Raw genomic sequence first — 144179 nt, forward strand, 5'->3', positions numbered from 1 at the left:
ATTCTTCAGGCTATTAGGTGTGTATCCGAGCCATTAAGCTTTGCAGAAGAGTGTGTGGAATTTTGTTTTTTTTGTCATTATTGCCAAAGTTATGGGGAGACATAAGTCATATGCAGTCTATGGCAGAGTCCAACTGACATGGCTAGCTGTTCCAGTAACATGGTGTTTGCTCTGTCATTTCAGGTCTATTTTGGAAAAGGCCCAGACGAACTTCAAGGAGTGAATCAAGAGATTGACAAAGTTGACTGTGGGATTGAGCAGATGCTGATGAAGGGTGGAGCTCATTCTTCTCAAATAAGCCACAAAATTGTTTCCTTCTTATTAACTGTGTGATTGGAAAGTTTACAAGTCTATAAGTATGGCATACTTGAAGTTGGAATCCAATGCAGTTTTAAAAGGGAAGGGATAAATATTTCAACATACTGTATCTGAAAGAAAAATCATTTTCAAATGAAATGGTCTTGAAGTTTTTCCTCATATTTATAAATTAATACAGAAATATACAGAAAACTATAATGGTTATAAAGAAAATAATATACTCTGAAAGTCTGTAATATTCAATTTCAAAGTTTACTTTTGAAAACATATTTCGATAACAAGAGAGCACTTTATTCTTCCAAAAATCTTAATGTGACAATTTTTCTTTTCACCAGGCAACAAGACAAAAGTAGGAAAATACAGAACTGAATATTCTTATTAATATTCTCAAATAAGTTATGTCACAAATTATGCCTGCACCTCACTCTTTCCCTGGTTCAACCATGACCCAATTTTTTTTTTAGGTCCCTGCAACATTTACTGACAGTTCTGTGGGAATTATACTGGAAACTTTTCAGGACATCTGAGAGCTTTAGGAATAGAGAATCAAGAGTGAAGTTTAATGTAGCCCACCTCATGGGAAAGGGAGGCAGTAGGATTGAAAATAATATCTGGCAGATGACTTTACCTTCTCAGCATTGCTTTCCCCTTCACTATTCCTACTTGTCAGGAAGGTGCAACAGTGAATGCACTTCTTTAGAAGCTACTGGCCACCATTCTATCAACTTTCTACCGGAGCTCGATCGAGAGCATTTTGGTTGGCTGAATCACAGCGTGGTACCATTGCTATGGAGAATTGGACCAGAGGTCAGTCCACTGAACCAGGAAAGCAGCAGAGAGGATCAATGCAGTCTCCCCCACCCCAGTGATGTGATTTGTTTAAAGAGTGTTTAAAGAGGGCTCATAAAATCTGCGAGGATCCCTACCACTTTGCACACAGCATCTTCCAGCTACTCCTGTCGGGAAAGAGGTACAGAAGTATGAGAGCTAAAACCACCAGAGTAAGAAACAACTTCTTCCCACAAGCAGTGAGAAAGCTGAATGACTGAAGAACTGCTGAAACAACTCTCCGAGATGCCACTATTTATTAATAATATTTATTTTATATATATGTATACACATACTGTACTTGTCCATTTCTGCGTTGTTTCTGTAGTTATTTGCACTGTTTTGCATGGTGGACTAGAGAACATTGTTTTGTCTGGTTGGACCTGTACAATCAGATGATAAATAAACTTGAACTTGATGCTTTAACACAGGGGTGCACAATCTTTTTTAAAACAACTCACAATCCATCTTAAGTATTCCCTATGACATAAGTGCTTTGTGATTAGTAAGGGATTGCTTAAGGTGGTATGTGAGTGGGACGAATAAGTTTGAAAACCACTGTTATAATCGTACCTCATTGACTCGTTATGTGCACGGTTTCAGAACTTCAAAGGAAATGGGCCAACGACAATTTTTCTCGTGCAAAATATTTCGGTAACAATTGGGTCGAGAGCAGTGATTCTCAACCTTCCCTTCCCACTCACATCCCACCTTTAATCCCTTACTAATCACGGGGCACTGATGGCATAGGGATTGCTTAAGGTGGTATGTGAGGTTTTTTTAATGAAAAATGTTGCCCACCCCTGCTTTAACATACCAGTTTCTTTGTAGGGTAATTAATTGATTGCTCCACATAAGTGAAGAGGTCAGCAGTGCAAAGTTCTGGTCTAATGGTATCATACTCATTCCTCCACACCTCCCGCCCCACTCTTCATTTCTCCCTCCACTCAACACTTCAACCTTTGTGTGGGCACAGCCATTTTACTGATGTGGGCATCAGAAATCGAAGAGCATGCTCATAGGTAGAATAGTTTCCCCAGTCTTCTACCAAGACTTATCTCAGCCATAATAACTAAATGAGCAAAAGGTCATTGTCATATTGTTGCTTCTAGAAATTTGTTATGTGCATTCTGGCAGCTAGGTTTCCTATATCACAACACTTAATTAGCTGTAAAGAACGTTGGAGTATTCTGAAAGCACTGTGAACAACATTACATCAATCTGCTAGATAAAATCATTCATATTGTAATACCAATAGCAGGAGTTACCCCAGGGGTTTGTGGAGTTTTGATATGACACCAGAAATGCTGGCAAATTTCTACAGAGGTGTGGTGGAAAGTTTGCTGAGTGGCTGCATCATGGACACTAATGCCCCTGAGTGTAAAGCCCTCCAAAAGGTAGTGGACACAGCCCAGGACACGACAGACAAAACCCTCCCCACAGTAGCAATTATCAAAGACCCACACCACCCTGCACACACACTCTGTTCTCACTGCTGCCATCGGGAAAGAGGTCTAGGTGCCACAAGTCTCGCACCACCAGATTCAGGAAGAGCTGCTACCCCTCCACCATCAGACTCCTCAACAATTAACTCAATCGGAGACTCATTTAAGGACTCTTACTTTTGTACTTTGTTATCTTTCCTCTCTGTGTTGCACAGTTTGTTTACATTTGTTATCTGTTGGCAGTTCTTTATTTGTTTACATAGATATGCTGTGTACAGTTTTTTTTTTGCACTACCAATTAGTGGTAATTCTGGCTCACCCGCAGGAAAAAAAACTCAGGGTTGTGTGTGATGTCATGTGTGTACTCGGACACTAAATCTAAAATCTAACAGTTGTGTCTAGTCATAGCAAATACACACATAAACATTTCAACAGCAGATGACTGACTTAGGGCAATTAGATAATATTACAAAATCTTTATGATTGATAATGGAGGTATGTGGTTCGACCATGTTGCAAACTGTCTAGAGGAACCTTAGTTAAATGAATTGGAGTTAGTAGTTAACAAGCCAAGCTTATTCCAACAATGAACATCGTTACAAGGCTGCAGCCTTCCACAGCTATCCTAATTATATTTTCTCTCACTCTAGTTCTTGTAACAGATCCATTCCCATTCTACATTGTATCCACCTTCATGATGAAATGTTCTACAAAGACACTTTTGAGCTACCTTCCTAGTTCCTTTCCCTAGAGTTGACAGAGCTCTAGGTAGGGCCTCACTTAACTCCCTCACCTTTCTGCTTAACCTTTCTCTTTCTAGCCAAAGCAAGGAGAGGTTTATCTTCCATCCTATCAGTCTTCACATACAATGGATCATCCTTTGCAATTTCTACCAACTTTTACAAAATTCTACCAGTTGCTATATCTTTCTGCCTTGAAAGACTTACCACATGTCTTTTCTCCGTGATTCTCCTTAATTCCATTGAACTGTAGTAATTTGCTTTAATTTTTGAACATGTTACACTCCTCCCTACCATTTTCATGAGCTGTGGTGTTCAACCAGCATGTTATTTTCAGCCCAGCAATGCATTATGTAACAAGGAATCCTAAATAAGGGAATGATTGCAGCTCCAAAGAGTCATAAATTTTGAATAATTATAGTAAATGCACAAAGCGTAGAAGCTACAATTGTAAGCAATTACAATGAATACATCCCTCAAAGGAAGATAAAAATGGAATGAGGTATAACTTATGGAGTGTTTAGAAGAATCATCATTTAAATATCTGTCTCATAAAATGACCAGGAAATATTATTTGCAGTAACTACCAAAAGGGTCACACAGGCTGCGAGCTCCTAATTACTTATGGTCGAATGACCCAGGCTGCAGGCCACTGGCTCATGAGAACCAGATATCAGAACTGATATTCGAGAGGGTGCTGAGGGCAAGAAGGTTTCCCGAAGGGCCTCAGGCACTCTAGGCTTCCTGATCGTGTTGGAGGTTTGGTCCTGGAGCTCGGGACCATGCAGCTGCAGAAGCTGTGGGAGCACTGGAGGAGAGTCCACAGTCACTCGATGTTTCTGAAGGAACTCTTTTTTGATTCTCTGTCTGCCTTACAGTGGGCAAAAGATAAAGAATTTCATGTATGTTACATTCTGAATGTGGTATTACTTGACAATAATGGAATCTTTTTACCTTTACAACACTTCAGGTAGGGAGTGCCATTCAGGAGATGATCAAACTCCTGTGCTTCATTCAGAAAGCTCAGTAGGAGCATGGGAAATACAATTTAAGACAAAGGGAGTTAAGTGAGGCCCTACCTAGAGCTCTGTCAACTCTAGGGAAAGGAACTAGGAAGATAGCTCAAAAGTGCCTTTGTAGAACATTTAATCTTCAAGGTGGATACAATGTAGAATGGGAATGGATCCGTTACAAAGTGAGAGTGAGAGAAAATATAATTAGGATAACTGTGGGAGGCTGCATTTATATTGTGGTCAGAATTTTAACATTTGTCAATGTGCTTCATAGCAAGCCATTGTTTAAAGTAGCGAGTGTGAAACAAACTTAAGATGGAGATGGAGAATTTCTCTGGGCAGCAGAATTTGGGAAGGATGATCTTCAGGCCCTTTGAATTTTGGAGTCAACTTGAGGCTGGAAAAGACTGGTGCTACTCCCTGCACTTTTCTTGGAGCTTCAACTTGCTAAATAAATTGAAGTTATGGTGCTGGATTTGTTTCCCATTCCCAGATTTTCCCAAGCATTCCTGCTCGATTAGTCTGTGCCTAAATATTTGTGAACACATGTTTCATTAGTATTCTTGGCTGACTGTTTTTGATTAAGCGTGCATGATTGGGAATGTCTACTCAACTCATCTGCATGACCACGTACGCTCATGGAGGATTTCCTTAACGATGGACCCATTGCTGCATCCCTTTCTAATTTGTAACAAACAACTAAATAAATAAATGCAAAATAAACCCATCAATGCATGCAGAATGAGAAAATTGTATCTAATAAAACAATACAAAATGAGATTATAAATAGAAACTTCTATAAATTGTCAGCAGAAATCAAATCAATCATACCCTGCCAATCAATGATCAGTTGGTGACATTATCATCTGTAAGGTAAAAGGTTGAGTCCCATTCCGAAGACAAAAATCTAGACTAACATTTCAGTCCAGTGTTAACAGAGTGCTGACTGCCAGAGATGCTGTCATTTGGATGATCAATTAAGCTAAGGCTCAATTGTGCGGCCAAGATTAATATGAAAGATCCCATGACATCATTTTTCAGAAAACAGGAAGCTCTGCTTTGTGTCCAGGTGAACATTAGATTGGATTATCTGATTATTGTCAGATTATTATTCATAGAAACTGTTACTTGGCATGCTCCCTACATTACTGCACTAGAAAAAAAACTTCATGGACTCTGAAATCCTTTGAATGGAAGGGAAAACACTAAGAGCTGAAATAAGAACTTATAAATGAAAGTTTTTTCTTGTTCTTTACCTATGCATCTCAACAGGTTTAGAAAAATAATAAAGGAGTGTATGAGGAATTGTGTGAAAACTTTAATTTGTAAGTCAATTGATCATTTATTCGTGTAACAATTTGCATGAACTTGGCCAGTGTCATCACGGGCACCACCCTTTACTCCATTAAGGACATCTACAAGAGGCAGTGTCTCAAGAAAGTAGCCTCTATCATCAAGGTCCCTCACCACCCAGGCCATGCCCTCTTCTCATTGCTGCCATCAGGAAGGAGGTACAGGACCCTGAAGACAAACATCCATCATCAGATTTTTGAATGGACAATAAACCAAAGGTTCTACCTCCCTTTTATTTCCTCTTCTTTGGAACTAATTTATTTATTTTTAAATGGTGTGTTTGCGGAAATGTAATTTATAGCACTTTCTGCACCTGTAATGCATAATAAACAACACATTTTGTGACAAATTTTCTTGTCAATAAACCTAATTCTAAAGTAAAAATATTAGAATCAGCATTCAGAATTCTGATTCTCCTCCCTTTACTTTAAAATCTCATAGCACTTTCCAAGAAACCAACATTTTGTTTGCATTAGGGACAGTAAACCTTGAGCTTTGTTCTGACATTCTGGCTGTCTCACATCAAAGCCAATGTGTAAACACATCTTAACATACTCTCACATTGCAAAGAAGAGCTCCTGGCTCTTGACACCAGTTTGAAACCAATCCCACAGTAAAGAACTTTGGTAATCTTTATAAACCCTTCAAACATCTGATTCACCTGATGGAAGAAATATTATAACCCAAGAAACATGATATTACCCTTGCCAGATGAATATTGATGGATTTTTTAAGCAACAATAACTCAAAAAATATTCTATTCAATGTGAACCATAATATTCATTCACAGCATGTTGAAAGTAGCATTTCAGTGAAAATAAAGGACTGCAAGGCTACGGAATGAGTAAACTAATTTTATTGCCACTAATGTCATTGTGAAGAAAGCACGTCAGTGCCTCGACTTCCTCAGAAGTGTGCAGATGTGTGGTGGAAAATGTGCTGACCTGCTGGATCATGGTCTGCTATGGGGACACCAATACCCCTAAGCATAAAGCCCAGCAAAAGGTAATGGACACAGCAAAGGACATCAAAGGCAAAACCCTCCCTCACTTTCGAGAACATCTACACAGAATGCTGCTGTCAGGGAGTAGCAGCAATTATCAAGGATCCACACCACCCAGCATACGCTCTGTTCTCACTGCTGCCATTAGAAAAGAGGTATCGGTGCCACAAGACTCACTCCAGCAGGTTCAGGAACAGATCCTCCCCCTCCACCATCAGACTCCTCAACGACAAACTCAATCAAGGACTCATTTAAGGACTTTTACTCTTGTACTTTGTTATTTTTCCTCTCTGAGTTGCACAGTTTGTTTACATTTCTTTATTTCTTTACATTGTATACAGAGTTTATTTTGCATGACCATTAAGTGGTAATTTTGCCTCACCCACAGGAAAAAGAATCTCAGGGTTGTATGTGATGCCATGTATTTGACAATAAATCTGAAATCTTTATTCAACTAATGCTCCTAGGTTACTAATAATGGCCTAGAAATTATAGCCACACATGAAGGCAGGGAATATAATGTCTTGCATGGGCCATCCTGAAGAGCTTGTCCTATTGGAGAAGGCACTATTGTAGCTCTTTTGTGCATCTGGGGGAAGTGTTCAGAAAATTAGTTATGGTAAAAAATCTTAAAGGCTCAAACAATGGCTTTAGAAACCACATTAAATTTGTTACCCTTAAAACCCAGCATCATATGATAAAGATTCTCTACATATTATGATCTTGCCAGTCACCCAGATTTCCATTTAAATATCAGCCTATCCACCCATGGTCACTGCTCATTCAAGCAAATTCACCGTGGCTCTCTTTTTATCTACATTATTTGTTCCAATTCCGAGTTTAGAAGCTCGACAAATAGCCTTTTCCTGTAGCTGGATGGGTTTGTCTTCAGAGCAAATATTTTGTTTCATTATTGGGTTCTGTCAGGACCATCTCAGAGGCTGGACAGGAAGCAGTAAAGAAAACGATAGTGAGCAGAAGCCTCTTGGTGAAGATTTCTGAAAGACTTTGTTTTTGAAACACATGCTGGAATACATTCCAGTCATGTCTACCAGAATTATACTGGATGCCAGCAGGCCAAATCTGTACACAGTTCTTCCTGCTTTGCAAATGCATTAGAGTTCTCTTTAAAAAAATCAATCTTGAAATAAACATTGTTGAGAATGTGTTGAATCTCCTCATTAATATGGTAATACAGTGAGCTAATGAAAGAGGAGATGGTTAATCATCTATTTGTGAAGTTTCACATGTTTACCCGCACTTGGCCGTTAAAAAATAAAACACTTTGTTGATGAGAAAATATGAATCAGAAAAAAATATAGAGCTTGGTCTGTTGAGGCAAAGCCTGGATAATTCATGTGTTGACTCGATGCAATGGAATCTTTCCAGATCTCTTGAAAAAAAATAGGCCACAGACAGGAAATGGAATTTGCAGGACTGGTAGCATAGCAACCGTCAGGCCTTATTATAAATTGCAGTCGTAAAAGGCTAGCCTCTCCAAGTAAGATGAAACCAAGAAGAGAAACCTATTAACAATATAACAGATTAGAACTAGTGCTGCATTCAATGCAGCAGTTTAGCCAACAGGTTGTGCTCCCTTACAAATAATATTATTAAAAAACCCTCTCAAAACGTACAGGGTTTGTAGGTTAATTGGTGTTTTTGAGTGGCACAGGCTCATGCTGCGTGTCTAAATTTAATTTTTTTTTAACTGTAAAAGTTTTCTGGATGACAACAGACAGACTGGAGAAACGGCCATTTAATTCCAGGCATTGCTGTGGCATTACATAATCAATATGATTGGGGGAATTTTAAACATGATTGGCGCACCTCATCATCTCTCCCTCACACATTCCTGCCATTAATTTTCTACTCATAGACTCCTCTTTCCCTCTCTCCTGAACTGTTCTTGTTGCCCCAATAATTCTTTCTGAGTCAGGACACCCACGACTATTGGCAACTCAGGGAGTGGAGCAGGGATCTGTGGAAAGATTTAGATATTCGTATTATACAACAACAATTTTGATAGGGACTGGAATATGATACAGTGAAACCCCTGGTATCCAGCATCAATGGCGATTAGTAGATGCCCGATAAACAAATTTTCTGGTTGCTTGAGACTCACTCTAACAATGACTAACTAAAACACCTGCTTTAAGAATAAACAATTTAAAAGACAAAAATACTATACTGTACTTGCACTGAACAAACTTAATTTGCATGAATATATAAACCTTAAAGCATTTTACTTTATTTTCAGTCACATTCTTTGAAAACATTTAACTGTTACTCAGAGGTCCAGTGCCACTCTGGCACCTCATGCGGCTGCTCCGGCACCTCAGGGGGCCACTCCAGGCATCTCAGGGGACCACTCCAGCACCTCATGGGGCCGCTCCAGGCACCTCATGGGGCAGCTCTGGAACCTCCTTGCCACTGTTTTTGCAGAGCTCCAGCAGCTAAAAAAATTAGCACCACAGCCCTGCTGTTACTACATCGGCATGTTCCTGCCCCTCCACTGAACTGCCCATAAGACGAACAATAACATTATAGGTAATGAACCCACCCCAAAGTTTACAGATAAAAGCCTTTGATCAGGTCAATTCTTTCCAAGCAGTGATAAGGAGACATTAAGAGAGTCACCCCAACAGAAAGTGGCATCAACCAGCTCTTTATCCTGGGTGACGTCATTGCTTTATTTAACTTTATTCAAACAGCTGCTATGAACAAATCACGACAAAGGCCCTCCGCTGCCTGAATATTTGGTCTCATCTTCGCCAAAGGTTTATGTGTTACTTCAGAGAACATTTACTTTTACAATGTTAATCACGTTTTTTTTTACCTATTATTTTTTTCCATGTTTTTTTTTTGCTGGCTGCTTGAGGCTGCCGGTTGCTTGAATTCTGGATCCCAAGGGTTTTACTCTTATATATTTTCAGCATGTCTCCTGCTCTTGACCTTTTCACTTCTAATTGCAAGACTTCTCCATCCCACTCTCCCACTCTAACCTAAGCCCATACCCCAGCCCAAACATATTGCTATCCACTCGCTCCACACCAACCCTATTTTCACCATCAAACACGCAGTCTAGCAAGGTACTGTTGTGGTCTGGCATACTGACCTCTACATTGGAGACCAGATATCAGCCCTCAGACACTTCCTCTTATCTACCCAGAGACCAAGACACCACTAAACATCATCAAGATATCACCTCTCAAAGTATCACAGTCTTTAAAGCTTGTCGCTATATTCCCCCCCACCCCCTCTTTTTTTAATTCAGGCATCTACCTGCTTTCCTCATTCCCATTGAAGGGCTGAGACCTGAAATGTTGACTGCCTTTTGCATCCTATGGATGCTGCGTGACCTGCGGCGGAGTTTCTCCAGCAGGCTGCAAATTTTCGTGTTTAACCCTACATCTCCCCTCACTTCCATCCTGGCCACAAACGGACCTTCCAGGTGAGGCAGAGCTTTACGTTATCCAACTTAATTTGGTGTACTCACTGTGGCCTTCTCTACGTTAGTGAGACCAAACACAGATTGGATAACCCCTTTGCCAAACACAACTGCGGGTCAACTCCCTGAAGCCAACCATTTTAATTCCTCGCAGGATTCCCGCACACTGAAATACCTGTCCTCAGCCTCATCCATTGTCAGGGTGAGGCCAAACATAAATTTGAGGTGCAACACCTCATATTCTTCCTGAACAGCCTTCCTCTACCTATCTCCAAACTTCTGTCCCAAATCCTATCCTCTCTTCATTTCTTCCCACCTTTTTTCCCCCAGCAAATACTTATATCACCCTTTTTTACTTTAGCCTTGATAAGGAGTCCCAATCCAAAATGTTGACCGAACATTTCTGCCCATGGATGCTGCCTGACCCACTGAGTTCCTTGAGGTTCTCTGTTTGTTCAAGGTTCCAACCTCTGCAGTTTTTTTTTTGTGTTTATCACACGAAGATTAGCGAGCAGGCTAAAACAGGGCAGAGGCAAAGATGGAAAAAAAACAACAGGCCACATACATTTTTAAATGGTGTTAGGTGGGGATGTGTTAAAGTAGAAAGAGAAACAGTATTTAGACATGCAGCAGCAAGAGCCTGTGCAGCCCAATTACACCCAATTAATCTACAACCCCCACATGTTTTGAAAGGTAGGAAGAAACAGGAGCACCCGGAGAAAACCCACGCCAACACGAGGAGTACATACAGACAGTGTCGGATTCTAACCCCGGTTAATGGTGCTGTAACAGCATTTAGCTAAACACTACATTAACTGTGCCACCTTACACCAGTCTTGTTCTTGTGCACCAGTCATTAAAATTAAATTTATGGGTGACAACATATGTAGCAGTTGACAAATGGCCTGCAGAGCTGCTTTAGTGTCAAGTTCAATGAACACAGCTATTGGTTGCCAAGAGAAATGAAATTATTTGTTGTTTTCAATGCTATATTTGATTTTTTTTTTGTGTGTGATTTTTTTTGGTGTTAAATCTAAAGTAATTCATCATTTTTACACTTCCCTGTGTGAGTGAATGTTTGTTTATTCCATTGCACCAATTACACTGACAGTTTTGACAACGGGTGAGCTGGAGTGTGGAGCCTCACCGGCTGCCAATGCTGTTCAGGTCTGCACTGAGACAACCTCCATGCTGTATTTGGCTATGCCCATCTTGGGTTGTGAGTGGAACTCTGCATCTGGTGCCACGTTGGAACAAAGAGTTTAGCCTAAGGTCATTGGCTGGTGATTTCAAGATCAAGATTCCTTTTATTTTCATGTAATAATACTAAAAATGTAATCTGTCACAAAATTTGCCCTAAGATAACGAACCGCCCCTAATAGTTTGAGAAAGAGAGTCCCTTCAGAGACATTGAGTGTGTCAGGGATCCAGTTCCAGCACACCCCAGCCTCTGTTGCCATAAAGACTCCCTTTTGATCCAATGGCAAACTGAGTTCAAGATCCAAACTTCCGATGAATCAGGAAGCTTTCAGTACCCAAGGCCCTGCAGGAGCACTTTTTGCCCTCAACCCTCTCTTGAATCCCAGTTCTGATATCTGGTTCCTGTGAACGAGTCTCCAGCAGCCCTCAGCCTGTGTGGGTCCTTCGACCGGAAGTTGCCAACATGCTGCAGCCTGTGTGGGTCCTTCAGGCTCTGAGCCCCTCACCTGTCCGCTGCCATGGTCACTGACCTGTAGGCCCATCTCCTATGCTTTTCCTTCTCCATGTTGGGGTGGTGGTGTGTGTGTGGAGAGGGTGGGGGGGGGGTGTTCTCACCATTTCTTGTGCCTTGCAGTTAATTTGTGGCCAATGGCAGATCTTCCATACTCAACTGAGGACCTGTCTTCTCAGGTGATCACAAGAAACTCATGGTACGACATAAATTCCCCAAAACTCACCATCACCAAAGCAGATTAAACACTTTGGTTTGTGAGAGTTTGCTGCATGCAGGAAATTATAAAGTTGTTTGTTACATTTTCTGCAATATAACAGTGAAGACATGTCAAAAGTACTTCTGTGGCCTTGAAATATTTAGGGATGTCCGGTGGTCAAGAGAAAGCCTACATACATTTTTTCTTAAAATAAAAGCCCATGTGTTAAATTAAAATGATTCATTTCTTAATAGTTTAATAAAACAGACACAAGAACTCAGTTTTAAAAATTTGTTTGCTGACTAAGTAGTGTGACGTTCGAGCAGTGGAAGCATTGATCATAATGTAGGAATGTTCTGCTTTTGATCCCTGCTTCTGACAATCAGTTGCTGACTGTGTTCCCTTACCAAGAAGTCAGCAAACCAGGAGGCAAAGACATTTGATAAAAATTAAATAATTGGAGTGAATTTGAGGAAAAACACAGAGACAAACTGCCTGAAGGGATGGAAGAGGTATCATGTTTAAAAGGTCTTCAGAAAAACAATGATGCTGTCCTATCACTCAAAGATGCCATGTAATTGTTGCTTACTGCAGGTGTGTAAAATAAATATAAATTAACTCCATGCACCAGAAGAGAGAAAAAAGATAAATATTCGTAGTTGCAGTTAGTGTGAAACAAAAAAGATGATTTTACAATTAGTGCAGAAAGATCTTGACTAGATGAAGGCTCAAGCCTGAAATGTTGGTTGTGTTTCAAGTTTGCTGTTTGACCTGCTGAGTTTATACAGCACTGTGTTTTAATTTTAGATATTTACTAGACACGAAGGTCTTCAGTCCTGGTTAGGATTGTACAGGCAGGTTCAAGAACCTGATAACTATTTGGGTTAAAAAAAACTTTCTTGAAACTAGAAGTCTCAGACTTCAGGTTTCTGTACATTCTGCCTAAAGGTAGCAAGATAAAGAGTGGGAACGGGATGATGGGGATCCTTTAAGATGTTCACAGTTTTCTTAAGGCAGCGACCCATGTCGATGTCTTCCCTGGATGTTCACTTGAAGGGCCGTGGATCAATGAGTTAGACAATTGCATGAACCTATGGTTGCTCCTTTTCTAAGAGCCATAGAGAGATACTGCTTGGAAACAGGCCCTTCAGCCCACAAAGTCTGTGCCAACTGACCAACACCTATTTTTACTCTTAGTCCTACCCTAACCTATTTTATTCTCCCCACATTCTCATCAACATCCTCTCAAATTGGCCCACACTAGTGTCAACGTACAGTGGCCGCTTGTTTTTGAGATGTGGAAGGAAGCCAGAGCATCCACAGGAAACCCATTAAGGCACGGAGAGTGTGACCATATGCAAACTCCAGGCAGCACTGGAGGTCAGGATTGAGCCTGGCTGCTGGAGCTGTGAGGAGAAGCTCTACTAGCTGTACCACTGCCAGTTAGAGTGAAAGAGGTCCCAGGACTGGTGTCCCTGAGGTTGTGCAGTCACTGAGGCTTTAAGTCCTCATTCCATTGACATCTCATCCTCTACTTATCTCTTGTTCTTCCCATCTGATCCTTCATTGCGTTTATTATAACATGAGATAATTATGGATTGATTGCTAGTAATTGACCTGACTAAAAAAGGCAAATCTATCTTTGTCATCTTAAATGCAGATGTAGTTTAAATCAAAGCACTCGCAAAAGGAAAATGAGAAGTATATTGCAGTATTTGAAATAACAGTAATTTGTTATATAACTGCCAGCAAGCAGCCACAACTATTTTAATCTCCTCAGAATGTTTTCCAATGATGTTGTTTGCCTATACAGCTGGATGACTATTCTGGTCTTTTTCTATCTCACTTAAGACCAAAAGTTTTTATAGATCAGTTCTATGTATGACATCAGGATTTCATGTCCTGTTGCACTAACTCCCCAAACATTAACTGCGACAAATTGAGTTAAATTGAACAGAATTATTTATTGCCACGTATACCAAGAGATGGTGAAAAGCATTTTTGTGTGTGTTATCCAGGCAAGACAACCCTTCCTGAAATACAGCAAGTGCAAAAATTAAACAAAAGTGCAGGGTGTAGTCAAGAATGCAAGAGTTATAAAGTGCAGGGTTCAGAGATAAGTACAGTCAAAACTGTGCAGCACAATTATGAGCGGCTCAATTAAGAGTTGAATACCAGTGAGAAGGAACCTTTTTTGAATCTGGAGGTTTGTGTTTTCAAGCTCATGTATCTTCAGCTTGACAGAAGTGGGTAGAAGAGAGCTTAAACAGGATGGGTCTTTTAATATGTTGACAGCTTTCCGAAGGCAGTGAGTGTAGGGTCGGTGATAGGATGTATGTTAGAGGGGAGTATTAGTGAGTTGGGGGGGGGGGGGGGGCGGGACTGACCTGTTGTTGAGGCCATCCCTCCGACGTGGGACATAAGAGCACTCTTTTTATTGCATCAAGCGTTACTAGATGCTACTGATGTTTGATGCCTGATAGCGATGCGGTCGGGGGCAGATGGAGAGTTGTTAGCTTGCGTCAACCTAGATGCTATTGATGCAGGAGGGAATGGGGCTGGTCTGATGGCCAGGGATGCTCGTGATAGTATGGGGTGGGGGAAATGGGACCTCATTTGGGGGGTGCACGGCACATCATTTTGGGGGGCAATGCCTGCAGATACCCCCCCCCCCCACGGCACCAACCTTGAGTGGCTGATAGAAATGGAGTTGATGGTTTGCAAGACGCGCTGAGCTGTGTTCACAACTCCCTGTAGTATTCTGTGGAGTTTCTTAACATCTGAAGATGTCTTGACATCTCTGGTACCCAAGAAGAGTAGTGTGAGTGGTATCAATGACAATTACCCAGTAGCACTAACTTCTACTGTGATGAAGTGCTTAGAGAGGTTGGTGAAGGCCAGAATTAACACATAGCTAAGTAAAGATCTGGACCAACTGTAAATCACCAATTGTCATAATCACTCCACAGCAGTGCAATATCGCTGGCTCTCCACTCAGCTCTGGATCTTTTCAAAAATACCAATTTGACTACAGCTCTGCCTTCAATACCATTATTCCCTCAGTGCTGGTCAAGAAGCTACACTCTCTAGGTCTCTGTACCCCTCTCTCCAACTGGATCCTTGACTTTTTCATTGGAAGACCACAGTCAGTAGGAATTGGAAACAACATCTCCTCCTTAATGATATCAACACAGGTGCACCCCAAGGATATGTGCTTAGCCCACTGCTCGACCCATGACTGTGTGGCCAGGCACAATTCCAATGCTAACTAGAAGTTTGCCGATGACAAACCTGTCGGCAGAATCACAAATGGTGATGAGGACACATGCAGGAGGGAGATAGATCAGTTTGTTGAATAGTATAATGACAACAATCTTGCATTCAACATCAGCAAAACCAAGAAGATGATTGTGCACTTTAGGAGGAAGTCAGGGGAACATGACCCAGTCCTCATCGAGGGATCAATAGTAGAGAGGGTCAAGAACTTTAAATTCTTCTGTGTCAACATCTCCATAGATCTGTCCTGGAGCCTCTGTGTTGATGCAAACACAACGAAGGCTCGCTAGCGGCTATATTTTGTGAGGTGCCTGAAGAGATTTGGTATGTCACCGAAGACGCTCATAAACTTCTACAGGTGTACCATGGAGAGCATTCTGGCTGGTTCTATCACTGTCTGACTTGGAGGCTCCAACTCTCAGGACAAGAATAAACTCCAGAGGATTGTTAACTCAGCCTGCAACATCACAGGCACCAGACTTCACTCCATCGAGGACATCTACACGAGGCAATGTCTTTAAAAAGTAGCCTCTATCCTCAAAGACCCCATCCACCCAGGGCATACCCTCTTAACTCTGCTACCATTGGGAAAAAGGTACAGGAGACTAAAGATGAGCACTCAACGCCACAAGGACACCTTCTTCCATGCTGCCATCAGATCCCTGAATAATCAATAAACCAGACTCTGCCTTACTTTTTGTGCACGACTATTTTTATTTTTTATAATAATGTTGTAAAATGGTTAGATTTGCACTAGGACGCTGCTGCAAAACATCCAAATTTCATGACTTGTTCAAAATAATAAATTCTGATTCTGAAGATGGCGCCTGTGTGAGGTGACATTTGTGTGCTGGGGCTGACAGATCCTCCACTTAGATGCATTACCATCATTTCACCCTCTCATTGGGAAACCATGCAACAATATCCTGCACCCCAGTAGGTCCTTTAGTATTGTGGAACACTACAAGGAGCTCCCCATAAATATTATCAGGTTAATGTGACTCTGACCTTCTGGCATAATTGATCAGATGCGTGATGCTCTGAGGAAGACAGGGACAGAGATTTAGGGAGTTTTAGGGAACGAACCCTCGGACCTTAGCAGCTGAATAGAATGCCTCCACATTTGGTCATAGAGTAGATTATCTGTGGCATAAGGGCTGAGAATAAACACTTCAATAGAAAGATTCTGATAAAGAATCACAGAAAAGTGTTGACATGGAAGGAAGGTATTCAACCTAGTAAGTCTATGCCAGCTCAATGCAGCATTAATCCAGCTAGGCCCATTCCCCCATCTTTTTCCTGAAAGTTTTCCTTTCAGTTTTCCCTTTCCAGATTTATCCAGTTCCCCAGAACTGAATGTCCTTTCACAATCTCACTGGCAATACATTCCGGATCCCAAACAATTGCTGTATAAAAACATTCTTCTTCGTTTTCTATGTTCTTTTTGTTTTATTCTGCATCTTCTGGTTCTTGGGAATAGTTTCTGTCTAGTTAACTCTGTCGAGACCCTTCATTATATTAAAGATTTATCTGAGGAGAACAAGTCCTCCTTCTCCAGTCCATTCACCCAACCTATGCCTGGAATCATTCTTCTGTATCATCTCTAAATAAACTCCTAATTTCTACCAGATCTTGATAAAGATCCTTGACTTCCTTGCTTTTATAGTTTACACCTTAGTTTATAAAATCCACGATCCCATATGCTTTTTTAAACCACTTTTCAAACTTTCTCTGCCCACTTTCAATGATTTATACATAAATACTACCAACCTTCCTACTCTTGGGCCCCTTTTAAAGTTGCGCCTCTTCATATAACTGAACTAAAAACTTGCTGTCACTCTCTCATACTTTGAGGAAAGATTCAGGCCTGAAACCTCCTATGGTCACTGCGAGACCGGCTGAGTTCCTCTAGCATTTCTGTGCTTTTACTGCTGTGTCTTCAATGTAATTTCATTTTCTTGGAATTAATATTAATGAGCCTCAGCTGCTTGTTGTCTGCCCCTTTGATCATTTTCCATTGTTTAAGTTTATTGTGCAATGAATATTGGCAGGCTACAGCAAGTCTGATTAAGTTATACGGAGAGGAAACTTTGGTTAATTTCTCCACCATCAAAATGGGATTAGTGAATCTTCTTATAGAACATGCATTGTCATTCCAAGTGACAAAGTCAAATTCAAAGCTTCAGTGACTTTGGAATACACTTTGTGATGTGCTCACTTCCTGGACAAGAGATTTAAGGAGCCAAATAGATTTGTGAATGTGATGTCTCATGCTGTTATATCTTGCTGTGACATAATTTTACAACTTTTCAACACTTTCATGGCACTCAGTTAATTCAGTCAAGATTAAAATGTAAAACTGGGAAGAAAGAGAGGGAAGGAAGAGCAAACAGATATTTTTCAATTTGGGATTTGAAAAGGAAGGAATATGCATTGATAACTCTCCAGGATAATATTATTGATGCAGAACAGAAGGGAAAGAAATGGAAGCAATTGAAGAATTTGCAATAATGATACGAGACTGAGGACTGGGGTGTCTTCACCTTCCTATTCCATAATAAATACACTCCTCGGCTTTAGTTCTCAGAATCAGAAACTATTGCATTCAGATCCCACACCAGAGATGTGAGTTCAAAATCTCAACTTACTCTTGTGAGATTTGTCGATTTTTCACTGACCTATTATAAGGATGGCACGATTGGTGTAGCGGTTAGCTCGCTGCCTTTACTGTGCCAGTGATCGGAAGGGGCCTGGGTTCGAATCCTGAACTGTCTGTAAGGAGTTTGTACATTCTCCCCGTGTCTGTGTGGGTTTTCTCTGCGTTTCTCTGGTTTCTCCCACCCTTCAAAAATGTACTGGGGTATAGGTCAATGGCATGTAAATTGAGCGGCATATGCTAAATTGGCCTGTTACAGTGCTGTATGTCTAAATTTAAAAAAAAACAAAAGGAGTTCTGCATTGTTGAAGGTGACATCTTTTAGGTGATGTGTTAAAGTCAGACCTTTTCTGCCATTTCTGTTGTATGCAAATGGAGGTACTAATTTTAAAATAGTTAAATAGTTCCTGGTGGATATTTATCCCTCAGTCGATATTATTAAAACAGTTTATTTGTTCAATATCGTACAACAGATTCTAAAAGCTCATTTACAACTGTTACTGCATTAAAATGTATTTCATTGGCTTAAAATATTTTGGAACATTCAAATGTTATGCATGGCACTGTATGAATGCAAACTTTCTTTATCCCAGCTCTATGATCCATTCTATTTCTTCTAGTTTGACTGGACACTTGTCTATAAACCTTTGTGATCCTCAATCTATTGTCTTCAATCTCTGGAGACCGTAGTCTCTATGCATTTTACACTGTGCAGTCAAAGTCTACAAACTTTGCAATGTATGGTCACTGAATTGTGCGGTTCTCATTCTGTAGTCTTCGGCTGTGACATCTGATCTACGTAATCTTCAACCAAGCAGTGTCTTTCTATGGTCCTTGGCCTCTACAATATATGATCAGTCAACTATGCAGTTGTAAATCTTCAGAAGACTGTCCTAATTTACACAATACCTCAAGTTGACCAGTGTAATTTCTAAGTCATATTTTATTCAAGAAACAATCAATTGAATCAACCAAACTCATCAAGTTTCTCCACTTTCTCCTAGACAACTCCCCATTCACCCTCTTTTCTCTGTCCCTGTCTCCTTTCCACTAGATCTCCATCCTTTTCCCTTTCCATTCACACAGCCATCTGCCCTCCCCCTGTTTTCTCTTATCCCTTCCTTCCCTTATCCACCTATGACCTCTTGCCTGTGGCCCTGTGCTCCTCCCCCCACCATTTTATTCAGACACCTGCCTGCATTTTGTTCATACCTTGATGAAGGCCCGAAACATTGTGGTTATGTACCTTTATCTTTGCTATATAACTGCACGAAAACCAACAAGGTCAGGTCAGATACAGCAATGAGCTCTCTGAACCCTTCTCCATTAACAATGGCGTGAAGCAAGGCTGTGTTTTCGCACGAACCCTCTTTTCAATCTTCTTCAGCATGATGCTGAATCAAGCCATGAAAGACCTCAACAATGAAGACGCTGTTTACATCCGGTACCGCACAGATGGCAGTCTCTTCAATCTGAGGCGCCTGCAAGCACACCAAGACACAAGAGAAACTTGTCCATGAACTACTCTTTGCAGACGATGCAGCTTTAGTTGCCCATTCAGAGCCAGCTCTTCAGCGCTTGATGTCCTGTTTTGCAGAAACTGCCAAAATGATTGGCCTGGAAGTCAGCCTGAAGAAAACGGAGGTCCTCCATCAGCCAGCTCCCCACCATGACTACCAGCCCTCCCACATCTCCATCAGGCACACAAAACTCAAAACGGTCAACCAGTTTACCTATCTCGGCTGCACCATTTCATGGGATGCAAGGATCGACAACGAGATAGACAACAGACTCACCAAGGCAAATAGCGCCTTTGGAAGACTACACAAAAGAGTCTGGAAAAACAACCAACTGAAAAACCTCACAAGGATAAGCGTATACAGAGCCGTTATCATACCCACACTCCTGTTCGGCTCCAAATCATGGGTCCTCTACCGGCATCACCTACGGCTCCTAGAACGCTTCCACCAGCGTTGTCTCTGCTCCATCCTCAACATTCATTGGAGCGCCTTCATCCCTAACATCGAAGTACTCGAGATGGCAGAGGCCGACAGCATCGAGTCCACGCTGCTGAAGATCCAGCTGCGCTGGGTGGGTCACGTCTCCAGAATGGAGGACCATCGCCTTCCCAAGATCGTGTTATATGGTGAGCTCTCCACTGGCCACTGTGACAGAGGTGCACCAAAGAAGAGGTACAAGGACTGCCTAAAGGAATCTCTTGGTGCCTGCCACATTGACCACCGCCAGTGGGCTGATATCACCTCAAACCGTGCATCTTGGCGCCTCACAGTTCGGCGGGCAGCAACCTCCTTTGAAGAAGACCGCAGAGCCCACCTCACTGACAAAAGACAAAGGAGGAAAAACCCAACACCCAACCCCAACCAACCAATTTTCCCCTGCAACCGCTGCAACCGTGTCTGCCTGTCCCGCATCGGACTTGTCAGCCACAATCGAGCCTGCAGCTGACGTGGACATTTATCCCCTCCATAAATCTTCATACGCGAAGCCAAGCCAAAGAGAGAAGAAAAGAAAGTACACTGTGTGGCCTGCTGAGTTTCTCCAGCTTTGTGTTTTTACTCGAGGTCAAGTTTTCCAGCTTTGCGTCTCAAGTTGTTAATGTAGTTGTTTGGCCTTAAATGGTTTGGGAATTTGTGTGAGGAGTGTTGGTATGACTCATTCTAAGGATAACCAACTGACACTTTGGCTGTTCTGTAAATTCAGACTCATTCCCAGTCTGAGTAGTACATTTGCTTGACTTAATCCATGCCTATCACATAACAAATTGGCTCTGAGATAAATTTGGATGGGGTTTAGTTATTTTCAGGGAACAATGTAGTTGATAAATGGAGGATATTCAAAGGAGAAGTTCTGAGAGTGCAGAGTTGTTACAGGTATGTCTCTGTGAGGATTAAAGGAAAAGTTAGAAAAGTTAGGACCCTGAGGGAGGTTGGTGAACAAATAGTGGGGGCATTGGCAGAAATATTTAAAATGACACTGGCCACGGGGGAAGTGCCGGAGGACTGGAGGGTGGCTCATGTTGTTCTGCTATTCAAAAAAGGATCCAAAAGTGAAGCTGGTAATTATAGGCCTGCAAGTCTGATGGTCATGGTGGGTAAATTAATAGCAAGTGTTCAGAGATGGTATATACAACTATTTGGAAAGACAGGGATTGATTTGGAGGAGTTAGCATGGTTTTGCACGTGATAGATCACATCTAACAAATCTTATAGAGTTTTTCGAGGAGTTTACTAAAAAGGTTGATGAGGGGAAGGTGGTGGATGTTGTCTATTTGGACTTTAGTAAGTCTTTTGATAAGGTTGCCCATAAGAGATTAGTAAGGAAGATGGAAGCATTAGGTATTAATGATGAAGTAGTGAGATGGATTCAGCAATGGTTGGATGAGTGATGCCAGAGAGTAGTGGTGGAAAATTGTTTGTTGAATTGAAGGCCGGTGTCGAGTGGAGTACCTCAGGGATTGGTACTGGGTCCACTGCTGTTTGTCATATATATCAACAATCTAGTGATAGGGTACCAAATTGGATTAGTAAGATTGCAGATGATACAAGGTTGGCGGTGTTGTGGATAGCAAGGAAGATTATCAAACTTACAGGGTGATATAAGACAGTTAGAAGAGTGGGCTGAAAGATGGCAGATGGAGTTTAAAACTGATATATGTGAGGTACTACATTTTGGTAGGTCTAATCTGCAAAGGTCATACACATTAAATGGTAGACAATTGAGGAGTGCAGTGGAACAAAGGGATTTAGGAGCCATGATACATAATTCCCTGAAAGTTGGATCACATGTGGATAGATTCATGAAGAAGGCATTTAGTATCTTGGCTTTCATCAATCAGATTGTAGAACACGGGAGTTGGGATGTTATATTGAAATTGGTGAGGCCAAATTTGGAATACTGTATGCAGTTTTGGTCACTGAATCACAGGAAGGATATAAACAGAATAGAGAGAGTAAGGAGAAGGTTTACGAGAATGTTGCTGGGGTTTCAGGGTTTGAGTTACAGAGAGCAGTAGAGCAGGCTGGACTGGGACTTTATTCTCTGGAACATAGAAGGTTGAGCGGTGATTTGATAGAGGTATTCAAAATTATAAGGTGGATGGATAGAGTCAATGTAGATGATGTTCGGCACAGACTGGTAGGGCCAAACTGGCCTGTTTCTGTGCTGTAAATGGTTATATGGTTGGTGTAATAGTTAGTGCAATGCCTTTACAGCGCCAGTGATTGGGACTGGAGCTGAGTTTGAATCCCGCGCTGTCTGCAAGGAGTTTGTATGTTCTCCCCATGACTGCGTGAGGTTTTTTTTTAACGGGGGCTCCGGTTTCCTTCAACCTTCAAAAACGTACTGGGTGTAGGTTAATGGGGTGTAAATTGGGTGGCATGGACTCATAGGGCTGAATTGGCCTGTGATAGTACTGTATGTCTAAATTTTTTAAAAAATTAAAAAATGAAAACTGAACGTAATTTCATTGGAAAACATCAATTGAAACATCTCTGCAGCAATATTTCAAGCTTTAGGATTATTTTCTCCAGGAGATATTTTATTTGGAAATGTATATTTAAGTATTTTGTATAAAATTTCTCTGAGTTCATTTATAAAGTTGTCAAAATAGTATGACTTCGAATCATTAGATTCAATATCTATCCCCACACCGACCTACGATTCCTTGGCCTTCTCCACTGCTCAGGTGGAGATCCAATGCAAACAAGAGGAATGACACCTCATATTCCCCCTGTGTCAACCACGACCCAAAGTATGACCATTGAATTTTTCATTTTCAGGTAACCCTCATCTCCTGTGCTCCCCTCTCTTTCTTCCAACCTACCCCTGGACCAACCATTTTTGTCACATTTCCCATAACCTCTCCAGTTCCCACCACAGATTTTCATCATCCATCCACCTACAACCCACTCATTTCACCTTCTAGAGCCCCCTCCTATCTGGTTGCATTTTCCCTTAATCTCTCTGTCATTGCTTCCCATTATCACCTTCCTCACCAGATTCCAGCGCTGGAAGCCTTTACATCATACTTTTTCACCATCCCACAACTGCCTCCACCCTCATCCTCCTATTCCCCCTCCCCCAACTTGACCCCACTCTTTTCTCTCGACTTCCACCAATCACCCACCTGCCGTTGCCTCTCAACTCCACCCTCCCCCTCCCCACCACTTAGCTTCACCTTTCACCCTTCCTCAGTCCACCTATCACCTGCTGGTCCCTGCCTCCCCCTCTCCTCTTTATACCGGATGTGCTACCCCTCTGCTCTCAGACCTAATTCAAGGTCTCTACCCAAAATGTGGACCATTCCTTATCCCCACAGACCTACTGAGTTCCTAAAGCAATTTGTTTTTTTGCTCCAGATACCAGCACCTGCAGTCTCCTAAGTCTGGCAATGTTCTATCCCCATTTCACACTGGTCTGTACAGTCTGGATCCAGCCTTACTATGTGTGAAAATGATTTAATATAAAAGGTAACTTGCCAATACCAACTTGAAGACTCATTAGAGTGGCGAGAGGATGAGGAGCCCAGGAGAAGTGCAATCCCTGTCCAAAAACGTTCTGTGACTGATGTCCACAGGAAAAAAAAATGAAAGAAGTGAAAACTGGTTAAAAAAAAAAGCAGAAATAGCCACTCAAACCATTTCAATCAATTAAAAATATTTTCAGAGGGAAAATAGCTTGAAAAAAATTCAGTGTACTTGTATGTAATCTATTGTACATGATGAAGTATCATATAGTGTCATAGATTATTCCATATGGTTGACCCCATTCAAATGGTAACCTAATCCAAATATAATTATAAGAACATCCATGGTATTTTAGAGGACTAAACCACTTCCCATTCATCCCCTATGAGCAGATTTCCTGATCCAAAAATAATGTTTATGTAATTCCTGATCCAACCGCAAAACGTTCCACAATTTTTAACTTTCTGCTCACTGAATATAATCATTTTGTTGCCATCACATAAAACTATGATATGTTTAGATTTGTTGCTCTGTTCCATACCCTTTACCAGTGTTTTCTGTTTCTGTTTAGTCTTTTGTGGCAAAAATCTGCAAATGATCTATTTTGGTCAGTTAGAGAGGAGATCAAAAAATAACTACTATACAAATCACTTTAAGAATACCAATGAGGGAAAATTATGGTGTGGCACTAAAGCATTCATTTAATTATTAGATTTAGTGGGCACGAGGTCATTGTCTGCTTCTTTTTTCATGCTTTTGGAGGGTGTTGAATTTTGTAGTGAGAAAGCGTCACGCCCAAACTGTTGATCTGCAATCCTTCACAGGCAGACACACAGAGCACATTCAGGTATCTGGGATGGTTTGCTTTTCAACTTGCAAATAAATAAGGGCATTGCTTGATGCTTACTTAACGTTCGGCATTGACATGGAATGGCTTTCATGGCAATCCCCAGGAGACGTGAACTCCTTGCCAAAGTAACAAAATAAAAAATGACGATGGAGTGGGCTAGACACTGGCCCTCTTTGCTTTTGTAAATGACCTGCTTATTCTAAACAAGCTAATAGAGTAAATCACTTTGACCAATGGAAGTACAACTGCATAACTGCTTCTTCAGTGGACTTAAATTGAATTCAGCCCAAACAGGGAAAATAAAAGATTCCCCTGCCTGCTGGCCTGACTAGTTTCATACGTACTGAGATTAATGTCTGGCTTACAACTATAATTTTGATGTACACTCTTTAATTATAAACAATTTTAATACTTTGAATACACCCTAAATATAAACATGTCTACAATAGAATCTAAAGTTATTTTTGATCACAAAATTATTTATTCATTTCACCTTTTATATTCAAGACATCATCCATCTCTGGTCCCAAAATTCATAAACGCGAGTAGTTCTCCCTGTCAGGCTGTGTATCCATTGCCTCATGTCCAGAGACATACCATTTCTTCAGAATAGTTTTGTACAGGGTATCCCAGTTGCAAGTAACACAAGAACATATAACAAAATCTATCAAACCAACCCAGGTGCGGCAAGAGTTGGAATTGACCCGTTCCAACTTCCTCATCCTCCTGAAGGGACGGACTTTCTCTCCTTCTTTTCTTTCCCTTTTTTTCAAAATGGTGTGGAGTGTGGCTAACCTTTAAATGCAACACAGGAGATAGTTTTTCACTGTATCACATGAGAAGAATGAATATTGCTAATCCTAGATATAAACCAAAGGCCATGTTGAAATGTGTCTGATGGATTGGATCTCATAAGTAGTCAGGTCAGGATAACATATAGATTGTCAGCTTCTTCATTCACCGATCAGTGGGCCTAATATTCCAGAAAAGTGATGGATCCAAGGCCTCTCTTTTATTTGTTCAACACCAAACCAATGTAATGGAACCTAGACCCAACCTGCGATGCTCATATCAATCCCAAGGTCATTTTGAATTCAACGGTGGTATTGACCCAAACTTTTCTGAAGGTGGTCCAAGTTCCTTTGAGTATTGTTGTGGGACCAGGACATGATAATCCATTTGCACTAATGGTACAAGTTGAAGGTATTAGCATTATTCGGACTGCAACCCAGGATGGACAACCAACAGGACAAATATTTATTTTGTTCATATCCTTGTTAGCTTCAGATCAGTTTATGGAGAATTATTCATCCTCTTCAGTAATCTGCTTAACTGCAGTAGAAAAGACTATTATAGAAATAGTTAAAAAAATAGTGACTGTAGATCTTTAAATTGAGTTTTCAGTGCAAAATAAAGAACAGTCATCCCATAGATGTTAGCAGGATAGAGTAACATCGAGGCTAACCGATGGACATCAGTTTAAATCCGACCATGTCAATTGTGGAGTTTAAATTTAAGCCATTACATCAATCTGGAATTAAAGCTAGTCTCAAAAATGATGAAGAGTGGATTACAGGTATTAAAAAAAACTGTCCAGTAAATTCACGGCCTTCATTACCTAAATGTGAATCAAGACCCATTAACATCCCCTTTATAAGGACAGATACTGCTGGCATTTCTAGAAACACGCTCACCTTGTTAATAAATAAATAAAAAGGAAGTTCTGCCTTGCAGCTCAAAGTGTACTGGAGATGAGGTCCACCTAGCTGGAATGCAGTGGTGCCAAGTATGTGCACAGTAATTAAATGATATAAAAGGGATTTTATGAAATAGGTTCAACACAGGAACGTGTTTTTGTTTTACCACTGCCATGGAGTATAAAATTGCCAGGCACTAATCTGCAGCTTCAACCTTGCTGTTGTCAAGAATTCCATAAATTACATGATTTTTCTAAATGCACGCTTCTCAATTACAGATGTATTTTCACATTTATAATCTAGATCTGACCTTAATTTTTTCCTGTGTGTGACAGGCCATTTATAGAGCATTGAAGGAGAATTTATGACTATTATAAATCATATCTGCTTCAATAGATATTAACACTGCACCGTGAACAACTTCAAAATAAGACATTGTTCATGACAAGGCCTTTTAAATGCTAAAGCAAATAAGTAAAAACACAAAAAGCTTGGTGAAACTCAGAAGGTCACACAGCTTCCATAATAGATAAAAATACATAAGCAACTTTACAACCCTAACCCCTTCTTCAAGAAGGGCTTCCTAGGACGCTGTGTGACCTGCTGAGTTTCTCCAGCATTATGTTTTTACTCCAATCATAGTGGTCTGCACATTTTCCTGTTTCACTCAAAGTAATTAAGTAACAACTTTTTAAATTTCAACTTGGCAACAGCAGCAGATTTAAGCAGACCTGCTACAGACACTCAAAGGAAAATCATTCAAAGCATTTATTTTCCAATAAATGTTGTGGTAGTTTCTGAGAGATTTTCTGAAAATTCTGGTTGTATCATTCTCATTAGACTTCCAGAACTATGACCAGAACTGTTCTAGGAATTGCAGATTTCAACTGGAAGGATAGACAGAAGAAGCCATTATTGTTCTTGGACCAAAGTAGTTGAGAGCAGATTTGACAGCAGTTTATTTGGCAGCAAGTTTATTCATCACACGAGTATAGAGAGAAGCTGTTTAACGGGTTAGCTCTAACATTCATACTGTCAGGTATAGCTGAAGAGCAAGAGCACAATTGAGAGGGTAGAGAGTTACATTTTTAAAAAATTGATTAATTAGTTCCATCCAAGGACTGTGTGATAGTAGTGTTGTTGAGTTCATTCATTGATGATTTTTATCTCTGTTCATGTGCACTTTCACTCTCTTGAGCCATGAGGAGGGAGAAGAAAGTATATATGGGATAGGATGGGTCTTTCTGGTCTTTGGGTGGCTTTTCCAGGTGGCAGGAGGGGATGGAAGTGTGACTGATGCTCTGAGATGCATTCATTACCGACTGCAGCTTCTTCTGATCTCCTATACAATGTTATAATGCTTTTGTTGCTTTCAATGGTGCACCAGGAGGTCTTTGGTTCTGACAAAGGGTCATAAAGCTTATTTTTTCATCTTTCTGATTTTTCACAGAGTTAAAGATAGAATCATAGAATGGGTCATTGAATCAGTGACAGCCATTAAGCATCCATTTATACGAAACCTGTTGCAGGTCTATTTTATCCTCTTTCAGAATCAGAATTTATTCTTCTGAACGTGTCATGAAATTTGTTGTTTTACAGCAGCATTACAGCAAAATTACTATAAATTACATTAAAAAAAGAATGAATTGAAGAAAGAAGAGATTGTGTCTGTGGTTCATCGTTCAGAAATCTGATGGCAGAGGAGAAGAAATTGTTTTCGTACTGTTGGATGTTCATCTTCAGCCTCCTGTACCTCCTTCCTGATGGTAGCAGTGAGAAGAGGGCATGGCCTGCGTGGCGAGGATCCTTGAGGATAGAGGCTACTTTCATGAGATGCCACTTCTTGTAGATGTCCTTAATGGAGTGAAGACTAATGCCCATGATGGCACTGGCCAAGTTCACGACTAACTGTAGCCTTTTCCTGTCTTGTGCATTGACACCTCCATACCAGACAGTGATTCAACCAGTCAGAATGCTTTCCATAGTACACCTATAAAGATTTGCAAGAGTCTTTGGTGACATACCTCATCTCAAACTCCTCATGAAGTATAGCTGCTGGCAAGCCTTCTTCATGATTGCATTGTCATGGAGGCCCCAGGACAGATCCTCAAATATGTTGACATCCAGGAAGTTCTTAACCCTTTCATTTTGATGAGGCCAGGTTCATGTTCTTCTGATTTCCCAGTTCTGAAGTCTACAGTCAGTTCCTTAGTTTTGCTAACATTGAGTGCAAAGTCATTGTTGCACCATTCAATGATTTCACTCTACATTCCCATCAACAGCCCGAAATCTACCCCTCACCAACACACAGTCTAATTTACAGTGGTCAATACACCTGTAGTGGTCTTCAAACTGCCCCCTTAAACTCACATTCCACCTTAAGCAATCTCCATGCCATAAGTGCTCTGTGATAAGAGATTGCTTAAGGTGGTATGTGAGAGGACTGAAAAAGCACTGTTTCAATCGTACCAAATTGACTTGTTATGTGCACGGTTTCAGAACTCCGAAGAAAATGGGCCAATGACAATTTTTCTCAAGCAAAGTATTTCAGTAACAATTGGGTCTAGTGGATTGGTTCTCAACCTTCCCTTCCCACTCACATACCACCTTGAGCAGTTCCTTACTAATCACAGAGCATTGATGGCATAGGGATTACTTAAGGTAGAATGTGATTTCAGGGGAGCAGTTTGAAAACCACTGACCTATAGCATCCCCCTGTTTTTAGGATATAGGAGAAATCTATACGGCCCGAGTTGATGAGTGTTTCCACAATTTGTTACTTTTACAAAAGATTATGACCACTTTTGGCTGCATAAGTAAAAGAAAACAATTCCCATTAGGTTCAAGGATATTGATTTTAATTTTAATTCAGAGATTAACAGGCCCTTCCAGCAAGAGTCTGCACAACCCAAATACACCCATGTGACCAACTCCATACGTCTTTCTTTGGAACATGGGAGGAAGCTGGAGCACCCAGAGGAAACCCAAGCGGTCACAAGGAGAACCTACAAACTCCTTCGATACACCAGGGGATTCGAAACTGGTTTGGCCAGTGAAAATGGAACCCATCAGAGCATTCCAATAGGGAATTGGGTGGAAACTTAGGAAAAGGCAGGGGAAAGAGACTGTGAAGATTGAACTACCAGCAACTGGCATAGAAACAAACATCTGAATAACCCTTCTATTTTCTGTTATACAATCATATAGTGTAAGACAAGTAAAAAAAAAGTCATTTGGGTTGTCCATTTTCCAGTTATTTTGTCTGTACTATCACACACCTCCAGTAACTCCTTGATATGCGTAATGTGAAAAATCTTGAGATGTCAGCCATCTATTATCCAAATGGACAAAACTCCTGTAGAATGAGGCAAACTTCTCAGGGACAGAGAGGAACACTGGGAGGAATATGTGGTGAATGTCTGCCAAGCCTCCTGTCTCCCCTCTGGTGAGCCTTGCTGTAGTGACATTGGCTGTGCATTATCTCTACTGTTAAGGACACTCCCCTTTGATATAACTGTATATGCACCTATTGTCTTTCATTATTGGACCATGAGCTTCTGCTAATAAAAGCCATGATTATTGTTTGACACATCGTCTTTGTCTACTTCATCAACTGGCACTTCAGAAGACTTAAAAGATCTTCTCAAGAGTGATTCCAACTTTGATGTATTCAGTATGTGTTGGACTCTATCCCACAGCAACCAGATCAGTCCAGCCATAAAGGTCCAGCCATAGAGTCTTACAATACTTATAATCTAATCATCCATTTCTGGGAAGAGGAGGATATCAAGTTCAAGTTTCTTGTCATGTGTGGTAAAATACATAGATTGAGGTTTTGGTGGTGTCAGTCTTGGGGTTTGCCAAATCTTGGTGGTCATTGGTGATATTCACTTCTTTAATACTTTAATCTACCTTAAAGGAATTTATTTCTTAGTAACTGCCTTGATCACACCCACAGCCACCATCTGCCTCATGTCATGGATAGCAAGGTGACCCAGAGTGGATATTCAGAAAAGTTCTCCACACACATGGGATTATTTGGAACCACATCAATACATCTCCTGACTTTACAATCAAAGATTGGGGCAATCTTCCAAATTCTTGCCAGATCAATGATCAACCTTCTCCTTTTGCAAGCAGACCAGCAGACATGTGATACATAGCACAACAAGTGAAACACAATGCAACAGTACAAAAAAAATGAGAAGCAGAGAGATCGTTGGTATGGAGTAAAGGAAACCTAATTTTACTATTGTGGGTTCATTCAGTCTGATAATAGTGAGAAAGAAAGTGTCCTTGAACCAGTTGATCTGTGACCTCATGCTCGTGACGCTTATTCCTGATGGGAGGTGAAGAAAGCGTGGCCAGGATAGGATGAGTCTTTTAATAAGTTGGCTGCTTTTCCATGACAATGGGAGGTATAGAAGGTGTACGTATAAATGGAATATGGAATATAGATGGAGAGAGAGGTACAGTAGAATCCCCATTATCTGGCACCGTTGGGGATTGCAGATGCCACATATGCAAATTTTCTGGTTGACTGAGACACACTGTTACAATGACTAACTAATACACTTGCATTAAGAATACACAGTTTAAAAGACAAAATGAAAAGTAATTAAAAAAAAATCAGTATTGTAGTATTTAATTATGTAAAGTTCATTTTAATCATGTAATTCCTGTAATTTACAAACTTTGGATTTCCAGTTGATTAGATCTGAATAATGGGGGTTCTACTGCACATAGAAAAGGTACCTTGGAAATGTCACGATCAAGAAAGGAGATTGGTTCAACTGTGGTAATCTCAGGGGGGTCGACCTGTTGTCTGCCACAGGAGAAGTTGTCACTGGGATCCTTCTGAACTATCTCCCCCCAGTAGCTGCTCCATAAGCTATAATGTGGATTCTGTTCATAAAGGGGCACTGTCACCTTGACCTTCACTGAGTAACTCCAAGACAAACGCAGGGAGCACCACCAGCCAACACACATGACTTTGCTAAATCCTTTGAGTCCATCAAAGAGCCTGTGGTAAACCCTCCCAAATTTGGCTCCGCCTGAACCAGCATCAGCAGGAAAAATAAGGACTGAAAGGGAGAGGTTTGAACATTCCTATTACAGTTGGAAGAAGAGCCAACCACATCAGGCAAACGCAATACAAAACATTCAATCTACCTTAATGAGTTCTGCACACACTATGAAGCTGAACTCTTCTTCTGTTGGCTCTGTCCCTGTGTCCTCTAACACAACCAAGATTCTCCGCCCCCACTACAGACCCCTTCTCCCACTTTAAACCTTTCTCCTTCTCCTGGACTCCTCATACCAGTTTGCTACCTGCTCTGAGGCTCTATATTTCCAACCATTCCTTGAATCGGTAATTTATCTTACCTCCTAGGGACGCTGTGAGACCAGTTGAGTCCCTCCAGCATTTCTGTGAGTTTTTACTCAATCTAAAATGACTACGAGGAATGATCAGTCAGAGTAATGACTGGTTAAGTTGGGATAATTTTTGTAAAAGATGTACCTCACAAAGGAACATTATTATTCTTTACAGGATTCTAGTAGTCCAGTTTATTATAATCACAAAATCAATCTTCTATAGGGCACGGAAGCGATGGAAAGGCTCTGTTCCTACATCAACCAAGTACATATTTAACACTCATAATGCAAGTTGGTAATTGTAAACACTAACTCATCTCCAGGAATTCAAATTAGTATGAACTTAGGTGAGCTCACTGGGACAATGGTTCATGATACACTGCAACATTTTACAGTACAAGCCTTGTTGTCCACAATTCAAGCAACCAGCAGGCCTCAAGTCACTGGCAAAATCATTGCAGAAAGTAAATAGCTAAAAAATCTGGGTTTAAAATTGGCATACCTCTCCATTAATGTGGCCATCATGCCACACACACCTCAAGCAACCAGAAAATTCATTTATCAGGCATTTACCAATTTCCATAGATATTGGATACCAGGGGTTTTACTATACTAATTTAGCTTGTCTGATTCTGGCCTTAAACAACCATGTTTTCTCTGATATCAGAAGAATATTTTTCATATTATTTAATTTGGTCTGGCACTGGATAATCTCGTGATGAAATTCATCCGATGCTTTCTCAAAGGTATGAGCACTATTTGACTAAAGAAAATTCACAGGGTTATTGAGTATGATCTAATCTCTTAAAAAGCTTTGTTGATCCATTGAAAATGTCTCGAGTTGAATGAAAATTTAAGGCTGGCTGTTACTCTGCCCTTAATTTTAGTTCCAGTAACTTCCTGACCCCAAAAACAATATTCTGATTATGTTTACCTTTCTTTGTTGTGGATGTGAAGGAGAAGGAATTCATCTCCCTCTTAAGGGAGGTTGAAAAAGCATCAGAAAACAAAACGTTACACATTGATTCGCATTGAACTTCTATTTGTGATCCCAAACACAAAAGCCCTCTTAGAAACTGCTAGCTTATCCTGTCACCAGCATTATTACTGTACGATATATGATTAATATGTGGTTTTCTGTTCATGGCTTCTCAGGAGTTCCATAATTCAGAAGATATTTCAGTAACATTAGACAAACAACCTTTGAACAGTGACTGTTCAGCTCCATCCAAACCAGTTAAGGGCCAGAAATCTTTGTGTTTCACACATGATTTTGTTCCAATTGCTACTTTTTCATGTGCAGACAGGTAAAGAACTCATATGGTGGACAGATGTGATACAGTATACAAAATAGATAAAATGTTAATGAAAAATCAGGATTTCGATACCCAAAGCACAGAAGGCAATGTGCCAAGTGCTATTAAATGGGATGATTATAATTAATGTCTGGCATGGATATTTTGTGCCAACGTGCTCTATAATCCAATGATTCTATGAATAAGTTCATTGAGAAACATGCTCCATGTGGACAACCAAACAAGCAAAACTTATTTCCATGCAACAATTGGGTATACTTTGGATTCCAGTAGCAATTTAGATCCCAGCCAGAAGGTTAGGAACATGAATTGTACGGGCATTCTTCTCTTCTCACTGGGGTGGTGGTGGGGTGGGGTTTCAGGACTAGTGAATTGCTTCCTAAAAACAGAACAGATTAATATGCTCTTGAATTCTTTATCAGAGGGTACACTGCATGAGTCTTCACATCCTCTCCAATGAAAAATGCATAAAAGCAGTAATTCACTCCCAAGTATAGGAGGCCACTTCTTGCGAGAATGAATGTTGAAATGGATTAGTGACTTTGTAGATGAAAGCAGTGTGTGAAACTGGTTCCCTGTCTTTGTTGAAGGATATTATTCTTGAAGGCCGGGTGCTCCCATTGGAAAGGATCTACATGCCCAACTTGCTAGAATGTTCTTGACCTGAAGGAAATGCGCTGTGATGCTCATGTTCCAGCTTTCAAATTTATAAGGGTAGCTACAAGAACTCAAATATTAAAACTTCTAAATTAATGGGGCCTACAGGCTGAAAATACAGTGGAGTAGTCCCATCTTCTGAGTAATTGGGATTGCAGGATAGTCGCCAGTGAATTATGGTTCATTGATCCCAGTGGAAGAATATACTGGGATTATTCTCAGATTCTAAAACTAAAACATTCTCGAGGAACATTTGTCAAACGATTCTATTTATGCTGGAGAAAATGCATTCGTATTTTTTTAAAAGCATCTGAGCTTATTTTTACCTGTTCTGTCGAGGGAATTATCATCGAGTTACATCAAAAGAGCATAAAACAGATCATTGAGTTTGATTTAAAGATTACTGCAGGGCAATACATTCAGTTCAAAGTAGGTAAGTGAGCAGTGGGCCAAGGTGTGTGTGTGTGTGTGTGTGTGTGTGTGTGTGTGTGTGTGTGTGTGTGTGTGTGTGTGTGTGTGTGTGTGTGTGTGTGTGTGTGTGTGTGTGTGTGTGTGTGTGTGTGTGTGTGTGTGTGTGTGTGTGTGTGTGCGTGGCCTAACCAAAACCTTTCTAGAGATGAAAGAAAATGTGATGAAATAACAGACATGAAAATAGAGATGAAAGACAGAATAAAATGCTCAGCTGAATAACCTAAAGTTTGACTGCTGTGACTGTTAATTATGAAGTAGCCATGCAAGTAAATCTAAGTTGCCTGTTAAGAAGGGTTACCTTCAAGGGACATTGATCCCTTTACACTGTGACTATTAATTACCACACCTGGGGGTATTCTGCCCATTATTTTCATAGCAAATTATACTGTATTACTGACAGGTAGTGATGAGTCTCATATTATCCCCGAGGACACTCTTAATGCATTAAAATTGACTGCTTCCTTCAGTAGCTTCTATCAATCACTATTTGTGGGCTATTTTTAAATAGTCATCAAATTTGGCAGACAGCTCTCTTGAAGGGTGGCAGTTTGAAACAACACTGATGCACCCCTCACAAAAAAATACAGCAAAACCAAAATGCATTGAAACAAAAAAAAACCATTTAGGACTGATGCACCATCAATAAAAGACTGGAGTTGTGGAACTCTCAGGCTTGCATTAACTCTAAGTAGGAACAGCCATCAACCTCATTGACTGATGGAGGCAGAGTGGAATGGGGAGCATGCAAGGGGCTATGGGTAGGATCGGTCTCAGGAGGTGTGACCAGCCAGCAGCAGCCAATCATAGCATAACAGTGGTTTACCACAAGGACATTACCAGCCCCAGTCTGGCAGAACCATCCATGGCTCAAACATCTAATTGAACAGAATGACCATTTGTGCCACTCTGCTGCATAGACTGCAATTCAGGACAAAATCCAAGGTACTTACTCCCCAGACATTGCTCTGCTCATGTAAATGTAGTAATAGCTGGAGGGACTGAATGGGTCAGGCAGCATTCATGGAGAGAAATGGTCAGTCGACATTTTGGGTCAGTATCCTTTTTTGAGACTGTAGTTAAGTATCTTGAAATGTCGCCAAGGCAAAGCAAGGAACAACTGCTGGGATCAAATGTGTGCTTGCAAGAAAGGGAAACATGGGTGCTAGGTAAAGAAGGTATTGTATCTTCTAACCTAAGGCTGCAGTTCTTGACGTTTGATGTGTTGAGCTGGACAAAGGATTGATCCAGGTAGGGATGGAGAGAAGTGAACAGGGGAGGGAAGAGTGAGCACCCCCGCAGCTGAAGTCTCTTGGATTTGAGCTATCCACAGGTTTGATCACAATTTTTCTGACAACTGTCCTATAGTTTTCTTCCTTCTGTCTCCCACGTTTTGAAAAGGGGGTGTTATATTTGCATCTTTTCAATTTGCTGTGGCTTTCACAGAATTGAGGGATATTCAGAAGATCATGCCCAATGCATGCATTAGTTTGTAACGCCTTCTTTCCAGAATCTAAGATGCTAGTCATTGGATCCAGGGTGTTTCTCATGGTTCTCCAGATTTTTGCCCACAGTTGTATTGTGATCATGAAAGAGGTGAATTTATTGTCATACATGTTCTACAACATACATACAAACAACATTCTTAGTTGCTGCAGCTGAACATCAACTTAATAAAACTAACTATGATTGTATACATTGATTTAAATTCCAAAACTGATAATAAAATACAACAAGTAGATAGATAAGCATTCACAGCTACCATAGTGCAAGAAAAGGAAGTGCAATTAGAATAGTGCAAACAGGCCTCTTGTGGTGTCTTACAATCTAGTGGTTTTATGAAAGAAAAAACAAATTTGATTAAAAAAAATATAGAATTTTTGAGGAAGTTTTAAAGAACTGGTGGATAAAGGGGAACTGTGTCTGAACTCATGGGGACTTAGTAGTGTGGCACATATTAGGTGAATGCATGAGATGAGGACTTGTGGCATATGGAGGTAATCTGTCAGCAGGATTAAAGGATTGGGAAACCACTGACAAAATACTTTGGTTAACTGAGTAATTTTCATGTTGACAACCAACAACAAGTTGATGCCACAGGAGTAAATGATGAAGACTTATCTGTTTTCAATTCATATTAATGGGTGCACTGCGATGGAATTGTGTTAATATTAATCTTTAGTTATAAAACATATATTTCTTTGTAAAGTTAGTTTTAAGATGGACAGGGGCACACTAACAGAGACAATAATTATGCTCAGAAAGAGAAGCCATTTTTAGAGTTGCAAGGTCTGGTAGTGACCCCAATAAAATTGGAAATGTTTGTTCATTGAAATATCTCAGAAAATGGAGTTGCTCAAGGAGGACATCTAATTAAACAAAAGGCTCTTTGCTTGTTTACCTATGTTGTTAGAATGGAGGCTCGGGTGGCATCTGATTAAACAAAAGCTGGTTGTGGTCAGCAGACAGAACAGAGTCATATCCACTCATAAACCTTTGGAATTTAAACTTCAAAGACTGCAATAACGTTATGTCACATGATTAAAGATGTTTTGAAAGAAGATATTGCTGAAAATAGAGACATTTTGAGAGGAAATTATGCCTAACCATTCTGTAGGTAGCACAGGATTAAACCAGTTACTTGGCCATCCTTTAAGTAATACAGGATGAAACACAGTTACCAGAAAAGTACTGTTATATGTTACTCCTTGTCAAGGGAGAACACAGAATAAGTGGCTTTCAAAAGAGAATGACCACTTCTGACTGTCTCTTTTAGTGAGAGAGAGAGAGAGAGAGGACAGTCCTGCTGTGTCCATTTCTACATGACACTTTGTGTAACCCTTGCCTGGGTTTGTACAGAGATCACAAGTACTGTTACCTCCATGTAAGAGAGTAAAAATCACTTGTATGAAGAAACATTGCTCTGAAAACAACTCATTAAGAAATTCATGTTTTAAAGAGGTTTCAAAATACTTTGTAACACTTTTGAGCAACAATTTTAAGAATCTGAGTTTCAAAACTAAACTGCCTGTACTTTAAAATCATCTCTTTACAATTATGCCTGAATTATAATGGTATTGGTTTTTACACATGCGCATGTACACACACACACACACACACACACACACACACACACACACACACACACACGCACGCACGCACGCACGCACGCACGCACGCACGCACACAAACACATACACACATTTGCACATAGTGGGGTTAAGTTAGAGTCAAGTAAGTAGTGTTATGTTGTTCTAAATTAATAATAATAATTAGTTTTTGAAAATACCATTGCCTTGGTGAATTCCCATTGCTGCTGGTTCAGTACATAACAGTATTGCAGCGAAATTTATTCATTGTACAAAAATGAATGGGAGAGCAGGTTGCGAGGAGCACTCAAAGGGCCTGCAAAGAAGCATGATAATCTAGAATCAGAGGAATTGCCCATTTGAGATGAAGATGAGGAGGAATTTCTCAGCTCAGAAGATCATACATCATTGGCATTCTCGATTCCAGAGTTTCCTCTGAGTGCTTTGGTTCCACCCCCCCACCCCCCTCCATTCAATAATATACCAGGGCTTGTAGGTCATTTGGATGTAATTGGGTGGCATGGGATCATGGAGCGAAAGGGCCTGTTACCGGGCTGTCTATTAAAAAGTTATTGAATCCATTCGATGTTCAGTTTATATGGGAATAAAGGTAGTGAGAAATAAGGAGAAAGTTAAGCTGAGGCCTTGGTCTAACTGGTTGTGATGCTGAACCAAGCCATGAAAGACCTCAACAATGAAGACGCTGTTTACATCAGGTACCGCACGGATGGCAGTCTCTTCAATCTGAGGTGCCTGCAAGCTCACACCAAGACACAAGAGCAACTTGTCCGTGAACTACTCTTTACAGACGATGCTGCTTTAGTTGCCCATTCAGAGCCAGCTCTTCAGCGTTTGATGTCCTGTAATATCTTCTTTCAAAACATCTGCCAAAATGTTTGGACAGGAAGTCAGCCTGAAGAAAATGGAGGTCCTCCATCAGCCAGCTCCCCACCATGACTACCAGCTCCCCCACATCTCCATCAGGCACACAAAACTCAAAACAGTCAACCAGTTTACCTATCTCGGCTGCACCATTTCATCGGATGCAAGGATCGACAACGAGATAGACAACAGACTCGCCAAGGCAAATAGTGCCTTTGGAAGACTACACAAAAGAGTCTGGAAAAACAACCAACTGATAAACCTCACAAAGATTAGCGTATACAGAGCCGTTGTCATACCCACACTCCTGTTCGGCTCCGAATCATGGGTCCTCTACCGGCATCACCTACGGCTCCTAGAACGCTTCCACCAGCATTGTCTCCGCTCCATCCTCAACATTCATTGGAGCTACTTCATCCCTAACATCGAAGTACTCAAGATGGCAGAGGCCGACAGCATCGAGTCCACGCTGCTGAAGATCCAACTGCGCTGGGTAGGTCACGTCTCCAGAATGGAGGACCATCGCCTTCCCATGATCGTGTTCTATGGTGAGCTCTCCACTGGCCACTGTGACAGAGGTGCACCAAAGAAGAGGTACAAGAACTGCCTAAAGAAATCTCTTGGTGCCTGCCACATTGACCACCGCCAGTGGGCTGATATCGCCTCAAACGGTGCATCTTAGCGCCTCACAGTTCGGCGGGCAGCAACCTCCTTTGAAGAAGACCGCAGAGCCCACCTCACTGACAAAAGACAAAGGAGGAAAAACCCAACATCCAACCCCAACCAACCAATTTTCCCCTGCAACCGCGTCTGCCTGTCCCGCATCGGACTTGTCAGCCACAAACAAGCCTGCAGCTGACGTGGACATTTACCCCTCCATAAATCTTTGTCTGCGAAGCCAAGCCAAAGAAAGAAAGAAAGAAGAAGGAGTAAGCTCAAGGTGCCAAATAGACTATTCCAGCTCCTGTTTTTAAATGTCTTAATAAAACACTTCTGAAAAGAAGTCCCTGGTGTGATGCTGGGAAATACACCAACCATCTCAGCACTGCACAATCACATAGATAGCAATAGAGTAATGCCAAGATCCTTTTCATGAATGTGAGTTGAGGGTCTAATGTTGGATAGAACATGTGTAGAATCCCTCTGCTCGTGTCAGTTATGATGTGTTGCAGATAAACGAGTACGCTCAGTTGGAATTAATTTTATTAGAATCATATCCATGACCTCAGCAAATCCAAGAGCAGAAACAATCAGTCAGGGAATATCCTAGAAAGTTCCAGGCTAAATATTAAGCAAAAACCCTTTAACAATTCATTTGAGTCTTTCATCAACACAAATTAATTTGGTACATTTGGTTTGACAAGACTCTATTGCAGGATTGGAGAGAGCCAGTTGTTCTGCAGTACATTTTTTTGGTGTGTCTTCTGTGATACAGAAGAGGGCCACGTCTACTGAGACAGACCGTGGTAATGATCCGCACTCCTATCGTCGCTTGGAGTTAAAACAGACATACATTTGCCACGTTGACAGTACTTTTTCTTGGCCACATAAAACAAACCCAGATGTTCAGATAATCAGCGAAGCCACAAAGAACCGATTGCTGAAGCAAAGGATGGGCGTTCGCTCAGAAGACAGAGAGAACTAACTAATAGAAATGGAAGTGGAATCAATTCAAGGGAAACACGCTGTTTTCTTAAGACCCTGCAGAGATTTTAAACCAAGTGAGATGCATCTGCAAAAGATGCTGCCAATAGATTGTTCTGGTCTGAGGCAGAGAATTGTTTCCACTTGTGAACTTGATTTTTCCACAGTACGATTCTGAGGAAGGGGGAGGGAGAGACTGAGAAGAGAACCAACCGGTCAGGGATACTGCCATTACTTCATTTCCTGCGAGCTTGCTCTAAAGACTGGAGTACTTGCGCTCCCCTAGTCAGCCTGGTGCTCTCTCCTTGTTCTTCAGACGTCTCTCTCAGGTAGGTGTCCTTTCCCTGCGCGATTTCACAGTTGCCTGGCGGATGATTAAAGTTAGTGTGCCCTGATTTATCTTTTCTGCCTTGTTCGTCGCTCAAATCCTCCTTGGTTAATGCTTGTATAACTTTTATTTCTCCATTTCACAATCTTCAATGATCTTTAACCGCCTAGTAACTGTTAGTACTGGCTTATCCCTGCTGCTCTTTAGTTATCCAAAGGAGTTTTTTTGCGCCCTGGAAAACGATAGGATTTCTGAGCATTCTTACTTACCAAGTCTTACAGATCCCTGAGCTCCCTGATGTTTACTTTGCAGCCGTCGAGAATCTCGTTAGGAAACAGGTTGTTTAATAAATATATATTAAGAGCATGGAGGAGGAGTGTTTTGGGAAGGAGTGCATTTTCTTCTCCAGACGGTGCATTCCAGGGCTGGGTCCGAGTGTGTCTGGGGGAAGGTCGGACAGATCGGCGAACAAGACGATGTGATGTGTTGTCACGGAGCCAACGGAGATGAAGACACGAACTCTCCGACAACGACGAGACCCGACCCGCTGCATCTTTATCGGACCTGAATAACTTTTGATATGTTCGTTAAGTAACTGTGACCCCGTAACCGCCGTGTCCAAGTATTGCACAACTTAAAAAAAAATCAGTCTTGAAAGTTTTATTCAGGTGTCCGTAAAGAAGGGCATTATTTTCCAAATGTCCTCACGTTGACCTCCGCTCAATACAGCAGTGTCTCATTGACTGTAACGCCCGCGTCGCTTTAAACGCGAAAGGCTGCCAGATAATAAGCGAGAAGTCAACTTGCACAAGCGTCTCTGTCAAGCAGCTTTTAAAATCTGCTCCCCGTGCAGTGAAAGGGTCGGATTGAAGGGCTTACTGATTGTTTTCTGGTAACTCTCTACTGATTTGTTTTGTCAGCCTTGACCCTGAGCTTGGGAGAGACGTTGAGACTGAACACAATGCGACGTTGGTGGGTTGTGGGGATGTTGGCAGCTGGAGATGAGCTCCCGGCTGCAAGTGGCGGGGGCTTCACATCTGGGTCCCAAGATGTGAGGCTTCTCCCACTTCGCGAACAACAGCGATCAGTGATCTTCCACAATCAGGATCTAAACTCGATGGAAGGATGAGGCTAGATCTTGTAGAAGGATAAAATGACATGAAAGGGATAAATAACAGCAGCAGGGAGGTGGTTTCCTCTAGTGGGTGGGACTAGAACTGGGGGACATGGCCTCAAGATTCGAGAGAGTAGATTTAAAACATCTCCCAGAGAATTGTGTATCTGCTCACTGAATCAGTAGAGACTTCCTTATTTCCAGTATTTAAGACCAGGAGAGCGAGAGAGAGAAATAATTGGGGAATTGAGCGTTATGGGGATCAAACAGGTCAATGGAGCGAGTTCATCTTATCGAATGGTCCAGCAGACTTGATGCACCAGACGGCCTACACCTGCTTCAATTTCATGTGGGTTAATGTAGGACATTATGTATAGGACACACAAGGACAGGTAGCTTTAGCGCAACGCTGTTAGTGGGTTGGAACCCCGCGCTCCCCGTGCCTGCGAGGGGTTTTCCCCCACCCGGTGAAATTGGGTGGCACAGACTAATACAATTTGCGGATGTTATCTCAGTCTCTTACTGTGAACATGCAGAAGCTGATGCCAGATGGCCCTGCCCCCTTTATGGATTTTCAGGGAAGGGATGGTGGAAGAAGCACTGAGTCCTCATCTCAAAATTGCAAGCTTTGTTTGTAGCTCTGGCATGAATTAGAAATGGTCCGAGAGGGACTCGTGGCAGAAAGGCGGAGGTCCGTATGACTGATGTGCAGCAGGCAGCGCAGACGAATTAAACGATGGAGTTGCATAGCTTCCTTTCTCTGGACGGAGTTTGTCCTTTTGCGACTGAGCATGGAAGACCCTGGCCTTCAGTGAGCGGGATGGAATTGCACAAATTGGAAGTATCTTGCACGCAGCACCAGCCACAAGTTTTGGAGGATTGGGGAGTTTGTTTCTGAATCTCACAGGCTTATTTGAGTTTCTCTGTAGGTCAGACCTCTGTTTGCATTGCGAGGTTCCAAGAACAGGCACTGATTTTTTAACCGCTGGTCAGACCGTTCCCCAAACTTCCGAACTCGCCCTAGTTCGTGTTAGCTTTGGGAGGAGGTGAGAGGAAATCGCAGGGGAAGAGGATTTCCTGTACCAATCCAGATCCTTTTCAGAAGTCTGTCTGTGGTTGTTTCTTCAGTTCTTGGACTGGAAAACACCAGTCCGCCCCCCCGCTTCAAAAAAAAAATTCTGTCTGTCAGTATCAGGATTCTGAGAAAAGGTCTCGGACGCGAAACGTTGCCTGTTTCTTCCACTATAGATGCAGCCTGGTACCCTGAATCTTTCCAGCCTTTTTTTCCTGAATTTATTTCCGATTTCCTGCACCTGCAGTTTAAAAAAATATATAATTTCTCTCCCAGAAATGGGCACTTTGAAGATTCAGAAGAGTTTTCAAATTAATCGATTCCAAGCAAAATGTCCTGTGCATTAGAGTTTCTTTTGTACCTTCCAATTTGTCACCCAGGGATTTGAGATGTTACAAAGTTATTCGTTAAACCCTTTCCTTCTTAAGACTCAAATAAAGAACGATGTTGGAACGTGAGGTTGTCTCTCCTTCCCTTTAATATTGACAAGAGGATTTATGGTCTTTCCATGAGGAAGCGACACTCCCAACCCAATAACTTCAGTGTTTTGGTTCTAAACTTGGCCTCCTGCGTCTAAGAACACACAAGGAACAGTGTATTTTGCTGACCCGTATAGATGTTTTTTTTTCATTTTTAAATTTATTTTGTGTGGCTCATTTTATTGTCCTAACTATACACGTTATTCACATACAAAAGATGCTGTTCAAAGTTATATAAATGCGACTGCATTAATTTGTTTTATATATCTGGTTGAAATAAAATTAAACAAATACAGGTCTTCATTTGAAGCCACTGAACATTCTAATATTCATTATCAAATGCTAAATTTCACTGTAACAGGATTGAAGGATTCAGGATTAGTAGCTAGAACAGTAGCAAAGAAACGTGAAACTGTTCCCATTAACATTGAGCCATTTTAATGTAACTTTCATTCTTGTGCTAAGGACACCATTCATTTGTGTAAAAGTGGCAGAATGACTCAATACCCCTTGGACTACTGCGGTAAATGCTTAGCTTCCATTTTTTATGTGTAGTGTGCCAAAAATCCTGCACTGCCACAGTCCGATTTATTGTCAGAGCACGAACACGACATCACATACAACCCTGAGATTCCTTTTCCTGCAGATGAGGCTGAATCAAAAAAAAATCAAAGTGCAAAAGTAAGAGTCCTGACTGAGTTTGTTGTTGAGAAAGTCTGATGGTGGAGGGGTAGCAGCTGTTCCTGAACCTGGTGGTGAAAATCCGGTGGCACCTACACCTCTTTCCTGATGGCAGCAGCGAGAACAGAGCGTGTGCTGGATGTTGAGGATCTTTGATGATTGCTGCTGCCCTCCAATGGCAGCGTTCCCAGTAGATAGTGGGGACATCATCAAATCTTGCATTAACATGACCTTGCAGGAATGTAAACATATACTGTATTTTGTCGTCTGGAGTGATTTTAATTTTTTTTTAAGTCACTGAATTTTTTTCTTTCAAACCATTGATTCATTGTGAAATATTTGAGTAAAATTACAGTTCATCTTCTGGGTAAAAATTCAGACATGTTAGTGCATTCTCGTATTCCACAAGTACAGACCAGTTCTGTATCGCATGGCTGCAAGCACATATTTCAATTTCATTTGACTTGTATTTTCATTCATTTTCACTCCTGAATTGATCACACAACAATTTGTTGAAATCAACTCACCATGCATTGCTATTTTGACATCAAAGAAAAGTCACCTTTCATCAACAAATAGAGAAAATTAGGCTTCTTTTTAACACTGTGTGGCATGGAACTAGTTGGTGCTAAAAATAGATTTCTATTGTTTTAACAATGGCTGTGAGGTGGATGTGATGATTCCTGTTCAAGCTACGAGCAGAGACCTAATAATGTGAGAAAATGTCAGTCGCCAATGGTTTATAAATGCATTAATGGATGATGTCAGAGTGACCTTCTCCTATGCAGGTTGCTTAGAATGACTTCATCACCAACATCGAAGTACTCGAGCTGGGAGAGTCCGCAAGCATCGAATCCACGCTGCCGAAGACCCAACTGTGCTGGGTGGGTCACGTCTCCAGAATGGAGGACCATCGCCTTCCCAAGATCGTGTTGTATGGCGAGCTTTCCACTGGCCACCGAGACAGAGGTGCACCAAAGAAGAGGTACAAGGACTGCTTAAAGAAATCTCTTGGTGCCTGCCACATTGACCACCGCCAGTGGGCTGATCTCGCCTCCAACCGTGCATCTTGGCACCTCACAATTTGGCGGGCAGCTGCCTCCTTTGAAGAAGACCGCAGAGCCCACCTCACTGACAAAAGACAAAGGAAGAAAAACCCAACACCCAACCCCAACCAACAAATTTTCCCTTGCAACCGCTGCAACCGTGCCTGCCTGTCCCGCATCGGACTTGTCCGTCACCAACGATCCTGCAGCAGACATGGACATACCCCTCCATAAATCTTCGTCCGCGAAGCCAAGCCAAAGAATGGATGATGTGACAGGAATTGATTAGTCTGAAGCAAAGACACCAATGCTCAATTTTCAATTTTGAGATTCTTTTTCAATTCCCAAATCTCTGGAAATCAAATAGTATGCACTGCTGACATATTAATGAAACCATAATACAGTGAAAAGGTTCTTCTGTGAACAGAAAAACATATGTAGAGCCTTGTAAACACCTCTATTTGCAGGAAATTTCAATGAAATGGAAGATCAATTAGTACTAAGAAAGGGCAGCATTTGAGCAAGGTGATGGGGTTCATTGATAGTTGCAGAGAAGAAACTGTCTTTAAGCTCATTGGTGTGTGCCTTCACCCTCTTAAGTCTTCTCCCTGATGTGAGGAGGGAAAAGCGAGTGTATCTGGGGTTTTGGGAATATTACTGATTAATTTCATTGATTTAAATAGCCTTAGTTATGTGGACACTAAGTTCACATTTCTTTTTTCATCCTGCTTAATTAATTTTGTTTCTTCCGGGTGAAAATGTTTTTATTTTAATTTTGTTTCTCATTTCCAGCAATATTAATTTTGTATTGTGTGTACCAGCAAAGGAACTGTGTGCTTTTCCATAATATCTTGCATATCATTGCTTTATCCATCGTGCTTTGGAAACCATGAAGAGCAGTCACTGGTGTTCTGCGGCAAAACTCGTTTGAACTGTGCAGCATGAGCCCCCAAAAGATATTGACAATCTAAAATATTTTGATTATTGAGCATTGGCAGTCAACATAATTCTCTCAAATAATGCCATCTCTGGCAAAAAAAAAAGAGTCCTGCCTCAAAAATTTTAGCTGAGAAGCTGTCATGGACTGTCAGACCAGTTTCTGTGTTTTCATCCTGAAATGTGGTTGGAAGGCGTAGTTTCACTGTTTGAAGAAAGCATCATTATGCATTGCCTGGTTCAAGTCAGTTATCTACCATATTTGACAGCATATAAGACCCACTTATTTTTCCCAAAAATTGGCTCAAAAATATCCACCGGGTCTTGCATGCAAAATTAATCCTCCGCTGTCCACCCGGTATTGCTGCCTGGCCCCGATATTGCTGCCTGGCCCTGGTATCAGGGAGGGAGGGTTCCCCCACTGTCAACCTGATATTGCCACCAGGCCCTGGTATCAAGGAGGGATTCCCCCCAAGTGCCACCACTGCCACTATCCTGGACATACCAGGAACACATACCTGTTCCTTCCACGCTCAGTGCTCATCCTCCTTCCTCATCCTAGTGTTTGGTCTCAATTATTACAACGTGAAATACAACATGGCGGCCACCAAAGCCAGGTCCTGCAAGACCTGCTTACTCGTAGATACATTACTGAAATTGGAGGAGGGAGAGGTTATATGGCCGTGGGTCTTGTATGCTGTCAAATATGGTAATCATTTTATCAAAATAGGAGGGGAACAATTTAAATTATATGATTAAAACATCACAAAAATACTGCAAAGAAATTTGGAACTCTCTGGCGTATGTGCATCACCACACAGTAAAAGCCTTTGATTTGCAAATGATGACATTCTCAAAATAATATGATGCTTTCCATCTCTTCCAGCTTCTTGTTACAAGAAACTATCTTTATGTCTCAATCAATCTAAGTATTAATTGGCTGCCTGAATAATACATACTTTTGATATGCAATTGATCTGAAATATTGAGGTGGTGTCTTCCCAGTGGCTGCTTGAGTTACTAAGGATTTCCTTCACTTTCTGTTCCTAGTCCACATTTTCAGCATCTGCAGTATTTTAATTTTGTGTTCATTGTAGTAAAGCCTTTGCTTTCCCATAAAGTAGTGGTTCTGAACCTATTTTTTCCCATTTACATACCACCTTTAATTAATCCCTTACTAACCGCAGAGCATCTGTGGTGTAGGATGTCATAGGTGCTCTGCGGTTAGTAAGGGATTTCTTAAAGTGTAATGCGAGTGGAAAGAAAGAGGTTAGAAACCACTGCTTTAAAGAATCGAGGGATTGTTGGTGGGAGGTGGGAATGTCAAAGTAATCAGTCACTGGGAAGGGAGTGGGAAGAAAAAAGCAGAAACCTCTTAATGAATTTAGAGTTAAAGGTGCTAGGTTTCAGAGAAGGAATTGTTTAATAGGACTCAAATGAAACAGCTAGGGTTCAGAAAAATGAGATCCAATGGCAATTTTTAAATGTTTGACTTGAAAGGACTTTGTGAAAACAGTGCAGTGCTAGTTGTGGCAGAGATTACTGACCTCTGCAGCAACAGCTGGAGGGAATTTTGTTTGATGTGCTTGTCTCTAAACTTACTTTGACATTTTGTTATTCAATGATAAACACACCCAGAACTTTTTTCCGTGCGTGCAAGAATCCTATCAGTGCAAACCATTCTTGTGTGTGAAGTGCTGAAGTAACAGGCAATCAGACATACAGGAGAAGTCATATAACTGAAGATAAACATGTCTAGACTGCACCATTTAAACAAATGGTGAACTTAAATCTAGACTCCAATGGCCAACAACTGAGTCCCACGAATCATTTCTCTTTATAATCATTAAAATCTTATTGATTTCAATGGAGTGCTCCAGTCACCATGATATCTGAAAATATCAAATATCTTGTCCCATTTTGTGAATGTCTTTCTCATTAGAATCTGGCTTGGTAACCATTAAATGTTCAAACATTTCCAAACTCACTTCAAATTATCCCTATCTCTTTTATAATATGTTTTGTACACATTGAGTCAGTGCACTGTTCTGTGAAAGCAAGATCCCAGAGGAATCAAGTACAAAGCATAGCTTAATCTGATTATGTACCCGAAGTTCTCAGAATAGTCATTAAGGAAGTTCTGGATTGTAGGCAACTTTATACGCCTCTGGAAATCATACTTGTACCAGTGCTTGGACAGTTTTCAATTCTGATTTTGACCACTCGTCCTGAATCACAAATTGCATTCTGAATGTAAGAAGAGTCTTTTCTGCTGAAGTGAGCCTGGCACTGGGGTCGCTCTGTGATATCACCACCCTGAGGCTTTTTCTATAAAAACAGCTCACGACAAACCGAAAGCTGTAACCTTGCAATGACCCTCTCACAAATCCTTTAAATCACATACTGAACCCATCAAAGTGCCAGTGAGTTCTGAAGTCATCCTACAAGCTGATTTCCATCTATTACCTCTTGTCTCTGGGAGCTCGGAATACTTTAATTAGTTTTATTTGGTCAGATTTTAATTTCCAAAGAAGATTGCATGAACTTCTTGCATTGATTTTCTTTTTAGGCATTAAATATTTTCCAGGTATTGTTTTGCTGATGTCATAGGTTTACTGAAATTGAAATTTAGGCTTGTTCTGATTAGCATAAAGCTAACCCTTGAAAGATGCCATCAAAGTAAGAACATGCAGGTTTTGCAATGGAAAAATAAAATAACATTTATTTTTATGAAACTGTGCACAATGTAAGATGAAAACAATGCAGGTGATCAACATCATTTCTAAAAGCATTTAACACCTGTACATTGCTGTAAGAGAGCCCGGCAGCTTATATCCATGTAGTATAGGTCAACAACGTTAATGAGAGTGGCCTGATAATCTGTTTGATGCTGTTGGGTGAAGGATAAAGAATGGGTAGATCATACAAGGATTCTTCAGTTCTCCTTCAAATAGTGCAGCAGAATATTTTACATTTTCCTGACAGAGCAGGTGCAGACTTAACTTTGTCTTTAGCTCTGCAACAGCAGGCAGCTGTCACTCACTACTGCATGAGTCTTGATTGTGTTCCCCAGTCGGGAGTGCATGTTGAACGAATGGCTCAGATTCCGAGGCAAAGGTTATTTGCCTGGGTTGAGGTTGTGCTGAATGATGGGAGGGAGAAATAAAGATTTAAGAATTCATTTGAAATTGACACTTTGGAATTTGGTCAGAAATCCCAAAGACTTATTGTGAAAGATTAATTAATATGTAATTACACGCTGTAAGAAAAATTCCGGGGGTGTTAACTGCAATGGAGGGAATAGTTAGATGGATCGTGGATTATATTTTGTATAGGTCAGCACAATATTGTGGGACAAAGGTTCTGTTTTTTATGCATGTGGTGAATCACAATCTACAATGTTTAGAGAATTAATTAATCTCCTTTTTCATCAATCCATTTCATAATTCTCTGGAAAAAGGCAATCTTAATTCTCTCATTTTTGTTTTTACTATCTGCCGAGTTCCACCAGATTTTCTGTGTTTTTACTATAATCACAGAGTCTGCAGACTTTCATGTGTTACTTATCTTATTCTCCTGCTCTCTAATGCCACCCCATATCTTAGTCCCCTCAGGTTATGTCAACTTCATCTGTTTTTATTTTTAAATATCCCATTCGTTCAGGAAATAGTTTGGCTGCAAACAGTCTCCAATTAAAGTCCAGGCAAAATATTGAAATGGGGACCTTGTGGATCAAAAGGTCCCTTTTTGTGTATAATCCCTATTTTATAAATCGGCCACAATATTGTACCAAACTATTCAATCCCTAATCCACGATCAATCTAACCCTTCTTTCCCTCACAGTCCATAATCTCCCCACCCCCTATTTTTCTGACATCCTATCATTACATATTAATTCATTCCTCAACATGCCATTAATCTTTCACATCTTTGAGATTTCTGCCGGAATTCCAATGTGTCAAAGGTCCCAATTTAAATGTTTTTCCTTGTTCAATTCCTGTAGTCTGTATTGTGCAATTGCTTTTTTAACAAGCATTCATTGAAACTATATTTTTTTACTTGGATCTCAAAATCCCAACATCCAAAATTCCTGTACATTGCATGTGCAATAGCGTTTTTAATGGGGACTCACTGAAACTATATATTCTCTCCTCAGATCTAAAACACCAAAATGAGGGCCTGGATCGTTCTTTTCCTCTGCCTTGCAGGCAAGGCATTGGCTGCTCCTGTGAGTATCTGCCACATTGGACAAGTTCAGAACCTGTTGTAATCTGGAATGCAGCCATGTGGCTTTGCATGGTACATGTATCAATATGTGTGACCACTTGCCCAAACTAGGTTGCACTTGCTAATCAGATAAGTCATTATCAGTAGAATCTAAGTGCTTTCAAGCAGGCATTCAGAACAACACCTTTTTACCTTGGAACATTTCCATAAATCATAAGACAGTTTTAGATGCCTCTACTGCCCTTTTTTATTTTTAGTGAATATATTTTAATTATATTTTTTTCTGATCTCTGCAATCCATTATCAGACCTGAAAAGGGATATCAGTTTGCATGTTAAATGCAAGGATTGGGGATGGAAGGTTTGTGAGTTGTACGTTACTGTCCTGAAGGCAATTGCTTTGTTAAGCTTGACAGCACTTAAATTTAAATTAAATTAAAAATTTAAATTTAGAGACACAGGCCATGAGTTGCCAAAATATACCAATTAACCTATAAACCCCATGCATTTTTCTTGGAGGGTGGGAAGAAACTGGAGCCCCCAGAGCAGACATGGGGAGAACGTACAAACTCCTTACAGACAGCGCCAGATTCAAACCTGGGTTGCTGGCGCTGTAATAGTGTTGCATTAACTACTGTGCTAACCATTTCCACACGACGCTAACAGTGCCTTATTTTTAAATCTTCCTAATTTGACAGGAGGAAGCTGTGGCAGAAGAGGAGGTTGTTGAGGAAACGGAACTAGAGGTAAAACAATATTTGATTCTCATGGAATTCCCCAGAGGAAGGCAAAAATAATCCATTAAACAATTATTTCATCAATAAATATCCGTCAATAAACCATTGCATTATGATGTGGTGTGACATGTAACAGATGTTTATAGGAGAAGTAACTAATATACAGCCTTTTAGTCATCTTCATCCAATTGTATCTTTTAAAAAAAAAATTATAGATTTTGAGTATTTGCAAATCTGCATTTTATTCAAATATAAATGAACTAAAATTCCCACCATAGTTTGCTGTGCTCAATTTATCTTAATATGTGGAATGTTATACGAAAGCCATTACTACACAATATTCATTTTCCAACATACAGTAATTAAGCATTTTTGGTTCAAATTTTTTTTTAAATTGTGGACGATTTTCCTCCTGTCTTAAAGTGGGATGAGATTTTGTTTATTACCAAGCGATTTGTATTCAATAGGCATTGCCAGTTGGAGCAAATCCAGTCCAGATTATCACAGGAGACTTTGAAGAAAGTGACGATGATACCAAGAAGGAGATCGAAACTGCAAGTAAGTGAAACCATTTCCAGATACCCTCTCCCTCTGTGTTGTTCTGTATCAGTCAGGTATGACCTCTGTTGGCCCAATGAATCTATGGGCATGAAGGCATACCTCCCCTACCTCTCAGAAGCCAGAGGAAATTCATCTTGTCCCTAGTTTCCCTTACCAGTACTTAGAAATGACAACACCCTCTCTTTTTGTTTCATTGCAATATTGCCTTTATTCTTACCCTACCTGTTCTACTATGTAGACATTAACTTGCTTGGATAGCACGCAAAATAAAAGTTTATCACCAAATCTCAGTTTGTGACAATATTCAATTTAAAAAATCTAAATTAACTACCTTCAATTAAGTTTCAGAATATTTGTCCACACTGTGCATAAGCAGCCATGCACTTTACTACTGTCCACTTCCCACTTCCAACTCCTCCTATATTCTTTCTTCTTCTTTGGCTTGGCTTCGCGGACGAAGATTTATGGAGGGGTAATGACCACGTCAGCTGCAGGCTCGTTTGTGGCTGACAAGTCCGATGCGGGACAGGCAGACACGGTTGCAGCGGTTGCAGGGGAAAATTGGTTGGTTGGGGTTGGGTGTTGGGTGTTTCCTCCTTTGTCTTTTGTCAGTGAGGTGGGCTCTGTGTGTCTTCCAAGGAGGTTGCTGCCCGCCGAACTGTGAGGTGCCAAGATGCACGGTTTGAGGTGATATCAGCCCACTGGCAGTGGTCAATGTGGCAGGCACCAAGAGATTTCTTTAGGCAGTCCTTGTACCTCTTCTTATCTATACATTTAACTGCATAGACAGTAACACTGTACATTATTGTTCAAATTCTTTTAAATTATAATTTAGTTTGTTTTTCTATGTACTGGGTTGCACAATGGAAAAATAAGAAATGAAATAAAGACAAAATTACAGAAAAAAAATTTGCCCAAATGAAATTAACTTTGATTATGAGTCTTTATTTGATGTACCTTTGAGAGTGACATTGCCTTCCTAGATCCATGTGAAAACTTCCACTGCAAACGAGGAAAAGTGTGTGAGGTGGATGAGAGCAATGAGCCCATGTGTGTCTGCCAGAATCCATCAACATGCCTGCCCAGCTCAATTGAATTTGAGAAGGTCAGTTTCAACCTTTTTCCCCCCTACAGAACAATGTTGAAGTCATTGAGAAGGATGGAATGCAAATCGATAAGGGAGAATTAAAATGGCGCACAGATCAGAGGGGATGACAAAATGGGAAGGTACTGAGGCTTTCTGCTGGCATGAATTACAGACATGTAGCACACTAAAAGAAAACTGCAGAATGGGGAGACCCAAATCTCCTGTGGGGTAACCAATCATTCAAATGATGAACCTCACAGGAGACTCTGGCTGCTGGAATTGGAAGCAAAATGAAATCTGGTTAGAACCTTTCACCAAGACATAGAATCTCGATGAAGAGTTCCAAACAGAAATGTTCAACATTGTTTTTCTTCCACTATTGTTGTTTGACCAACTGAGTTCCTCCAGAATATTGTTTTTCATCTTTGATTCAAAAGATGGACTTTGTTTACTCCTCAGCAATGGTGAAGACATTTGATGGCTGTGAAAGTTTACTCAACGGAGAGGTCTGAATTGTCAGCTTTCACGTTAACATTCTTCTGATTCTCTTATTACATCTACAGGCCTGATAATATCTGCAAAGTATATCAATGGATATATTTGAAAATAGTAATAATTACCCCTTTACTATGGACATTAGTGATTATTATTGGAATTATATAAAACTGTACAACTCGCTGAAGTAAATTGCCGTTATTTGTGGCTTGTGTGCCCAAATCATCTGCGGATGGCATCACGTGACATAATTTACAGCCAGGAATTTTTCATCACCTGATGTCCTAATGTTTGGGCACTGCCACTGATGGTATCTCCTGACTGGGAAAGGAGTGATTATTTTGATTTAACAAGAAATTAGAATGGGACAGAAATATGAGCTTTTTTTAAAAAAAACTGCATTGAAATCAATGTGCAAGATTAAATATTTCACTGTTTACTTTGCAAGTTGGATTGGGTCGTAATTCGTGCTTAAAACTTCAAAAGCATAAAGAGAACCTTTTATGATGCTGAGGGAATTAATTTTAGATTGTATTGAAACAGTAAGATTTTTTTCTTTGTTGCTAACCTTTCCACAGGTGTGTGGCACTGATAACACGACCTATGATACTAGCTGCCAGCTGTTTGCTACCAAGTGTGCATTGGAGGGCACGAAAAAGGGCCATAAACTCCACCTGGACTACATTGGACCTTGTAAATGTATGTGGACTGTGAGGCATGGAAGAGAGAGAGAGACAAAATTGGGCAAAACATAAATGTTTTCTTGCAAATATTGTTTTCTGTGCAAACTCATCATCAATATATTCATCTCTTTTAGTTTGATTATTTCTTGCCTCATTTTTATAGTTAATCAGTAGAACATGAAGAAGATCTGTGATGAGAGAAATGCAGTTAACCTTGATGACCCTTTGTTCAGTTTGAACCCTGAAAAGCCATAATGGACTTTCCAGCTCTGCTCTCCCTTGTTTCTCAAATGGTGCATGCTCCATCACAAGTAATACTAAACCTTGCAAAGCAGTAAGGTGCCAGGCTAAATTAGTGTTAGATTGTCTTATTATGGCTGGGAAAATGATGGGGTCATTAAGGTTGCTTTGGTGTTCCTGAACTGAATTGAGATTCCTGCCAACACTCACCATTTAAACAGCGAATTGTACTATGCCCAATTAATTTATGTAACAGGTGCCCTACATGGTCACACATTCAGGAATACCAGAGGATCCTTTGAGATATTGTAGATTGGTTGAGGGATAAGGGGAATGGACATTTCTTTTGTCAAATGCTTATTCTTAGTGATGGCTCCACACATGTCCACACCAGTCCATCGGATTGGATCACATGAAGGGAATTCTCAGTGGAATATAAGGAAAGGTTTAAAATGGAAATATACAAAGAAGTAGACTGTGAAAGCACCAACCTTTATTTAATCTGTTCTGCAAATAATAATTTAACCGGATAAATGCTTTATTCCAATGAAGATTGACTGTTATCTTTTCAACATCAGACCAGAAGTGTAAAGGGCCTTTCCACGATTAATGAGCCTCAGAATGCTTTGGTTCAATTTGCAATGTTTATGCATGTAAATAATAATTTAGCCAAGAGTTAATGGCAGAAAATTATTTTGTAACTGAAGGCATAATATGTTACTTCTCTTTGACTTCATAACTGAGTCGGCTTTTCCTAATTTCTCTTGTACATCCCCTCCAACTTCAACCTCTCTTCTAATTCATGTAGCTCTTGGGATGAATTATGAAAGTAAAAATCGTGCTGACAAACTCAACATTGATGAGCTGGTGATTCATCTTTGTGACTTGTATTTGTGTATAAAAGTTGATGTTACATGCTTAATGATTACATTTCAAAGTAAGCCATCATAGATATTTCAGACTTTTTATGGCTACAATATGATGCCTCACTGTTATTTTCAATGGTTGACCAAATCCATTTTATTGGATGACGTTAACCTGGCATTTGCTCTGATTTCTTGCTCTCTAAGCATAGCTACTGATTTTTAATTAAGGGGAAAGTTGGACATTTTAGCCCTCACCAGTGTTGAAATACCCCATAATGCACAGGTACGCAGTGAAAAATCATGCACCTGCTGTCTACAATGTTTTTAATGCGTGCTAGTGGCATGTGAGGTATCTTGCTTCAGTGGAGAATTGAGAAGATCTGCTCTGGGTGATTAGAGATTCAGAATTTGTAAAACATAATTTGAAAGAGTATGGAAGGGGATCATTCTATTCATTGGGGGCAGGCCTGTTGGTGTAGCACTTAGTGCAACACCTTTGCAGTGCCAGCGATCCCATTGGAAATGTACTGGGGGCATAGGTAAGTTGGGTGGCATGGACTCTTGGGCCAAAATGGCCTGTTACCGTGCTGTATGCCTACATTTAATTTAATTTAATCTCATTGTATCTGCACTGGCCATTTGAAAGAGTTGCCCAAATAATTTTATTCTCGACTCTAAAAAAATTTTTTAATATTTAAAAAAAAAACCCTTCATTTCAAACTCACTTTTGGCCACTCTTTACCCTGCATTTTCTTCTTTCAAAAAATGTTCGTCACTATCCTGTTGATAAAATCTCTCATCCTTATCTTGTCCAAGCAACTGATGCTCACATCTATCATATAGTAAGCTTGTAATTTTTAACAGTGTTAAGAGCAGACACGAGGGAGAGAATGGTGTGTGGAAAAACTCTTCCATCCCCTCATCTCACTACCCTCACACCCATTCCAAATAAAACTATCCTGGACATGCGTATGCATGTTGGAAGGAACTGGCATGCCCTTCCAAATGATGGAAAATGTTAAGCCCTGTTTAAGCTTTTTATCTTGTCTACATTTGATGATCTTGTACTGCTGCTAATATTCTGTTGGTTAGTTCTTCCAGATTTAGACAGCATGGGAATTAATGAATAAATCCATGAATTAAAGCTCATTAATTTTATTTTAACTGTCTCTAAATAAGCTCTTTTGGGATTCCTTTGCAGTTATCCCAGACTGCATGGACAATGAGCTGGCTGAGTTTCCTCTGCGCATGCGTGACTGGCTGAAAAATGTCCTGGTGACCCTTTATGAGCGTGACAATGAAGAAAACAACCTCCTGACTGAAAAACAAAAGATGAAGGCAAGAAATTCTTATCTTTTTTCATCTGCTGAAACAAAATTTGGAAATAAGGCTTTTTAAAAAAAAAAGTGATTTGGTTTATTTCCTCTTTAGCCTTTAATGGCTAGTTGTTGTAAATAATATCTAGGTTATTGGAAATGCTCAGCAGGTCAGGCCAGCATCTGTAAAGAAGGAAAAAAAATGTTTCAGGAGAAAGGGCACTGCTCAGATGAACACTTCTGTGGAGCTTGTCCAGTGCTCTGTTATTGTAAGATGAACCAAATTAGCAATATTTTCTCGAGTTAACTGACTTTTTTATTTAAAAAAAATCAAATGGCTTTGTTTTAAGGAAAAGCAAATCCAACTTGAAGATTGAAAAGGACCGTCGTAACAAAATGCAGTTGATGTGGACTTCCAAGAGGCATTTACATAATGGGTCTGTTATTTAGATTGAATTGCATGGAATAAAAGGGACTTTCACTGTGCAGATGGAAAAATTGGCAAAGTCACAGCAGACAGTAATTGTCTGGAATAAAATATTCAGTGGAGTTCCTTTTGTGATAATACAAGCACCTTGCTTTTTTAAAAAAAAGTATAGGGTATTTGGAGCACCACAGCTGAGTTTGTAGATAACATGATATAGAGTCACAGATAATAATAGACAATTTACAAGATATTGACAGCAGGGTGATGGAGAGACAGATGCAATTTGATGCTGAGAAATGTAATGTGTCACATTTTGGTAGGAAGAATGAAAAGGGGCAATGTATATGAACAGGGCTTTTGATACCTCAGTGGTTAGAGCACTAGGCTTGTAAACCAGGGGTCGCAAGTTTGTTCCTCACTGGAACCTAATTTCTGTGAGGAATGCTGTACAAAGTGGCAACGCTCTGTATTCCTTACAGTAGAAAAAGTTAAATAATTACATGCATGTTGCATTCTGAATGTGGTATTATGTGAGAATAATGGAACCTTTACAATGCAGGCACAGAGTGTAAGAACGAGGATGTTACTAAAATCCTTTATAATGTGGTTTATAATTCGAGCTTGGCCATAAGTAGTGTGCTTATATCCAGTTCTGGATGCACATGTTGGGAGAGATCTAAATGCCTTAGAAAGGGTGCAGAAGAAATATATCTGGGTGATTTCAGTTACAAGGAGAGACCAAGGAAGCTGGGGTTGTTTCTTTTCCAATAGAGGCTAGAGACAATGGTCAATGTAGATAGCAACATTTAAGAGGCATTTAGACAGGCATGTGATGAGATAGTAGATGGAGGAATATAGGCTAAGTGCAGGCAGATGGGATTACTTTAAGTGATCATCAGGGTTGGCACACAAACTTTGTGGGCTGAAGGGTCTGTTCATGAGCTGGACTGTTTTATATTCTATTTTTTAAATTTAACTCCCAATCTTAATGTTTCTGTTCCAACTGGGTCATCCAGGAACTCAGCTGGTCTCAGTGTCCATAGGAGATAGATATATTATCCTCTCTTGAGGAAGGGCTCAGGGTCGAAATGTCAGTAATATATCTTTGTTGTGAGACCGGCTGAGTTCCTCCAGTGTCTCTGTTTTAACTATAATCACAGTGTCTGCAGACTTTCATGTTGACCCAGGAAAACTAACTGTGATGGGAAGAGCCAGCAACTTAAGGAAGACTGTGAGATTCCTTTCTCGATTGTCTCTAGCATCACATTACAAGCACCTTTTAGTGTCAAAAAAATTTGCTTTTCAGATCACCTTAAATCCATGACCTCGATATTTGACAAATCCACACTTGGAAAAATATTATCCACTCTTACGTGTCTCATATACTTCTATCAGGTTGTCTTTCAGCTTCCAAAGTTCCAAATAAAAACAATCCAACCTTGTCCAATCTCTCCTAAGAATGAATGTTCACTATTTGCAGCAAAATTCTGGTGAATCTCTTCTGTACCCGCTCAGAAGCCTGCACACCCTTCCGTAATACAATGATCAGAATGACGCAGAACATGCCAAATGTAGCGGAACCAAAGTTTTGCACAGCTGTAACAACTTCCCAACACTCTGACTGATAAAGACAAGTACCCTGTAAGCCACTTCCATGCATCTTTGGTCTTGCAGCTCAATATACCTCTAGATATTAATGCTCTCAAGTATTCTGCTTAACCCTACTCACCAAAGGTACTTAACTTTACACACCAAGGATTGTATTAGCCCTGCTGGATTTCTGTTCAAGCTCCTGGTCTCTTTGTATTCAATCCTCCATCTAATTTCAGTCTCCTGAACTTTACACAAGCTTCCATTCTCTCATTTACCAAATTTATACCTCTCGTGATACAAAGGGCTTCAATCTTGCCATCTTTGTCATTCTACCCCACAGGAACATCTTGGTCCTGAATTCTGACTAACTAGCCTTTAAATGAATCACTCACATCAGATGTGTACCGATCCAATCTACTCTGCTACTCCTGCCTAATACCTTAATAATTAGCCTCCCTTCCCTCCCCTCCTCCACCCACCCAACAGGTCTCGATTGTTTTCTCTTTAGTTTCGGCCTTGATTGACCAGTTTACCTATCAACATAGCATGTCCCACAATCCAGAAGGTCTGCAGATGTGATGTTGGGCCTTCAACATGAAATGTCATCAGGTTCTCCTTCCACAGATGTGATGTGATGTTGGGCCTTCAACATGAAATGTCATCAGGTTCTCCTTCCACAGATGTGATGTGATGTTGGGCCTTCAACATGAAATGTCATCAGGTTCTCCTTCCACAGATGTGATGTGATGTTGGGCCTTCAACATGAAATGTCATCAGGTTCTCCTTCCACAGATGTGATGTGATGTTGGGCCTTCAACGTGAAATGTCATCAGGTTCTCCTTCCACAGATGCTGCCTAAACTACTGAGTTTTATCTCTTTTATTTTCTGATTTTCATTTTGGATTTCCTGCATCAGCACATTTTGATTTCAGCTTCACCACCACCACAGCACGACTGATGGCGCTTGTTCTGTTTGACAGGTGAAGAAGATGTTTGAAAATGAAAAGCGTCTGAGGGCTGGAGAACATTCGGCTGACCTTCTGGCTCATGACTTTGAGAAGAACTACAATATGTTTATCTTCCCTGTTCATTGGCAATTCGGACAACTTGATCAACATCCAGCTGACAAGTAAGTTAAACCAGAAACGCTGAAGGGGTTTTAATCAGAGGTTTTTTTTCCCCATAACCTTAATGTAAATGAAGTCTTGGAAAATGGACATGATCCTGAGGCTTTTCTCACTTCACTCTGCCAACAAAAACCTATCCGAAAATGAAAGAATTTTGCAGAATGTACTGAGTAATGCAAGTAAGCTTTTTTCCCTCTGGGGGTAGGGAAGCTAAAACCCAGAGGACGTGGGTTCCGGGTGAAAGAGGAGAGGTTTAGGGGGAACATTAAGGGGAATTCCTTCACACAGAGAGGGGTGCGTACGTGCAATGAGCTGCCAAATGAAGTGGTGAATGCGGGCTCAATTTTAACATTTAAGAAACATTTGGGTAAGTACATGGGTGGGAGGGGAATGAGGGGCTATGGAATGGGTCTAGGCAGAATAAAAGTTTGGCACAGACTAGAAGAGCCTGTTTTCTCTGCTGTAATGTTCTGTGGTTCTAATATAAACTGCTTCTCTGTTTGGTTTTGATCCACCAGTGGAGGTTTGTTGGACTTCCCAACAATTTGATTGTTATTTTTTTTAGCAGTAATTGTATTGTTTTTTTTTAAAGCATGTTCTAAACTCTATCTCTGTCTGTGCACAACCCATGGAGACCGAAAGTAGTGGGAGCAAATAAGTAATGCAAATTGTTTTTTTTTATATCTTTACAGTTTTCAATGGCAGCACAGATACCCAGATGTTTCTAACTGAGAGTAATGAGTCCATAATACCATGTAGAAGCAGGGGATGAGTTTTATGATGTCTATGCCCACCTTTTCATTGAACTATCCAATTAGTACCAAATCACTTTAAACTGAGCATCCTGGTGGAGTGTTTAAAATTGATATCTAATATATTCAGGACTTCAGGTTACCTTACAGATGTGTTTACAACAGCTTAATTTTGTTATTAGAATGCAAACCTTGTAAAGGTGCCTTTTTGTTTTGAATCCAGGTACCTTTCTCACTCTGAGTTGGCTCCCCTCCGTGCTCCTCTAGTCCCAATGGAGCACTGCACCACTCGTTTCTTCCAGGAATGCGATGCAGACAATGACAAATACATTGCTCTTGAGGAGTGGGCTATGTGTTTTGGTATCAAAGAGGGTGAGTGTCTCCAGACACCAGGAACAGAAACTGTCCACTATTGATGGGAAAGGCTAACTTCCCACTAACAGCATTTGAATTCTGAAAGGTGTTTCAGGCACAACTTTAAGTTGATAAACAGTTTGTATCTTTGAAGTGGTTATTTTTTTAATACAAAATCAATGAGTATTAAGTATATATTTTATCTATTAAGTTCAGTAAATGTACAAAGTAAGTTGTTTTAAATTTAAAGATACCCCACGGTTACAGGCTCATTGAGTTTGTGCCACCCGAATACAGTCATGTGACCAATTAACCCTGTACGTCTATGTTTTTGGAGTGTTGGAGGAAACCAGAGGACCTGGAGGAAACCCACCCAGACACAGGGAGAACTTACAAACTCCTTCCAGACAGCGCTGGATTCGAACCCGAGTCATTGGCGCTGAAATAGTGCTGTAATACTACTACACTGTGCCGCCCCTGGTCACACTGATAACATAAACAGGTTCACATGGGAGATATTTATCAGCAAGGAGAAGTGTTTGAGATTTATGTTGAGATTGCTACTCAAAATTTGGATTAACATTGCCGTTCATATTTCTTGCGCACTTTGCCCTTCTATAATGGGATTGGAGGAGAGGGGTAGGTAAATGTTAAAAAATACAATGCATTGTATAGTTACATGAAGATGCAGACCAGATTTTCACCTTATCCAAGCAGAAGACTTACTAATTCTATGCCAATTAGAAAATCCTGTATGATTTTCACTTCCATTGATGTCAATCAAACTGAAATTGGGAATTTTTTTTAGAACTATAAGGAAAAAGATCCACATTTTAATAATGCCTTTCTTGACCTTGTTCATCCAAAAAGACAGCTATTTTGGCATTTCCGTGGTGAAATTACTGCTGAACAGTCGGATGATCAGATTGGTGTTGCTTTGGGCAGCAAAATGATGGACAATCAAAAATCTAATACTGTTTTGGGTCTCTGAAAATGTATGCCAAGGCAGCATACATGGAAAGTAAATAGTCCAACATTTCGGTTTGAAAGATATTTTGTCATAACCGGGAAGAAGAAAAAAGTAAGTTAGTATGACATGATGTTAGAGGGTGGGATGAGTAAGACAAAGGAATTATCTATAGATGAGGCCAAATTTGCTGAGTTTTCTGTTTAATAAAATACCTGGTTGAGATTTTGTTTTTGAAAATTTTATTTATTAAATCACGATACATATATTAAACATAATATTAATGAATAAAAATGGCACAAAATACATATATGATTTAAAAAAAACTAATCCCCGAAATCCCCCCCCACCCACCTCCCTCTAATCTACTCCCAAAAAGAAAGGAAAGAAGAAAGAGATCACATAACATAAAAAATTGTCAGTTAATTACTATGATTTGGAGTAATACCACTAATGTGTGGAAAGGGGATTTAATAATTCAACCCCATATAATCCAAATACGGGCTTCAAGTTTTACATAATTATTGCATAAATTATGTTATATTTTCTAATGGATTACAAGACCTCAACTCCATATTGCCATCTCTGAATACTCAAATCAATCTAATTTTCTAGCCACAGGTAAAGCTAATCTCAAAAAGAGATTTGAAATCTATTTAAGTTCATTTCTAAACTAATCCTCTTAATATTACCCAACAAAAACCCCACAGGATCTAATAAAAATTTCACTTTCAAAATAACTTCTAGAAATTCCTTAAGTTTATTCCAAAAGGATTTCATTGTCTCACATGTCCAAGTAGAATGTAGAAAAGAACCTACCACCTCATGACATCTAAAATATAAATCCGAAGAAGTAAAATTATATTTCCTTAATTTTTCTGGAGTTAAATGTAATGAACCAATTGAGGTTGACAGATTAGTGAAGATTTAATTCATCTGTCAACCGATGGTTTTCTGAACAGTACATCATATTTGCAACTTTAGCCTCTCCCCATCAAGATCTTCTCTTTGTCCAATCCATGACTCCTATTCTCTTTCCCTGTTCTGATAAAGAGCCTTTGATCTGAATAAATTCACTGTTTTTCTATCCAGTCATTGTTGATTTTTGGTTGAGGCATTCCCTGCCACTTGTTTGGGAAGAAAGATTTATCTGGTCATGTGTCTACCTGAGAGGGCAGGAATCAGGTCTCATGCATACAACTGTATCTCCCAGTAAGCAGAATTATTTCATTTTACACTGGAGTGCTGTGGAGTGATGCTTTTCTGTCTCAGGCCAGAGTGTGTTGACTTCTCCCTTTGCTGCTGGTCAGACTTCCCCATTTGGTGTGATGTATGGAATTTTGCAACTCAGAGGAAAAAAAAACACATAGGGAATTTCGTATTATGGTTGATCAACTGTTGATTTAACATCCAGATAGTTTGTGCAGAACAGCTCATTTGCATTCCAGTTATAAATGCCTATTTATAAACAGCCGGCACTGTAATAGAGACATATCAGTGGAAAGGAAGTATAACATGCCATTATTACACAGTGCCAGTGACCAGGGTTCAAATCTGGCAGTGTCTGTATATCCTCCCATGTTCCAGTTTCCCCCCCACATTCCAAAGACGTACAAGGTTAGAAGGTTAATTGGTCATGTGGGTCTATTTTGGCGGAGTGAACTCATGGGCCGGCAAGGCCTGTTAACGTGCTTTATCTTTTAAAATTAAATTTAAAAAAATTAAAATAAAAATCTTTGTTTCTTTCTTTACAGAGGATATTGATGGCAACCTTCTGATATAATCTTCTGAGTCTCTTCACATTGCTGTCCATTGCAGCCTTCAGCAGTGGTGCTATCTAGAGACTGACTACATTAATGGTGCTACTCTAATTATCTATACTGTAACGGTGCATTTGCTTTCAATAACACAGGCAAAAAAGGAGATAAATCTTCCTTCAATTATTGAATTTTGATGGATTTTCTTTTTGCTCTTTTTAATTGTCCTTGTCAACTAAAGAAGTAACTTGCATGTGTCAACAGTATTGTCTGGATTGTTGCCCATATAAAAATAAACCCCCCTGTGTTTGTGTCCTGAACCCAGAGGGTTCATAGCTTCTCTCTTTTATGTACAGGTAGACAGTGATTGCTGTGGTTCAATGGCTGGGTGTTTGGGAACTAATTACAGTATGCTGTCCAAAGTTGTTATGGATTTCTGTTAATGAGAGGCATGCCAAAACGTGCTTGGAATTTGTAATGGTTTGTAAAGGGAGAAAAGGGACATCTCAGATGTTGCTCAGAAAGTGTAAAATGTAGAAAATGAGGATGTGATTGTACAAGTTGAAGAAAGTCTACCTCGCGGTCCCCTTACACTGTCCACTAACACAGGATAAGCACATTCTGTATTTCTTTCTAATAAAACATTAAAAAAAAAGTACTTCCTGCATGAAGCTGCGATGTTGAAAAGTGTCTTTATTCACTGCAGAGATATACATTACTCCAAATTTTAGAACTTGGTATTTTGTAATTTGTCACAGAGTTAAATGGAATAAAAGACAATAGTGCCACAAAATATGAGGGGCATAGATAGGATGGACAGCCAGCACCTTTTTTTCCCTAGGGTGACAATAGCAAATAACAGAGGACATCAGTACAAAGTGAATGGAGAAATGTCAGAGGTAAGTTTTTTTTCACACAGTTTAAAAAAAATGCTTTGCTTAGGGCAGTGGTTCTCAACCTTTATCGTTCCACTCCCATACCACTTTAAGTAATCCCTATGCCATAGGTGCTCTATGATTAGTAAGGGATTGCTTAAGCTGGTATGGGAGTGGAAAGAAAAAGGTTTGAAAACCACTGCTTTAATCATCCCTAATTGACTCGTTATGTACTCGGTTTCATAACTCCAAAGGAAATGGGCCAGTGACAATTTTTCTCAAGCAAAATATTTCAGTAACAATTGGGTCTAGAGCAGTGATTCTCAATCTTCTCGTCCCACTCACATACTACCTTAAGCAATCCCTTACTAATCACAGAGCACCAAATGGCATAGGGATTACTTAAAGTGGTACGTGAGTAGAAAGAAAAAGATTGAGAACCACTGGCCTAGGGTGATGTTGGAGGCTGATGCAATAGGGACGTTTAAAAGGCTCTCAAATAGGCACATGGATATAAGAAAAATATGAGCTTAGTGAAGTAGAGAAAGATTAGACATTTGTGGAGGACGATGACATCACCACAACATCATGGGCTGAAGTGCCTGTAATGTTCAATTAATATATTGAGTAACCATACTACTTCACTACACTTTGCATAGGGTAATGCGGGCACAAAGTACATAGCAAGTTCATTTGTTTAATATAATTATACATAATGCAACATACGTAGGTCTGAAAATCAAGACGGCTTGGGGATTGGGTCAGTCTGGATTTTCGGATTTTCCCGATTCTCGGGCTGTACTTTTTAATTAATCGAGGAGATGATCAGGTAAATTTTGATAGTTTAATCATTAGTAAATACAGCATGCTTCATTGATCAAAATGAGCAGTTTTAAAGGAAAATAAAATGGTCGCTTGTTGCATCTGTGGTGCTTATGCATGCACACAAAAGCCAACTAAATTTAAAAAGTTTGAGAGTTTTTGAAGTGAAATTCAGGAGGTACGAATTTCTAGCATCTGGATTTTTGGAATTCTACTGTAGTGTTTGTGATTTGTGAAAGCACAATAGTTTTTTTTAAAAAAGTGATACTAATTTTTAGATTGGTAACCTTTTATTAATCCAGTTTTGTGAACTGGATGTTACTAACAAGGTCTGCATTTATTGCGCATCAAGTCTGATGAAGGTACTGCTGTTGGGTAGGGAATTCCCAGGGTTTTGATCTGGCAAAAATTAAGGTGATGTATTTCAAGTCAGTTTGATATACAACTGGGGCAGGGATGGCCAAACATGCTTAAGGTAAGACCCCATATGATAAACTTCAGATGCTTGAGAATCGCAAGACATGAAAAAAAAATTACATACACGATTATACTCTTACATGAATGTTTTGATACAAAATTTTATCTAAATATTAAGAAATACATATATGTAATAATATCTATTCATGTATGCAGTTTTTAAACTTCTAATTTGTATTGGTTTCAATAATATACTTATACTCGCGTAACATTCAAATTTTGCGGATCAATTTTTAGGGTAAAATTTAGGGGGTCAATTATTACACACACACAACTTTTGATTGTGTTAAGTACCCAAGTCATTCAAGGTGTCAGGAGCTTGGATGGACAGGGACTGGTTTGGTATGTCCGTTCAAGATGTCGAGAGCTCGATTGGGTGGGCGGCTAGGGCGTTGGCAGTTTGGATGGGGAGGCATCCATGGTGTCGGGAGCTCTGGATGCTGGGGCGTCGGAAGCTCCAGAGGGCGGGCAGCTGGACGTAGGCAAGGGATAGCAGCCAAGGCGTAGGGAGCTTGGACAGGAGGCTGGTCGGGGTGTCGGGTAATTAGATGGGCAAGTACCTGGATCACACTTACATTCCACTGCCCGCAACACAGCCACACTTGCCACAATCACGTGATCGCAAGCCACACCCACTAGCATTACACAGCCATAATACTTCCGTGAGCTGCACGTTCATGTCAAAGAGCCGTATATGGCTCGTAAGCCACTGTTTGGCTATAGTGGTGGTACAATGGTTGGGGATCTAGTGACTGGAGTCCAGATCCCACAGTAGCTGCAGCAAATCTAAGTTCAGCTAATAATCTTAAATTGCTTTGATTTTAAATAAAAACACCAAATACATTTGGTAATGATGGGCATAAAATTATTGGATTTGAAGTTAAAAAAAAATCAATCAGTTCACCAATGTCCTTCAGGGAAGGAAAATTGCCCAACATATCTTCTCAGCTTACTAGTATCTCAAGACCTATCCCATGAGATCCAGTCTTAATCATCCTCAGAAGCTGTCCTCTAGCAAGCTACTTATTTGTGTTCAAACAGAGGGAGTATAGCTTGGGCAAAATTGTAAACTGTCTGTAGAACCTACAGGCCATTAATGTGAACTAATTTCACTGTTGACAATAGTAAAGATTACATTCCACACAATATTAGCTACACAAAACAAATCTGACACAATTCAACAGTTTAGCCATGCACTATACGGCAGCCATTCTCAACCTTTTTTGGGTAGGCCTCCCCCCCACCCCTCAAGATTCTGCTCGAAGTTTATGGGGCCCCCTTCCCCAAGAAGCAGTTAAGTGTTGGTTTCTTCCATACTTCTCTCAACCTCATAAATATTTGTTACATCAGGTGAAATGAAAACAAGGCATTTACTTGAATGTGCTGTGGCCCTCAGGGTGACCGTAGGACCCCCATTGAGAATGGCTGCTGTAGAATAAAAGCTAAGCTGTATGTGAGGAAACACACCATGATAAAATCAAGGGAAATAGGGAAAGGATGAATTATATCTTGTGTGATCACCAAGCAATATTACAAGCAAATGAATGTTATATCAACAGCAACAACTGGTATTTATAAAGTATCCTTAAATGTGACAAGCATCCCAAGGTGCTTCACAGTCGCATCATCAAGTCAAAGGAAATGATGAAGCAAATCAGATATCAGTCAAAATTTGTCAAGTATTTTACAAGTGTTTTTAAAAAAGCAAATACTCTAGGGTGGGAATTCAGAAGAAATGAATGAAGATGTGGATTTCAATGACAGGGCACAAAAGTGACCCTGAATATTGTTCATATTAAATGCACAATTGCGCAAACATAGTCTAATGGATTATTATGGTCAATAAACCAGATTTTAGGAGGAAGAGATCAAACCTGAGATAGAATTTTCCATAACCAAGGCATCAGATCAAGGATAAATTTCTACTTGAATGTTGTTTTTGACACCAATACCTTCCAGCTTTCTGCGAATAAATCAGGGGTCAACAGCTATAAAAAAATGATATCAGTGTTACAGAAACTTGCAAACACAGGCAGGAGTCATTCACCAACTGCGCCTGTGTCGGTGAAAGAATCTTCACCAGTTTTTAATCAGACATTGAGTTACATAATGAATTTGTGAACACTTGTAATTTATTGTAACAGAATCCAGTCACAGTTGATGTGAAGATGAATGATGCCAGTGTAATCTGGTATAAATGCCTTGCGTGTTTAAAAACAATGAATGTTTTTCTATCTCACATTAAGTCTCTGCATGCACTTCATTATTCCCATTTTAGTGGGAATACAACAAAATCCATTGCAAATTTCTGACAAAATTATGGTTTTGTTTCTAAAGCTAAGATTTCTTTTTGATGGAATCATCACATTCTATGTTTGACTGTCTGTAGACCTCTGGACCACAGAACTTTAGTGCAATATTCAAAGAGTTCATCACATACTGTCTGTCTGTAGATGGTATTGACTGACTATTGTTAGTACATTTGCAACAAAGAGAATTTATAGGGACTCAGCAGTAGCCATGGAGAGGACTGGTCTGTCACTTTTTCAGATTGGGCCCCTTTCTTGAGAGTAAAACCGCATAGAAATACTGAAGGAACTTAGCTGGTCTCACAGCATAACCGTAGGAGGTAAAGGTATATTCCCGACATTTTGGCCCTGACCCCTTCTTCAAGGCTTAAGTGGTTTCCTGATCTTTGCTTGTGCCTTTGAAGAAGGGCTCAGGCCCGAAATGTTGGGAATATATCTTTACGTCCTATGGATGCTGCGAGACCAGCTGAGCTCCTCCAGCATTTATTGTATGCTTTTACTACATTCACAGCATCTGCAGACTTTCATGTTTCACCTGTTTCTTGAAGGGTCTTGAAAAGGGCTCTGACCTGTAACATTGATAGTCCTTTTCTCTTCGTGGATTCTGCCTGACCTGCTGAGCATCTTCAGGTTCTCTTTGTTTGCTCAAGATACATATGTTTATTTGTCATATTATACCTGTGGTGGTACACCATCGGCCTACTGCAGGGGGCAACCTCTGTACCTGCAGGAGTGTAAGGGGACAGGACAACACCTGGCTGGCTGTCAATCAGTCGACCTGAATGGATCAAGCCCCACCCCGTCAGGTGTCAACAACCCTCCGGGATATAAGCCTGCGCCGGCCTCCCGAGGCCTCACTCAGAGTTGCTGCAGCCACAGCCAGCCTGGCTCTGTGGAAGTCTTTGTGGATTAAAGCCTGTTGTACAGTCTTTATCTTTCTGTGTGTCTGATTCTGGCTAAGAGTGCACCACAATAGGTAAGTGAGAAAGGTTCTTCTGCGAACAGTCTAACAAGTGAACTTCAACATTCTTACAGCCGAATAAAATAGAACAAGAGCAAAATTACAGAGTACAGAGATACAATGAAAATATATCAATTAATACAAAGCAAGAGCAGCACGAGAGCACTGTGCCGATCATTCAGGAACTTGATAGCTGCAGGGAAGGAACTGTCTTTGTGCCTGTTGGTGTGCAATTTCACATTTTTTTGGAGCTTCTTTGCAAGGGCAGGAAGGAGAAAAGTGTGTGCCCAGGATGTGATGGATCCTTCACTGTATTGGCAGCTTTTCCTCGACAGTACACTGAAGGAGCCATCACCCCACAGCAATCGAGTTTCTTGTGTCACACAGAATCCATTTAGAATGTACAATTTTAATTTTTCTTTCAATCAAATGATTCACTCCCTTCTGTGTTCTCCTTAATAGTATTTTGTAATTCTACAAGGCCAGTCATTTCCAAAATTTTCTTCTTGATTAAATCTCCTTCAACTAAATATTTTTCCAGCTGAAATAATGGAAAATAAAGAACTATTTGTTACAGGTATGGCTCTTCTATTGAAGTCCATGCCAACAGTGAAATCTGTTGCAGACATCAGTTTCATTTGATTGGCTTATCCAGGCCCCCGTTATGCAAGGGTTCTATTTCTGAGATGTCCATAAACTGAGTTCTCCATAAGTCAGAAATATCCATTTTCTATTGTAATTCGTATCATTTTACATGCATGTGTTTAATTCTTTTAGTTTATTAAATGTTCACCCAAACACTTGCCATAATTAAACTAATGGATTACAGTAACACAATTTCCAGTCATTATAAATAGCATGCAATTTTTTATTATTATTGTTATTATTAGCTTGAAAATTCCTTAAAAATATTTGGAAGAATATATGCTGGATAACTGTAGATTAGGTCATTCATAACCCAGGTACCTCCATATGAAGCAATCCATTATATTCCATGAAAGCAAGATACCAATGGTAAAATTCTTTCTAGTGTAAAGCAGCTGAACACACCCTTTTACACAATTCCTGGCAGCTGTGACAATATACAGCCTCAGTACATTTGGAAATGTGATGAACAGCAGCTTTGCTGGTATTCTTTGTTTAACTCCAAGCAAATGGCTCACCAGGGTCTGTATATGTCTAAAGCTCATTATTCGAGCTGGAAATTTCACTCACTCTTTTGTCACTGACATCTTTGCAACTTGAATATATTAAAACCACAGCAATTGGTTATTAATGTGTCATAATATAAAAGTGTGGGGGCTTATTGACGGCCTGTATTTTGTGTAAGTCTAACAATGACTCAATCCTCATTTCACAAAGTGGGGAAGACTTGAATTAAATCTGCCTCCTCTGTTAAGCAATTAAGTCGTGCAAGCATGCTCACTTAAACCGATGAGAGCTTTCATGACAGCAGGAACTTGCAATTATAAATCTGACGGATATTTCAAGGCATTTACAGGAATGTATTCGGGTACATAATTAACACTGATCTCTGTTTGGAAGTGAGGGAGATGATCTAAAAATTTTCCAAGGCGATAGATTTAAAAGAGTATCATAATGAAGGAGTGAGATGCAAAGGAGGTTTAGGCAGCTTCAATCTAAGAAAGATGCTTGCTGTGGTGAGTGTATATTGGTATGAAATTGCATCGAGAATGTTATATCATTATTACCATGAGAATCTCACTTGGTGAAATATTTAAATTTAGACATTCAGCATGGCAACAGGCCCTTCCAGCCCATGAGTCCACATCGTCCAACTACACAGATTAACCTACAACCCCTATATGCTTTGAAGGGTCGAAGAAAACCCATGCAGACATGGCGAGAATGTACAAACTCCCTACAGGCGGGATTTGAAACCAGGTTGTTGGTGGTGTAATAGTGTCAAGTTAACTGCTGTGATAACCATGCCATCTTACATTAACAATATAATGGTTCAGTGAGTGGAGCCACTGCCTCACAATGCCAGAGACTTGGGTTCAATACTAACCTCAGGTGCAGCACACAATTGCAGCCGGTCCAGCAAAATCAGTGGGAGAAAAAAAAATTGTCAATGTTGCAGGCCAGAATTCTTAATCAGGATTGAGAGTATGTTGGAGAAAGAGCTGGTAGAATAAGGATATGGTAGGAGGGGGTAGGACCAGAGCCAGTGGGAGATTGGTGAACAAGGGAGAGACAATGCAGTAGTAGACTGGCAGATGCTGGATTGAGAAGCAAGAAGCAACCTCAGGTGCTGGTCACTGTGAAGTTAGCACATTCTCCCTGTGTCCATGTGGATTTTCTTTGGGCCTTCTGGTTTCCTCCTACATTCTGAGTTTGTAGGTTAATTGGCCACCATAAATTGACTTTGTGTGTAGGTGAATGGTAAAATCTGAGGGGAGTTGAAGAGAATGTAAGGAGAATGAAATAAAAGAATTAATGTAAACTTAGTGTAAATGGGTCATTTGTGGTTGCTGTGGACTCAAGGGCCATAAAAGCCTGTTACCATGTTGTATCTTTCTTTGACTATTGCAGAATTTTAGCTCTGCACCCAGTACAGGGAAGATCTCTGGAGTTTCCCTTTGCCATATTGACAACATTTACTGGCCATGTTGCTTAAATGGGGCTCAAAGAATTATAGAGGACCCTTTCCATCCAGCACACCGTATTTTTGATCCACTACCATCGAAAAGGAAATACTGATGCATGAAAACCAGGACTGTCAGGCTGGGAAATTGCTTCTTCCCATAAGCTGCGAGATTGCTGAACAGTATCCTGTAAGCAAGTAAATCATCCCAAGATATTTATATATATTTATTTTACATTATGTCTTTATGTAGGCATTTATGTGATTATTATGTGCTGGTAATATCATTACTTGCACCACCGTTGGGACGAGGTCATCGTGGAAGTTCAGAGGCCATTTCACCACAAAATCAGCAGGAGATGTGGACCTGACAGGTGGAATAGCCTGCTACTCTAACTGGAGCAAGCCATTATTGGTTGGGGCAATTGAAATATTATGATGAAGTACTCTGAATCTGTTTTATGAAGTAGTGGGGGCGTTTTCAGCTTTTTTTCTCCACTTCCTTCCTGAAGCAAACCATCTCCTTCCAGCTCTGACAAAAGCAGAATCCTTGATTTGTTTTTCTGTCCCGGGTCTTTGAGGCACTCCTACACTACAAGGTGTACAGTTATGTACTTTGCTGGAAGAAATAGATGACAGACAATCATTTAGATTGTGAGAAAATTCAAAAATCTAAGGTGTAAAAGACTTGGGTCTCCTCCTAAAGGTTAACCTCCAGATTGAGTTGGTGGTGAAGAAGGCAAATGCAATATTGGCATTTGTTTCTAGAGGAAGAACATATATAAGCAGTGATGTAATGATGAGACTCCATAAAACACTGGTGAAACCTCCACTTGGAGTACTGTGTACAGTTTTGGGCGCCTTATTTGAGAAAAGACATGCTGGCATTGGAGAGGGTTCAGAGAAGATCTACTAGAATGATACCAGGAATGAAAAAAAGGTTAGCACATGAAGAAGAATTGTCAGCTCTTGGACTATACTTGTTGGAGTACAGAAGGATGAGGGGGGACCTTATAGAGGCATTTTGAATGCTGAAAGGCTTGGACAAAGTAGATGTGGCAAGGATGTTTCCCATGGTAGGGGAGTCTAGGACAAGAGACCACAACTTCAGGTTAAAAGAACGTAAATTTAAAACAGAGACGCAGAAACCTTTATTTAGTCAGAAGGTTAGGTGTCTATGGAATTTGTTGCCGCAGGGGGCTGTGGAATGAGGCCGTTGGGTGTGTTTAAGGAAGAGATTGACAGGTATTTGATTAGTTAGGGCAGCAAGGGTTATGGGGAGAAGGCCAGGGAGTGGGGCTGAGTGGGAGGATGGATCAGCTCATGATTAGAATGGCAGAGCAGACTCGATGGGCCAATGGGCTTACTTCTGCTCCTATATCTTGTAATCTTGTGGTCCTATGTCCCTTCAAATGAGATCGATTAGCAGGCCTGTTCTGCCATGTTCTGTCGCTCATTGGATAAACTCACCATTCCTTCAATGGTCACACCATGCAGAGACTGTGTTGTCTCAGTTCTGTTACTTGAGCAAGTCAGAATATGAAATGTTAGAGAAGCCAAAATCGTAGCAATAAGACAAAGTAAATGTCACATAATACGACACAACAGCAGTTAGAAGGCAGAACTGGCATGATGTAGATGAACTGCAATGCAGCCTTTGTGAATTCTACTGCGTTAGTAATTTTGTAAATCCGTCCAATGTTTTGTTTAAAAGCTATGTGGCTGAATTCTCAGTTGATATCTCGACATTACCCTCCCAATAGTTTAACATTTGCCATTCATTCTTGGCAAAATACTTCTCTTTGATTAAATTTCTGTGTTCTTGGAAGTGAAAATGGTCCACTGAAATTCTAAATTAACACCTTAATTGCTTCTTTCCAGCAACTATCTGGGTCTTAGCTCTGGAATTGTTGTGTGGCATGCAAATATAACTAGTGGAAATGTTATCCCCGGCCCCAATGATCTCAAGTCTGATCCTGACCTTCCATGCAGTCTTTGTGGAGTTTGGATTTCCTCCGAATGAAAGGCATGGCTAAGGGAAAGCACATGGATCTGAGTTAGGCTTGCTCTCTTTTCTGATACTTTAATAACTCCAGTGGTGCTCGTTCCTGTACTTGTACAGAACTCTTTTCTTTTTCAATATTTTTATTGAATTTTATACAATAGTCCATACATACATAAAGGAATGACGCATAGAACCAATACAAACTATAACAGAGCAGACAAGGACAGTATATCAGAGAAAAAAATATTTTTCTTATGCAACAGTATTATTCATAGGTAAATTGAAAAAAAGGAAAAGAGGAAACAAAAAATAATATCATTAACTAATATAAACTCCAAACCATTCCTAAGTTGTTTGGCAAGATAGAAAAAAATACTGCCAGTAGAAATAAAAAAGAAATGCTCAATCATAAAGAACAAGATTAAAATTCCCATTAGGGGCTGTGAAAGAACCCCAAGGATTGGGAAGGTTTAAATTCAGGCAACTTATGGAATATTTTTTCTCCAAGGTTAAATATGACATCATTTCATATAACCATTGATTATGAGTGGGCAGGATTGCATCTTTCCATCTGATCAAAATAACTCATCTTGCAAGAAAAGAGGCTTATACATGACATTGAAAGGAAGACAATTCAACCATCCAAAACAAGGCCACCAAAGGGTCTGATTATTGATTATTGATTAAAGTATGAAAGACCTCTTCCCAATACTTGGCAAGAGTCAAACATGGCCAAAGCATATCACAGAAAGAGCTAATATTAGGGTAAATACTAGCCAATTTAAATTTAGACATATAAGCTCTATACACAACTTTGAATTGTAACAGTGGTACAGAACTCTAAAATATTATCTTTACTGCCAAATTTCCATCCCGTTCACTTTCCATTTAGTCTCTCTCTAGCTTTTCCCTTCATTTTTTAAAATCTTCTCTGTCTCAAAATAGGTTTGTGACACTTAGAATCACGTAGGAATCAAAACCCTCCTATTCTTCTTCCTGCAAAGACTCAAATTTCATTCACTCAACAGTTCAATCCACTGGACCCCTGTCCTTCTTCCTTATCGGGTTCCATTCATCATCTTTCATTCTTATCAGATTCTGTCATCTGCAGCCCTTTGTTGTCTCCATGTCACCTCACAGCCTTTGTTGCTATCTTCAACCTTTCCTCCCCCCCTTCTGCCTCTTGGCTGCTAGGTCTGTCTCACCCCTCCTCATTTCCCCTTTTTATGGATCCATCTGCTACAGCCCTGATGCAGGGATATGACTTGAAATATTGAAATGGTATTTTTTTTTTGCTCCAGATTTCATTATCGGCAGTCTCATATATCTCCAGTGTTTCTGACCTGTTGGATTCTTGATTTGCATTTGAAATGTTGGCTCCATCGCTTTCTGTGTGGCAAGTTTCTCCTGAGTTCAGGCATTCCTCTTTGTTTTTCATACTGGATATATTGGGAGTTACATTTTATTTCCATTCCACTTTACTTGCTGTTCCCCTTTAAGAGGTGTAGGTTAGCTTTAACCAGTTCTTTAGCCATGATATCAGCCCGTGGCTAAATATCCAATCAATAAACAATGCAACTAAAATTGACTCCGTGCTGTAATGATTAACATTGGCATGCAGCATGAAGCTGGTATAATGCTTCCATTGCAATAAAATAGCATGTGTTAATCATACAACACAGTCGCTATCTTCATTTTATGAACTCTTCTAATTAACTTCCTTGGATTTAATGAAGGGATTTAAAAATAGGAATATAATTCCCAATTTTTGTTCTTTTAGTGACCACAAGCAGTTGTTGATTGCTGACAATTTAAAGACAGAGATTTGCTGAGGAGTTCATTGCCAATAGCTGGCAGTATCTTTTCAGACAGTTGTAGCAGTAGTACTCCCTTTCAGAATTCATTTCCATTCATCATGTTGCATATATTTTATCTGCCTTAAGATGCCTGACAACACTTTGTAATCAAAGAGCCTTGTGTGCAGAATCGAGAAACTAACTTCAAAAAAAAGGTGAAAATATTTATCCTTTTAATTATGAATAAGTTTGCCATGCAATTTATGAGATAACAAAGAAACTGGGTGCTTTTAAAATCCTACTGAAATGAGGAGCCTGGAACAAGTGTGATTATGCAAACTTCGACAGCGTTACCGCCAAGTTACAGCAGTGCAGTCTTTCTCTACTTGTGTGTTTACATTTTAGTCGACTCTGAAATTTCTTTTGCTTATTCTGTCTTACTCTTCACTTCTCATCCCTCCATTTTAAATATCTGCAGTTCATCTCATGTCTCTTTCATTTTAAAAGTGATAATATTTAGAGAAACATGGGTATTAGAAGTGCAAAGAAAAATGGTCAATTATTCTCCAGCTTCTGAATGCTAAAATTATTGAACTCCTTTGATTTGAAATAGAATGGCAATGAAAGAACAAAATTGAAATTGAATATTGTGGTATGGTTAGCACAGCAGTCGGTCGGTACTGGGGTTCAAATCCCACTGTCTGTAAAGAGTTTGTAAGTTCTCCCCGTGTCTGCATGGGTTTCCACCAGGGGCTCCGGATTCCTCCCATCGTTCAAAACGTACTGGGGGTTGGAGGTGTAATTAGGCAGAAGGGGCTTGTGACTGTGCTGTATGTCAAAATTTAAAAAAAAAATTAAAGTACCTTACTGAACAGTTTTAACTTCCTGGTTTCAGTATTGAAACTGGGGTGGCAGTGCTGGATGGGGGGTGCTGGCGATGCTGGATGAGGGGTGCTGGCGATGCTGGATGGGGGGTTAATGGCAGCATTGGATGGGGGTGTGGTGGCAGCAAGGGGGTGGTGGCACTGGACGGGGGTGGCAGCATTGGATGGGGTGGTGGCGCTGGACGGGGAGTGGTGGTGCTGGATGGGGGGGGGGGGGGGGTAGAGCACTGAGCATACCGAGGCCAAATACAATATGGTGGTCACCAAGCTCCGCTTTCATGAGAGCTTGGCCAGCCCTGCCATAGGAGCAATATTAAATCGCCACCTCCCACCGTGTTATCGACCACCAGCCCGGTGCTATAGACCCCCTGTTGACTCCCTGGCATTCATCAACCCCTTGGATGGCTCCATTGACCTCTGGGGGTTGATATCAACCACTTTTGAGATCCCTAAACTAAAGCATCAGCCTAGATTGTGTTTAGCTTTCTGGAGTGGAAATTTAACCCTTTGAACTCCTCTGTTTCAGGGACCACCATCAAGCATATATATTCCATGTCTCTGTTTTCAGGGATTATCAACTGGAGCATACATTCTGTGTCCCCATTTTCTGGGACTAGATTTATATCTAACCACCCCCTGGTTCATACTGGTGTTCGTACTGTAGTTTACCTAGACTGGAATATATATTGTGAAAGATTAAAAATGGCCAGAGTTCAAAGGGTTAACTCAGATTCCTACCTAGTGAGCCCAAGCAGAACACAAGTTAAAATATTCTTTTATGTTTGTTCTTAGTTGAAATATTTTATTTATGGAGTTATTATTTGGTTACAACAAAAAATGTGTTCTTATAGTTTTATCAATATTTCAATTAAATCGTTAGAAATCCAGGAAAAGAAATAGGCCACTCATTTCACTAAATCCAGGCTTAACTCCACATAATTTACAGTATATAATAAAGAACATTCTATCAAGTTCAGTCAACCACACCATCACACGGGCAGAAAATTCAAGAACTTCTAAATCTGTCCTTGGATCAGGACTGGGAAACACACAAGATAATGTTTGCACGAACTCCATTTCAGAAATGTATTATATTTAATCATTTAATGTTACTTATTCAATAAAACATTTCTCTCCCTTTGATTTCTGCTGCCATTTATGAAATAATTATTTCTGATTTGTGTCTGAAGGTTTAGCCCCATGACGTATGATAGGATACAGTAGCAATTGAAGGCAGTCCAAAAGTGACTCATCATGAGTAGTATGGTCAGTGAAGCGTTTAGTGCAATGCTATTACAGCACCAGCCACCCTTGTTCAAATCCCACACTGTCTGGAAGGAGTTTGTACGTATACTGTGACCTGCGTGGGCTTTCTCTCGGTGCTCTGATTTCCTCCCACCCTTCAAAATGTACCGGGTTTTGGAGATTACTTGGGTGTAATCTTCATAGGCCAGAAAGGCCTTCTTCCATGCTGTATCATTAAAATAAAAATAATTGAGAACATTGTCCTATAAAGAAAAGCTGAATAGTTTAGGGTTGTATTCTTTGGAATTTAGAAGAATGAGGAATGATCCTATTGAAACATAGAATAGATGTTGAGGTGTTTTTTACTTAAAAAACTTCCTTCCACAAAAACACAATAGAAGCAGGAATAGACAACCTTGCCTCTCATGTCTACCCCACTACTCAACACTGTATTTGTCTCTGTCCTGAATGGTTGACCTCATATAATTAAGAGAGTATCCCAGGTTCTAGAGAATCCAATGAAAGGATGCATCAACTCTGAATATACTTGTGCAGACATGTACGTGACGCAATTTTTATTGCTCTTACCCTAGAAAGTTGAAGTCCAGTCTCTCCTCATCTTAATCTGGCGTCTCAGAATCAATCTTTTGAATCTTGCAGACCCTCTCTCGCAAGTATATCATTGTATTGACAGAGACACCTAACCTGTGAACAATATTCCAAATGTAGTGTCGATATAATTAGAACAGGACACCTCTATGCTTATAGTTAAATTCTCACACAAAAGGACAACAGATCACTTAGGCTTCATAATTTCTTGCTTAATCTTAGATTTCCGTGACTTTTAGAGGATACCTGAGCACTAATACTTTGCAATGTTTTAATAAAATGGATCATCTCGCATTTCTTCAGATTTCACTCCATACGTTCTTATGGCACAGAAAACCACGTTATCCTGAGTCACTGAGCAGCCCCATTACAAACTAATTTTCCAAGTAACTTAATCTCTCATGTCTCCATCAAATTTTTATAGAGTCTACCACTCATCCACACACTGGACGGGCATTTCAAAGTGACCAATTAACCTGTCAATCTCGATATTTTTGGAATATGAGAATAAACAAGAGTAACCAGGGGTGATCTCAGGATCTCCAGAAGTGCATGAAAATTCCTATACAGGGAGCAATAAAGGTCTGGATTGAACTCAGGTCATTTGAGTTTTGAGGTAGCAGTTCTACTGACTGCGCGAATGTGCCTTGTTCACATCTTCTCTTTGGCTTGGCTTCGCGGATGAAGATTTATAGAGGGGTAGGTCCATGTCTGCTGCAGGTTCGCTGGTGACTGACAAGTCCAGGCATGCTTGCAGCAGTTGCAAAGGAAAATTGATGGGTTGGGGTTGGGTGTTGGGTTTTTCCTCCTTTGTCTTTTGTCAGTGAGGTGGACTCTGCGGTCTTCTTCAAAGGAGGTTGCTGCCCACCGAACTGTGAGGCACCAAGATGCACGGTTGGAGGTGATATCAGCCCACTGGCGGTGGTCAATGTGGCAGGCACCAAGAGATTTCTTTAAGCAGTCCTTGTACCTCTGTCTTGGTGGCCAGTGGAGAGCTCATCATATAACACGATCTTGGGAAGGCGATGGTCCTCTATTCTGGAGACGTGACCCACCAAGCGCAGTTGGGTCTTCAGCAGCATGGATTCGATGCTTGCGGACTCTCCCAGCTCGAGTACTTCGATGTTGGTGATGAAGTCACTCCAATGAATGTTGAGGATGGAGCGGAGACAGCGCTGATGGAAGCGTTCTAGGAGCCATAGGTGATGCTGACATAACCCGACTGTATCGTACAAACACCTCTGCATTCTCCCCACAGACCGCACTGCCATCAAGCTTTGAATATTGGTATTGCTAGTGATGCTCAAATCACAGTAACAAAATCAATGTAAAAAAAAAATGGCCAAATTAATTACACGTGATATTTGTGAACAATTTGGTGGGTACCTCACTTTAAATAAAGTATCTGCTTTCCTTGGGATGATTATCTTTCAGAGTGTCAGAACGGGACATGACTTCAATTGAACCACAGTTGTTGCTGCCCTCTAGTGCACCAGCACGTGTATTGCTGAAGCATCCTTCCTGTTCCTTTTTGGAAATGGAACACAAATTTTGGTACTCAGCTTTCAGTTAGCACGTGACCTATGTGTTTAATAAAGTGAATGTATACACAACAGCTAAACTTATGCCCATGTGCAGATCTTTGTGGCAGTCTTGTGAATCTTGGTTGCAGAACTTCTCTTGCAAGTATATCAATAGATCAAGTAAATGACCTGTGACTATAATGAATAATCTTCCTCAGGCCTTAACTTTGAGCTAGTTCCCCACTGCTCTGAATCTTTTGATCTTTCGCATTACATTCAATATCAAGAAGTTCATAATTCTTCCAGTGCTGAAGAAGAATGTTGGTTACAGGCCAAAATGACTTTCAGATGGTGGTTCTTAGATCTACCATCATGAGGTGCTTTACATTAACTTCAGCCTAACAGCTACCCTCCCCCACCCACTGCAACAGGTCCACAGCAGATGCCATGACTTCCTATCCTGCAGGCCACAATCAGTGAGGACTGGTGACAGCACCTCCTTCATGATAATCTTCAGTGCCATCCTTAAGGCTGTGCATTCAGATCCCTATTACCCATGATTGTGCGGCCAAGCACGACTCCAGCATTGTCTCCAAGTTGGCAGATGACACATTCGTCAGAGCAGTATCTCTTATAATGTTGAGTCAGAGAACAGAAGGGAAAAAGAATGACTATCGGGACAGCAACTGCTCCCTCAGTGTCAGCAAGACCGAGGAGCTGGTTGCAGGATTCTGCAGGTGAGGCAGAATTAAGCATCCATGGAGCCAATGTGGAGATTGGAGACAGCTTTAAATTCTAAGTATAAACAAGTCCAGTGACTTCCCACATTGACACAATGGCCAAGAAAGCACACCAGCACCTCTACTTCCTCAGAACTTGAGGAAATTTGGCTTGTCGTCTGCATTGCTTAACAACTTCACATCCTGTTAGGCTGCATCATGGCATCCTATGGGAACTATTCCATTTGAGATTGCAAGAAATGGTAGAAGGTTGTCAAGGTGGCTCAGTCCACCACACAAAACACCCTCCTCTCTATCAACTCCATCAATAACTTCCACTGCCTTGGAAAGGCAGCCAACATATTAAAAGACTCATCCCACCCTGGCTATTCTCTCTTCACTCCTCTCCCATTGGGAAGATAATTCACAAGTGTGAGATCAAGCCCTACCAGATTTAAGGACCATCAGACTCCTCAACAACACTTAATCACAGACTCATTTAAGGACCCTTACTTTTGTACTTTATTGATTTTGTTTCTCTCTGTATTACACAGTCAGTTTATTTACATGTTTTTATTTGTTTATGTGTATACGCATCTTCTTGAGGACAAGTTTTTTGCACTACGAATAAGTGGTAATTCTACCTTGCCCAGAGGAAAAAGAATCTCAGCGTTGTATGTGATGTCATGGATGTACTCTGACAATAAATCTGAACTTTGATTATCAAATGCTCTCATTTAGCCATCTTGCAACAGCAGATGTGATATATATATATATATATATATCTTTGGCTTGGCTTCGCGGACGAAGATTTATGGAGGGGGTAAAAAGTCCACGTCAGCTGCAGGCTCGTTTGTGGCTGACAAGTCCGACGCGGGACAGGCAGACACGGTTGCAGCGGTTGCAGGGGAAAATTGGTTGGTTGGAGTTGGGTGTTGGGTTTTTCCTCCTTTGTCTTTTGTCAGTGAGGTGGGCTCTGCGGTCTTCTTCAAAGGAGGTTGCTGCCCGCCAAACTGTGAGGCGCCAAGATGCACGGTTTGAGGCGATATCAGCCCACTGGCGGTGGTCAATGTGGCAGGCACCAAGAGATTTCTTTAGGCAGTCCTTGTACCTTTTCTTTGGTGCACCTCTGTCACGGTGGCCAGTGGAGAGCTCACCATATAACACGATCTTGGGAAGGCGATGGTCCTCCATTCTGGAGACGTGACCCATCCAGCGCAGCTGGATCTTCAGCAGCGTGGACTCGATGCTGTCGACCTCTGCCATCTCGAGTACTTCGACGTTAGGGGTGTAAGCGCTCCAATGGATGTTGAGGATGGAGCGGAGACAACGCTGGTGGAAGCGTTCTAGGAGCCGTAGGTGGTGCCGGTAGAGGACCCATGATTCGGAGCCGAACAGGAGTGTGGGTATGACAACGGCTCTGTATACGCTTATCTTTGTGAGGTTTTTCAGTTGGTTGTTTTTACAGACTCTTTTGTGTAGTCTTCCAAAGGCGCTATTTGCCCTGGCGAGTCTGTTGTCTATCTCGTTGTCAATCCTTGCATCTGATGAAATGGTGCAGCCGAGATAGGTAAACTGGTTGACCGTTTTGAGTTTTGTGTGCCCGATGGAGATGTGGGGGGGCTGGTAGTCATGGTGGGGAGCTGGCTGATGGAGGACCTCAGTTTTCTTCAGGCTGACTTCCTGTCCAAACATTTTGGCAGATGTTTTGAAAGAAGATATTACAGGACATCAAACGCTGAAGAGCTGGCTCTGAATGGGCAACTAAAGCGGCATCATCTGCAAAGAGTAGTTCACGGACAAGTTTCTCTTGTGTCTTGGTGTGAGATTGCAGGCGCCTCAGATTGAAGAGACTGCCATCCGTGCGGTACCGGATGTTAACAGCGTCTTCATTGTTGGGGTCTTTCATGGCTTGGTTCAGCATCATGCTGAAGAAGATTGAAAAGAGGGTTGGTGCGAGAACACAGCCTTGCTTCACGCCATTGTTAATGGAGAAGGGTTCAGAGAGCTCATTGCTGTATCTGACCCGACCTTGTTGGTTTTCGTGCAGTTGGATAATCATGTTGAGGAACTTTGGGGGACATCCGATGCGCTCTAGTATTTGCCAAAGCCCTTTCCTGCTCACGGTGTCGAAGGCTTTGGTGAGGTCAACAAAGGTGATGCAGAGTCCTTTGTTTTGTTCTCTGCACTTTTCTTGGAGCTGTCTGAGGGCAAAGACCATGTCAGTGGTTCCTCTGTTTGCGCGAAAGCCGCACTGTGATTCTGGGAGAATATTCTCGGCGACACTAGGTATTATTCTATTTAGTAGAATCCTAGCGAAGATTTTGCCTGCAATGGAGAGCAACGTGATTCCCCTGTAGTTTGAGCAGTCTGATTTCTCGCCTTTGTTTTTGTACAGGGTGATGATGGTGGCATCACGAAGATCCTGAGGCAGTTTACCTTGGTCCCAACAAAGCTTGAAAAACTCATGCAGTTTGGCATGCAGAGTTTTGCCGCCAGCCTTCCAGACTTCTGGGGGGATTCCATCCATACCTGCTGCTTTGCAGGTATGGATGGAATCCCCCATATATATATATATATATATATATAACACATATATGTCTATAAATGAAATAGCTCTTTGAATGACAAAGAATCATTTCCTCTCACCTAAAAATTAACCTTATTGCTAAAAATATATTGCATACAACTTTGCAGCTTTGGAAAAGCAATTCATAAATACTCCACTGACGCCTCTATTACTTCACTTCACCTCATCCATGTATCCTTTTACTCTTTTCTCACAGAAACAAATCTCTGTAAAGCATGTACACTAAGCAGAAAGCTGCACATTATTACCAGGCCATGTAAAATCTCCACAGTACCTTCCAGAGCTTATTGGATTTGTAGATCTAGGATTTAAAGAACCTAATCAAGATGCAATAAAACATGCAAACCTACCATGCTTTTCATGTTGCAGTTTATTTTCAAAATTACCGGTACTTATGGAAACAACAAAGCTGTTTTATTCAGAATAATCCTGTTCTGTTGTTACCTTATTAGATATCAAGTAAGAATCATATCCGGCAATATGATGAAAATTTTGACAAGTGTCCCATTAGTTAACAAATTGTGACAAGTGTCCCATTACCAGACCATGATCTCTCAGGACTTTTGCTTGCTTATTTAAATGATGGTACCATGCTGGTGACATTCCTGGTGGTATATTTTGATATATTCTCAGCAAGGTAGTTCTCTTGGACAATCTATGATTAATAAGGATAATAAACTTAATGGAAGCTAAAGGGAAAACAAAATTAAAAGCTGGCTACTACATTTTAACACATAGTATTTATTTATTCCCATTTCCATCTACCAGCTCTACTGTTTACTTGACTATAAATAACAACACACAACAAAATAGACCTTCAATTTTCAACTCGGAACAGCTTAAGCCCATTTATCCATATCCCTTAAAGCTTTAAAGTGAAGATGCTGGAAATTTGAAATATAAAGAAAATTGAGGAAATACTCATGACAGTTAGCATTTATGGAGTAGAGAAGTAGATTTTATGTTTCAGAGAAGGAAAAGGGATGGAAAAAAAATAGAAGAAATATCCAACCTCCTACTTCAAATGGAGGATAATTGACAAAAAATGCTTCTTTCTCCACAGATGCCTGGTTGATGTTTTAAATCAACTGAAGTTCACCAACATGCATGTTCTGCACATGAAAATATTTGTGTGGGAGGAGGAACATTTTGTGATCAACTCTGAACACCCAGGTTTTGAGTTTGTTCTGGATTTCATTACGCCAAAACTGAGTTGTCTCCACCTTTCGTCGGCCTCTGCTCAGTAGCCATCACTTCGTGACCTCTTTCTCTTCTACCTCCCACCTCTTTCTTACCTGTTAGCCTGTGGTCCTCCCTTTGCTCACCCCTCCCCTTTTTATTCAGGTGTCTGCCTGATTTTCAGCACCCCGAAGAAGGGCTCAGGCTTGAAACGTCGAATGCCTTTAACTTTCTATGGATCCTGCATGACTTGTTTAATTTCTCCAGCACTCTTGTGCCCTGCATTAGACTCAGCATCTGCAGATTTTATTGTTTACCTTGTTTCCATCCACAGAAGTGAGTCTTTCCCCATTTTAAATACTCAGACTGATCTCTAGTCAATTTTCCATGGACATACAACAAAATAACAGGCCCTTTAGGCCCATAAGCCTGTGACGTCCAATTGACCCCAGTATGTTTTTTGAAGGGTGGGAGGAAACCAGAGCATACAGAGGAAACCCATTCAGACACAGGGAGAATGTACATACTCCTCCTAACAAGCAGCATGGGATTAGAACCCCTTTCCGATTGCTGGCGCTGTAACAGTGTCGCACTAACCATTACGCTAACCCTGCTGCCCCTTCACTGAAAATGCAATGTCTAGACAATGAAAAGATCTGGACAATGCAATCTGTTCTCAACTAATTTAGTTAGATCAGGGTAGTGGTGATATTTACGGTATCCACCTTTCCTGAGTTGCAATATGCAGTCTAAGTAATGTTGCACAATTTATATCACTTTTTGCTTCAACCCACGGTCATGATGTCATTAGGCTTTAGAATTAATTTTTATACTGGTATGAACATGGATATCCTCATATTTGAGGCATGGCACAGGCTCGTGGGCTGGAAAGGCCTCTTACCGTGCACTTACTCCAAATTTAAAATTTAATTTCAATATTCTGAAGCCCTGAACTCCATGAGCCATGACAATTTTGTTTCCTTGCATTGCTGGATTAGTAAACTGTTCTATTAAATGCTTTAATCTTTAGAAATAGTCCAATCAGATTTTCAGATTCCTTAATTCCTCACAGAAATATTTTAATTTAATTAGCGGATGAGATTTAAGATGCATGAAAGGATGCATAATTTTCTGAGGGGGCATAAGTTTATATGTGCAAACTCTCAGAAGGCCACAAATTTGTACAATTTTCTCCTGCAGAGGATGACAAGTTGAAGAAGACACTCATTCCATGTGGCAAGAAGATATGGTTAAAAATGGAAATTCCTTGGATCTCATCTACTTTCACAGATCAGTTAAACCTGTGGAACAAGTACAAGAACATTCCAGCCCAGTACGGGCCGCAATGTTGTGCCGACCTATATATTGTAACAAAAATAAAAGAAATCCTCTCTACCTCGTAATCCTCTATTTTCATTTCACCCATGTACAGTACCCGTTTAAGAATTTCTTAAAAGTCCCTATTGTTCCAGCCTCCACCACCCCCCAGGCAATGAATTCCAGGCACCCACAATTCTCTGATTAAAAAACCTAACCCCTGATGTCTCCCCTAAACTTTCCTCCCCTCACTTTGTACAGATGTAGTCTACTGTTTGCTACTCCCACCTTGGGGAAAAAGGTGCTGGCTGTCTACCCTATCTATGCCTCTCATAATCTTGTAGACCTCTATTAAGTCATCTCTCATCCTTCTTCATTCCAAAGAGAAAAGCCTGAGCTCTACTAATCTTGTCTCATAAGACATATTTTCCAATCCAGGCAACATCTTGGTGAATTTCCTCTGCACCCTCTATAATGCTGGGAAAAGTATCAGTTTTGGTGGGTTCACAGAGGGATGAGTGCTGGACACAAGTGCTACAATCACACATAATTTTAATTAACACATCAAATTACTATTTCACTTAAACAACGATATAAACATTTACCTCTGACCTCGGTTAGAGGTATAGGTGAACCTATACTTGACATGCTCACACACTACAGAGTCTCTTACACACACCTGGTTCCTGACCAACAGGGGTGCAGCTCCCTGGAAGTATCAATCTATCACAATACTACTTCTCAGCTTCACCTTACCTGTAATGTCCACAGAAGCGACCTAGCATGGAGTGATGTCCAGGGCTTGGACTACGAGGCAGAGGGAAAGAATGTGCTGTGCATTGGTGTTATATACAGTGCTAATCTGTGCATCTAGCCACTAATGAAGCTAGGTGATTTAAATTAGCCAACGGCAAGGTGTGCACTAATGGGTGGCTAGAGTCTAACCTTGATTGAATAAGTTTCAGATGGGGATGACACATGACCACCCACAATGCACACATTTCAGACAGGTGGGGAGGCTACATTTCTGCCACAAACAACACCCTCTTCATAGCCTCCACATCCTTCCTGTAATGAGGTAATCAGAAATGAACATAATATTCCAAGTGTGGTCTCACTAGAAATTTATAGAGCTGCAACATGATCTCATGACACCTGAACTCAATCCCCCAAATAATGAAGCCCTGCATACCATAAGCCTTCTTAACTATCCTATCAGCCTGCACGGCAACCTTGACAGATCTGTAGATTTGGACCCCAAATTCCCTCAGTTCTTCTACGTCATTAACCATGCACTCTGCCTTCATTTGACCTTCTAAAATGCATCATCTCTCACTTATCTGGATTTAACTCTATCGGCCACTTTTCTGCACAACTCTGCATCCCATCTATATCCTGTTGTAACCTATGACAACCTTCAACACTATCCACAACACCTCCAAACATTGTATCATCCACAAATTTACTGACCTATCCCTCTACTTCTTCGTCCAGGTCATTTATATTAAAAAAAATCACAGAGCAGGGTTTCTAGAACCGATCCCGACCGGACTCCACTACTCACTGACCTCCAAACAGAATACTTTCTATCCACTACTACTCTCTGCTATCTACAGGCATGCCAATTCTGAATCCACAGAGCCAAGGTTCCATGTCTCATGATTTTCTGAATGAGCAACCTTGTCAAATGCCTTACTAAAATCCATATACTCCACATCTACCACACTATCTTCATCAATATCTTCTTTAACCTCCTTAAAAAAACTCAATTAGGCTCACAAAACCATGCTGACTATCCCTGAGAAGACTGTACTTCTCTAAATGCTCGTAAATCTTTTCCTTAATAATAGTTTCCAATAGTTTGCCCACCACTGATGTAAAACTCATTGGTCAATAATTCCCAGGATTCTCCCTATTACCTTTTTAAAAGTAGAATCTTGAGAAGAACTATCTGTCCTTTCAGAAACAGGAAAAATATTTGAAAGGATTAAAGGCAGGAAGAGATATCATGGAACTTCAAGTTCAAAATCCATTGATTCAGTGTCTTAAATACTGAAAACTTTGAACATAAAGTGTAGAAACCTAAGTTAAGCACAGATTAGATATTTTACATTCCTATTTATGATACACCATAAAGAGTTTTTTCAGCTTCTCTTATATGTTTAGAAAATATTGTTCCAAAATACCCCAATCTTATTAAAAATATAACTATGCAAATATCCTTCCCTTAACTGATATTCCTTACCTAGATTTTTGATCCTTGAATTTTAATTTTTCAGGAATTTCACTGAGAGATGCAGATCTTCCTGAACTTTTTGTAGAAAGAGTTGAACTGGATGGTGCCATTTTTGATCTTCCACTGGACTCTGAAATCCTGTAGGACTTTGAATTTCCATAGGACCCAGATTCTGTCTAGAAGAAAAGGAATTTCAGAACAAAAAGAAGATGTGACAATGGTCTCCCAGAACTAAAGCTTTACATTACAAATTGTTTCTTTGCACTGACACACTCACAGCACATGAAACTGAACAGAAGTTACATTTTGAGCCACTATTACTGTGCATTGATCCCAAGTTACAGACACAGAATAACTTACTTCTGTCTTGCAGATTCTATGACGAGTTATTTTCCCTTCTGATTCAGCTATCTTAAAATGCTCTTTGACGTTCTACACAGAAAACAATAATTGGAACATTATAGAGGGACATAAACTTTAAACCTGATTATCACAAGGACAATTTTTGGCATTAATTTCCAAGTTATTCACTTACTGAAATCTGGGCTTTGCTAGCACAACCATTATTTATTAACAATTTCTAATTGCCCTTGGCATGTTGAAGGTGAACTACCTTCTTCAACTGCTACAGTCCTTCTGATGAAGATATTTTCATCAAGCTGTTGGCAAGGGTGTTCCAGGATTTAGAAATGGTAAATGCATTCCCTAAACAGGATGGACTTGGAAGGAAAATCTGCAGGTGGGATTCTCATGTGTATACTGCTCTTGTGCTTGTGAGTGATCTAGGCCACAGGTTCGGGAGGTGCTGTATGAATAGAGTTTTGCAGTGCCTTTTATAGACAATACACAGGGCAGCCCTTGTGCACTGGTGATGGAGGGAAAGAATGTTTGGAGGTGTGGATGAGTTATCAATCAAGTCGGCAGCTGTTTTGTCATGCATTGTGTTGAGTTTCTTGAGAGGTGTTGGAGCTGCATTAATCTATGCTTGGTCCAAGGCTGTGATGAGATTTAGAGCAGAGCCTTCCTGATAAAGATCAAAACTGGGCATATGTGAGAAGATTATTGGGGGTAGATACTGCTCAAAAGATCTGTCAATGTCACCTTTCTTCATTTGTTGATGTTTGAGAGTTGAATGATGAATTGGATATGTCCCACATTTTGTGATCAACACCTGCTAGGACAATTTTCCACATTGTTGTAACTGTACTGGAGCAGCTTGACTAGAGGGGCTGGGACCAGACACCGTTTTATGGCTTATCTGCATGTGATTTTCTTTAAACATTAATCAGGACAAAATATTCATAGTGATGCCTCCTTAAACTCTCAACATAGTCAAACCATTGTAATCAAAAATTTAAATTTGTCCACCCCATGCAGATTTTTTTTGTGTTAAAGTGCTTACGGGTAGTTGCTACTCATTAGATCTCCCTTTTTAGGAATATGAAACAAAAAAAACCAAATTGCTAGATTTATTTTGGATTTTACCAAGGAAATTATTGATTTTGCAATAAACTTTCTTTTATAACATAACAAATCATATACATTGGCATTGCTCTATAATTCATCTGTAAAATATGTTATCAATATTGTTAACAAACAAGAATTTTGAAGAATATCACAGCTCATTGACCTGGGAAAAGTTGACCACATAACTAATTTGGCATTATCAACCCTATTCTTAATTTAACAGGCATGCTATTCTCACTAGTAATAGTTCCTAGAATTATCTTTGTGTCTTGTTTGTAGTATTCTAAAATTTTGGGTGAAAAACTGTCCTTACTTTTTCCACCAAAAGTTCCTGTTTTGAAATCTTCTTGTCAAGGATTCGTTGTTTCCTTAAAGCCTCCATATGGAACGCTGCCATGTTCAGACAATGGGTCAAATATATCTGGTCACATGAAGAGATGAATTGAAACTTTAATATCACATTTGTTAGTTCTGAATTTATTGTTAATCTTGCTTATTTTCTGATTTATGTCACCACAGTTCTTCATTGTTTATTTATTAATTCTTAGGCATGGTTTATTGTTGCCAATTAGGTTCATAGAAAACACAGTACCTGTACTAAATTCACTCAATCTATCCTGCACGCCAACTCTTTGAAAGAGTTCCAATTTGTAACACGTACTTTATTTTTCTGTAAAGTTCTGCATTTTCTGTCACCTTCAAGAAAGGTGTCAATGACAGATCTTTTGAGCAGTATCTACCAATAATCTTCTCACATATGCCCAGTTTTGATCTTGTCAGGAACACTCTGCTCTAAATCTCATCACAGCCTTGGACCACACATAGATTAATGCAGCTCCAACACCTCTCAAGAAACTCAGCACAATGCATTACAAAGCAGCTGCCAACTTGATTGATAACTCATTCACAACTCCAAACATTCTTTCCCTCCATCACCAGTGCACAATGGCTGCCCTATGTATTGTCTATAATGTAGAACATATCCAATTCATCTATTTACCACTCCATCAGTCAACTGAAAGAACTAGAGTTGGTAAATGAAAATCAAAAAGTAGCATATGGTAGAAACCTGAAATTAAAAAGAAATGATGGCATTCTTAGCAGGTCAGGTCACCTCTGTGGGAGAAGTAACATTTTGGATCCTGGCTTCACATGTTAATTGTTCTTCCACTTTTCGACCTCTGTCTCTCCCTTTCTGTCTTTTATCATCCACCTCACCTCATTCAACCTATACCAACCAGCCCCAGTCTCACTCCCCCCTCTCACCTCGTTATGCTTTCACTCTCCCTTTCACTCTCAGTCCTGATGCAGGGCCCAACCAGAAATGTCAACCATTTCTTTGCCTCCACAAATGGTGTTTGATGCACTGAGTTTCTCCAGATTTTGCCTTTTGTACAGAAATTAGCCTCTACTTTCAACAGATCAAGAAAAAGGAGACATAGAATGAAGGTAATTGTCAAAAGAGCTGAAAGTAACAGAAGGAAAACTTTCTTTTAGATAGCCAGTGGTTAGGGCATAGAATACAATGTTAGGGTAGAAATGGAGAGTTTCAACTGCAGTGTTCAAAATGGAGCTGGATAATATGAACAAGGAAGTGAGGCTAGTTGGATTACCCTTTCTGCAGAGTGACAGATTTGCCAAATAAATGATCTCCTTCCACACTGCAATTATTCTGTGATTCTGTGTATCTATATCACCGGTCAATAATTAAGTCTGCAAATTGGAAGTCATTACGACACTAACTACAGTTTATAAGTATCTTATATAAGGACTTGTGGATTGGAAGGTTTTGTGAGAATTATTTTGTAAAGGCTTACAAAGATTATGGCAAGAAAAGGAGAAGCTGTAATACAACAATATTACAAGTGTATACACCTTCCATAAAGGTACCAAGAAACAGATACAAGAACAACAAACTTCACATTACTTTTCCAGTCAAATTGGAATAAATAAAATAGCAAGATTGGGCAGTTGAGATCATGGTTAAAAAGAAAGATGTAAGAAAGAAGGTTTCTGTTTTACAAGGCATTTACATCACTCATCAGGAAAATGTGCATTTCTGAAGAGTTAGTTTACATTTGAACAGTAACAAAGCCAAAGTACCAAAGAAATAATATGAACAGATAACTGTAACATCATTTAGGAAGGAAAGAAACCCAATCAAAACAACTGAAGGTAGAATTAGATGAGTTTAATAAGCAAATAATATGAATTTGGCACAAAAGATTGCATGTAGAAGTTAAGAAATAAAATCAATTCATAAGTTAAAAGATTTAGAAGAACAGACTGATCTTTTGTATAAAAAGGTGGGAACATTAAGTTGATTAAATGAAGACAAAAACACATTTTGGCAATCCTCGCTGTGAAAAATAAATCAAAGGAATCAGAAACAATTACATCACAGGAAGGTAAAGATTTATTTCCCTGAAGAGAAAGTTGGCTACAAAATGCATAAATGTGATTTTTTTTTCAATGAGGGCTAAAATAGTAAAAATAAAGGAAGAAGGAAATGTTTGGCATTGGAAGGCCACAATATGGTGTTGAAATCTCTGAGCCTGCTTTTACGTCACATTCTCTGAGGACTGCCTGCTCCTACCTTAAAAAAAATGGATTAGTTTCCATTGTCATGTTTACCATTGATCACTTCCAAGCGCCAACTGGTTTCACTTTACCAAGAATGTCAAATTCCTACATACATTTCTCCTCCACCAGGACAATCTATGGATTCATTATTTCTACTTTTAAGAGGCACCCATTCTCCACCACCTACCTCCAACCATCTGAATGATCTGACATTAAATATTTTATTTTAACATATTCACTATTCAAAAGGTTCTGCGGAACACCATGAAAATCTGGAAATACTTAGTCTTAACATGGTCCACTTTCAATACTTCCTTTCATCTTCACCATCTCCTTTCTCTGGAAGTTGGATATTGACCAAAATCTACTCTAAGCTCACCAACAATCAGATCTGACCTTGATTCTTGTAAGAATTCCATTCCATTCTCTCAGCTTCTGTCTTCATTACATCTCTCTGGAGATGCTGTCACCCAAACCAGTATTACGGATTGGCTTTCATTTTCTTAAATGGATGAAAGGGCCCTGAATGCTTGCCAATTCACAGACCTCACATATTTCCCCTGGAAAAATGGCAGTTCTTCTTGTTCTTCGTTAGTAAGCCGTCAGACTTAACATTCAATGGATGACACAAAGATTAGAGGTGAGGTGAACAATGAAGAAACCTTGAAAGGGATCTAATTCAGCTGCAAAAATGGGAAGTAAAATGGAAGATGGAATTTAATGCAGGCAAGTATGAGAAGTTGCATTTTGGAAGGATAAACTAAGGTAGGACATATATGTTATGGGAATGCGCGTGTCCGTGTATCATCATGTAATAAGTTACATTCAATATAAGTGTTCAGTTAGATGCCATCTTGATCAGAATAAAGAGGGCTAATTGTTTATCTCGTGTGAGGCGATTCTTTAAGAGAAACACATGTGAGAAACACATGACAGAATTAGCAATGTGGATCAAAAAATATTCTACACTCAGGACAATGGGACTTCAAGTAAAGAGGTCGTTGAAGGTGAGAATTTTTGAGGCGAAAACGACGACTGGGATGATGTTGAGCAGCAATGGGATGAAAGGAAGTGTTTGTCATCAATGAAAAAATTTGTGATGAAGAAAACAAAAGAGTCAGAATAAACAGTACTTGGATAATAGATTTACTTTGATACTAAATATTAAATAGTGAAAATGGCAGAAGGATGTTTTGTGGAATATAGAGAGACTGACTATACCAAAAGCAAAAGGCTGGTAAAACAGTGAGCCAATATTTGGCCGAATTGTGTAAGCTGTCGGAGATGTAGTTTTGGAAATTTTTCCTCATATCTTTTTCAAAGGACAATCAGTTTCTGGATAGATGGTTTCGTAAAGGCATTATAAATTGTTATGCAAGGGGTTAATTAATGTCATTTGAGCAATTGGGAAATAAACAAGGCACAACTCATAACACTTTTTTGTTATTTCCAACTAAAAGCATACAAAAGTCGAAAGTTCGTACTCCTATTCTGTATTCTTCATCTCTGAGAAGATCCAGGAATCATCCAAATTTGAGAATCATCGCAAAGACTATGTGCTATGACTTAAACTGTATAGATAATTACAAGAAAGCACAATCTTATTATTGTGGGGGAAGAATGTCTTCGTGACGTCCTAGTTACATTTGATACACGTGTTGAGTGAGATGACATCTTGATCAGAATAAAGAGTGCTTAATGTTTCTCTCGAGTGAGGCCATTCTTTAAGAGATATACATAACAATACACAGTAAATGGTATGATATTTAGAGTAGTGTCACAGGTAGATCAGGTCATAAAAATAATTTTTGCCACGTTGGCCTTCATAAATCAAAGTTTTGAGCATAGGAGTTGGGATATTATGGTAAAGTTGTAGAAGACATTTGGAATATTGGGTGCAATTTTAGTCTCCTAACTACAGGAAAGATGCGAATAAGATTGGAAGAGTGCAGAGAAGGTTTATTAGAATGCCCCAGGACTTAAGGAACTGTGTTAGAAGGAAAGATTAAATAGGTTATGACTTTACTCCCTGGAGTGTAGAAGAATGAAGTGAGATTTGATAGAGATATGCAACATTCTGATGGGTATAGATAAATCCAAGTAGGCTTTTTCCACTGAGGTTTAGTGAAATACAAACCAAAGGACATGGGTTAAGGGTAAAAGGGGCAAAGTGTAAGGGCAGTGGTTCTCAACCTTTTTCTTTCCACTCACATCCCACTTTAAGTATTTCCTATGTCATTCGTGCTCTGTGATTAGTAAGGGATTGCTTAAGGTGGTATGTGGGTTGAAGGAAAAAGTTTGAAAACCATTGTTTTAATCATACCTAATTGACTCATTATGTGCACGGTTTCATAACTCCAAAGGAACTGGGTCAATGACAATTTTTCTCAAGCAAAATATTTCAGTAACAATTGGGTCTAGAGCAGTGATTCTCAATTTTCCCTTCCCACTCACAAAGCACCTTAAGCAATCCCTTACAAATCACAGAGCGCCGATTACTTAAAAGTGCTTTGTGAGTGGAAAGAAAAAGGTTGAGAACCACTGCGTAAGGGGAACGTTACAGGGAACTTCTTTACACAGAGTGTAGTGAGAGTATGGAAAGAGCTTCCAGCTGGAGTGGTGAATGTGGGCTCAATTTTAACATTTAAGAAAAATTTGGACATGTGCATGGATGGGAGGGGGTATAGTGGGATATGGATTAAGTGCAGTGGCGGATTAACTACCACCTGGGCCCCTAGGCTGAAATTTAGTAAGGCTTCCCCTGACTTTGTACCCTGCCTCATCCTTCGTTAAATAGAATATAGTGACTTTAAGTTATATTAAATAATTTATATCATTGTACTAAGTATAATGTATTAAATGCATAAGCAAGAAATATAATTGTAGCAACAACCCTTTCCAAAAGTGCTTTCATGTAATCATATTCTAACTGGTATTGTTGAGTAATCAAGCATGGTCTTCACTTGAAAACGGTTTGCAATTAAAATAGAATGTCTGACCTGTGCTTGGACAATGGCAGAGCTAACTTCTAATTTTCTTGTCATTTGTAAGAGAACAGCACAACATGGACATTAAAGTAATGTTTCTGTTTACCGTCATATTTTATCGATTTCACAAAACTGGCATTCACGTTCCAACAGGCTTCGCTCCCTGTCTTTAACCAGTATATATGCACGTTAATGCAAACTTGTGACATAATAATGTCGTCATGAGAAGTACAATCTCGCAGTACGAAGTCCTAAAAGCATCAGTTCTAAATCAGTGGTTCTCAACCTCTTTCTTTCCACTCACATCCCACTTTAAGTAATCCCTATGCCATAGGTGCTCTGTTATTAGTAAGGGATTACTTAAAGTTCTATGTGAGTGGGAAGGGAAGGTTGAGAATCACTGCTCTAGACACAATTGTTACTTAAATATTTTGCTTGAGAAAAATTGTCAATGGCCCATTTCCTTTGGAGTTCTGATACCGTGCACATAACGAGTCAATGAGGTACGATTAAACCAGTGGTTTTCAACCTTTTTCTTCCCGCTCACATACCACCTTAAATAATCCCTTATTAATCACAGAGCACCTATGGCGTAGGGAATACTTAAAGTGCTATGTGAGTGGAAAGAAAAAGGTTGAGAACCACTGTTCTAAATGCTTCTGTTTGGATCCTAATTTAGAAAACAAAATAATTTTTGTAATGTTTGCAATATTCCAGATATGAAAAAACTGCAGAAGTACTGAAATATTATCCAAAATAATCACGTCAACTCAATTAAACCCCTGTTCTGGCGATAAATAAAAATTTTTCATTCCCTTTGTAATATATTTGTCTAGAAGCATGCAGATGCAGGAGATGTGAGACATGCTCTTTAAACTCTTCTTTTGTGGGGATGTAAAAATGACTTGCAATTATTTTCTTTCAATTTATTATACTTTATTCACTACTCTTATGGTTTTTGCATCCAAATGCAGATGAGCAGATTGGTTTGCTGAACACCACTGCCCAAGCTTCAAGTGTGAGCTTCAGGTACCTTTGCATTTTATTTTCCTATTGCACTCTCTTCCTGGCTATTCCAATTAACTGAATGAAAACTTGGGGAATAGCACCTTACTTTTACATCAAGCATTTTCTGATTACACAGATCTTCCAAGTGATCTAACACTATTTCCTTTGTTGCTATCAGTGAAATCATAAATGCAGAAGTCTCAAACTTCCTGAGAGGAGTAAACTTGTAAGTCCCAGACATCCTGAGAAGTGCAGTACATGAAATCAATTTCCTGACTGGGTTCTTTGTTGGACACCTCAGGAAATACAGTGGTCAGATTCAGCAACTCCATTCTGGAGAGAAAGAGTTGATAGATTACTGCAAGTAACTAGGAAGGGGCAAAAAGTACCCTAGTCAACAAAAGGCAACGTCGTGTGAATGATAAATTAAAAAAAAAACATTTCATAGTGGCAGACCTTCAGTCTTGTACCAATGTATATATTAGATTTGGTTAATCGACAAAATCGAGAAAATAAAGGAAATCTGAGTTTCAAAAATTTCAGGCAAAGACAAATACAAATTGAACTAATCAATTTAGATTTCAGAAAACATGATTGTAATTCACAAATTGCACTTCAGTTGTTTGAGGAGGCAATATCTATAGGGAAGATTTTGACATAGATTTTAACATAGAGAAGCACAGGAACTGCAAGATGCTGGATTCTTCAGCCAACAGAGAAGGTGGAAGGACTCAGCAGACCAGGCAGTATCCTAATCTTGCCTGATCTTCTCAGTCCTTCCAGTTTCTTATTGTTTGCTTTAGATACAGAAATTGGCCAAAAAAGATGAAAAAATCTAAAATTTTGGCAAAAGCGCTTATCATATCAAACCATGATAGAAGAACATACTGTATTAGCCATCCTTTACATGATGAAATGTTCAATGTTCCAAGGACTGTTGAAGATTAGAAGTAGGAAAGTTCTGATAAGAAGATTTGAAGCTGAGTGCAATGGATTTTCAGAAACGTCTTTAAAGAAAGAATGGTAAAGAGAGATGAAATCTAAGAAAAGAATTCCAGAGATTAGTGTTTAGAAAACTGAAGGCTTGACTGCTAATAGTAGAATGATTGACATTAGGGATGCTCACAAGGCCAGAATTGGATGAGCTTAGTATCTCAGGGGGTGATGTGGCTGGAGGAGAATATAGATTCTGGGAGAGGTGAGTCCATGCAAGAATTTGAATAATTAGAGTTGGGCAATGCTGGAGGGAAATAGTAACAGTAAATAGTAACTGTCTTAGTAACAGCAGGATTATGGGTTCAAAAATTCATCTTGAGGTCAAACATAACGCCAGGGCCTTGAGCAGTCTAGTTCACGAATAATCTTACCAGGAGACAATGAGTATAGAACAAATCTGAGATGGAGATATATCAATAGCTTTTGTCTTCCTAATATTTACATGGAGGAAATTTCTGATCAACCTGTGTAAAGTTACAACTTAGAGGCTGTGATGATGGTATCTTCAGTGAAAGTGATAACGTGCTTTCAGATGGATATAGATGAGAAATAGGAAGTGAACAAGTATAGATCCTTGAGGGAATAGCACAAGTAATAGTGTGGAAGTGAACAAGGAAATTATTGTAGCTGATTTTTCTGGAGATAAGAAAGGAATGTGACTACTGTAGTCACAGCACACCAGACAACAAAACAGAGAACAACTGCATGGTTAGTCCAATCTAGGGCTGTTACTGCAAGTTGAGGAAAATGAGCGGTGACAACTTATAGCTCCAACTTTGAACAACTAAATGCTCACAGCCCTCATAAGTAGAGAATTCCAATGATTCACTACCATCTGATTGAAGACATTTCTTCTCATCCTTGTTTTAAACCCTATGATTCAAGACATCAGTTTGGGGGACCAACAACTCCCAGTCAAACCTCGTAAAAACTGTATGTTGTTTCATTGAGTTTTTCTCGCCCTCCTTTAAACTCCAGACAGTACAGTCCCAGCCTACTTATCTTGTTCTCATACAACTAACCTAACATATCAGAAATTAATCTGGTAAATTTTTATAGCATTCTCTCTATCAAGACAACATCCATTCTTTGCTGCTGAGTCTGCAATGTTCCAGGTGTAGTTACATCAGAGTTCTACGGAATTGGAGGAAGACATCCGCACTCCTGCATTCAAATTCTCTTGCCCAGGTCTCTGAACACAAACAGTTTTCAGTCTTTCATCATTTAAAAGTATTCAGGCTTTCTATTTTTTCTGCCTGAGATACTTCCACATTATATTCTGTCTGCCATGTCTTTGCCATTCATCTCGCCTTTCTACATTCTACTGTTCATTCCCTGCAACACAGTATTACCTCACTTTGCATTCATCAGTAAATTTGGACACATTGCACTCAGTCTCCTCATTTGAATCATTGATATAAATTGTATTCAGCTATGACCCTAGTACCAATCCCACCTCATTCACAGTATTCCTATTCTGGTTTTCTTGTTGATTAACCAATCCTTAATCCATTATGATATAATATTGTATTCTCTAATATAAAGAAAACATAAAATTATGGAAACACTCAGCCCGAGGCATTTGTCGAAAGAGAAAAAGAATCGACCCTTCTGCCGCCTGACCTGGTAATTGCAGCATTTTCTGTTTTGATTTCAGAATCCCAGCACCTTTAGTTGTTTCTCTTACAATTTTCATCATATGCTCAAATTTATTTTGACAATATTTTATGTGACATTTTATTGAATGCCATCCGAAAGTCCAAATACTCCACAGAATCTGGTTTCCCCATCTGTTCTGCATGTTACAACCTCAAAATATATCAACAGTAATATAAAACATGATTTTTTTTTCTAGAAATCCGGTAACCCTGCCAAATCCTGTTAATTTCCGATTATTAATTTCAGGCTGACTCATCTATTGTTTTCTCTTTCCCTCTTAAGTACTGGAGTTACATGTGTTATCTTCCAATTTGTGTGAACCATTTTAGAATCTTTCACTTTCAACCTGAACCCACCACCCCATAGGAATGGGCTTCACACGCAGTTCTCAGTTTCGGCTTCGGTGACCTATAGGATCAGGGCTCCAACATGAACTTTCACCTTGAACCCCCTAGTCCACAGAAACGCACTTCATACATGGGTTTCCATTTCGGATTGAGCAAAGGTGCTGGAAGCACCTTTTAAATTGTAGGGGGATGGACCCATTAAATTGCCAACCCAGTGATTGAAGGGCGATCCCGCCCCCACAATGATGCGTCACTGGAAGTACAGCCGAACGTTCAGTCGCCGGCTGCCCAGTGTCGCGCGCTCAGATGTCACCGGGCCGGCCATTTTCCTGCTTGAATGGCCTATGGGCGAGACCTAGGTAAGCTTAGCTGGGTTCCCCGACGACCTCTGAGGTAGGTCAGGGACCCGGTTGGGTTCCGACGGGGTTGAGCAGGCCGGACCCTTTCTAACTGCCAGGCAGCTGGGGCGACAACCGGGCAAATTGCCCGGCCAACCCCATTTTACATGGCGGTTTGAAAGGGCCTTTACAAATACATAAATATTCTTTTGTACAATAGATCTCTAATGAAATGTCACCTTCTGAATTATTTTTTTCTGGCCCCCCCCCAGATGGAAACAGCTATTAGGTTGGGCTTGGAGCAGCATCAAGAGTTGATGCCAGAAGTTGCTGGACATTGAGTGGATATTTAAAACAAACTTTAACAGTGACGCTGGGGAAGCATCTGTGACATAACTAATCCCCCTCCCACTGATCACCTTGAGTTGGGGGGGGGGGGGGTTAAAAAATCTTGGGAGGTTCACACCAGCCAACTTCAGACACCAGCTTCCCAGCCTCCTTTGGAGCGAGCCCAGCAGCGCGAAAGCCCGCCCTTCCCTCCTGCCCATCAAAGCAGGCGGCGCATCTCATTGGCTGCTGCCGCGTCTCGGCTGTCCTCTCTCCGAGCACCCCTCCTCCACATACCTTTCCCTCCTCTACGGGGTCTCCCGCCTCGCCGGCAGCTCTTGGAGCCTTGTCGGTCGATCGAACTTGCTGGCGCGCGCGGGGCGGGGCGAAACGTGCCCGCCTCCTTGCTTCCTGCCTTCCTATTGGCTTACCTCTGCGAGACCTCAAGCCGCCGCGGCTGCCCATTCACCGGCGCGGCTGTCAATCACGCTTGCCTTTCGCTAGCAGGTTAGCGTGTTCACCCTGCCGGTTTTCTCCTTCACGGTACGGGGTTTCTCCCCCCCCCACCCCCCACCCCCCACCTATATGTATTTCGCATCTTAAAATAAAAGTGTGGGCCGACGCCGAGTCAGGGTCGCGTAGGCCTTCCCAAACCCCGGGTCAGTACCACCGGAGTTCCCCCCCCCTCCCCTCCTCCGAACTCCTCTCCCGGATTCCTGCGGTGAGTGAGTGACGGAGAGCCGGGGGGTGTTGGGGGGGGGGGGATTGAGGCCGGGGGTCCCGGAGGGGGTGTTGGGGGGGGGGGGGGGGTGAAGAGCCAGGCTGCCATTTTCATAAACGCAGCCCGAGGTTCGCCTCCCATCCGCCGCCTTGACTGGGAGGAGGGGCGGGGTGGTCGCGCGGCCTTCTGCCGGGCTTAGGCGGCCGGGCGGCCGGGCGGCGGGGGTGGGGGGGTCGGGCCTTTTGTTCCTGCTGAGCTTCGTGGGTGGGGGGGGGTTGCATCGGGACCGCTTCTTGGAGACTTGAAGAGGGATGGGGTTGGAGGAGGGGAACCGGAGTTTTTCTCTCAACCTCCCCTCCTTCCGGCTGTCCCGGGTGAGCCCGAGCTTACTGACGGATCGGGGGGGGGGGGGGGAGTATGGGGAGGGTTGGGGTTGAAGGGGGACAGTATGGGGGGGGTGGGGACAGTATGGGGGGAAGGGGGACAGTATGGGGGGAGGGGGGACAGTATGGGGGGAGGGGGGAGTATGGGGAGGGTTGGGGTTGAAGGGGGACAGTATGGGGGGGGTGGGGACAGTATGGGGGGAGGGGGGGACAGTATGGGGGGAGGGGGGACAGTATGTGGGGAGGGGGGAGTATGGGGAGGGTTGGGGTTGAAGGGGGACAGTATGGGGGGGGTGGGGGGAGTCTGGGTAGTTTGGGGTTGGGGGGAGTACGGGGTGGGTTGGGGGGGGAGTTTGGGGTGGCGGGTGGAGCATGGGGTGTGCAGCTGCTGGCCATGGGCCGGTGTTCAGCCGGAAACTCTTCCCCCCCCCCCCCGGTCTCCATGTTGCGGCCTTGTTTCCACTCCACGTGTTCGCCTGCCGCCGAACCGACCCCCCCCCCCCCCCCCCCCCCCCAGAGCCGAGAACCCCGTCACTTTGGAAGAGAGAGGCGGCGGCAAGTCTTCCTGCACCAACCCCTACTCCCTTCCAGGAGTTGATGCCCGGGCTCTGGAAGCATTTCAGTTCCTTTGGGAAGGTGTTTTCGATCGAAATGGACCTTTTTTGATTCAGCACATTGTATCAGTTCAATTCGCAAGAGAGCAATGCCTGGATCTGTCATTTTGCACTTAAGCATGAAATAGAAAGGCCTCTTGCTTGAGGCACTGTTCTGCTAGACTCCTTACAATCTAGTGGAAAATGTTTTGAATCTCGTAGAATAATGGCTTTGCTACCCCGTTTGCCGAATTACCCAGAGTGAAACGAAGACCTCGTTTTTTTTTTAGAGTTTTATTTAATTTTTACTTTTTCTTGAGGGCGTCTTCAAGCAAATGTTTGTGTAATGATTATAGGTGGCTATTTTTAAAAAGTGCAAAGCGTAAATATCTATTGAGGTATTCTACATTTTTATTAAACAAGAAAATAAGCTCATGAAAATATCACTCTAACTTAGATATTGCTACCACAAAGCAGGATTGGGAAAAATGTTGATGCCTTCAAAGTAAATAATTTCTTTGATATTTATCCCGATTTCCTTTCAAAGCTGGTAAACGTTTTGTGGTCTTTGGGTCTGCCCAAATTCTACCAGTCCTGCCTATCATAGTTTTTAAAAATCAAAATCCAACTTGTATAGATCTATATAGATATTTTGGCTCACCATGGTAATAATCGCTTTGGTGATAATTTCACAATGGAATATGGTAATACTGTATTGTTAGATTGTGGTACCAAAGGCAAACTTTTAAAGTTAGTAACATTATCAAACCTATTGTTTCATGCTTTAATTTGCTAAAGAAAAATTCCGTGTCAACAAGTCCTCCTCCCCCATCCTCACAGGAGCGACTTGACCTGAATTACTCCAGTAGTTTGTTTTTCTGGCAGGTTTACTTTTCCTTCTTTTTGCTCCAGTTTTAAATGAAAATCTTGTTTTTCCTGCTATTTTACTGCAAAACATGGTTAGGAGTAAGGCATCCATACATTTCTGATGTCTCTTTACCATTAAATCAACATTTTTTTAAATTGGTTTGAGAGCCAGTCCAGAAAGTTTCAAGTCATTGTTCTGCACTCCTATCAGTATGGATGAACTCCGGCTGGAAGAAGTGAGCACTTGGAAAATTATTGACATTTACAAGCTAGAAATGAGGGATACCAGAGCTGGAGTCTGGTACTTTTGGGGTGTCAGGCTTTGCCCTCATTCATGGCACATTTTTCTTGCAACTGTGGTTTTTCAGTTCCAATTTATTGCTGAGGTATGTGTCTGATTAATTTGCTCCAAAGTTTATTAACATTTTAAAAATACTATTATTTTCTGATTTCTTTCAGCAACTCTCAGTTGACCAAAGAGATGGTGATGGAGAAGCCAAGTCCCCTGCTTGTCGGGCGGGAATTTGTGAGACAGTATTATACGCTGCTGAACCAGGCTCCTGACTACTTGCATAGGTCAGCTGGATTTCTTTCGTGCAAGCATGTGTTCTTAATGTGAATGAAGGCAGGAGTGCTCTTTCAACAGATAAAGACTGAATTGTGAATTTTCAAACTGATTGAGAGATTTGTATATTTAGTTTTGCCAGATGAGAGGTTGCTGGGTTGGTTCCTGCCACATCAAAGTATATCAGCTGATGGCTGATGCTTCACATCTGTTCATGTTGGCCAGGACAACCTTATTCTGAAACTTGGACACATGAACGATAGTATCTTTTAGTGTCTGAAGCGTTGTTTAGTGCTGACTTGTCAGTCTAGGTTGTCCTCTTGTATTTTACAAATTACTTAGGTCTTTTACAGAATAAATTAGGAATTGTTTTTAAATTGCTACTTTCCATTGCAATAAATTAGTAAAATTATAATTTGCAAAGGCCCTTTGTATTTAATACAATTCTTTCTGACTAGATTTAGCCTGTTCTTTCTTACAAATTGTATCTGTGATATGTACCTTTTGTAATTCTACAAGGCTCAAGATTGTTGTGACACATGTTGAAATATCTGTTCCACTGCAGAGAACCTAATCTAAATCTGTCATCTAGTCAGTAATTCTTGAACAGCTGCTGCATTTGAAAATCTTTTTGTATTTAAATCTTAAAAAATGTGTTAAGTCATATGCACATATTCATAGTTGACTATTTCTCACTATTGCATTTTTAAAAACTTCTGATGGTTGTTGTTGAAAGAGTTGTTCGCCAGTTCTGTTAAAAATGTTTTGTGTTACAGGTTTTATGGAAAGAATTCTTCGTATGTTCATGGTGGTTTGACTTCAAATGGAGACCCAGCGGAAGCGGTGTATGGACAAGCGGTAATAACCTTGGCTGCTGAACATATAGATGTATAAAATTGTACACAGAAAATTGCTTATTCCAGGCATATGTGAGGTTTGCAGCTGCTTGCTCTAGTTCTGGATTTAAATCGGAGTGCTTTTGGCAGTGGTTGCAATTTAAGCTCTAGCATATTAAACAAGACACTTGTTATTGTGACACGATGGATTTTGTGTTATGAAAGCACATAGCAGACTTCCATCTCCCTATCTCTTAGTGAATGGCTTTAATATGTTACTGTCATGGATTTGATTTTCTTTAACTTATCTATTAAAATAAGCTTGTTTGAATTGCTTCTTGCTATTGATCTTGCTCTAGTTAGTAACTTGGGTCTTTAATTGTTCCTGTAACATTTAGAGATTTCAACAGTATGTAAACAAGAAAATTTGCATTTGTTGAGGTCTAGTGCAGTACTTAAGTGCTGGAGAAAAACAGCATCCATAGAAAGTTTTAAAAAGGTTGATGTTTTGAGTTGGGCCCCTTCTTCAGGAATGTTGAAAATCAGGCATACCCCTTAATAAAAGGTGGGAGGGAGGGGAAAATACCAGATAATGGGTAAAAGAAATGGGGGAATCAGATGGGAGGGTAGGAGAAATGATGGGTGAAGAGGGCAGAGGACTAGAAAGGATGTGAAGTGTTGGGAGTTGGAGAAAGGGGAACAGAGAATTGAGGGAAATGGAGAGATTGGGAGATGGGGTTAACTGAAATAAATGGTCAATATTGATGCTGTCTGATTAGAGACTGTCAAAATGGAAAACAAGGTGTTCTTCCTCTAATTTGTGGGTGGGCTCAACTGGACAGTATGTGAAGCCATGGACAGTCATGTCAGTGGTGTATGGCATTGAAGTGGTTGACCACTGGGAAATTCTTCCAGTTTAGGTAGCAAGTGGATTGGATTTTGTAATGAGTAAACCTCTGTTATTGAGACTGGGGTATGTCAAAAGGAAGAGACTGCACAAAAGCAACATGTGGATTTCAATTTTTTGTTTCATTGGTACTGCATTGAAATGTAGATTAATATAATTTTGAATATGGGTGTAGAAACTGAGTTGGTATGTAGATTGTGTAACAGATTTATTTGGTGATTGCCCTTTGCAAGTTGCATACCAATAGAAAGGAACAACATTTGGTATTTTCCATTGGTGCTCTGTGTACATTTTTACTATGTTCTGCAAAATATGTTATCACTTCCTTCTATACTTTTGAAAGTCTCATGCACTATTCAGCACTTTTTTCTACCCAACACAGTTTCCATCAGATGAGTTTTTGTGTTGAAAGTTTTAATGAAATACAGTGCAACTCCGATTATCCAAAATGGTTGGGACCAGGCCTAGTTCAGATAAATAATATTTTCTGATAACTGGTCAGCCCAGTAGCAACAGCAAATCACTTGTAACAGTGATTAAACAATAACAAACAACAAGGGAAGGTTTTGTTTAGCATGAAATAATTTTTCATTCTCACCAAAAAATAACCTGAACAAAGTAAGATAAATCCAACTCAAAATTCCACTTGGGTTTTATCAAAATTCCAACTTTTTTCAACCTGTGACGCCAGTTCCGCTCAAAAATTTTGGATAATTGAGGATTTTGGCTAATCAATTTAGGATAATCTGAGTTGTACTGTATATTCTGGGAGAAGTCTTTTCCTCATTGAATAGTAGCTTCTCCTCTACCATTATGACACCTATTTTCTGCACTTCTCATCCCCTGTGCTCCTGGATAGAGCAATAGCATTGCATTGTTGTGTCCTTGCCTTCTGCTCTGGCATCTTTGGTATTCAGCACATCTTTTAATGCCATTTCTTTCCGCTCTTGTGTGATCCCACCCTGGATACTTCCCTGCCACTCTCTTCTCAGCATTTCACAAGGGGTTCTCCCTTCATGTCTCCCTTGTTCTTCAATTTCCTCCAACCGCTTGCTAAAGTCATTGCACTCTTTTGAGTAATTGCTGGAGATGCAACCAACTTTTTGCCTCCTGTCAAAGAGTGAAGCAGCAATTTGCCTTTTGAAAATGGTAGAATTTTGATAGTGTGCATCTCATCATTTGCTTTTTTTCTTGTAGGAAATCCACAAGAAAGTTATGTCTCTTCAGTTTCGAGATTGCCGCACAAAAATCAAACATGTGGATGCTCATGCTACACTGAATGATGGGGTGGTAGTCCAGGTTATGGGTGAGCTGTCAAACAATAGACAGCCCATGAGGCGTTTCATGCAAACTTTTGTTTTAGCACCTGAGGTAAGTGGAATGTTGCATTTATTTTGGTTTCTTAAGATTTATGAAATGTGTTGCGAGATGCTGCTTTTTTTAAAAAAAAAAGTTTTTCTATGTTAGTTTTTATTACGTTTTTAATTATGTGCACATAATACATTACTAATACAGAGTTTAAAGGTGTTGAATTGGAAAATAGTTGTCAATGTAATATGAGTTACTTTTATCAGGCCAGCTAGTTTCCTGCAGTGGCATGTCCTATACTGAATAGTTAACAGATTTTTGTCATACCAATGACTCATTTAAAACATTAGGGTTTTCCTTTTCATTTGCTACACTGCTGAAGGCGCATCTACCAATGTAATGTGTGAATAACTTGTAATAGTTATTGTGATCTACTGTTTTAAAAAGTTCATCATAATGGTTTCCTGTGCAAATTTGTCACTTGAATAAAGTAATAGATGAAAGCAACAGAATTCATTTTCAGCATGGTGTTATGTTATAAATTACATGGGAAAATTATAATCTGATTCAGTGTCAAGTGAAACAAACTGTCCAGATGCAAAGCACCCAATATAACACTTTGTAAGGAGGGTAAGATGATCTTTTATGGGTTTTTTTTGTCTTGTCAGGGTTCAGTTGCAAATAAGTTTTACGTGCACAATGATATTTTCCGCTATCAAGATGAAGTCTTTGGGGATTCAGATACAGAGCCTCCTGAAGGTGAGAAAACGTATCGTGGGTTCATCGAGTTAGCAATGGTCAGATTTGGTCACATTACTTTCACTACACTTGGACATTTAATTTGTTTGATTTTATAAAATACTGTTTTCCTCTATTTTGATGCATATTTATATTATTATTGACTTAAAAAAATGATTAATTTGTAACTACAGTGAGCTCATACTATCAGGGAACCTGAAGCTGAAGGCTTTGGTTGGTTTGTAAAGCAGCTTTTGAATTTTGGTAGTTTAGAACATTCTAACCAGTAATTACACCTGTTGGGAGATTAGATTTTGGTTTTCCTTCAGTTTGACATACACACAAGTACAATGCACATTTGTTCCGATATTCGAACTTGCTGTAGCTAACTAAAGAAGTATACGTTGACTTACCCCAGTATGCAAAGAGATTATATAAAAGGTGGATGGGTAATAAATTCATTCTTGCAGTTTGCTCAAGAAAAAGCAGTGTTCCAGTAGTGTAGACAGATCTTTTTGTGATCCCGGAATAATTGTAAGCAATAAGCAAAAGTTCAAGAGCCTGATAGCTGTTGGGCGAAAAAGAAATTTTGAAGTTTATAATTGACGTTCTTGTGCCTGGATCATTTGTTTAACACTCAGTGGTAGTGTCACTGCAAGACTGTCTTTGCTGACCTTGACCTGTATTGGTAGCTAATCCCCTGGTGTTCAAGTTTTAAATTTGCATCCTGTTTTTGTTCTCCGATCTTGCACTATCTTCCATTATTCCTTGAGATTTTCCCCCCCTTTTTACCCAGCAAGTGTCCTGCCTTTCTGGAATTTCTTATCAAAATTTAATGTAAGATGAAGATTGACTGTAACCTGGCCTTGACTTTACCCCCTCATGTAAACCTTGCTGTAATAATAACAGAAGAAATAGGAGCAAGAACAGGCCCCTGGACCTTCCAGCTTGATCTGCCATTCAATGAGATCATGGCTCATCTCCACCTACCTTCCTTTTCCCTATATCCCTTTAATTCCCTTACTATGCACATGTCTATCTAACCTTAACTATATTTACTGAGGTAGCCTCCACTGCTTCAATTGGCAGCAAATTCCACAGGTTCATCACACTTTGGGAAAGGTTGTTCCTCCTCACCTCTGTCCTAACTCTACTACCCTGAATCCTGAGGCTTTGTCCCCTAGTTCTGGTCTCCCCTACCAATGGAAATAACTTGCCTACCACTATATTATCTATGAGATGGATAAGATCCATCTTATCTTTCATAATTTTGTATTTTCTGTAAGATTCCCTCATCTAAATTCCAGTGAGCATAGTCCCAGACGACCTAATCTCTCCTCATAGGCTCACCCCTACATCTCTTGAATTAAACTGGTGAACCTCCTCTGCACTGTTTCCAAAGCCAGAACATTCCTCCTCAAGGAGACCAGAACTTCATGCAGTTCTCCAAATGTGGCGTCACCAGTACCTTTTATAATTGCAGCATAACCTTCCTGCTCTTTAATTTCATCCCTCTAGCGATGAAAGCCAACATTCTACTTGCTTTCTTGATAGCCTGCTGCACTTGCAAACTAACCTTTTGTGATTCATGCACAAGCACTCCCAAGTCCTGCTCATCAGCATGCTGCAATCACTTGCCACTTAAATAATGTTCTGATCTTAAATTTTTCCTTCCAAAGTGGATAACTTCACATTTGGCAACATTGTACTCCCATCTGCCAGACCCTTGCCCACTCACTTAACATATCTATATCTCTCTCTAGACTTTCCGTACCCACTGCAGAATTTGCTTTTCGAATCAATTTTGTGTCATCAGCGAACTTGGATATACTGCGCTCTGTTCCCCTCTTACAAAAATAATTTTCACCTGTAAACATTTCTGATATTCAGTGAAATTTAAAAAACAACTTAAATAGATTTAAATAATTTATATATTATGTTTTTCAAGTAAAAAAGTAGGTAAAATACAGTAAAACTTTAAAACTGCAATTCTTTGGAAATCCTAACTCCTGGGCATTTGACTAGCTTGCTTTAGTTTCTCATGCTTCCTTTAAACTTGGAAATGTTTATTATAGTACAGTACAACTCAAATTATCCAAAATGGTCAGGAATGGGCATATTTCTGATAAATAATATTTTTGGATAACTGGTCATTTAAAAAAAAACCCAGTAGCAACAGAAAGTCATTTGTGACAGTGTTTAAACAACAACACACAAGGGAAGGTTTTTAAAGCATGAAATAATGGTTAATTCTCACCAAAAAACACCATGAACTCGAAATTCTACTCTCTTTTCCAAAACGTTTTCAACCTATGATGTCAGTTTGGCTCTGCAAAAATTTTGGATAACTGAAGGGTTCTGATTCAGATATCTTCAATTATCTAAAAAAAAATTTCGGAGCAGAACAGACATCACTTCTGGGTCCAAAACATTTTTGGATAACTTGAGGATTTCAGATAATCCAATATTGTATAATTGGAGTTGTAGTATATGTAACAGCTTAACAGAAAAGTGAAGAAAATCTCAAGGGTGTTATATTGTATGTTAAGTTGCTGTACATTAATAATAACAAGGTAAAATGAAATAAAAGCACAAATTACCTTTTTAATGAAAGTTACTTAGCCATTGAAAAGGCTGGCTAGCTAAAAGCTCAAGAACTAAATTCAATGGGTATCTGGCCACAGATTTGTATGATGTGGGAAAAATCCAAGTTATGTACCATCAATGGTGAATTTGCAAATAAATGGCATATGTGGGGTTAGATATGTTGTCATCTGATCTCCATCTACTTTCTGACTAGAGTATTGCAGTCTTCATTGGAAAATAAGAGCAGGAGTAGCTAGCCCTTCGTTCTGGCCTACCATTCAATGCAATTATGATCTTCTCAAACCTGTGTAAACAGCAATAGCCATCCTAGCCCTCTATGTGAAAGAATTCGACAGGTACACCACCATGTGAGTGAAAATTTGACCCCTCTTATCTTAATTACATTTCGTGTGACTTCTTATCCCATCCCAGTTCAGTATTTTTTAAATTAAACTTCCTCATTCTTTTAAACATTGGAGATCCATGAAACCCATTATTTGAATGATTAATTGCCCATTTCTAATTGCCTCTGAGAAGTTTGTAGTGAATTGCCACCTTGAACTGTTGCAGTCCTTGAGCTATGGGTATTCCACAATGCTGTTAGGGAGGGTATTCCAGGATTTTGACTTAGCAACTGGAAGTATGGCAATACATTTCCAAATCAAGATGGTGTATATTTGGGCAACTTCCAGGCCATGATTTTGCTGCCCTTGCTGTTCTAGCTGGGAGAGGTCTGGATTTGGAAGATGCTGTCTCAAGATTCTTGAGTTGTTGCAGTGAATCCTGTAGATGTTATAAATTGCTGCCACTGTGCATTGATGGTGATGTGAGTGAGTGGTGTAGATGGGGGTGCCTATAAAGTTGAGTGTAATGTCCTGTATGGTGTCAACATTAAGTGGGTTTGAACCTGCAATCGTGCTGGCAAATGGAGAGTATTCCGTTGCACTCTTGACTGGAGCCTGGTACATAGTCGAAAGACATTAAGGAATTAAGGTGATTTTTCTCACTGCAGCATTCCTCACTTCTGACCTGCTCTTGGAACCATATTGTTAATTCAGTTCAATTTCTGGTCAGTAATCTTGATAGTAGGGGATTTAGTGATGGTGAAGCTATTGAATGCCAAGAACTGATAGCTGAATTTTCTCTCATTGGATATCGTTGTTGCCTGACACAGATATTACGTGCCAACTATCAGCCTAAGCCTGTATGTTGAGTTAGGATAAGGCTGCCAACTGTAAATCCGTCCCATTTTATTACCCACAATCTTGTATGGTTTAATTTTGCACATAAACCTCTTGTGTATCGGCTTAACCTAAAGGTCTTCTACTGAAAATCCGGTTGTACCATCAACGTCAGTTTTCTCTTTTCTGTATTGCAGGTTACATCAATGAAAATTTGATTGACTTTGTCAAACGTTATTTTCCTTGTAAAAGTCCATGTGGATTTTAGTTTCTAAGTATATATATATATATATATATATATCTTGTTTCTGAAATGGTTTATTTTTCTCCTTTTACAAAACAAGTAGGAGTAGCTCATTTGGCCATGGACTTGGCACCCTCTTTAAATTTTGGATTGCTGTATTTTCACTCAGTGTGCATATAACGTGCAGAAATCATAAAAGAAAATATTTGACATAATTTAAATTCCGACTGACAAAAGCAATTTTCATTTAAATATGAGACAAAGCACATACCAGTATCTGCAACACCCAATGAACTTCCCTCAGAGGTGTCAATCGCCCATTATATGGATGATAACCTGCTGCAACAATACATTAACAAGCTTTGGAGAGGATAAATAGAATGGAGACCGGCATTGAGCCGGATTTTAATTCTAATTTTTCAAATCAGAGGCACTTGATATATCAATCTCCTCCCTCAGGTGTAGTACCTTAGCCAGAATGTCCTGTTTATAGGAATACCGTGGCATTCAGTACAAAGAGATGTTCCCAAGATCAGAATTTCCCATGCCTGCTATAAATTGTGCACATTCTTTCATTGTTACTATTACATTCCCATGCTCACTATAAATTGCCAGTGCATCTTTCCCATGCCCGCTGTAAATTGTGCAAGTTCTTTCAATACTGCTATTGTATTCCCACACCCTCTATAAATTGCTGGTTTGACTTTCCCATGCATATAATGTGCACATTCTTTCAACAAGTAAAAATATTCTCATATAGCATGCACATGCATTTAATGAGTGGGAGTTGCCTGGTTTGTAAAATATACATAAAATACATGCATTACATGCTTAAATATATATGGTACATTCGCCATCTTCCAATTTGCAAGAACCTTTTGATACTCTATAGAATTTTGGAAGATGCATCCAATGTATCCATTCCACTGAATTGGACTACTGACCAGCACCCATCATCTAACCTATAAAAGATAATAGAAAGATTGGAGTTGTGCACAGGATAAACAGTCATCAAAGAATACAGTAGAATGTAGATGTCCTGGGCAGAAGGGTGTGTTGCCCTACTGTATTGTTCTATCTCTGTATTTGCTTAGTACCTGCAAAAGGAAGATCAGTTGTTGCCTTTTGAAATATGAATAGAATCCAGAAGTACGACCTTGGTACAGGAAGGTGGACTGTTGTAAAAGATAAGCTATGGTATTGCGCAAAGGAACAGACATGAAGGGCTGAAGCTGTTTCTGTTATGTGATAATCGTCCTTCCAAGCAAAAATAGTTTCTCGAGCCCTTGCAGAATGTTATACAATTCCTGGAAAATGTAGTTTGATACTTTACAGAGTAGGATTTATTTTTAGTAAAAGCAACTATCATAATGCTTTTCCATATTATTTTTTGGATAAAGTTTCAAAATGTCTGCTCTGACCATCATGTAAAATAGGCTTCATAATTTTATAAACCTTCATTCTGCCATTAATTTCTCCCAAGTTTTAAAGTTAAAATTAGATTTCTGCTTTTTTAATTAATTACTAAAGTCTGCACTGCTTTGACAGCTATTTGTAATAATTTCTCCTCTTGTCAATGGATAGCTATTTCAGAAATGAATGACAATTGAATTGCTTCAAGGGTAGTTTCTCTTACAAAACCTTTGGAACAGACAATTTAGTGCATGTAGGTATTCATTCACAGAAAATAACCCAAAAGAGTTCACTGCATGCACAAAAGCTCCACATGATCTGAAATGAAATAATGAAAAGGGCGAAGATTGATTGCCAGAACTTTGCGATGTTCTACAGATAAATAAGATGAATTTATTATTGGAATTAAATTTCCATAAATGGGAAGCACCTTGATTTTGAGGCAATTAAAAGTTCAAACATTGTATCTAATCAAATTTGTGTCGTTTGGAGTAGATGCATTATCCAATGAAGTTTTTATTAGTGTCACCCGAAGTTACTGACTGGTTTGTTTAATTGTAGAGTCTGAGGAAGAAGTCGAGGAACCTGAAGAACAACAGCCATCACCAGAAGCTGTGCAAGATGATGGTGGAGTTTACTATGACCCAGCTGTGAGGTAAAGGAATATCCAATGCTTTCCTTTTCTACCATCATAATTCAATAATGAGGAGGAAAAAAACATTTCAGTACTATATTTCAGAAGAAGCATGTTGGGATGGGAAAACTCCTTATTGATCATGGAAGAAAGTGAATGTATGCTTCTACAAAGTGGTTATTGTTGGGTGATAAATTACTAATATATTGGTGTCGCATTATATCAGTGTGCGTTGACTTCTCGTGCTGTCCACTTACAGTAATGGTGTCGAGGAGCCCTCCGAGGAACACATTGTTGCACCTGAACCAGAACCATCTGTGGAGGAAGTAAAGCCTGAACCTGTCTTGGAGGAAGAAGTCATTGAGGAACCTGTGGTGAAATCTCCATCCCCTCCACCTGCTGACCCAGCACCTATTGTAACAGAGGATTCTAGGGTAGGAACATTCTGCCTGTAATTTATCTGCTATGGAAAAGTCTACATCTAGTTGCACAATCTATCCTCATTCTTTCACCCCTTAATTTTGTGTCTGAGGATCGGAAAAGTAGAAACTTTGTTGGCCATTCTAATTGACCAAGACAGTTTGTTTGCAAATTCAAAAGGGAAAGTGGACATAACAATCTAAGGATTTACTTTTGTTCCTGTTGTTAATTTATCATTTTATTATTGTAGCACCACCTTTATTGGCAAATGTGAACAAATCTACCCCAGTTGTGCTCTTTATAATTTGCTACACTTGAGCTCTTACAGTAATTCTAAACCTTCATCTCAACTCTTATTTGAATTTAGTTACAACTGTGCGCATGAATTTGCTTTTTTGCGCTGTGATCTATTCTTGAGCATCTTCTCATTGAAATCTTATTTATAATTTCTCAGACTTTTTCATGGGCTTCAGTAACAAGCAAAAACCTGCCCCCTAGTGGCATTGTTCCCACCACTGGAATTCCACCTCATGTTGTCAAAGCACCTGCACCACAGGTAATAATTGTTAATGCAGACTAAAGTTGCATTTAAAAGGAGGACTGTGATTATTTACTGAAATGATTCTTTGCTCACTTTATTTGCAGTTCATTTTGCATCTTCTGTTGGTCCAGTTCTAATTCAAGTTGATATTAACTTGGAATTATGTTGAGGCTTCTGAGACAGTGATCAAATACCGTTCTGCATATTTTCACCCCAGACTTAATAAATAGCCGCATAAACTGATTTTACTTGCTGCAGCTAGCACTGAGTAATGGAGGATCGAACCCAGAAGATCTTTGTATGACTTTGAAGGAGCATGAGAGTCTTGAAGTCAAATTTTGTATGTTTGACATTTTTTCCTGAATTAAAATAACTTGCATTGGAACATTTTGTTAAATTTGGCTTTGAAATATAGAAGTAAAATATTGCAGATTCTGGAAAATGTGAAATTGAACAAAACAGATAGCAAAAAGATTTATAAATATATAAAACAAGAAAGTGGCTAGAGTCAACATGGGTCACTTGGAAGATGAGAAAGGGAAATTGATATAGAGTAATGAGGAAATGGCCAAGGCATTGAACAGATATTTTGTGTCAGTCTTCATGGTGGAAGACACGTCCAGCACGCCAAAGAGTGGTGTTAGAGATGCAAAGGGAGGTGAGGGCCTTTAAAATGTTGCAAAAGAGATAGCGATGAGCAAACTAATGGGTCTGAAGGTGGACAAATCCCTTGGTCCTGATGGGATGCATCCCAGGGTACTGAAGGAAATGGCAGGAGTTATAGTTGATGTGATTCTCTGGATTCTGGGCTGGTCCTGGCAGATTGGAAAGCAGCAAATGTCACTTTTTAAAAAGGGATGTAGGCAGAAGACTGGTAACTGTTGGCCAGTTAACTTAACGTCTGCAGTCGAGAAAATGCTTATAGCTGTCATTAAGGATGAGATAGCAAGACATTTAGAACTAAGGGGTTCCATCAGGCAGATGCAGCATGAATTCAGATAGGGTAGGTCTTGTTTGACAAACTTACTGGAGTTCTTTGAGGATATATTGGATGTGGTAGATAGAAAGGAACAGGTTTTTATATATATATTTGGATTTCCAGAAGCTGTTTGATGTGGTGCTGCACAAGAGACTAATCAATAATATACAGATGAATGGAGTCGGGGGAAGTATATTGGCATGGATTGAGGGTTGGTTAACTGACAGAGACTCAGGATAAATGGGTGTTTTTCTGATTGGCAGACAGTGGTAAGTGGGGTGGCACGGGGATTGGTGCTGGTAAGTGGGGTGGCACGGGAATTGGTGCTGGTAAGTGGGGTGGCACGGGGATTGGTGCTGGTAAGTGGGGTGGCACGGGGATTGATGCTGGTAAGTGGGGTGGCACGGGGATTGGTGCTGGTAAGTGGGGTGGCACGGGGATTGGTGCTGGTAAGTGGGGTGGCACGGGGATTGGTGCTGGTAAGTGGGGTGGCACGGGGATTGGTGCTGGGCCTGCAGCTGTTCATCATTTACATTGATGATTTGGAGGAGGGGACAGTGTCGTGTGGCCAAGTTTGCAGATGATACTAAATTGAGTGGAAAAGCAAAAGAATGTGGAGAGGCTGCAGAAGGATATAGTTAAGTTAGGTGAGTGAACAAAGGTCTGGGAGGTGGAGTACAATGCTAGAAAATGGAAGGTCATTCACTTTGGTAGGAAAAATAAAAGAGCAGATTATTTTTTAAATGGTTAAAAAAAAACTGGAACATGCTGTTGTGCAGGAGTTGGGAGTGCTTGTGCATGAATTGCACAAAAGGTTATTGAGAAGGCAAACGGAATGTTGACCTTCATCGATAGGGGAATTGAATTCAAGAGCAGGGAGGTCATGCTGCAACTATATAAGGTACTGGTGAGGCCGCACCTGGAAAACTGCAGTTCTGATCTCAATACTTGAGGAAGGATATACTGGCCTTGCAAGGCAATGCAGAGGAGGTTCACCAGGTTGATCCTGGAGATAAGGGGGCTGACCTATTATGAGAGACTAAATCGTCTGGGATTATACTCACTCGAATTCAGAAAAATGAGAGATCTTATAGAAACATAAAATTAAGAGATAGATAAGATAGTTAGGAAAATTGTTTTCACTGGTAGGTGAGACCAGAACTAGGGGACACAGCCTCAAGATTCAGGGGAGTAGATTTAAGAGAGACGAGAAAAATCTTTTTCCCCAGAGAGTAGTGACTCTGTGGAATTCTCTGCCCAGGAAAGCAGTTGAGGCTACTTCATTAAACATATTTAAGGTTCAGATAGATAGATTTTTACATAAAAAAAGTAATTAAGGAATTTGGGGAGAAGACAGGTAGGTGGAGTTGAGTCAATAATCAGATCAGCCATGAACTTATTGAATGGCAGAGCAGGCTCAAAGGTCCTGATGGCCTACTCCTCCTGTTTCTTATGTTCCTATGCTAGAATTATTCACTAGACAAGGCACCATTTGTGGACAAAGTTAAAATGTTTTGATTCTATGGAATAGTACCTCTAAACCAGTCTTACATTTGTGTTTCAGGACAGCACTGTATAGATTTTGAATCATTGTTTAAGTTTTTTCCCACAATTCATGAAGAGCCATTGAATAATAAATTATTTATTTATAGCCCCGGCCAGAAACAAAACCAGAAATACAGATTCCAGCACCAAGGCCTCGTGATCAACGGATTAGGGAACGGCAAGGTATGCCACCACGAGGCCCCAGGCCAGGTAAAGTTCTGTTCCGTAAAGCTTGTTACCAATACTTGAGGGAAGAACCTGCTTAACCTTTTCTTCACTGCTCTAACTATGACTGTGCAAAACAGTTGTAACAAGTGCAAGAAATACATGCTTTGTTATGTCCTGTGATGGTGTCAGTGCTAGTTTGGTGGATAAGAACTGGTCTAGAGCTGAAGATTGAACAGAGCATCATGTTGCTGTTGGCCATTATTTGCACTGAATTTTAATTCTGTTTTGAGTTTAGCAGATTAACATGAAAAAATAGCTACATTAATTTCACTTGCATTTGGTACTCTGACATTTTGTTTATATTTCTGTTATTAAAATGGTGGGCTTTCAAGGATGGTCAGTTATTGCAGGATTATTGGTGTTTGCATTATTTAAAACTCTTGAGACAAAATATTTAATATTTGGTAATCAGTTATTTTTATGCCTTATGACACTAAAATACCAATGTTTGCAGTTGAGATGGTTGGACATCAGAATAGAAAGTGATGGGAGAATAATCTATGAGAAAACTAGCAAAATGTAAGCAAAGGAATGAAAGTAGGTTGCTGGATGAAAGATTAAAGATGAAGCAGTAATTTATACATTTTCCTTGGCTAATGCTATCTTACACTTTTGCAAACTTGTCATAGTTCAGGCAAAATGAATGGAATAGGTCATTAAATCTCTCGCCTATTCTGACAAAAAAGAATATCAGGGTTTTATGTGATGTCCATGTGTGTACTTTGACCTGCTCAATATTAGTCAGCAGGCAGATGATACAGCTCTTACCTGTTCTGAAATGTGCGGGTTGAAAGATTTTTAAAGAGACCAACAGTTTTTATAATCAAGGATGTCATGATTTTGATTTTTTTTTATACTTGGCGACTTCTGATTTGGCATTAGCACCTTGGGTAGCATCTATTGCACACTAAAAATGCTGTCTCATTTTTGACTAATTTCCCTCAAAATTCTTATTTAACCATAGACATTTAGATAGGATTTTGTTAAACCCACTCCATCAAAAATGGTGGTTCTCAACTAGTGGGTCTTTAAGAATGTTAAATAAAATATTTAAAATTGGATAAAGATTTTAAAAAAAAATATTGCTCTGTCATTGGCACTAGTGGGCCACTAGTTAGGCTGGATGCCAGGTGGGCCTTAGACTGGAAAAAAAAGGTTGAGAACTACTGATCTAAGACATGGAGACCATAACTGTCCATTGGTGTTCTTACCAGGGCTTCGTATCTCAATAGCATTCTTCCCATCAGATGAAAATACCTTTATTTCATTAGGCCTTTCATTATTTTCTATATTTTCAGTAAAAAGAATATTTAACATATTTAAAAGCTTAGGAAAAAACAGATGCAGGAATTTTGCAATTATAAACAAAAAAAAATGCTCGAAATAACCAGCAGGAGAGAGGAGGGAAGGGTTGATGTAGAAGAAAAAAAACCTGGAAAGTCATTATGACTTTTTCTGCTTTATTTTCCATACTTTCCCAGTTGGTTATGACACTTTGTATATGGCTTGCCATGTTCTCTTTATTTCAAATTTGACTCCATGTTAAATTGAGTATTATCAGTTTATTTACCTAAATGTTGAGCATGTTGGTTTGGAAATTTTTGTTAACCCCATAATGAAACACCAATAAAGCTAGTTAAATAATTAATATACTCGGTATTTTCAGAAACTACAGGAATGACCTGAACATTCATGTCTGCTTGTAAGTTTACTGCTTTAATGGGTTTTCAACAAGAGAACTGAAGGTCTTGAAAAGTATATTTTCTTGTTTCAGGTCGCAGTGAGAATGAGGCGGGAGATACTGAAACACGGCGCACAATCCGATACCCAGACAGCCATCAGTTATTTGTTGGGAACCTGCCCCATGATATTGATGAAACAGAGCTAAAAGAATTTTTCACAGGTTTGTGGAAGTTTGAATTATAAATAGTGTTTTAGCAAATAGGGTTTATTTAAAAATGTTTTTGCATTGGTTCATTCTTTCTTGTCACCTGCAGATCGACATTCTGTAAGGAACAAAAAGAAACTAGTCTTTTGTTGTATTTGATCTAATTTCTTGCGTAAAGCACTGACTTCCGGAGCACATATCAGATGAGCTAAATATTTCTCTTTCCTTGTTTTGAAGTGATTTATTTATTTGACCTTCACAGAACTTTGTATCCTGGCACAAATTCCACCTCCTTTCCCTGGGTTAATTGTTCAATTCCTTTACAACTTCAATTCTGTGTCTACATTATCCCTTGACCTGCTATCTCTCAATAACTTCCTCTTCCTACTTTACTTCTCCATCAGTATTCTTTTACCAACCGAAGCCAGGTACTATTGGGTTTTCCATTGAATGTGTGTTCGTGTGCTACTTTTCACGTTTGCATGGGTTTAATAGAATGCTTCCTGTTTTCTATGAAGATTGACAGAAAAATTCCTTATCAATTGAGAAATATCTAATTGCCGACATGAGCATACGGAATCGAAGCAGGAGTAGGTTATTTGGTCCTTGTGCTTTGTGAAATTGTGGCTGTTTTTTAATTTAATAAAATTTCCCTGAATTAACTGGTTATCAAGTTAATTAATGTCTTAATATCATCTTTAATTAATATATTATACTTGAGCATTCACAGCTACCTTGGGTACTGAATTGCAAAGATTCACTACGGTGGGTGATTTTTTTTTTTTGTTCTGTTCTCAAAGACCGAACCCAGACAGGATTGGGGAAATGTCTGCTCCTTGTATTCCAAGGAATCAAAACTTTTTTTCCATGAAATAAATTGGGACATTTCTCAAGTACACCAAGCTTATCGGAATGAACGCATCTATGAATTCTCTGCCATGTCAATAACATGCCAGGTTGGAATGCAGAAACAGCAAACACCGACTAATTTCAAGGTGTAAGTTGTGTTGGAGAGGTTAGAAAAGTAGGCTAGAAAGAGCTGGATGTGAATACATTGTTTGATATATAAACGGTTAATCAACCTGACGGAATAGGGCTCTGACATGTATAATAAAATCACAACTATATTGCAGGTTTCAATCTGGCAAATCTTTTGCAGGGTATGGGAATGTGGTAGAACTCCGCATTAACACCAAGAGCAGTGGTGGAAAATTGCCCAACTTTGGTTTTGTTGTATTTGATGTCCCTGAGCCTGTTCAGAAGATCCTAAGCAGCAAGGTAATATATAATAGACCACTCTTCTTGCTTTTCAGAACTTTTTCTGCTTCTTGTTTTTGAGTGTTAATTTTTCTTCCTTCCTTCCCTGGTTTCACCAAACTTCAAAGCTTGGTTTTTCCTGTATCGTTTGCAATTAAAAGGGAAATTGTGGGAAACTTGATCAATTTGTGGTTGAGGATGCTAATATTTAAAAAAGATGATTTGCAACTATAATAAAAAATACAAAGCCACACTAAAGTCCTGATTCTGCTGCATTCGTTGGTGTTTCAATTTTTTCAAAATTTCATGCTTGTTCAAAAATTTGTGGCATTGATTTTTTTTGCCGCCTTCATTTTGCTTTCCTTCCCTGCAGCCTATTAAATTCCGAGGTGAGCTTAGACTAAATGTAGAGGAAAAGAAAACACGATCTATTCGTGAAGGTGAACGGAGAGGTGATGATCGCCGGGAAAATAGACCAAGAGGACCTGGTGGGCCCCGTGGTGGACTTGGTGGAGGAATGATGCGAGATCGGGAGGGCCGAGGTGGCCTGTCCCGAGGAGGCCTAACGCAGAAACCAGGACCAGGAGCTGGAAGAGGAGGTGGACAAGGAGAATCTCGTTTCTCAGGGCCACGTCACTGAAAGTACCTTCACTGGCTATTGGTGTGAGCTGATGGTACTAATGTTCTCTCTCATGCTCTTGTGATTCAGCTTTGTTTTTGGAATGTGATTTCGACCTGTACAGATTTATTTTTTCAGTACAGAAAATGGCCTTTTTTTTGTTCTCGACTTGTGTAGTAGTCATCGTCCCACGAAACATCCTCTCTGAATTTTTTATTTGTTTTTTTTTAAAAATGGATTTCAAATCAGAATCTCATGCTTGAAGACAGATTCTGAATGGAGTGGATTGGGATGACTAACAGCTATGAACTGGATTTTAGTACCTGCTGCCTCTTAGCTGCTCCGGGAACGTGTTGGCCCATACTGACTGAAATTTGGTGCAGAATTTTTAAATTGGAAACCTGGTTGCAATTTTTTCACACAGACCTCCATCTTCAGGAAAAAAAAACAACTTTTTACGTAGCACTCGACAATTAAACAAAAACATTCTGTCTACATTGCACACTGTTCTCTGATTCGATTATGGAGGACACAGTGCTGTTTGTATTTGGACTGGAACCAATGTGATTAACTAGATGGTTGCTAATAAGCACCACTATTGTAAACTGGAGAAAGCTTCCAGTTCCTGTTCAGAAATGCTGTGCTATTAAGATCAGATGTGGACTAATACAATAGATGTGAGTCATCGACATCTTTCTTTTCAATCCCTTAGTTTTCATCATTCGAGAATCTCTTTCACAGTGGAACTTTTTAAAAACATTTAACTCTGACATACTTGACATCGAGACACGTTTCCTCTGGAATTGTGAATTTTTTTTAAAACTGTAAATTGCAGAAAAACTCTTCTGGTTTAGTTTGTATTGTAAAGCGTATTGGTTGTGCCTTCTATTTATCTCTCATTCCAATCTTGGCAAAGTTGTACAAATAAATGTAGATTGCTTTATTCAATATGTATGGCTTTGTGGTGTTTGTTCAGACAGGGTGCCTTCCTGGAATACGCATTTATTTGGCTGAATAACATTTTGGACAGCATTAGAAATAAGTTTTTTTTTCTAGGTAACATACAATGTAGAATTTTAAGTTTTCGCATGTTTGCTGATAAAACATGGTTCAAAACATTCCTATTTTTGCTTGTTCACTGGAATGAATGGTAACTACAGCTAATGATTGTAGAGCCTAAGTTGTCAAGAACATTTGCTCTTCTCATTTATAGTCCTGTGATTAATAGCAACAATTGCTAATTGGCTGATAGTATGGCACTTTGTACAGGTAGTAATTGATGTTCCATTCCTTTGGGAGAAACTTACTCTGTATATTGTAGGTTATTTCAGATTCAATTCAATTTCACTCAGTTTGTTTACAATGGATTTTAGACCTTGAATTGTAGTTTTATTTGCTGTTGGAATGTACAGAACAGTTTTCTGTTAGTTTGGAGAATGAATTGTTCTTTTCCGTTTATAATTTGTCAGGCAAGAATTAATTCAGGAGACTTGTTTTGCAAATGTAAAACCGAGTTATTAATAATTTATTAAGGCAGTATCGCAGATGTTGGACTTCTTTTGGAATATTCCTTTTTCCAATAGTCAGGGCCAAACTCAAAGCAAAGAACAAAAGTCAACTTAAAATGGATACATTTTAGGACTGTTCTGGAAGTGTATTTTAAACTGACAGCAATTTATTGATGTTTGATTCAGGAAAAGTTGTTAATAATCCAGAATTTGGTGGGTGATGTTTTGTAATTCAAATTTAGGGCTTTAATTAAAGTGAATAACTGATGTGTGTAATATTTTTCTGTGTAAAGAGCATTGCCGGGGGAAAAAAAATAAGAAGAAAGTTAAAATTTATTTGAGCTATAGATTGCCAAGATATGAAATCTTTAACCAAAGAGTAGGGAACAGTTGGTTCTATGAGGATAAAAGCCAGGTATCTGACAAAGTGAAAGCTAAGTTATGTGACCACAATGAGACTCTTTTCACTGTCAATATGGGCAATGTGGTACGTGTAAATTTATAGAATTTCTTGTGGATGAGCAAAATGACTTTTAGTGCTAGAAAGAAAATGGTGAATAGATTTACTTAAACACAAAGCACTAAATAGAATATGGCATCATATGTTGTCAATGGAGAGTTAAACATCAAAACTGGCCCAGTGGAAGAAGGGGAAACTTGACCAAAAGGCTAAACAGTTTTATACAATCTCAAATTCCAAAAGTAACGATTGAAGGCCTGTGAGGTCCTTTCTTGTTCTGCAGGCTTTGTATTTTTGGATTTTGTTATTATTTCTGTTGCAAGATTAAGACCATATTAGCAAATAGAACAAAGAACAATACAGCACAGGAACTGGCCCTTCAGCCCATGTATCTGTGCCGAGCATGTTACTCAAGTTAAACAAACTCTGCTGCTTGCACATGATCTATATATAAAATCTAAATCTTCACCTTCAGAGCTAACAAATTAGTTAGTCATGTTTAAGGAAGAAATTTGATGCTTTATAATTAATATAATTGTTTAAATTTGCAAATGATTAAATACTAGCACCATCCCTTAGTGGGTTGCCTGCATATGCTAACTTTGCTGGATAACCTTTCTGATTCTGGTCCACTGTAGAGCATGTAATCCATTTTAATTTCCAAATGAAAGGTCTTTGTGATCTTTGCAGGGAGTTCACCATTACCTCTAATCCATACTGACCAATTCAAAGATGACCAATTTATGCTAATGTGAGCAAGTTTAATGTAAGGGAATCGAGGGATAAGTGGTGAGGACAGAAAAGCGTTGATGAGGTAGGTGGTGCATTGACAATGTTATTTAATACAGAGAAGTAAAAGGATTTGCATTTGGGAAGTCTAGGGAAGGGACATGTACAGTAAATAATATGATGCTCAAGATCAGAGGGGCATTGGGGTTTAAGTCCATAGTTCCTTGAAGGTGGCAACATGGGTGGATCGGTGAAAAAGGCAAATCGCATGATTGCCATTAAAAGTCAATGCATGGAATATAAAAGTGAGGATGTTCTTAAATTTTACAAAATGGGCTATATAGCACTTTGTAGTATTGTGTGCAGTTCTCATTGTTCTATAGGTAGGATGTGGTTGCATTGGTGAAGGCAAAGGAGATTCACTAGTGTTAATCTCGCCTGACAAGCCTATTGAAATTAAAACATGTGGAGAAACTCAGCAGGTCAAACAGTATCTTTATATAGCAAAGATAAAAATACATAACTGGCATTTTGGGCTTGAGCCCTTCATCAGCCTGTTTGAATCCTTTTGAGGAAATAGCATGATGGACAAAGGAAAGTCAGTGGATGTTGTTTGCTTTGATTTTCAGATGGCCTTTGATAAAGTGTTGCACATGAGGCTGCTAAGAAAGGTAAAAGCCCATGGTGTTACAGGAAAGATCTTAGCATGAAAAGAAGATTGGCTGACTGGCAGGAGGCAGAAAGTAGCGATTAATGAGGCTTTTTCTGGTTGGCTGCTGATAAGTGGTGTGGCACAGTGCCTCAGTGTTGAGACTGCTTTTGCTCTATGATTTAGATGGTGGAATTGCTTTGTGGCCATGTTTGCACGCACTGGAAAAAATAGGAGGGGCAGTAGTGTTGAGGACACGTTAGGAAATTGGGCAAGGAAATGTCCGATGGAATAATTGTGGAGAGGTGAATGATCATGCACTTTGATGGAGGGAATAAAGGCGGCAACAATTTTCTCAATGGGCAATGAGTTCAGAAATCAGGCGCAGGGCTTGGGAGACCTCGTGCAAGATTCCCTAAAGATGAACTTGCACGTAGAGATGATGGTAAAAAGGCAAATGCAATCCTGACATTCATTTCGAGAGAGAATATAAAAGCAGGGGTGTAATGTAGGGGAATTGCAAGGCATTGGTCAGACTGCACTTGAAGTATTGTGAGCAATTTTGAATATCTGTGAAGAAGAATGTGTTGGCATTAGAGAGGGTCCAGCAGAGTTTCATGAGAATGATCCCTGGAATGAAAAGGTTATATGAGGAGTCTTTGGCTCTGGGACTAATAGTTGTTTACAAGAATGCAGGGTGGCGGTGGGGGAGGTGGGGGGCTGGAACTAGTTTGAAATGATTGAATTCTGAAAGGCCTGCATGAAGTGGAGAGGATGTTTCCTATGGTAGGGGAGTCTGGGATCAGAGGACCATTCTCGGAATACAAAAACATCCTTTAAGAACAAATGAGGAATCTGGAGTTTTTTTTGATGAGGAGGCTGTCATTGGGTATATTTAAGAATGAGATGGTTAGGTTCTTGATCAGGAAGGGAGAATGGGGTTAAAAAGGATAATAAATTACCCAATGATAAAATGGCAGAACAAACCTGAGGAGCCGAATGGCTTAATTATGTTCCTTTGTTCTTCCAGCAGCTTGTTCTGGTATTTCCATTCTTTCAAAAACACTTCTACAAGTTGAATGTGTTAGGAATTAAGATTAATTCTGCATTTGTAAATTATGATCATGTAAAGGACACATTTAGTAGATATTTGATCATTAGAATATGAAAAAAACGATTAAATGCCTGTGTAAACATGGAAGACTTTGATGGGTGAAATAACCTTTCTGTTCTTGCTAATAGTGGTTAGATAATTTGGTTAATTCAGTGGTTCTCCACCTTTTTTCCACTCTCTTACCACCTTAAGCAATCCCTTACTAATCACAGAGCACTGATGGCATGGGGAATACTTTAAAGTGGTATGTGAGTGGGGGAAAAAAAGGTTGAGAACCACTGGGTTAATTGAATGCTGTGTAAGAATTTTGGAGGCTAGAGAAAGCCATCTGTTTTGTATGCCAATTATTACACATCTTCTGCATCAGTAACTCATTTGTCCATATAATTAAGGCCAAGTTTAAAAAAAAGCCTGTTGCTAAAATGTCTTTCACCATCAGTGGTGTGAAGTGACCATTTCATTGCAAGTGATGGCTATTAGCAGACTTTCTGCAATGTGTGATTATAAACCCATTTATTTAAGATTGCCTTTCATATTTTGTTCCATTATGTTTGCCCATTGCACTAACTTCTGAATCTGAGCAGGAAGCCTAACTTAGAGCTCCTTCCAGTTGTTCTTGACATTCCTAACGTACTGTGATTCTACACCTGTTCCATGTATAAATACTGCTGTCACTGCAAGAGTATATAATTAATGCTAGCCTTTGTTTGGATCTCTGCCAGATGTATGGAGCACAAGTTCAAGGAAGTGATGTCTCAATATATTGGCATTTGAGTTTGAGATGCTTATGCTTAAGTCTCTAAATAGAAGATCGTCTTGTTGGGCTATGTGGACAAGGTGAAGGAATGCTTGGTTTATCCATTAATAGAGGGAGCATTTAGATCTGAAATCCAATTCATCAAAGAGGAGCCCCAATTATTTTTATCCAAATTTGATTAAAAGGAAGAAAAAGAGGGAAGAAAAACAAATAGAATAAGTATCTTATTTATTAAATATTCAACCCTACATTTTGTAAGAAAGGTTCCCACACCTGCAAAAATGTTGTATTTATTCCTTAAGTTGTAAGTAATTTTCTCAAGGGCAATACAGCTATGCATTTCAGTATTCCAACGGGCTATTTCCAAGAGAGATTTAGACTTACAGGTAACTGCAATACATTTCCTGGCCACTGGCAGTGCAATTTTAAGAAATTCTAATTGATTTATAGACAGCCTCAATTTAGGTCTCATTTTTTAAGACCTAAAAAAAATTATGTACTTGGAGGCAATTGTTTCCCAATAATTTGATTTAATAAAGCTCTTAAGTTTCTCCAAAAGAGTTTCAGTTTGGAACATGACCAGATTTTCTTTTTCCTCCTGATTTTTTACTTTTTTTCATTTTTCACTTCTTCATTAGAGGTTTTGTGGGGGGGGGGGGGGGAGGGGGGAATAGGGGTCATATTAGGAACATGTATTAATGATTCACATTATCTGTTTGGTTTTGCTTGTTGATAAAAATCAAAAATATTCAAAAAAATAAAGGGAGCATTATTAAAATTTAAATTAATCAAAGCTAAAAGATGAGAGTTAAGGTTGATGGATTATTTAGTAAACTACTGATTACTTTCACTTTGTATAAAAATCCAGTGAAAATTTTCAATTTCATAGAAAATTGAATGACATCCGATTATTTAAAAAAAACATACCATAAGATGGAAGGCATGAGGGTTAGTGTAGAATAAATAATTCTTGAATAAGCAATATGAATCAGTTTTAAAGTTTATTGCCTGCAATACAATATTTAAATCAATTTTCTTTTGAAAACCTGAATACTATTTCTCAATTTTACCCTGACTCTTCTGGGTGGCCTTTTATAATGTTAGGATGTCTATCTGCAAAGATGCAATTGAGCCAAAGAAAATCCTGCCATTGAGTAATTACCAAAGTTAAATACGAGTAGATGCAGAAAAATATAGTGGTCTGTAATTACATTTATGCTGCTAATTGTTGCCTTTAACTAGAGGCATGTGGTACTTCCCTCCATGTCCAACCTCCTTTCTGATTTATCATGTATTGGCATAGAAGGGTTGTGTGCAACAACATTGTTGCAACAAAAGATGATTTTGCATATACACACACAGTTAATTTGCATTTTTAATAGAATCAAAATACACTGCCTGGAATCTTTTTATTTCATTTTGTTGTTGGTGATGATGGGAATTAGTAATATGATAGATGCTCTACAGAAAGCAATGATCATTAACTTGTGTAAGTGCACATTTGTGATTATAACATGTTTGCTCTTATAATTACACAGTAGCAAAGAGTCTGGTGCTACAGAATATGAAATTTGTAATTTTAGTGCCTGAGAGAATATACGGCATGATCTCTCGATTTAGATTTGCACTGTGTTTGGCATCTAAATTAACCTGAGAAGCTACAAGATTAAAGTATTAAAGTTATACAGCATGAACAAGACTTGTGCATGCATTCTTGTCTTCCTGACCTCCTATTTCTCTGAAGGTTTACTGTCCATGAATGTGTATAAGATTAAAAGCATATAGTACAAGATTGAGAAGCATAAATAGTGAGAGCCACAACCTTTTGTGAGGGTGGCAAGGGAACAAACAGCTAGAGAAGGTAGAAGAGAGGAACAATGACTATCTTTAAGATGTGACAGGCTCATGAACAGGGTACATTTGGAGGGATATGGCCCAAGCACAGGCAAATTGAGTTAGCATCTTGGGCAACATGGATGAGTTGGGCTGAAGGATTTGTTTCTGTGCTGTATGAATCTTGACAATCTGAGTTCCACGATTATTCTGAAATGTTTTTCTAAAATTTCCAAATTCAATTAATTCACTGAAATTGTTCATTGCTGGCTTTGTAGGATTAAAACGTGTCTCTGCATTAGTGGGCTGACATTTCGTGTCAAATGAACCTCACAGTTTAAATATATTGTTAATTGTGATCTTTTAAGTTCATTTCAGTTAAATTCTTTTACCGGGCCCCAGACTCCTTCAAGACATAGGAGTCCATAACTTTGGAGCGACATTTAATTCTATTCCCTTCTGATTCACAGGCACAGCAGATAACACTGAGTATGGACCATTTTTCATATTCCTGCTGCACCTGGCTCTTCCTTCATTGCAGATTTAAGGAAATTTCACACCTGAGCCATTATCCTTTCTTTTCAAATAGTGAAGGAGATATTGTTATCTGCATTTCCTATTTGTGTTACAAAGCAGTCTCCACTTGATAAAGTTTGATGAAAACTTGTCCTTCAATTCTACTTTAGAATATACTTTGGGATTTTCTTTTTAGAAGTAAACTGTTGTTCAAAGAATATAGTGTTTTTAATGAGATGATGTTTAAATTTGACATTCAAAGAAGTTTTAATGCGGCAGAATGAATGAGTACCGATTCAAAACAAACATATCAGCGGGTAGCCAAAAATAAACATGAAACTATCTGGTTGTCAGTTCTAACTTTTTTTTTCCTGCAAAGTTGGTCAACTTATACAATCAAGAACTTTATAGGCTTTCAACTTTTTAAAAAGTGGATTGCAATTTGAAACAATGATTCATGAAGAATGGCTTGTCTTTTTCATTTGCATATCACCCTCTAGTGTCTGAGGTTGCACAATGCCATGGATCACTGCACAGTCTGCATCCAGCAATGTCTGCATATGTCCTTAAATTTCAAGCAGGGAGGTCTGAAGTTGTTAATTCACTATTAATTTAAAAATTTTCATTTAGTCTGATGAGAAGTATTTATGAATCTTTTCACAATTTGAATGAAGAGTTTGTCATGTACATAAGCACAAATGCAGCTTAGTTATGTACAACATGCGAACACAAATTAAGTAGAATTAAGCGGTTACAAAAAGAAAAATGACAAATAAAGATAAAGAATATATTCACAGTTGGCTCGTAGTTCACAAATTGTTTTGTCAATTGTACAAACAGATCTTTGGTAGTACCAAATTTATCTAGTTTGCTGGCATCGTGATACTTTGGATGGATTTGCTTGCATATTTGCATAAATGACTTGAGTTATAAATTAAGCCCTTTGCCTATATTTTTTGTATGGGAATGATTTGGCTGGAGTTGGTGCAAGATGAAATGTTCATTGCTGCAAAGAGGAAGAATTAAAGCTTGATAAAGAGATGATTTCTCTATTATCCACCAAATGACATGTGAGAGTGAATAGTAGAGTGATTAAATAAAAGGGTCCAATATTCAAGGGTTCTGAACAATTTTTCAGCACGGCTCACTAGAAGCCCATGTTATGTAGTGTAAGAGTGACTGCCTTTGAGGAAGCTACGTGAAGCCCTAGTTCCTGGAGACTATCTGTTAATGCTGTAATTATCCAGGATACTTAAAATTTACTTACCTTAATGTGGAACTCCACTGATTGTCAATGTTCATGAAATAGGCAGCATCAGCGTGCAAACATTCATATAAACCACTTTTACAACAATAAAAAAAAGTACGAAAAGTAAGGCAGCGTCTTTGGTTCATTAATTATTCAGGAATCTGATGGCAGTGGTGATAAAGCTGATCTTGTTCTCCTGTACCTTTTTCCCGATGGTAGCAGAATGAAGTGGGTAGGGTCTGGGTGGTGGGGGGTCTGAGGATAAAGACCCTCTTGTAAATGTCCTCGATGGAGTGAAGGCTGGTGCTTGTGATGTCGCAGGTCAGGTTAACAATCCTCTGGAGTTTTTCATGTCCTGAGAGTTGGTGCCTCCATACCGGACAGTGATGCAATCAGCCAGAATGCTCTCCACAGTATAACTAGAAGTTTTTGAGAGTCATCGGTGACATACTGAATATTCTCAAGCATCTCATAAAGTATAGCCACTTGCATCGACATGGAGGTTCCAGGACAGATCGTCAGAGACATTGACACCCAGGAATTTGAAGTTCTTTATTCTCTCCACTACTGAGTCCTCGATAGGACTGGGTCATGTTCCTGACTTCCACCTGAAGTCCACAATCATCTCCTTGGTTTTGTTGGCATTGACACCACTCAATGAGCTGATCTATCTCCCTCCTGTTTTCTTCCTGTTTGCTGTTTGTAATTCTGCTGACAACTGGTGTCATCAGCAAATATGTAGATAGCATTGGAATTGTGCCTGGCCACACAGCCGTGGGTGTATGAGGAGAGCAGTGGTCTAAGCAGCATCCTTGAGGTGCACCTCTGTTGATAATCATTGAGGAGGAGACGTTGTTTCTAGTTCGTACTGACTGTGGTCTTCCTATTAGGAAGTCAAGGATCCGGTTGCAGAGGGTGGTGCAGGGGCCCAGAGTTTGTAACTTCTTGACCAGCACTGAGAGAATAATGATGTTGAAGACTGAGCTGTAGTTGAAGAAGTCCCGCATCGGACTTGTCAGCCACAATCGAGCCTGCAGCTGATGTGGACTTTTACCCCCTCCATAAATCTTCGTCCGCGAAGCCAAGCCAAAGAAGAAAGAAGAAGAAAAGTTGAAGACCAGTCAAATCCAGAAGTGATCCAGAACTGAGTGGAGAGCCAGTGATATTGCATCTGCTGTGGAGCGATTGTGATGATGGGTGAATTGCAGTGGGTCCAGACTATTGTTTACGTACGTGTTAATTCTGGCTGTGACCAGCCTCATCACAGTAGAAGTTGGTGCTATTAGGCAGTAGTTTTTGAGACAGCTCACACTGCTCTTAGGTGATTGATGCCCTTTTGTAGCAGGTGTGAACCTCTGACTGCAGCAGGGAGAGGTTGAAAATGTCAGTGAACACTCCAGCTAGTTGGTGCAGATTTTCAGTATCCTGCCAGGTATGCAGAGGGGTTCACCCTCTTGAATGATGTTCTGACGTTCTATTCAGAGAAGGATATCACAGGGTTCTCAGCCTTTGCAAGGATTCTAGTGGCACTGATAGAACGTGTTCAGCTCATCAGGTAATGAAGTGTCTCAGCCATCTATGGTGTTTGCCCTTTCTTTGAAGGCGATAATGGCCTGCAGCCCCTGCCATGGCTGATGTGTATCTCTCTAATTTCCTGCCCCCTGTATCTTTAATCATTTTGTCACCTATGTTAATGATCTGGATGATAATGTGCTAAATTGGATCAGCAAATTTGCAGATGACATTAATATTTGGGATAGAATGGACAGCAAAGACTGCTCTCAAAGCTTGCAGTGGGATCTGGACCAGATGGAAAAATGGGTTGTTAAATGGCAGACTGAATTTAATGGGGACAAGTATGAGGAATTGCACTTTGGGAGGATGAACCAGGATAGGGTTTGGACAGTAAATGGTAGTGCATCAAGGAGTGTGGTAGAAATAGGGAAATCTGTTAATACTGGTGCATAATTTGTAAAGGTTTGTAAATTTTTTTAAAATAAATAAATAAATAAATAGATAGATAGATAAAAAGTGGCACTGTAAATCAAAATATTGAGTACAGAAGTTGAAAAGTTATGTTGAAGTTGTACAAGACATTCATGAGGCAGAAATTTGGTGTTTTGTGCGCTGTTTCGGTCACCTATTTACAGGAAAGATATCAGTAAGTTTTGAAGAGTGCAGAAAAATATTTAAATAATGTTGCTCGGACTTGGAGGTTTTGGGAAAGATTGAACAGGTTAGGCCCTTATTCCTTGGAATGTCAGAGATTGAGGAGAAATTTGTAAGAGGTATACAAATTAGACTTTTTCCACTGAAGTTGGGTAAGAAGAATACAAGGGTTAAGGGTGAAAGGTAAAATGCTTTAGGGCAACATGAGGGGAATCTTCACTGAGAGGGTGGTGGGAGTATGGAAAGATTTTGACATTTAAGAGGAAATTGGATAGGTATATGATTGGGAGTGATATGGAAGATACATGGGACTTGGTGGAATAAATAGTTTGGGTCAGACTAGCTGCACTGAAGAGCCTTATTCTGTGCTGTAGTGGTCCATAGTTCCATGAGATGCCACATTGTTGGAGAGATTAGTGTTTTAAGTCAATTCCAAGAAATTTACTTCTTCTATCTTAATTGGTGCAGCAAGAAAGGGTTTTGGTGCATCTGTATATCATACTGTGTAAATGACAATGAACGCGCATCTCGCACTGGAAAAGTTGGGAGTGAGCCATCTTCTTAAAGCACTGACTTGGTTTGGTTGGAAGTTGCAAGGTTTTTGCCCAATGATAACAGAAGAGCAGTGATATGATTCTAAGTTAGATTTGGGTGCATCCAGGTTGATGCTGATATTCCATTTACCCACTACCCTGATCTTTTAAAGTATTACTGATTAGGGTGGTGCTGGAAGAGGTGTGATGACATTGTTCCAAACATTTTGTTGCTACAAGAAGATGACGGAAGGGAAAGTCATTGTAAGGAATGTTGTAAGGACAGGTGATAGCGCTTTTTATTCCGCATTCGTGTACGTCATAGGTTGGGCATAGGAGAATTCTGATCAACTTCCATGAAGGTTCTGTGTCTCTTTCTGCAAAAGCTGTCTGACAAACTGAGTTTCTAATATTTAAGCAGCAAAGTCTGCAGACCCTGTGATTACAATGCAATACATAAAATTGCTGGAGAAGCTCAGCAAGTCGCGCGGCATCTATAGGAGGTAAAGGATGTTTGTGGAGGAGATATGCTCCCCTCCTTCCCCACCCCCGGCCCATCTGGAATGTGCATATTGCGGATGGTCATGTGTCCTCCACTTGTCTGGAACTTGTTCAAAGTCACCTGTCAATCAAGGTTGGGCTCTGGGCACTAATCGATGCACACCTTGAAATCACTCAGTGTCACTTTTGGCTAGACACACAAATTAGTGCTCTATTTTAGCACCAGGACAGAGCACATTTCTGGCTCTCTCTGCCTCGTGATAGCCCTGGACACTGTTCCATGCCATGGTCGCTACTGTGGACGTCGCTTGGAACGGTCATGAGCAAGGTATGCACTGTGCTGAAGCTGAGCCGTAGAATCGCTATAGTTTAAACTGCTGTAGATCAATACTCACAGTGGAGCGGCCACTTCCAACGATCAGGGATTCGAGAGTGTGCATATACCCCTGTGGGTGCTGTTTGTACCAGAACCGCCCTCTGACGATCAGGGGTCCGGGAAGGGTGTATTTTACATCTGCTTATAGTGTGCAAATGTCAGCACTCTGAATTATCAGTTGTGTACTGTAATGATTTCCCACACTTTTATAAACTATGCATTTGTGTAATTCCTGTTACATTTGACCTCACTCCTTTATAAATTGAGTGTTTATTTCCATGACGTTTATCAAGGTATGAGCAAAAAGTAGGCAAGTGCCTGAATTAAAAAAAAAAGGAGGAAGGGGCAGGGGGAGGCTAACAGGTCATAGGTAGATATAAAATGTGGATTCAAAACACATTTCCTTCCCTCTACTGCCATGCATAGGTAGATATAAAATGTAGATTCAAAAGACATTTCCTTCCCTCTACTGCCATGCATAGGTAGATATAAAATGTAGATTCAAAAGACATTTCCTTCCCTCTACTGCCATGCGTAGGTAGATATAAAATGTAGATTCAAAAGACATTTCCTTCCCTCTACTGCCATGCATAGGTAGATATAAAATGTAGATTCAAAGACATTTCCTTCCCTCTACTGCCATGCATAGGTAGATATAAAATGTAGATTCAAAAGACATTTCCTTCCCTCTACTGCCATGCATAGGTAGATATAAAATGTAGATTCAAAAGACATTTCCTTCCCTCTACTGCCATGCATAGGTAGATATAAAATGTAGATTCAAAAGACATTTCCTTCCCTCTACTGCCATGCATAGGTAGATATAAAATGTAGATTCAAAAGACATTTCCTTCCCTCTACTGCCATGCATAGGTAGATATAAAATGTAGATTCAAAAGACATTTCCTTCCCTCTACTGCCATGCATAGGTAGATATAAAATGTAGATTCAAAAGACATTTCCTTCCCTCTACTGCCATGCATAGCTAGATATAAAATGTAGATTCAAAAGACATTTCCTTCCCTCTACTGCCATGCATAGGTAGATATAAAATGTAGATTCAAAAGACATTTCCTTCCCTCTACTGCCATGCATAGGTAGATATAAAATGTAGATTCAAAAGACATTTCCTTCCCTCTACTGCCATGCATAGGTAGATATAAAATGTAGATTCAAAAGACATTTCCTTCCCTCTACTGCCATGCGTAGGTAGATATAAAATGTAGATTCAAAAGACATTTCCTCCCCTCTACTGCCATGCGTAGGTAGATATAAAATGTAGATTCAAAAGACATTTCCTTCCCTCTACTGCCATGCGTAGGTAGATATAAAATGTAGATTCAAAAGACATTTCCTTCCCTCTACTGCCATGCGTAGGTAGATATAAAATGTAGATTCAAAAGACATTTCCTTCCCTCTACTGCCATGCATAGGTAGATATAAAATGTAGATTCAAAAGACATTTCCTTCCCTCTACTGCCATGCATAGGTAGATATAAAATGTAGATTCAAAAGACATTTCCTTTCCTCTACTGCCATGCATAGGTAGATATAAAATGTAGATTCAAAAGACATTTCCTTCCCTCTACTGCCATGCATAGGTAGATATAAAATGTAGATTCAAAAGACATTTCCTTCCCTCTACTGCCATGCATAGGTAGATATAAAATGTAGATTCAAAGACATTTCCTTCCCTCTACTGCCATGCATAGGTAGATATAAAATGTAGATTCAAAAGACATTTCCTTCCCTCTACTGCCATGCATAGGTAGATATAAAATGTAGATTCAAAAGACATTTCCTTCCCTCTACTGCCATGCATAGGTAGATATAAAATGTAGATTCAAAAGACATTTCCTTCCCTCTACGGCCATGCATAGGTAGATATAAAATGTAGATTCAAAAGACATTTCCTTCCCTCTACTGCCATGCATAGGTAGATATAAAATGTAGATTCAAAAGACATTTCCTTCCCTCTACTACCATGCATAGGTAGATATAAAATGTAGATTCAAAAGACATTTCCTTCCCTCTACTGCCATGCATAGGTAGATATAAAATGTAGATTCAAAAGACATTTCCTTCCCTCTACTGCCATGCATAGGTAGATATAAAATGTAGATTCAAAGATATTTCCTTCCCTCTACTGCCATGCATAGGTAGATATAAAATGTAGATTCAAAAGACATTTCCTTCCCTCTACTGCCATGCATTGGTAGATATAAAATGTAGATTCAAAAGGCATTTCCTTCCCTCTACTGCCATGCATAGGTAGATATAAAATGTAGATTCAAAAGACATTTCCTTCCCTCTACTGCCATGCATAGGTAGATATAAAATGTAGATTCAAAAGACGTTTCCTTCCCTCTACTGCCATGCATAGGTAGATATAAAATGTAGATTCAAAAGACGTTTCCTTCCCTCTACTGCCATGCATAGGTAGATATAAAATGTTGATTCAAAAGACGTTTCCTTCCCTCTACTGCCATGCATAGGTAGATATAAAATGTTGATTCAAAAGACATTTCCTTCCCTCTACTGCCATGCATAGGTAGATATAAAATATAGATTCAAAAGACATTTCCTTCCCTCTACTGCCATGCATAGGTAGATATAAAATGTAGATTCAAAAGACATTTCCTTCCCTCTACTGCCATGCATAGGTAGATATAAAATGTAGATTCAAAAGACATTTCCTTCCCTCTACTGCCATGCATAGGTAGATATAAAATGTAGATTCAAAAGACATTTCCTTCCCTCTACTGCCATGCATAGGTAGATATAAAATGTAGATTCAAAAGACATTTCCTTCCCTCTACTGCCATGCATAGGTAGATATAAAATGTAGATTCAAAAGACATTTCCTTCCCTCTACTGCCATGCATAGGTAGATATAAAATGTAGATTCAAAAGACATTTCCTTCCCTCTACTGCCATGCATAGGTAGATATAAAATGTGGATTCAAGACATTTCCTTCCCTCTACTGCCATGCATAGGTAGATATAAAATGTAGATTCAAAAGACATTTCCTTCCCTCTACTGCCATGCGTAGGTAGATATAAAATGTAGATTCAAAAGACATTTCCTTCCCTCTACTGCCATGCGTAGGTAGATATAAAATGTAGATTCAAAAGAAATTTCCTTCCCTCTACTGCCATGCATAGGTAGATATAAAATGTAGATTCAAAAGACATTTCCTTCCCTCTACTGCCATGCATAGGTAGATATAAAATGTGGATTCAAGACATTTCCTTCCCTCTTCTGCCATGATGCAGCCCTTATCCACATGTTCTCTATTTCCTGCATATCTGCCCTGGCCCTCTACCAGCCTCTACGTCCACCACATTGCCCTTTGCAATTTCCTCCACCTGCAATATGATGTCATAAGTAGACACACCTTCCCTCTCTACTTTCCATAGTGACTATTACCTCTGGGACTCCCTCATCCACTCATTCCTTCTCGCTTATCGCCCTCTCAGTATCCACCTCTCTGACTGCAGGAATTGCTAGTGTTCACACCTCCTCCCTCACCACCATTCAGGACTCCAAACAATCCTTACAAGTGAGGCAACACTTAAGAATCTGCTGGGTTCATCTACTGCATTCGAAGCTCCTTTTGTTGCTTTGTCATCTGTGAGAATGGACTTGGACTAGGAGATTGTATCGCTGAGTACCTTTACTCTGCTGCAATTACAAGGAAGGACCTCCCACCGGCCAACCACTTTAATTCCACACACCATTCCCACACTGACATGTTTTGTCCATGTCCTCGTGCACTGCCAAACCAAGGGTATTGGAGGATCACCTAATATTGTCAGAACACTCTCCAACCAGACTGCATTAACATAGACTTCTCCAGTTTCCATTAAACCCTTCCCCCTATCTCTGTTCTTTCCTCCACCTCCCCATTCCCTTCCCTCTCCATTCAGAGAGCTTCCCCCCATCACTTCTCAGCTTTTTTCTATTCTACCCTCCCACCTGTTAGCCAGTGTTCTTCCTCCTCGCCCTGCATCTCTCCTCTCCTCCCCCTCCCACTTTTTTTATTCAGATACCTGGCTACTTTTTGCTCATACCTTGATGGAGGGCTCAGACCCCAAACTATTTCCTACAGCTGCTGAATTTCTTGCTGTTTATCCAGCATTTTGGTGTATTGATTCTAGTATTTTGTGAAAGAAGAATGGTGATTAAAAATTGTTATGGGAGTTTTTTCTTTTGAAATATGAGAGCCAGGAACATGAAGCTCAATAAATCTCCGGTGGTTGATTTTCTACAATCAATCATTCTAATCACTTAACAGCCAGACTCTCAGTAATTGCAGTGAGAGAGAGATCCTGCTTGTGTGCATTGGCTTGGGGGAGGTGCATTCACTGGGATATTTATCTTCATGTCAGTATTTTTCTCAATTATTAAGAGCTGAACATAGAGGCTCAATGTGTTACCATTATAAACACCAGAAGTTGAATGAAATGGTGCCATTAATCATTTTGACCTTTATTACCAAGGCAGAACACTTAGCCCTTTCTCATGGTCTGCTGCACTCCATTTTCTCCATCACTCTTTCCATATTATGCTCCAGTAATCTACATCTCTTTTGTTCTTCCATTTCCTCTTTCAGGCTTCAGTGCATTTCTCCTCTTGGTATCGTTCATTTTTAAAAATTATTAAATGTTCTTCTCAGCCAGTCACTTTTATTGCTTCTGAAGGTCTCTCTGCTCCAGTGCTACCTCATTCAGTGGTCACTTTCTTACTCCAGTGATTTCTCTGGTTATCTACTCACCTAGTGTTCTCAGGATGGCTCTTCCCTTTTTTGTAATTTCTTCTTGCTTGCCTTGTTATTCCCTCTTTCTTCCATTTTCCCCTAAACATCAAATGTTTACATTTGTAAATTAAATGTAAACTTCTAATTGATTTACAACCAAATCCTTTAACTACTCTTTTTGGAGTTTTGGGAGCAGATGTAGGTCATTGTCTGGCTTCTACTCATTGGATGATGGTGTTTTTTACCAATCTGAAGGCGAGGAGAGCAATTCTTCTTAAATGGAAGGACCCCACTCCACCTACTATAGTTCAATGGTTTTCTCAAACCATGGCCTGTTTGAATTTGGAGAAAATTAGAAGTGCTACATTTGATTCCTCTGTTAAATTTGAAGAAACTCAGCACCCATTGATATGATATTTTCATATATAATTTCTAATGTTTTTTTTCTGTTTTATTGCCCCTTCCTGATACCATTACATTACATTCTTGGGTGAGGACCTGGTTTCTTGTGTTTGATAAATGCTGATCCAAGGCTTTCCAGTTTTTGTTCTTTTTGTTTTACTATAAAGTGATTTTTTTTCTTTGAATATGGGGAGATCAAGATGCTCATTATTTACTGATTGTCGTGTATTGTAATCTTTTCAATCATGTATCCTTATTCTCTCTGTGCATTGTCTAGTGTATGTTTTATATTAAAATCAATAAAGATTGAAAAAGAAAGAAGAAATGTAAACATTGAGAACATCTACAGGGAATGCTGCCGTTGGAGAGCAGCAGTGGGTACACGGCCACCCAGCACATGCTCTGTTCTTGCTGCTACCATCAGGAAAGTGGTATAGGTGCCACAAGACTCTCACCACCAGGTTCAGGAACAACTGCTGCTCCCCTTCCCCCCCCCCCCCCATTAGACTCGACTAAAACTCAATCAGGAGTTACTTTGCACCTTATTGATAATTTTTCCTCTTTAATCGCACAATCAGATGGTTTACATTTCTTTATTTGTTAACATGTACGTTGAGTCAGTTTCTTTTGCACTACCTAATAAGTAAGTCTGCCTTACCTCCAGGAAAAAGAACCTCAGGTTTGAATGCGATGTCGGATATGTACTGACAATAAATATGAAATACCCTTTCATATTGTTACCCATTATTAACTTAATTTTTTGTCTGCATTTCTACATTTGGGTGGCACAATGCCTTTACAGCGCCAGCGACTGGGAACCAGGGTTCGAATTGCATGCTCTCTGTAAGGAGTTTGTACATTCTCCCCATGTCTGCGTGGGTTTTTCTCCAGGGGCTCCGGTTTCCACTGGGGGTGCAGGTCAATCGTGTGTAATTGGGCGATGTGGGCCGAAATGGCCTGTTACGGTGCAGTAGTCTAAATATAACTATAAATTTAGATTTATTTGCCCATTGCCTTCCCCAGCTTTTTATTTCAGGCACTCTATTGCTTGTTATCCACCAAAAAATTTACTGACAGTTTCACTGAGAATTGACACTGATTTTCCCATTCAGAAGCATTTTTGGTCTTAATTATTTTTTTCCATTATCTATTGTTACAGAGTCCAGAGGACCCCCAAAACCAGCAGCAATAAATATGCATCACAACACAGGGTTACTTAAACAAAAGTAGTTTTTAATTATAATTGAACAAGAAAACAATTAAACCTACTACTTAACCCCCCCCTCTAATACTAACTGCAGGTGTGTGTAATGTATATTTAAGATTATAAAAGTTCTTGGGATCACAGTCCAATCCCACTGGTTGCAGGAAATTCTCGTACTGTGCACAGAAGTTAACATTAACAAAGTTCACCAGTCTTTGGTGCTTAACAGGCAAATGGTTACCACTCAGGAGGGTTCTTGCTGGTTTTCAGAAAGAGATTCCTTTTCCAGGGAATCCACAACTGATTCCTTCTCGATCAGTCTTGCTGACGAAACTTGTCTCCTTCAGGGTTCTCCAGATAATCCTCTTTCTTTCAGGTCACCTTTAACACTGCCACTCTTCTCCTTTGACCAGGCAGCCTTGTCCCTCTGGAACTGATTTCTGTCTCTCCTTCTCTGTTTCATACCCTCTCTCTGAGAGCCAAAACTCTTCTGCCCTGCCTGCAAAGATCACATGCTCTCCCAGGCAAGCTGCTGAATGTTGGTACTTCATTGCTCCTCGGCAAAAGTCCTGCAAAAATTCTGTGTTTTTAAAATGTGTGTGTGCAAGCTGCTCAAACAATTCCTCCCAAACCACCTCTCGATACTCTCAAACCGTCTCCATTTTGAAATTCTCCATCACACCTTCAAGAAAATCTTAAACTGCTTCACAGTGAAAATCCTTGGAGAGGAGTTATTGTTTGAGATTTGGAGAAGCTGTCACATTTATTACCAGCAAGAGCACTTTGTAGCTTTTTGAACTATCTGTACTATCTAGATCCTATTTTATGGAAATCCAAGGGTCTCTTGCATGGTTCAACACTTGGAGAAATCCGAAACTTTTTCTGTTTCAAATGTAAGTTACTTACAATCCCTGATCCCATTGAATTCATGAGTTTTGTCTCTGACATGGGGTATCCCCTTGGATCTCTCCTCAGCTTTCCAGTTGGTGGTTTGGTAGTTGTTGCCAAAAAAAACACTTGGAAAATTGTAAGGATTAATGAGGTGAATCTAAGATTAGAAGATTATGTCATCCCTCAAAAGAGACAAATCAACAGAAATAAAAACCAGGAGAGACCTCTAACCTATAACTTATTTGTTGCCGTTTACAGTAAAATCCCCATTATCTAGAATTCAAGCAACTAGCAACCGGTTAAAAAAAAATTGGAGAATAAGCAAGTAAAAAAAAAACATGAAAGTTTAAAATTGATGTCCCTAGCACAGTTTACTAGTCATGCACGTTCACTTATCCAGCATCTACCAGTCCCTATAGGTGTCGGATACTCGGGGATTTACTGTATACTCTGTATCTCAGTAGTTTTGGGTTGGAAAAGGAGGAAAATTAGTAAAAATGAATTTAACCATACATGATCCAACTTTGACTGTGCAATTGTCCCCACTGCACTTGAATCACAGTTGCACAAACACATTCACAGAGATATCTAGAAACATTTAAAAAATACATAATTAAGAAAAAATATTAATATTTTAAAATAGTTCAATTAGATGTCTCACTATAATCATTGTTTTGGTCACTGTCTGATCATGACACCCCAGGCAAAAAAATAGGTACATATTTATTTAACTTGTAATGTGGGTAGCTTATAATGTAATGCTTATGCTGTTTCCCAACTTCATATCAAGCTTTCAGTGTACATTTACAGGATGATAGGCTACTGTTAATTAATTTAAAATGTATATTGCTGAAGAAAGACAAACCTTAAAAAGATTGTACTTACATCTGTTCCATTGGAAACAGTATTGCAGATGAATAACGTAATGATTCAAATGTGACAGAATTAAAAGAAAAACATTTATTATCCATGCGGCAATGCGACACATATCACATATATTCCTGCCTACATTGATAGGGGGAGAACGGTTAGCATTGCAGTTAGTGCAATACTATTAAAGCGGCAGTGACCCGGTTTCACTGTATATCAGGAGTTTGTACTTTTCCCCATGTCTGCATGGGTGTCCTCCAGATGCTCCGGGTTTCCTCCCACCCTTCAAAACCTACAGGGGGAGTTGTAGGTTAATTAGGCACAGGGTCTTGTGCCCAAGGGCCTATTACCATGCTGAATGTCTAATTTAATTTAAATTTAAAAAGATACTTGCCAGAAATTGCCAATAGTCTAAGGCATCTGGACAGAAAATGCCCATGTATTAAGATGATCCTGTGAACAATTATCTAACCTCTGTGAAGAAGCTAAGCTGGAATTCTTGATTTCAAAGGATTCACTTCCTGTATGCCCTCATTCCTGAAGATTTATTCTTTCAGCCTCCTTTATTTTTCCATTCTCGATTAAATCTGAAATGATCTATGTTTTGAGTGTTATCCTTGTGTATTTCAACTAATCCTGTGGGAAAGGAAAGTGTGTCACTGATGTGGGAAAGTGCAAGAATAGCACCAAGGTCTGATGACACGGGTGACGTGTGATCCGCCTACTTTCTGTGAAAGCTGAGAGCACTTCATCACACGTGAACATGCATATAAAGCAAAGGTGATGTGCTATATTTAAAACAATTTACTGATGCACATTCTATTCTAGGTCTTGATGCACATTTTTACCTGAATCCTTGCATTCATTTGTATTAATTTTTACATGTAATTTTTATTTACGTTCTTAACAATATTTTTGTGTTGCATGCTTCTGTTACTATATTATGGAATTGCATACTGTCTCTTTCTTTGGCATAAAATAAAGTAGGACCCTTTACTGCTTCCTCGAAAAGACTAAACTTTACAAAACAATGTCTGCACATCATAAAATAGTAAAAGTCCAAAAATTCAGATGCCATAAATCCGGACCACCTGAGAATCTGGATTTTTTGAAAACTCTCAAACATTTAAAATTTAGTCAGCTTTTGTGTCTGTGCGTGTGTGCAGGCGTAAGTGCCACAGATGCACCATGGCAACAAACGACCATGCTTTTTGTCAAGTGTTGACTTGAATTTTCTTTAAAACTGCTCCTTTTGATAAATGAAGCAAGCTGTCTTTGCTAATGAGTAAACTACCAAAAAGTTACCAGTTCATCTCTTCTTTATTCCTCCTTAAACTCTCTTACTGCCAGAGAATCCAGAAAATCCGAACCATCCCAATTCCAGAGCAGTCTGGATTTTCAGATTTCTACTGCACACAGCAGCAGATTTTAATGAGTTTAAATATGAGTGCTGTCATTTAGTAAGAACATTAGGTTCATGGATGGGAGGACTTGGAGGGCCACGGTCCAGGTGCAGGTCAATAGATGGGGTGAAGGGCTTGTTTATGTGCTGCATTGTTCTATGGTTCTAGTTTCAACTTTGAAAATTCTGCAGGGTTCAATTGAACAGAAGCTGGATTTTTATTTGAACACCTCTTTACAGATTTTATTAAGGTACCTTTGTATTTTTCTCTCCCTCAGTTGTATCACAAACTTCAGTTGCCATGGTTTTTTTGATGTGGCTGTAAAACAATATTCTGTAATATTGTTTTGTGATGTCCCAGGGGAAATTTCTATTCTACTCGCAAGTCTGATAACTGCACTTTCTGTGGCTTCTACCACAGTGACTGGCTTTGAAGTTCAGGAAGCAAGGGAGGAACATTAAAAAAAAAAATTTCATGAATGATAAGGGGGTAGTGCATTAAAAATGTTCAACTTACCCATAATTCTTGAGGCGTTTTCATGTGACAATGAGCATTTGATTAACAAACAAATTATTTTGGTTGATTAATACAGAGGGTATAAAGAGTTGACAGCATTGCGTGGGACCAGAATTATTCATTTTAGGAGTAGTTTTTTTTCTCTCCGAACAGGAATACAGTAAAACCCCTGGTATTGGGCATCTATGGGGATTAGTAGATGCCGGTTAAGTGTATTTTCTGGTTGCTTGAGATTGTGTGTTGCATGGATTTGCGAATTAATGGTGAGGTGCACCAATTTTAAAATTCTGTATTTTGTACCTATTTATTTTTCTTTTTTTATCTTTGCCAGATTCTTGAGGGTGCTGGTTGCTTGAATTCCAGATAACAGGGTTTTTAATGTATAATGCAGTAAATTTGTGTTATTTTGTTTTACTGCTAATGGCTTCTAAATGAGATTATTCAATATTTCCAATTTGCCATGATGTGCAGTGAAACCACAGGCCCTACTCATGGAAGAACATTATGTGTAGCTTTACTAACAATGCAGTGTCAACTAATGAACTAGAGACAGGAAAGGAATACATGGAATTGCAAACAGAAAACCAGAGCATATATAATCATTTTACTGAGGTAAAACACTAGTTCAATTATTGAAGGGAATAAACTACAACAACTTCTCCCAGGTCCATAATGGTCTCGTGCTTAAGATTCAGTAAATTCACTGCTGCAGCCAGGTTGGATTCCTGGTCAGGGAATGAAACGGTTGGCGTAGCAGATAGCTCAATGCTGTTACAGTGCCTGCAACTCCGGTTTAAAATCCACTGTTGTTTCTAAGGAGTTTGTACTTTCTCCCGTCTGCGTGGGCTTTCTCCGCCAGTCAAAACGTGCCAGGATCATAGGCCAATAGAACGTAGGCTCGTTACCATGCTGTATGACTAAAAACAATTAAAATTTAAACATAAAGTCTAATCTGCCATTGCACATCATGTAACTTTCTATTATCTGAAAGAATGCTTTAGATTCCATTCCTGCTAAAAATAATGCCAATAATGATCATCTATATAGCACTTGAAAAGCAAAAGGTCTCAAGTTATACATGAAATGTAAAGACTAACTCAAGCCCAATAGGAAGACCTGTTTTGTCTGATTCTTCTGGAACTTCCACTAGCCCTTTAAGCCAGTTTGTGCCTTCTACTCATTTAACATCGTCTATACTTAATTTCATTACCATTGTTAGCAAAGCCTTTGGAGTTCTGCTTTCTCCACACTTTCAAAGGCTGCCTCAAAATCGGCTTCTCAATCAGTAGCTTTTGGTTAATTTATTCACAGGCTTCGCAAATCCTTTAGCTCAGTGCTTGAATATTTTGGGAAAAAAAATTAAATATGCATTTTGGATGAATTTATGGGAGGGTGCATCATGAGAGACTGTGTTTTAAATAACAGCACTTGCACAATATGTGGGTGTAGAGTCATAGAGTATGGAAATAGGCCCTTCAGCCCATCAGATTTGTGCTTTGTTGCTCATTTCCTCTAATCCCATTTGTCCACATGAGGACCATATTGTTCTATGAATTGCCTAGTTAAGGGTCATCCTTTTAGCCTCAAATATATTCACTGGTTCTGATTCCACAACATCCTCTGGCAGCATATTTCTAGATATCAAACAGGCAATCAATCTAACAGTGTCAATTTTGTCAACCCACAATATTGGCCAGTCCCACTTATCTTCAGTTCTCTGGGTTAAAATCCTCTGATATTGAGGTGTTATGACTTTCCATCAACTCTTTGATGGCTGCTGAACCTGATCCTCTAATCTCCCTGATGGAGTGCTCAATTTTTTACACCAGTCTCCCACTTCCTCAAGGTGCCATCCTTCTGATAGGTTTGATCTCAGGTCCCCTCCTCCCCATACTCAATCTTCCAATATCTGATTGATGCTTTAAAAATTTTTTTTTAAGAGATACTGCACAGGCCTAACAGGCCTTTCTGGCCCATATGCCTGTACTGCCCACCAATTAACCTACAGGCCATGCATGTCTTTGAAAGGTGGGGGGAACCAGAGCACTGGGAGGAAATCCATGCAGCTAAAGGAAGAATGTACAAACTCCTTACAGGCAGAGTTGGATTTTATCCTGGGACACTGACACTGCAATAGCACTGTGCTAACTGCTATGCTATAAAATAATTTAATTTGGAGCATTATGTGTCACTGATCACAGAACTTCTTAGTTTTATTCAGTTTTGTGTGCCAAGTTAACAAAGCTGAAATATGGGTCAGATTTCTGAAATTATGTCTGAAATTTTTAGGTGCATGAAGATATTTCTGTTCATCATTCAGTAAGTGGGTTCTCTCAGTTGATAACTCTGCATCTCACAATGATCTGGTAGTTCTAAGCCTTCTTTAGAAGTATTTTTATGATCTCTGTCTAAGGTTTTCTAAGCTGTAGACCTGAATGGTGTATTAGGATGTTTAGTGTGAAGTACTCCATTTACTTCTGACAGTTATTTCAATATTGATTCAAGGACTTTCTGAATTATTGACCTAATAAGCAACCAAACAGATATTGATGTGCTCCATTGAATGCTGTTGCTGGGATACAGGGGCTACAATTGACATGAGAACTAGCAGATAGCTATCGGCAGCTTCACACTTCATTATGATTCAGGGAGCAGGCTTTGGGTCAAGGGGACACAATGAAAAGAGATACTATGATCTCTCCTTGTACTGTATAGTAAAATCCCCATTATCTGGAATTCAAGCAATCAGCAGACTTGAGCAACTGACAAAAAAAATTGCAGAAAATAGAGGTAAAAAAATGCAAAAGTTTACCCTTAGGTGCTGGATACTGGGGGTTTTATGGTATTCTCTTAAGGCTGGATTCTGGCTCCGAGATCCTTCCCACAAGGCTATATACTTCATGAGGTGTGTCACAATAAATTCTAGAAAATTTCTACAGGTGTACTGTGGAGAGCATTCTGTCTCATTACATCACAGGGGTGCCAATGAACAGGACAGGTAAAAACTCCTGAGAGTTTTTAACACAGCCTGCGACATCACAGGCACCTGTCTCAACTAAAGACAAGTCAAGTTTACTGTCAGCAGATTGTGCAATACAACCTGATGAAGCAGGGCTC

General features: G+C 39.8%; 3 protein-coding genes across 8 annotated transcripts; 2 read left to right on the forward strand and 1 right to left on the reverse strand.

Moving 5' to 3' along the window:
* The first annotated feature begins 39663 nt into the window (after positions 1-39663).
* sparc (secreted protein, acidic, cysteine-rich (osteonectin)) lies at positions 39664-62973 on the forward strand. Its single transcript, XM_069898154.1, has 10 exons — positions 39664-39787; positions 49271-49342; positions 50039-50086; positions 50545-50635; positions 51622-51743; positions 52799-52919; positions 55211-55347; positions 58326-58474; positions 59448-59596; positions 62300-62973. The coding sequence occupies exons 2-10, from the start codon at positions 49286-49288 to the stop codon at positions 62326-62328; spliced, it is 903 nt and encodes a 300-aa protein (XP_069754255.1). The 5' UTR covers positions 39664-39787; positions 49271-49285; the 3' UTR covers positions 62329-62973.
* Positions 62974-66319: 3346 nt separating this feature from the next.
* On the reverse strand, positions 66320-99276 carry LOC138743206 (uncharacterized). Of its 3 annotated transcripts, XM_069898161.1 has the most exons (6): positions 98082-98194; positions 88238-88345; positions 86818-86889; positions 86467-86633; positions 76873-76989; positions 66320-66464 (listed from the first exon to the last, which is right to left on the reverse strand). In XM_069898161.1, the coding sequence occupies exons 1-5, from the start codon at positions 98178-98180 to the stop codon at positions 76905-76907; spliced, it is 531 nt and encodes a 176-aa protein (XP_069754262.1). In that variant the 5' UTR covers positions 98181-98194; the 3' UTR covers positions 66320-66464; positions 76873-76904. The 3 variants fall into 3 exon arrangements, with proteins under 3 accessions (XP_069754262.1, XP_069754263.1, XP_069754261.1); XM_069898162.1 differs by lacking the exons at positions 66320-66464; positions 76873-76989; positions 98082-98194 and adding exons at positions 82118-82380; positions 98467-99276; XM_069898160.1 differs by lacking the exons at positions 66320-66464; positions 76873-76989 and adding an exon at positions 82118-82380 and having other exon boundaries at positions 98082-98192.
* Positions 98336-119570, forward strand: g3bp1 (GTPase activating protein (SH3 domain) binding protein 1). Of its 4 annotated transcripts, none has more exons than XM_069898158.1 (12): positions 98336-98712; positions 101193-101309; positions 102075-102156; positions 104239-104412; positions 105018-105108; positions 111073-111166; positions 111405-111579; positions 112020-112121; positions 114738-114840; positions 116633-116761; positions 117906-118024; positions 118377-119570. In XM_069898158.1, the coding sequence occupies exons 2-12, from the start codon at positions 101215-101217 to the stop codon at positions 118641-118643; spliced, it is 1431 nt and encodes a 476-aa protein (XP_069754259.1). In that variant the 5' UTR covers positions 98336-98712; positions 101193-101214; the 3' UTR covers positions 118644-119570. The 4 variants fall into 4 exon arrangements, with proteins under 4 accessions (XP_069754259.1, XP_069754258.1, XP_069754257.1 ...); XM_069898157.1 differs by having other exon boundaries at positions 98603-98676; XM_069898156.1 differs by lacking the exon at positions 98336-98712 and adding an exon at positions 98733-98890.
* Positions 119571-144179: the final 24609 nt, after the last annotated feature.

The sequence above is a fragment of the Narcine bancroftii genome, chromosome 9, assembly GCF_036971445.1.
Source record: "Narcine bancroftii isolate sNarBan1 chromosome 9, sNarBan1.hap1, whole genome shotgun sequence".
NCBI lineage: Eukaryota > Metazoa > Chordata > Chondrichthyes > Torpediniformes > Narcinidae > Narcine > Narcine bancroftii.

What these genes read in the sequence shown, in the direction of transcription:
- g3bp1 (XM_069898158.1), top strand. Translation starts at nt 101,215, where the DNA reads ATGGTGATGGAGAAGCCAAGTCCCCTGCTTGTCGGGCGGGAATTTGTG. An exon ending in AAGCGGTGTATGGACAAGCG is followed by an intron (nt 102,157 to 104,238) that starts GTAATAACCTTG and finishes TTTTTCTTGTAG; the next exon opens with GAAATCCACAAGAAAGTTAT. An exon ending in ACCACGAGGCCCCAGGCCAG is followed by an intron (nt 114,841 to 116,632) that starts GTAAAGTTCTGT and finishes TTCTTGTTTCAG; the next exon opens with GTCGCAGTGAGAATGAGGCG.
- LOC138743206 (XM_069898162.1), bottom strand. Translation starts at nt 98,634, where the DNA reads ATGGGCAGCCGCGGCGGCTTGAGGTCTCGCAGAGGTAAGCCAATAGGA. An exon ending in ACCCCGTAGAGGAGGGAAAG is followed by an intron (nt 88,346 to 98,466) that starts GTATGTGGAGGA and finishes TCATGTGACCAG; the next exon opens with ATATATTTGACCCATTGTCT. An exon ending in ATAGAATCTGCAAGACAGAA is followed by an intron (nt 86,634 to 86,817) that starts GTAAGTTATTCT and finishes CTTTTCTTCTAG; the next exon opens with ACAGAATCTGGGTCCTATGG.
- sparc (XM_069898154.1), top strand. Translation starts at nt 49,286, where the DNA reads ATGAGGGCCTGGATCGTTCTTTTCCTCTGCCTTGCAGGCAAGGCATTG. An exon ending in CTACATTGGACCTTGTAAAT is followed by an intron (nt 52,920 to 55,210) that starts GTATGTGGACTG and finishes ATTCCTTTGCAG; the next exon opens with TTATCCCAGACTGCATGGAC. An exon ending in CTGAAAAACAAAAGATGAAG is followed by an intron (nt 55,348 to 58,325) that starts GCAAGAAATTCT and finishes TCTGTTTGACAG; the next exon opens with GTGAAGAAGATGTTTGAAAA.